The sequence below is a fragment of the Chiroxiphia lanceolata genome, chromosome 2 (genome assembly GCF_009829145.1).
Source record: "Chiroxiphia lanceolata isolate bChiLan1 chromosome 2, bChiLan1.pri, whole genome shotgun sequence".
NCBI classification, from domain to species: Eukaryota; Metazoa; Chordata; class Aves; order Passeriformes; family Pipridae; genus Chiroxiphia; species Chiroxiphia lanceolata.
Genome location: NC_045638.1, coordinates 32,918,173 through 33,041,713, shown reverse-complemented (window position 1 = coordinate 33,041,713; position 123,541 = coordinate 32,918,173). Strand labels below are relative to the sequence as shown.

Sequence of the window (123,541 nt, the reverse complement as noted above, 5' to 3'; positions counted from 1 at the left end):
GAAGACAACACTTCAGCTATAGCAGCAATTCTTCCCACTTTTTTTTTTAGTTTCAGTCTCTCTCTCTTTTGTATCTCTGAACCGTTTGCGATTGCAGTTTGCTTCAGGATAAGACTGGATCTTGTCAAAATCAGTTAAATGACAGACAAATCAGAGAGGAAAATGAAAAAGAAACATTTGATAAGTGATTCTGACCTCAGCTTGTAGTGGATTTGAGTTCATTTTGTCAGGTAAACCCTCAATACCACTTTCCAGCACAAGAGCTCAGTGATGCATTGCATGCGTACGTGGTGGTACGTTTATGTATCAAATACTTCTTCCCTGATTCTGAAGCCAGTCTTTCTCCTACAGTCTGGTGAATGATAGGTGAATACTGCAAATGCATCAGTTGTGAGCAGACCTCTCCTCTTCTCTAGCCTTCCTGTCATTGCCCTCCTCTTCTGTATCTCCATTGGAAGAATGGAGAATGAAATATGAAGAAAAATGGAATTTGTTCCAAAATTTTGAGAGTGGCTTCTCATTCCAATCCAATGCCTCAACAAGTTCTGTCCTTTGACAAAGGCTGAGTGTGCTCTGTTCCAGTTCCTTCTGAATGAGGAAGATGGATGCACCTACGTAGCATTTTAGTGCTGACCAGGACTGTGCTTGCAAAGTAAATTATTGATTATTCCCACTTACTGCACTTTGGTTCATGTCTCGAGTAGACTCAGCGTAATAAATATGATTCCTTTCATATGAAACTAACTTGAAAAATGTCCCTCAGCAGCACACTGAACATGCTCCAACTGCTAATGAGCATCCAGTCTAGTGGACAGGTTAGTACATTTCTTAATGGGAAAAAAAACCCCAAACAACAATGCATTGTTGGATATTAGGTCCTCAGCAACAGCAGTTTTGCTCTACACATCAGCCTCTGTGCTTGCTAACCCAGACATAGTTGATGAATCCATGGTAATCCAGCTTACCCCAAGGACTTCTTCACTTGTAGGCTTGACAGTTGTATTCTTCCACATGTATTTGCATTAGCTCAAGGACACTCCTTTTGCTCCTTCACACATAATGCTTGCCTTTGCAGTTTAGTTTTATCCATTTTGAAGTGGCCCTTACAATATTGGCAATGCTAAGAAAGAAAAAAAAACATATGCTGTGCTTACCTTATTGAACAAAATTTCATCAGGAGCATAGATCTAACTGTCCAATGGCCCAGAGGCTGGAACATTCACCAAAGTAGTAGAAAAGGTGATGAATTTTAGTCCCTGAACTACAACGTTCAAAGTCTCATATTTTACAAGGATAATTTTACTGGGACAGAAAGAAAAAACAGTAAGAGTGAGAGTGAGCAATGATGAAGGCACCTAAGAGGAGAATTGGGTTCTGTCCTTACACCACTGAACATTGATTTTTTTATCCAGTAATTAATTCATGAATCACTGGATTATTTATGAAATGACAGTACTTCTCAAGGTAACAGTCAAATCACTAGGCACAGAGTTATGTTAACTTCTTCCCTCCCCTACTAACTCTTTGCTGAAAAGTGGAACATTCCAAATAACAAAGGTTACCCTGAGGTCCTGCAGTCTGGACTGATCTCAGGAGATACATCCTTGGGATTTCTTGGATGAAGAATCTACAGATTGTGCCTGGATGCTCTGTTTTGCTTAGTGAATAAAAGTGCCCAGACTCCTTCCTGTCATGCCTTGAAATAACCTGCTTGCTTTTTGAAAGGAGATGTTTGAGAGCCTAATTTCAGAAGCAAAGTCAGGGTGGTGAATTCTGGGGGAAGACAAGGAGTCTATTTCTGTGCCCACTTTTTCCTTATGGCCACATTAAATAGTTCCCCAAAAGTCAGCTTCCATTTTTCCTTGAATACTCTGCACTGTACAGGCCTTTGCTGGGTCTTACCTACAGACCATTGCCACAGCAGCTTGTGTTCTGATTTTTCCTGCAGACAAAACCCACAGTGCTTTCACTGCAAATGCCACGTCGAGATGATTTTGACCTTTCGTGAAATTTATTGTTTATAATTTTTAACGTCCTTTGGTTACTACTAAGCCTAATTGAATCCAGAGTCCCAAGGAACAAATGCTCCATAAGCCACTAAACACTTCCTTGTCCCATCAGCTCCAACCTGGATTATTTTTAAACTGTTCACAAGTAAAAGGAAATGGTTGCCCTGTAAGATCAAGAGGACAAAGAGTTAAGTGAAGTGTGACAAAATATGACAGACTCTAAAACACTCTTGATTCATTCCTTCTTCAGATGTGTTTCCAAAGGATCAGAATAGCACATTAATCAGAAGAGTGTTCTCTAACTTTTTTATTTCTGTTACGGAACTGACAATCTATTTTAAAAAAGCTATTAGTGTCTAAATGCACTTTTAAACCACATTAAATTTATTCATAAGAAATATTTATTGGTGTTAATACTTTCTTTCAGAATTTAGGAGAAAACTGAATTAGTATCCTTCCCTAGATTCACTTTCTCTGAAGTCTTTGAAAGAACTGGTTCAATAATGCCCATTAAAAAACATCAGGCCCCAGGGCCTGAAAATTAATAAGAATTATTATTGTTCTTCTTATTGCTATACTACATTATTCATTTATTATCATATTTATCTATTTATTATATTTGTTTATTGACTTTTCATTTTTGAGCTCTTGAGTCATGTATGCTTCATGCCACAATTCTCAAGCTTCATTGTAAGCCTAATAAAGTTTTAAAATGAATGCTAAGATTTTCACTTACTTTATAATCATAGTAATTATGGTACTAATAAAAAATCCAAATATTAACATGAAACCACATGATTTGGCAATGCTCAGTTTCTCTACATTGTCCCACATTGCCTATATAGTTTAATATGTTTTTAAACCTGAGCCTGCTCTTTTTATTTGGAGCTTATTATTAACTGCAACAGCAACAAGGTCAGGATATACACCATGGATTGCACTTGTCTTTCTTTTCAAGAATTTGTTGAGAAGACATGAAAAGCCATCCATGCTTTCTCACCTGTACCTAACACCACAGCATTCCTCAAGCATCCATCCTTTTGTAGCAGCTTTTCTAAAGGAAGAGGATGTAGAAGGAAAAACAGAATGCAAAAGGAAGACATAGCCTTCTCCCTAGTGAAATGCTGTGCTTTGTCATGGACCAGTGGCCACTAATTGCAGTGTAACCAGAATCAGGAGCTGGCCAAGGGTGTGTTTATATGTCAAGAGCATGGTGAAAAGCTCTGGAACTGAGGAGCTGCCGCTGGAACCAAAGGCAACACAGCTAAGTTAGCATTTTCTGTTTCCATGCCAATCGGTCCTGCTGAAAGGATTAATTAACCTGGAAGAAGGTTAAAAATAATAACAACTGTGCTGTCTTCATCCCAACAATGTTTTACACAAAGTTAAGAGTACCACAGGTGACAGCTCTCACTGTACATCCTTTGGTACCAGTGTCGTTTCCCTTCATTACGTCCCGTGTGATAAGCACAGTTATACACGTGTTTAAGCCAGTGGAGGTTTTGCCTGGCAAAACATGTCCATCTCGGTCTGTATCGTTGGCATCCTCGCAGGCACGGCTCTAGGGAGCCCCAGGCCCGGCACCTGTACATGCACACACACCCTGGCTGTAAGGGGACGGCTTGAGACCCTTGCAGGGCAGGGCAAGGCAGAGAGCACGGCTCCCAGGCAGCTACCTCTCTCTCTCTGCGGCCTCCTCTGGGCACGCTCCCAGGATGCGCCAAGGGCCAGCTGGGCTCAGTCCCCCAGCCATACAGCAGCAGGCCAAGGGGCAGGGGAGGGCAGCGCCACGGCGCCGGGAAGCCCCGTCTACACGGCTCCAGGGAGGATGCCGTGGGCTGCCCTGGCCCCGCAGTCCCACTCCCACCACGGGGATCCCCTCGCCTTCCCAAGGAGAGGAGCCCGGGCTGCGGGGGCTGCACGGGGATCCCTCCGGGAGGGGCTGCGGGGCCGGCTCGTGGCGGCGAGGCGGTGGTGCCCCGAGGCGGTTCCGGGGAGCACCGCCCCTTCCCGCGCCCCGCTCGCCCGGCGGCTCACACTCGGGCTCTCCGCCGGGAGGGCGGCGGCGCCCTCCTCCCGTCCCCCTCCCTCGCTCCCCTCCGGCTGGCGGGAAGGCGGCAGGGCGGGCGGCGGCGGGCGGAGGGGAGGCGGGCGGCCGGGCTCCGGCGGAGGGCAGCTTCCTCCGGGGCTCGGCGGCGTCCGGCCGGGGTGGGCGCAGCCGGGTGCGCGGGTGGCTACGCGCGCCGGGCGGCGGTGCTGGGGCAGGGAGTGGGGTTTTGGTTTGGGGGGGGGGCGGGCCGAGTGGGGGTGGGACGGGGGGTCGAATGTAGGTGGTGGAAGAACAGGGGCTGTCGCCTCCGCCTCCTACTCAGCGGCAGCCGGGGCAGCCGGATCGCGGCGGCGGCGGCTGCTGCTGCTGCGCGGAGGGACCGCGGAGCGGAGGGATGTGGGGCTTTGGGGGAGGCAGGATCTTCGGGATCTTCTCCGCTCCCGTCCTTGTGGCCGTGGTCTGCTGCGCCCAGAGGTAGGAGCCAGCGTGCCCCGGCGGCGGTGCGGGATGCGTTTCTCCAGGGGAACAAGCTGATGCGCTCCCCCCGCCTTCCGCCCCCCGCCCCGCTCCCGCCGTCGCCCCTGGCCCTCCGCACCCCGTCCTCTGCCTCTCCCGCCCGACACCCCCGTCTCTCTCTCCTCACAGTGTGAACGATCCCGGCAACATGTCCTTCGTGAAAGAAACTGTGGATAAATTGTTGAAAGGCTACGACATCCGCCTCCGGCCGGATTTCGGAGGTGAGTCGCTCTGCCCGGGCTTGCCGCCCGGAGACACCCCCCCCCTCGCGCTGTCCCTGGCGCTGCCGCTGCTCCCGCACGGCGGGGCCCGGTCCTGCGCCCCCGCTGCCGCGGCACGTCTCGCCGCCGGGTAAAGGTTTGGTCTGCTCGCAGGTCCACCCGTCTGCGTGGGGATGAACATCGACATCGCCAGCATCGACATGGTTTCCGAAGTCAACATGGTGAGTAGCGGTGGAGCCCGGCCGGGGCCACAGCTGTCGCCCGGCGGCTCACGGCTACCCGTTCCCCGTCCCTCCCTTCGCACGAAGTCGCTGGTGCCTCGGCGGGCGGCGGCGGGGCTGCGCGGGGCGCCCAATGCTGCCCTCTTCCCTTGAAAACTTTATTTCCCTGGAGACGCGCTTTCTCTTCCCCCCCTTTTCCCCTCTCTCTGCTGGCGGCTGCCTCCGCGAGTGTGCCGGGCCGCCGGTTTCCCCCAGCCTTCCTCGTCTTCCCCCTCAGCCCCCTGGGCGGCCGGAGCTTGCTGGGGCTCTGCCGGCACCTGCCGCGGCCTGGCAGCCCGCGGGATGTGGAGCGGAGTGGGGCGAGCCGGCGGCCGACGGGGTTTCTGGGGCCGGAGGGCTGCGGCTGGAGGCATCTCCCCGCGGTTCAGGGGAAGAAAACAGCCCAGCTTGTCGGTGGGTAAACTCTGACATGTGCAAGTGCTTTAAGGATCGCTGAGCACCCAGAACCGGCGCGGTTGTGTATGGACTTCGGAAGAATTGCAGTCTTGCCTCGGAAAGTGGTGCTGTGCGGGTCTGTCGGGTTCACCGATGAACAGGGAGGTCTTTAGGGCGTTTCTGCGGTTTGGTCGTCCCGTCTGTATAGTTTGGTGATTCGGGGTTAGGAGCTACAATTTCTGTTTCTTGTCCTAATCGTAAATCTGAGTTGCGTTTTCCATGTTCCTGAGCAAATTACTAGTCGCTGTCTCAGTTTTTTTCTTGTGTTCTTCCTTTTGCAAACCTGATGCAGAAAGACCAGCCTACTCTGCAATGCTATAGTTACATTTACGGTGTTAAACATAATAATTACACGTTGGGAGCTGTGCTCTCTTGTAGTAAATATGACACACTGCACTACACCTCCTTCAATGCACTGTTGTAGTGTTACAAGCTGGCATTGCTTGGCTTTATACATGATCTGTGTATTTTCATTAATCCTGACCTTTCTTTCACCCTTTTTACCTGAAATTCTGAGGAACTTTTGCTCTACTTCTCATCTTTTAAAAAATGATTTTTAACAGAGGGTACAGTTGCCTGTTTGCAGTTAAAAGTGTCACCAGCTCCAGCATTTCTACTCATTCAGGAGGGGAAAAACTCTTACTTCTAAGAGTTTGTTTTAGGCTTTCTGCAGATTCAGGCAACGCAGAGACATCTCATATATTCGACAGGCTTTTCTATACCTGTAAAATTGCTTCTCAAATAAAAAAATGGAAGCTGAATGAAAGCTTCTCATTGAGGAGTAATTAAAAAGTCTGACTTCACTATCCCCACTGCCACCTTTGCCACCTTTGGCTATGCTCCAGACTTAGGGAAGCATTGCATGACTCATTAAATTAATATATAGCACTTTGTGTATGTAAAGCGCCACTTAGGCAGTAAATATCAGAGAAAGGCATACTGAGATTGGAAAGAAAACGAGGCAATGTATGCTGCTTTTTGTGCCCTTTTTTTTTTCTTTTTTCCCTCAGCTGTGGAAAGTTTGTTAGTTTTAAATAACAACTTGTCCAGTCCACTGTAGCAGGGATACAAGAAAAAGTAAGTAATTGCACTGCTTGTTGTACTAGGCTGGGTAATTAGATCTCGAATGATACGGGAGCTCCTCAAGAGGATGGGTACCATCTCTTTCCCCCAGACAGGAGCCAGTGTACCAATTGCTTAAGTTTCTAGCTGCTGCACAAGTCGGTGTCCACTGTTGCCCATTAGTTCCCAGAACAGCTATAGAGAAGTGGTTTTTCCCGTGTCCTCTCATGGGGCAATGCTAAGTCTGAAAAATATCAATACAGATCTTGCAACAGAAACAAATAATGTGTTTCTGAAGGGAGTTGCTAAAGTACTATTGTTATAAAAATTATGCTAGTTTACTTTAGGAAAAATGAGGAGGAAGGGCTTCTGCTTGGTGAACACTCTATTGCAACCAGAATTTCATCTGAGCTTGTCTCGTTTCCCTGTGAAAGAACTCGTCTTTGACCAAGCGCAGCTATATTCAAGTAGTGCCTGAGTTGATTAGTTTCGCTTATTTTAAGTTGCTTTATACCAGTCTGCAAAGATTCTTGAGAAAATATCAGTGAATAGTGAATAAGAATGAACAGAAGGAGCTTTCGAGATTACTCAAGTATTTATTCTAAGTAGTAATTTGGAGGGGGGAAAAAGTCACAGTTTGAAGACCAGAAGCATGGCTGTTGAACTTCATGCTTGTTGCCAACTAAACTTCTAATCTTTGACATGTTGTTTCATTTAATTCCAAGCAGATATTGTGAGCATTGACCTTTAGCCTCATCAACTACTGAAATGTCTTACGAGAATTTCTTTATGTGAACTGTAGTGTGGACATGAATTCCTTTGATTTAAATCTAGACATTGGTGTAACCTTTTATAAATTGGCTTGTTAAAATTCATCTCTGTATTAAAAATAAAATAACCAGAGATTGAACATTCTTCAATTTTATGTGCATAAATAAAATGTTTTACAGCAAGTTTTATTATGCTGCCTTCTAAGCAGCCAGTATTGTAGCTTTCAGTGATATGATGACAATTCTTTGTAAGAGGAATTACAGCTTGTATCATACTCTTTTCCATTCTTAATCAAACTGTAGATTTATATATAATATATTCCTCTATGAAGCTTCAGTAACTAGTTATTAATTTAGCTTTCCAGAATTTTAAAAATTTATGTAGTTTTAACCTTTCCATTGAAAATTACTGAAAATTCTTTGCCCTCTACATCCAGGATACCTGTACTATTTTTTAGAATAGACTTATTGAATAGACATGTGCATCTTCCTTGGATTACATGGGACAGTTAACATTTTTCTTTATTTTTGATGCTGAAATGCTAAACTGGATCAGGAGAACAGATGCAAGTATCAGGACTGCAGAGCATCAAGTTGTTTTACTGAAAAGTTGTAAATAAGCAGTTTCTACTGGTTCTCATAACACCTTGAAAGTATCAAGTAGCGTTATTGAAATCATTACTCTGCTGTGTTATTTACATCCTACTGAAAATACTAAACATGTCTGATGTAAAAATCATATGCTTTGATATTTATACTTCGAGTTATATATATGGCAGCAAGAGGGAATTAATAAATTTGCATGTAAGAAGTGCATTGCTCAGGGAAGGGCTACATCTGTTAATGACCTGCACATATGTGTATATGTATATCTCAGTATGTGCTTTACTTCCCTGCTTTACCTGTACATGCTTTCCCATGATTATTTGCCTATTTCAAAAATTATATCTGTAATTGGATACTTAAGCACCTATCTATTTTTATGCCCACCTCCAATAACTGCATTTAAAATAGTTGTAAATTTTACAGTAATATACATCTCCAAAGAAAATATTAATCAATAACAACAGATGTAATACTGAGAAAATACTGTAAGTCATCATACAAATAAAGAGTATGGAAGATTATTGTTGTCAGATTTTAATAATTTAGCTGTATAGTTTATAATTTTTCGTGATTGGGGCTGATTGTGTTCTGTTCTTGCTATGTTTTAGATGTTTTACTTAAATTATGTGAATTGAAGAAGAAATAGTTACCATGCTTTTTACTATTCTGTCATCCTGTTTTCAATCAGATAGTGTCCACAATTTGCAATTTTTTTGTGGTCTGATTGTTGCTCAACATTTGATCTGTGAATCAAATGCATTAGTTCCAAGTATACAATTTTCAAGCACCCAAATACTTCCATATCTTAGGAAGTTAAATAATCAATGCATTAAATCTCCAAATAACCCCTCTTTAAAGTTATCATTATAGCTGGAAGACTAAGGTAGTGCACTTTCATTTTACTATAATTTTAGAATGTTTATTAAAGTTTATAAAGTGGATGGAGAAAACAAAGGAATCAGTGCAAAAATGAACCTTTCTCCTTTGAGATAGTATTTTGCATGTATGATCTGTAAGAAAGGACACCTGTGCTACTGCCCTCTGAAGTGCAGTCTGCATTCTTTTTGTGTATGGAGAGGACTTCAGAGTTGTTCATCTAGGTTTCTCAAAGGCTCTAATTTTGATAAAATGAAACCAGCAGAACCCAGGAGACATCATCTGCTATATAGTCATGCTGCTGTTTTGAGAATACTGTACTCAGAAAATTAGTTTGACATAAAGTCAGACCATAAAATTTATGAGTTGCTGTTTCTGAAAAAGATGTAATCTATTCTATGCTAACACTCTGAAAAAGACTTAATCTGTTCTATGCTAACACCGTAATTTTTTTATTTTTATGTATGTGCCTTTTAAAACTGCAAGTATGCATATGGACTTCGTTGGGTGCCTGCTGATTTTCAAAGCAATTTTGACACCTTTCTGACAAACAGTGTTTTAGTTGCTGCTCTAAGGTCAACTGAAGTTACTACTCACTGAGACTAGGTAGTTTTTATTTTCCTTGGATAGTGATACACAAATAATTATTTTTAGCTGAATTAATTCATACTTCACCTGAAGTACTGAGGGTGCAGAACCATCATGTATCTATTGATGAAATCCGTCACATCTTACTTTAGATGTGTAAAAATTTTAATGGATTTGGTTGATGTAAATTGAGGTGTATACAATTAGATGTCTGAGTGCGAGCTGGATTGCTAAACTCTACAGCTGCAGTTAATGGAGATCCAGAACAGAATGAGGATGCTTGTGCAAAGGTGTCTGCTGTCATTTCGGTTTCACGGTATCGTACTTGCCCTCCGGTTTCCGGTCCAGGTTGATGCAGATCTCTTGCAAGTCCCCTGCCATGTCAGTGTGTCTACATGCTAGACAAGACACCAGTTCCTGAAATTTAAACAACTGAGTCTTATTCTTGTCAATACAGGTGATGGAGTCCGGAGAGCTACTGAGCTTAAAATGTAGAAGACACTTTAGTAGTGCTTCTTAGATATTTTAAGTGCCTCAAAGTATCTTGTTCGGATTCCAGCTGTCTCTCTAGAAGGTTAAGGACTGACATGGTTCATGTTCTATATCTGCCAGCCATATGCAGGGGTCCTGCATAATCCAGACATCCAAAATGGCACCAGACATCCTTGCTTAGGTAAGTGAACTGTTCCCTAGATGCATAGCCAAGGCTTATCCTTCAGAGTCCCTCTAGAATCAGAAGAAGGAGATAGTCATTATTTTGTAATTTGTATCTTAGATGTCTGTGTGGTTGTTACTTTTAAGATGGAAAGATTAATCTTTTTGGGGGGGTGCACCTGTTTCCTGAATAACTATGGAGAGCCAAGGCAACTCGTTTAGTTTTCTGAGTGACTGCAACTAGGCAGAGTGAAATGTAAAACGTGTGTGTCCATCGTAAATGTATCTTCTGTTTCCTGCCATAAACAGATACTTTCTAAATACTTTGCAAACAGAATCTAGAAGTTACCTCATGCAGGAAATCATAACCGAGTTGTGACATACTTTGCTTTGAAGATTCAGATGCAGAAATTAAAGGAGTTGTACTAATAAAATGGTTCCATAATCATGTTGCAAACACAGGTTTTCTAGCTAGAAGAAGATTCATATCTGCAGTGCTTATAACTAGTTCACAAACCATAGGAGTATAAAATAGAATATGTAACTTTATATTCTGATTTTGCTTTTATATGTATTTAGGGACAATAGAAGATCATACTGTGGCAGATAGACCACGTACATAATTTTGTGTATGTGTGTATATGTATATACACACACACGCGTATATTTTTGATAGATAATGCAGGAAAAAAAAAAAGGAAGAAGAAGGAAATAGTACTCAAGCAGGGAAGCATCTCCTGAGACCAGCATAACCCTGCAAAGAGTGCTGTTGCTGTGCTGGGGATGAGCCAGCACCCATCCTCTAGGAGACAGCAGCAATGGGCACTGATCCTGGAGGACAGTCTATCTTAGCAGTTTACCTGCTCTCTGGTTGCCAGCTGGTCACAGGAGCATCCATCCTCTACCTTGTCCCCATCTTGTTTTTCTTCCTCAGGACAGTACCCGTGAACTCCCCCAGCCTGCCTCACTCTCTTTCCATCCCTGTCATGTTTCGTAGTTCCTACTGATAGAGAGAGAGAAGTGCTTGTAGCAGATGGTGTGATAGGAGAATGACTCCTATTAGGCCAAGGGAATTGATGACAGGCTTCTGCTTATCTGCAGTGGAAAGCAACTACTCTGAAGGGGAAGGAATACCTGCTTATGCAGAGACAGGGAGGTAGACAGGGAGGTAGTTAATGTTGCTGGGAGGTGGAAATAGACTATTTAAAAGCCAGCTCCAGCTGCCAAGGTTGAATCATCCAGACTTGGATGATGAAATAGATACAATCTATGATGATATCAATCTGAAACAATTGCAAACATTTCAGGGGACAAAACGAGATTCAAAGTTATGTTTAAAAATTAGAGGAATGGCCCTGAATAAAGAAGGAGCAAGCGCAAAGTGCTGCATTTTATAAGGAAGGAAGAATCCAGTATTTAAAATGATAAAGATTTGGCTAAGCAGCAGGACACTAAGAAAAGGATGTAGAGGTTTTACTCAACCAGATTCCGAAGCAAGTGAAAAAGTCACAAATGCAATATAATTGAAAAAAGATACATCTGACTCTAAGGCACATAAGTAGAAGTGTCATTCACAAGACACAGGGTTTTCTCTATCATTAGGATAAGCCTAAGCAAGAATGCTGTGTCCAGTGTTTCTGCACTGGCTTTCAGGGAGATGGAAACAAACAGGAAGTGTAAAGAAGGCAAGAAAATGTTTCTAATTAAAATAATTACAAAACGGGGCATATCCAGTGATGTTGAAGTAAATTGATTTGTTTAGCACTGAAAAACAAGATAGAGAGGGCATAAATTTCCCAATATGTAGGATGCTGGTGGTGAGAGAAGGATGATCAGCTACTGTTTAGAACCAGTTGAAGTAAGACCCGAAGAAATTAATGAATTGATTTCGGAATGGTTTTCATCTAGCTACGTTTTTTTGGTAGCATCTCCTTTATTGCAGGTTTTTAAGAGGAGATTCGATAAATAACTCTTCCCAATGGTGTTGCACTCGCATTTGGAGAGGCTGGGCTAGCTGATGCTCTGAGATCTTCTCCAGCACTGTATTTCTGTGAATCTCTGCTCTAATTTAATTATTATTTCTGTCAGTGCTCACAAGCACTTCTTGATGTGGTTTCAGATGCCCCAGCTGGTGTCATGCTGATGCTATAGAAGATGAGAAGTTTCCCATAGGTTATTTGTATAGATGCCAGTGTCAGAAGTATATGCCTTGCTATCTGAGGCGTCATTAATTATCAACATTGTGTATGAATCTTCATTGTGTTCTCGGTACCTTTGCATTGATTGGAACAAACGTCACATGTATGTCCTTTCAAATATCCTGGTCTTAAAAGAGTTGTAAACTACAAGGTCAGGACTTCTGTGCATGTAACCATGAGTAGATTTTTGCTTCTGTTGAAAGACTTTCATCATGCCTAGATAATGAAGAAGTACACTAGTTTAAGTTAACAGGAGTGGAAAATTCACAGAAACTTTTTGGAGTTTATGGAGTTATACTTACTATATGCCTAGCAATTTTTTTCCATTCCCTTGAAGACAGAAGAAAAGAGAAAAAGAGTGATATTTATATGAAGCTTTTTATTCAGGCACTATATTCTTATTGAGATAATTTAATGTCTGTAGTCATACAGAAAGATTAGCAATTTGATAAAGGTAGGCAATGTCATGCTTGGCAGAAGAGAACATGCAAACACAGAAACATCCATGATACATGTAGACTTGAGGTCCACAGAGCCAAGTATCCTGACTCTGGTTCTGCCTGGTAGTGGATGCTTAGAGAAGAAAACAATGAGCAGATGCTAATACTTCTCTAAGTATAGTTTTGCAATCTCCAGTAATTTGTCACTTGAGACTTCCTAAGTCTCAAGGCTCTCAGAGAGAGTACTCTTCTTTAGGTGTCATTAGGGCATTGGGATGATTTAGAAACAATACACTTTTCTCCATAGTTCCCCTTTTAATAAAGATATGATTATATAAAGAATTTGAACTTGGGTAGTATCAAGTGCAGTCCATCAATACTGAAGGATAATAAAAACTTGCAGTGAAAGAGGTTGAGCAGTTTTTAGCTACCATTAGGGTTTTAGCTTATCCAAGACAAACTTTATTTTTCTCCCCTGTGACACAGAATCATAAAAAATAGGTGAAAGAAGAATCATTTCAAAGCAACAGTTCATTTAATATTTGTAATTGAATGTCACAGTTCCTCATAACTACAGATACTGCAAGGAAAAAATCCCCAAGTCTGGGCATGTCTAATTCATTATTCACTATTACAGATTTGAACCAGTAATTTTGGGAAAATAATTTGTTCTCTCAGCAGTTAGGAGCTGGTTACAGGTCGCTGTGATAATGTAACCTGCAATATGAATGTAATATTGCACACAGCAGAGAGGGAAGGTAAAACAGCTGTGCTGGGAGGTCTGCAGTTACACTGGATAATTGGCAGTTCAATAGCAGTTAATGACTTTTTTCTTTATACTAATATGAATGTTGAATTTTCATTAGTGCATGGCTATGTCTCCATGGCACAATACAGCACTCTGCAGAGATGCCAGAGGTAGCTCTGGTGCAGCTAGTAGAGTTTCTGGAAGCTGTGAAGTTATGTCAATACAGAGCTCTGTACAGGATGGTTGTACCAGTGGGAGTTAGGTCATTGAATACAACTTCTTTCTCAAGCTTAAAATAGGTTATCTGGTGTATGACCAACCTCCAGCCAGAGCTGATCACCAAAGTGCCCTTTAACAGAGAGAAGCACTTCCATAAGACAGTACTTTTTGTTCTAAATCAGGTATATTAAGACTGGCCCTCCAGAAGTGCCTGTCTGGAGGTACTAATAGCATAATGGGATGGAGAAGACAATGGGAGGAATTGACTGCCTTAGGATAGATAGAATCACAGAATCATAGAATCAGCTGGGTTGGAAAGGACCTCCGAGATCATCAAGTCCAACCCTTGGTCCACTACCACCATGGTTACTAGATGCTCAATTTTCAGTTAATGTTGGGATGAATTCTACCTGTTATTCCTTGTTCACCTGCCTTTTCAAAGGTAAGTGGAAGACAGCCCTGACTGCTGGTACACAACTGGGTTTAGAAGAACTGAACCAGTAGGTTATTGCATTGCATGTAAATCTTTATACAGTTTGAACTGCAGAGGGTTTATAGGTAGACTTTGTGTGAGTCCTGAATCAAATACATGTAGGACAGAGAAGATAACCTTTAAAAGCAAGCTCAAATCCATGTGGTTAAAAATAGCTCATCCCTTGCTCTTTTAATTGAGATGTAAGATAGCCCCGCTGTCTTATTCTACTAGCCCTTTATCCCTAAAGTTACTTGAAAGGAAGAGCTTCTTTCCCATAACTATGTCCTGTTCATATGAGGGATATTTTAAGGTCTCCCTTTCAGGTGGTTTACTTATCCATTAGCACGTGAGCTCATTGCTTATTTACAGTATCAGATATTGAGCTGTAATCCAGTTGTAGTGGGTTGACCCTGGCTGGATGCCAGGTACTCTCTAGAGCCGCTCTCTCACTCCCCTCTGCCACTGGACAGAGGGGAAAAAAAAAAACAGCGAAGGATTCGTGAGTTGAGATAAGAGCTGGGAAAGGTCACTTACTGATCACCATCATGGGCAAAACAGACTCAAAGTAGGGATATTAATTGAATTTATTACTAAAAGGGTCAAGAGCAAAAGAATGAGAAGTAAAATAATTTTTAAAAACCCCTTCCCCCCCCCCCCCCTTTCTTCCATGTTCTCCCTCCTTCCCACCCAGCAGTGCAGGGGGATGGGAAATGGGGGTTATGGTCAGTTGTTGTTTCTGCCGCTGCTCGGGGAGAGGAGTCCTTCCCCTGCTCCTGAGGGGTTCATCCCACTGGAGACAGTCCTTGATGGACCTCTCTGGCATGAGTCCATCCCACAGGCAACAGTTCTTCCCAAACTGCTGTCCCGTGGGTCACTTCTCCATGGGGTGCAGTCCTTCACAAATGAGCTGTACCTGCGTGGGTCCCCCACAGGGGCCACAAGTCCTACCCAGGAAAAGCCTACTCCAGTGTGGGCTCCTTTCTCCATGGGCTGCATGTCCCTGGCTAGGACCCTGCTCCATCTTGGGCCTCCCACTGAGTCACAGCCTCCTTCATGCATCCACCCTCCTCCAGCATGGGCTCCTCCATGGGCTGCAGGTGGGTCTCTGCACCCCGATGGTCCTCCATGGGCTGCAGAGGCACAGCTGCTCCACCGTGGTCTGCACCCGGGCTGCAGGGACCTCAGCTCTGGAGTCTGGAGCACCTCCTCACCCTCCTTCTGCACTGACCTTGGTGTCTACCTGTTGTTCCCATGTTCTTACTCTGGTCTTCCCCGACTGGAATTTTTCATCTCACAACAACCTTCTGTTTCTAAATATGTTATCTTGGAGGCGTTACTATCACTCTTGATTGGCTCAGCCTTGGCCAAAGGCAGGAAGCCTGTCCTGGAGCTGGCTGGCATTGGCTCCATGAGACAGAGGAAGCGTCTAGCAGAAGCCACCCCTGTAGCCACCCTGCTACTCTAAAACCCAGCCACAGAAACCCACTACACCAGTCATGTGCCACATGAGCTCAGCTGGGCAGAGCCTTTCACTCTTTGGGACTGGACTGAAGCAGAATCAAAAAGCTGAGGGCTTCCCTTCAGGAGCTGCACTTGGCTATGCAAGGAAGCTGAGCCCCTCTCACCCATTTTTCAGTGGGGAATAAGTCAGGAAGAGTAAGAAATTGAATCTTCCAGACTTGGAAGGCTAAAGTGTAAACTAAGGGAAATCATTTTTCCTAGATAGTCAAATGTTATTTTGTAAACAGATGACCATTTTTCTTGGTGGTTTCTCATGTTACTGGCCTTTTGAAATGCACTGAAAATTTGAAGTTTAAATAATAGACAAATACAAAAATGCACTTAAATGCTTCAAAATTACTGAGTAATGCAGTAAGTCCTATTTGTTAAAGGCACAAAAGATGAACTTAGGCACACCAATGACATGTCTGTGGTTTCCCTGCGTCAGCAAGATTTGCTTTAGCTTCTGACCTCCTATGCTGTTCAGATAATACTTGGCCATTCTAATTATTTTCCAGTCATGTAAAATAGGTTTTTATTTGGTATAACAAAAATATCTCCCGAACCAACTGGAACTTTACATAGGAAGATGTTTGCAGGACTTGCAAAACAATCTATATGACCCTCAGTTTTGTTTTTGAGCCATAAGCTATGGCTCTGCTAAATTTAAGAGTTGTGGTGGCTCCTGATAATCTGTAGAATGTCAAGACTTCTGTACTTGAGCATTGCACCTGTGCTCAGGCATGCACTCGTGTATGTTAATCATAGCATGTATTTGGCCCAGCATTTTCACAGGTTTGATATTCTCTGGAGGTTAGCATATCCTAGGTCCATTGCCAGTAGGCATCTTGGATGCAGCTACTTGTGCTGTGAAATAAGTTAATCTAGATAGAAACAAGGTGTGCCGTGCAACACCACTTGTCTTTCAGACAAGAAAACTCTTTGGCTCACTGTATTTGCTGTGTTAGATCTACCCCAAAAAGTGCAATTCAGTGCATCCATGTAGAATTATGTAGCCATCATTTCTAATGGGAGAGCTGTGACTTTCGAGAGGGTGATGCATGTGATCTGACTGGCAGTACCTATATTAGAAGACAGCTCACAGTAGAGAGCTTGTTGCTTTCCATTCTGTGTACAGTGAGCAGGGCTTGGGCCAAATGCCTGCCTGTTACCTTTCTGGCAGTAAGTGAAGTGAGTGCCATCTACATGGCCTCTTGACTCTACTCTGCTGTCAGAGCTCTTTTTTTTATCTCTTGAGAAAATAGGTGGACAGATATTCTCTTCCTGTGGGAAACTGCTGTTGCACACTTGTTTCTTGGGATGAACTCTATCTCTTGGTCTTGCTTGGCTTCATGCCATTGACAGCAAACTTTACACAGTTCAAATGCTGCATCACTGAGCAGAAAGCTGTGGTAGGTGAATGACAGCTACTGATGAAGAGAAGGAGCTTGAGGTGGCACCCAGACAGCTACATGGGGCAGTTACCATGCACTTAATTCAGAAGTGTTGTTCACCTCAGTTTAGATAATGGTCTATATGTGGAGGATTTCCAGAGTACTTACTCTCTTCATGACAACCAAAGGAAGTACCAGAGTTCCACATGCAGCTTGTATTAAGCACCTAGAATGTAGATTCAGATTAATTGCCTAGATGAGGTGGGCTGGACTTCACCATTACCTTGTGTGACAGAGAAAACAGGTTGTCCTTGGGCAGTAAGGGCTTATGGAATGTGTAGAGAAGTAGTTAGCAGTAGTTGTGTGTTTTTGTGATGAACAAGAGGTGATTAAGAGAAATCGATTTTAGGGAGGAAATATTTCATTTCCCTTTAAACAAAAATGGTGTCTCCTTTGGCATTTCTTCCATTTTTTTCCCTCAGAAAAATGGTTGAGCTACCTTAGGAATAGCTTAGCTATTTTAAAAATTCTGATTATCTGCCTACAATTCTTTTTATAAACCATCCCCCTTAAATGGACAGGAAAAAAAAAGAATAAAAAGATGGGCAGTGAATTAGCAAATGCATTTAAGATAGTTGATCATCTTACCTTTCCAGTAGACCCACTTTAGTCACATGCTCATATATTATTAACCTGAATGAATCAAGGCTGATACTGCACGTCTTTCCGGGCTATCCATTTATGTGATGTTGGGTGCCTTTTGAATTGGTATTCTGGTGCTGCAATTTAGAAAGAGAAGCCAACAGTTACAATACAGTAATCTTGTTATCCACTAGTGAAATGTTCATTATCTGTTTTATAAATATCTGTTTAATATCGTCAGAAGTGATTTGGAGATGGATACCTTCTGAGCTGGAATTCTACAATTTTATGATCTTTACATTAAAAAGAAAAACTTTCAATCTCTGAAGAAGATCCCTTTTGCTTAGGCTTCCTCAAGAAGTAATCTGGCCCTTACACTCATGGTCTTATCCTTTTCTTTCATTAGTCACATCTGTAAGGATCTCATTTATAATCTTGCCTTATATTCCTCTAATATACCACAGAGAACATGTATAGTGTCATTAGTAACCTGATGGCACAAAAGTTGCTATATATGTAAAGTGGTTTAGCTGAAAAAAGAGTATTCCACTCAGATATAAGTACACCCATTAATTTGACTGCTGGTGCTCACTGAACAGCTGTCATAAGACAGAAGTCATAGTCATTTGTTATTACTTGCCTCCAGAAGTCCCTGACTGATTTTTGTTAATAGCTTGAGCAAGCGACCAAATCTCATGAGACTTCTGTATGGATCTTTTGCCATTTTTCTTTCTCATCTGTCTTGAATCTGATTATTCACACCTTTTGTGCTGTAAAGCAGGAGTCTGCATTTTTCACATCATTATTTTTATAGTTCTTTTCCTAAGATGTGCAGTCTAAAAAAAAAAAAAAAAGCTGTTGGAAAACCAGATCCCTTCCTCTTCCTGAAAACACTGCTGAATTAAGCTAAATACAAATGTAGCTTGCTGTTTTCTGGCACACAATTAGCTGGTCCTTCTGAATTTGACTTCAGCTGAGCTTGATACTGCAAAGTGTGGTAATGAGTTCTAAAATCTTTGCAGCACTATATGCTGTTTGATTATAACATTTACAGAATGATATTGAATGTCATCTGCACCATACTATGTGTGGCATGTTAAATCCTATGTCTCTTAATACATTGGTGCTATTATGACATCCTTCATGATAATAAAACCAAAGCAAACCTGAAATAAAATGTTATGATGAATCTATATGTAATGGCATATCACTTTGGAGAAATCTGATTAAAACATGGCAATAATGCAGTAACAATGCTGAAGATTCAGAAGATGAATTTAGTTAATTGCTTCCAGAGGACGCAAAATTAAATACTACCTTTCAAAAATGAGTGATAAATCTTCAGTTACATGGAAATAATGGGTATGAAGAATTGACTAGATGTAATGTTGATGAAGGCAATCAAAGGATGAAAGTGTCAGGGTTACTTTTCAATCTGTCATTGAATTGTGGTCATCTATCACTGCAACTAGATTTTGTCTGAGCTTCTACTGTGGTGATTACAGCTGGATACCCTGCTGTATCTCTCGATGCTCAGCTTCAAGTCCTTTGCTATGTTACCTTTTCTACTGGTGTGACATAGCTGGCAGTAATTTTTTTAGGCATGTTAATTTCTTTGAAAACAGAAGTGCTTATTTGTAATGATAGTGTTATGCAGTGTGCTATTTGTTTATTTATTTTGCCCTGAATAGCAGACATTTGTGCTGTATAAAAAAATTTAAGGAGGGTTAAATGTGTAAAAGACTTGAGCTACCAGACCTTCACAAAAAAATCCTCCAGTTTACTGCTACCTGTGCTTTTGCTGTAGTGAGTTACACCATTAACTGCGACTCTTTCTAATGCAGTTAGAGAATACAGGGAAGGAAGGTGGGAGGGAATTGTTCAATTTTTAGATTACTATATGATCACAGTGGAGTGAAAGTTCAATTTTATTTGGTTGTCATTGCTCAGCAGGGACAGGGTATGATGATTTTTTTTCCCAAAGCCCATTGGGAAGCAGGCAGTTGCTCAGAAGGAGCTGTAGTCTCCATGTGATCAAAACCATGTATTCAGTAATCCTCCAAGACACTTATTTGATTGACTGAAAAAACTCCAGAGGAAACTGTTTTAGCATATTATGTCGTATCAGACTTCTGAGGAACACGTTTTCCTTTCCTTTCAAATAATAAAAAAAAAAGTGTCAGATTTGACTGTTACATGTGCAGTGGTGCGATGTCAATGGTCCAGGAGAAGAGGTTTCAGCCCATCTCCTCTTGTCTGTCTGTACAGGCTGGCAGAAGCAAAGCAAAGCAATCCAGTGCTAATGCTGATGTCCTGACCGTGAGTTTATCCCGTTGTGTCATCATAGGATGGCACTAAAGCTACAGACATGCAGATCTTCACACCAAGATTAATTTTTGACCACTTAAGTATCATTGCCTGAACTTTTAGGTGCTTTGGAAGGCAAGAGATGGCCATGTCTTCCAGCCTATGTATATTCTCTGATAAACTAGGACCACAGCACTGTATCAGAGAGTTTATTAAAAGCAGCAGCAGAATTATGTGTAATTACAAAACTGAATTCCAAAAATACTTCAAGTCTTCCTTCCTTTGAAAAACATTTTTTCAGACATTTCCCCTGTTGATCATCCCTTGATATGTACAAATTTTAGGTCTCATTCTGTCCTCTCTTTTTTTCTAAAAGCTGCAAAACACGTAACAGAACTGTGACTGATGTTCAGTTCCACATCTTCATATAGATACAAACGGTATCACTTCCTCCTCAGGTTTGCAGAAATATTGCCTGGAGTTCTCAAAAGCTGATGTCCTTCTAAAACCTGCCCTTTTGCATTAGTTACTCTCCAGCTTATCTTTGTTCTTGTTAATGGAGAGTTTTCTTTAGTGACTGTAGTGCCAGTCATGATTCCTGCTGATATGTTGTCTAGCATTGTATTGTAAGTTTTATGTATGAAAAGGGGCTTTTTTTTAGTCCAGGAGTCTGGGGAATAGCCAGATCCTTTTCTGGAGTCTAGCTGATGGTTGTTGTCTAAATGTAAGAGACTAAATAAGAAGCTGAGGATTCCCTTCAGGCACACCATTGAAAATACCTCCTTGGAGCTAATACCCATTTTCTGTTTGGGGCGAGATATGGAGGAGGAGCTTGTCAGGCTAAGCAGAGTACAGAATTTTTGTGCAATGAGGTCTGTTCGACACTTAGATGACTTGGCCATGTCTTGTTTCTGTAGTCCTTACTCTGCTACCGTTCATTCTGGGAACTGGCTCTGTCTGTATTGTTTGGGATCAGAGGAAGAAGAAGGTGGTTTAAGACTACTTTTCCATTTTTCCCTTCAGCTTTTCTGGCCTGTAAGCTATGTCTGATGGAGATCAAAATGTTTTCTTAATTATTTTCAAGCAAACTCTCAGTGGAGAGAAACTGAATAAAAAATTTTGTTTGACTCAGTGTGTAGTATCAACCAACAGGTCCAACACCATTTTTTTCTTGGTTCTCTTTGTGGGAATAAATAAATGAGAGCATTAGACATCGATAAAAGGGGAGAAAAAAATTTAAAAAAAAAACTATTCAGTAATCTCCAGAGACTCAATGTGATCTAGAGTTAGTGTGCACCCCAGAGAAACTATTAAAGACTTTACAGTTCAACAGTTACGGCTGGGACCATGAAGAAATATTCTCAGGAACTGAATTTCTCTGACCTGCATTTATGTTTGTGTGTGTCTGTGTTTCTTCTGCTGTCCCACCACAACTCTCAGCTACTTCTCTTAACTTCTGCAAAAAGGCGGGGGGGGGGACACAGACACTGCTGCGGCGGTGGGGGGCACACTGCTGCCAATAGGTTACTTCACAACAGTTTTGAAAACTTTCCTGAGTACTGAAGTCCAACGAACCCTACTAGTAATTTCTTGGAGCGCTTCATGGGTGGTTTTGGCCCCTGTCAGATGGTACTCTCTCAGAGGCTTTCCAGACTCAGAAGTCTGCAAGGGCCAGAGTCACTTCTGATACCCAGCTAGCATGTGGACACCCTATTTTGAAGGGTGAGATAATCTAATAGTATGGACTCGAGATGATCTCGCCAGGTGGCCTCAGTGCCAGAGTATGTGTTTAATATTCTAGTCACATTTAATTCACTAGTAGAGGCATAGCCATAGAGTCTCTTTGAGAAATTTATCTACTGATCTGTAGGCTTAATAAATTCAGCTGTGTTTTTGGTACCAGAGGTACTGGTTGTACAGCATTTGACCTTATTAAGCATCCTCACTAAGCCATACCTGTTGAACTTTTAAATGAAGATGAATTCTCGACTGGAATTCAGAGCTGGTGAAAATTCCCTACAGGTTTCTGCGACAAAAGGCTCCAGTGATGTTTTCAGTTCAGCTTTTCCCAAAGAATTTTTTTCTGGAGGAGATGCATGGCTCCAGACTCAACAAGCCTCAGATGCTGCACTGGCAGGTTGTCCCTGTTGGGTGCAGTGGCCAGCTGCATGGATACCATCACCTTATGCTTTTCATCCTTGACACCACTACAGCCTTTGTGTTCTGCAAACTTAACTTCCATTTCCTTTGTAGTGCTCCAAAGAATATTTCATGTTCAGCATTTACAAGAGTTGAGGGAGAAAATGTCAATAAAGTTAACTTGGATAAAAATTTGTTTGATGTATACTGATCAAACCAGGTAATTTTTTTTTTTTTAATGCTATGTAGAATTACTGTGCAGGCTTTATGTTAACAGAAGTGGGAAACTGTCTATTTTGGAATCGGAGTGGAAAATGAAGCCAACTGACATTGCCATTTTATCAGTAATCTGTAAGATTTCCATTAAAAATGCCTTCTCTCCGCTGAGCTGATCAGACTGTGTACTCTGCAGGATAACCTCATGGGTCCAGAGAGACTGGTTCTGCCCAAATGTTTCTCAGTTCTAATTAAGAGTCTGACAAGTGAGATGTGGGTGAGGGATAGTTTGCAAATCCAAGGTACAGTATGTCTAAGGGAATGGATTACCAGAATGTCATGTTAACTGTACATTTGAAATAACAGTGGAAATCACTTTTCATTGGTAAGTCTCAAAGTTCCACCCAAAGTAGGTTAAATAGTCTTGTGCTGGGGGGACACAGACAAGAGAGGAAGCATGTCCTACATCCTTCAGCTGACCAGTGACACAGCCTATCTTCCTGAGCTCTGGTCCAGTTTTTGATGACAAAGGCTGTTACTGTGCGGCCCAGGAGGTGCAGTTGGGTGGCTGATGTAAATTGATGTAAATTGAATGCTTATGCTGTGAGTATGCTTTGTTGAAGTAGTGCTGTTTTGGTTCAGTGGGCATAATTCATAGTTGGCACTCTAGGTGTGCTTGTGGAGAACACCTCTAGCTTGGGTCCATTCAGGTTGTCGCCATCCCTGAAAGGTTGAAGTTCAGGCTGGATGAGGCTTGAGCAGCCTGGTCCAGTGGAAAGGGTCCCTGCCCATGACAGGGGGGTGGAACTAGATGGTCTTTAAGGACCCTTCCAACCCCAAACATTCTGTGATTCTCTGAATCTGTGATATGCTCCGAAACAGCTTTGCAGCAGGAACCCAGGTGTAGAAAGGGAGAGCAGTTGGCGGATGCACTTCAAAAGCACATTTCCAATTTGAACTACAGTGCTAATATAGATAACTCAAAGCTGTACTGACTCCCATTTTTAGAATGAATTGTCATTTCATTTTGGGACACTGAAGCTCATCTCCATCTGATGTGTTATTTATTCATCACTTAATTAGCAACTAGTTGTGAAGTGATGCCTTCATCTTTATTCTCATTTTTCGTCTGTTTTTAGAGGCAGTGGTAAACAGGTGTAAGAATTGCTGTATCAGCTCATAAGAAATGTCTTTTAGCCCAATATCATATCTCTGACTGGGGATAGTGTCAGATATCTAATGAATGGCACAAAAAAGTGATACTTCCTTGAAAAAATCTCCCAGCCTCCTTAATTTTCACTTCAGGAGTATCTGTGGTTGCAATTGGAATCTTAATGCTTAAGCTAAGGGATATTAAAATAAATTATTGTGCTTATTTAGCCTATATGCACCTACATAAAGGATATGTCTATATATAATTTTTGGCCACATTTTTCCTTGTCGATCATACTTTTCTACAACATATTGTTGTAATGCACGTCATCATTTTTGTTAGTTCCGCTTGTTAAATCCCCAAAGCTGCCCAGTGTTAATCACTGACATTGCCATGAAATTTGCCTCTGTGCACTCATACAGATTTTGGAAGTTGCTTGCTTTCACCAGCTGTTTCTTCTGAATGCCAAAAATCTACCAGGTGCAAACAGTATAAAGCAGCGTTTGTGTATCTGTGGCTGTAAAGGGGAAAAACTGTAAACTCGTCCTTAATTTTTTGGACTTTCCCAGTGTAGAATTTTCAAAGCAGCAGCTCTTTTGCCTTAAAAATCTTTCTAAAGTAATGTTTGAATTATGCTTTTGGGTATTCAAGAAGAAAAAATCGAAATGTCTTTGGAAATTCAGTCGTGGATTAATGGAGACTACTTTTCCTCAAGCTCCTTTTGCTTATAATACTGAGTTCTATGGCATCAGGTGTGTAATCCCTGAGATGAGAGTTTTTGATTACTTCAGTGAACTTTAAAAAAAGAAACTGTAATACATTTTGAAAGAAGTTAAAATCTGTGTTATTTAATGCAGAATAGGAATTGAGAGCAGATGTGGTATTCTTTCCATAACTCGTGACTCCTCCCTTTCCAAAAAGATTAGGCTTCAGAGCGAAGTCATTGTGAAATCTGGGACAGAAAATCCAGTAGAGCTCAGGATTAAGTATTGCATGTCTTGAAATGGACAACATAATTTATATTTACATCATAAAGAAGTGGAAAACAGGATCATTTCCCTGTGGTCAAGTCATGCTTGAGGTATGAGACCTGAAGACATGTACCCCTATTCAGGAGTTGGTGATGACTTTTCCTGGTGTCTCAGATTAGACATTTTTGGTTCCCACTACACACACAGACCTTTCACTGACACAGTCTTAATTTTTCAGTATGTACGTCCTCATGTTCTTCACCTCAGCATCTTCTTTACTGTTTTTGACCCTGGAACTGGTACCGAGTTTTCCAGGTAAGTCAGTCACTGTAGCCTCAGGTGTGCTGAAGAGCAGGAGAACGGAAAGTGGGCAGACAAAGGAGAAGCTAATCCCTGCTGCAGATGGCTCAGTTTTTTCTCCAGTGGGTTATTTCAAGGTCTTCAAAGACTTTTTTGGCTGAATGACCAGATGGTGCAAGGGAAGTCACAAGTGCCCATACATTCTCCACTCCTTCTTAACCACAGCTCTGAGTTATCAGACTCTGGTGTGGATTCCTGCTATGGTCAGATAAACAGAAAGACTCAAGGTGCCTTTTGAGGAATTAGAGCTCTTAGTTTTGTAGGGTAAGAAAAACTATGAAGAAGCCTTCTAAAAGAAGTCTGGAGTGTACGGGAGGAAGACACCAAGTAGTAGACTTACTGTGATGTGAAGTCTTCTCTTAAGGCCACTTCCAGATGCAAACCAGTAATTAAGTTGTGTGGGAACCAGACTGTCCACTTAATGGCAATTTTTTTTATTTATGTTTGCTTTGGCCTAGCGTCAACAATGTAGTATTTAAATATTTTCAATAGAACGTATTTTTAAAATATTTCTTGGGAGCAGTCAAAATGTTTTTTTACGATAATGCTGATTTTTTTCTAATGTACTACTAATTTAATATGAAACTATACTGAAACATTTACAGAGATGTTGCAACAAAACATTGATTTTCTTCAATGATTTTTTTTTCTAAATTACATTTTCTCAAAATCAATATATTTTGGCAGACAAAGAGTAATTTTGATGCCACTTTTTAACAACATGAAAACAACTACAGTGCTATTGGAATCTACTCATTATGGTGCTAAGCACTCCTAGCGAAGTAAAGGTGAGTGTGTAACGAAACTGGCATCTCTCTGCCTGCTGAATCTCTTTAATACGAGTGAGAAAATAAAAACTTAAAATGGCTTTTATTTACTTATTACCATGTAGGAGCAACAGCAAAGCTAACTCCAGGAATGCAGAAGTGTACTGAAGCCTGAGCTTTCAAGTTCTTTTTTCACTGTTGTTTTAGACAACACAGGTAGCACCAGTGTTTCAGCATGTGATGACCACTCCTTTGCTATATTCTATGCCATGGTCTTGCAAATCATTGCTTGAAATCAATGTATTACATAGGTATGATTGGTCATTTCTTTGTTTATTTGATTACTTTTTTGTTACCTTATTTTTTTTCTTCAAAGAGGCTTCTGTGGGATAGTTTAGTCCTTCACAGTGGAATCCAGTTACATCAAATACTTTCAGAGAAGCAAACATTGTGTACCTATTAAATACTTCTTTGAGAAGTTATAGTTGCAATCAGTTCTGACTGACCAATCCCAAAAGATAGCATATGAATATAGCCTATCAGGCAGATTTTTATGAGCCATTTTAAAGTTACATCCACTCAACAAAGGTCTGTTGTTCTGAGAGTGTTATTTGCTCTATGAAGTTAACTGAATGAGTTTATGAAAAATACGCTGCCACAGTGGACAGGTTCAGATGCAAAGGGGTGTGAAGCTGTTTGGCTGGTGAAGCCTAGGATGAGAAGTGTAGCATTAGGATTGGTTATATGGGCTAGCAGTGTGTACAGATATAACAGTGTATCCTTAAATACACTGTAAGCAGGTTGAAGTAAAGTGGAGCCTGAGTGTGTTGTTCTGCACCAGGATTGTAGAAGTCATTAAGTGATGCATGCTTTGATTAGACTTTTTGACTCCTGGATAAGACCAGAGGTATCACAAAAAACACAGAAAGCCCTAGACTCTCAGGATGGACTTACTATTGGGGCCATACTGGGATAATTTCTTACTCCTCAAGATCTTGCTGTCACACTTAACAGTCCAACCTTGGGAAAGTTGCGTGCAGTGATGTGGCATTGTAAAGACTGGGTCATTGAATTAGAGTGATTGCTACTGGAGCAGCAAGTCAGCTTTAGAAACTACTCTAAAATAGAGACTGAATCTCTGCTTGATGCATAATTTGCTCATTTATTGGGCATAAATGATGGAATTATGTAATATTTTTTTTACACTTTAACCATCACAGAAAGTGTATATTTTATATCCTCAGTAGCATGTATTAGTGAATTATAGTAAGGAGGAAAGTAAATATTCCAGTTGAAACTGGAAGGCCTTTCTTGAAGCTGCAGTATTTTCAGTGCTGTCCTCCAGTGAGACTGCTTGTAGCAAGCAGTGAGTTGCCTTCTTGCCAGAACCTCCTCAATTGCTGTGAAAGTTTTTTTCCTCTTTTTGGTGCTGACACATGACAGGCATCTCAAATGCTGGCCTGTGACCTCTGTCATGCACCCAATATATGTGACAAACTTGTTTCTTTGCTGAAATCATCTCCCATGACCCAACATGTGTGCCTATATCTTCAATATCTCACTTCTGAAATTAGTGCAGAAAACTGTGAAGTTTTTTATCAGTTGGGAATTTCTTTTTGAAAGATGCTTTATATCATCTTCTGTATGAAAATAAGATGTGATTCTACTATGGTACATTTTGCTAATTCAGTTTAGATTTGATGCACTAGAACAAAGTTATGAATGTAATTAATCACTCCTCTGTAAAATGCCCTGGGTTTGCTCAGGTTTTGTTTTTTGGGTTTTGGGTGGTTTTTTTTTTTGCAAGTGTTGCATTTTCTTTCTTTGCATGTGAAATAGTTTAGTGTGAGAGTGACGCTTAATGTTTATTAGTTGTGTGTATGGGTAAAATAATCTGTTTAAATTGACTGGAATGACGATGGCAAAAGACAGCATTGATATTTGAAAAACATGCTAATTTTAAAATAATTTCATAGAGGAATACAATACAGTAGGCAGACAAAAATGCCAACTTCAAAATTATCTCTGTAATGGCTACTAAAAATACATTAACATAAAAAATATTTCTTGTAATTTTGGGTATATTTTAACCAATGCATTAGACTTTCAGTACTCTGTGTGTGTAAGGGTAAAAATAAATCTAAAACTATTAATTAAATAGTACACAGAAAAGCTTGTAATTATTATAACTTGATGATTCTTAATAGAACATTAGTAATCTGAATTTTAATTTTATTTTCCTTTAAGATATCTCATAATTTTAGAAAAAAAGGCAGACTTTGAACCTTTTACATAAACGTGTCCTGGCCTGTTGTCATTTAATTTTTCAAAATGACATTTTGCTTTTTGTACAGATCATGTTTCTACTTGAACATATGCATTCTTGTAGTGTCTGAACTGTTTCTCGTAAGGTAGGTATTTGCCTCCAAGGTCCAGTCCTGTGTTGCACTCAGTCTTCTGCAAATCCAGTTAATGTTTTGGCAAGGTAAAATCATGGATAATTCTGTGTTCTCAAAGAGGAATAAGTAAGATGAACCAACACTAAATGGTGTATTGTTTCACTCGACACTGTTTTTTGTTCCTGTACATTAAAAAAATACTGCTTTAAAGAGTATCCTTCTTTCAGTTCTGTAGTGCTAACAAAATAACTCCTATTTCCCTTCCACCTTGAGCATTTTTTTTCTACTGCTTACTTGGATAAGATTATAGGTAAAAAAAGTATTTATTTTGAAATGTATTTTGTTTTACTGGAGTTGCTGAGTATTTCTTAATAATAAATTGGATGAATGTTAGCAAAATCTTGAGAAATAGTGCTAAAAAAAATTTGCTTCTTTTTCTTCGTGCAATTTCATTATTATATTTAAGGTTTTCAAAACCAGCTATAGACCTATACTTCCTAACATGTTATGATTAAAACTCTAAGGTACGCTTTTTCATTGTTTTTACTGCAGAGTGTGATAAAAGCAATAGCAGTTCTAACCTTCTCTCTTCTGGCAGTTATTTTAAATGATTGGCTAGTGCTAATGAAGTTTGTTTCAAGTTCTTATACTGCAGTGACATGTAGTGTATTTTGTAATGCAGCAGAGCAGCCACTGGAGGAAAAACTCACTGAATAAGCTGTAAGTGATTTCCAATCTCCCAGAGCAACCCAAAGAGTCTCTGGAGGCTCTGGGTAGGTTTTCTGCTATGTTAATTAAAACCAATTTCTTTATTGTAAAGAACCCACCTTGATTATAGTCATAAATTTCTAATCCCTTCCTTGTCAACTGTTAGAAGCGTGGATGATTCTTACAAGGATTATTCATTTTGGTTTAAATGTTTTTATCTTGTTCTTACGCGGAAATATGAGCAAATGCAGCTTCACCTTCTGGGAATAGAAGCTATTTTAAAAGATAAAGATGTCTTGCTATTTTTATTATTTTATATATCACGAAGAAGCAGAGAAATGAAGAGTCAGGGATAAAAAATAAATTATTCTTCCTTCAATCCTAAATCTACTGCTCCACCAGAAATCAGATAGAACTTGAAATACTCACTGTCGCCTCAGAGCCACTAGATTTAATCAAGTTGAGATTACTTAACTCTCACAGTTAATGCATTTGAGTAATCTCAGAAGGAGTTGATTGCTCTAGTGGTGTGAGCAGCACAGGTGAGGTGAGGTGATGAGGGGCTGTTCTCTTCTGGGAGCCTTTCCTGAGGACTCACCGTCGGAAGACCAGTGTTGCTCACCTCAGGTGTTGGAATGTTGCAGCAACAACAAAAATGTGGTCTTTTAATTCTTTTTCCCTCTTACTGAGAGCACAGACCTCTGTACCCACTTCAAAGAGACATTGCCAACTGCAAAGGGAAGGAAAAAAGAAACATTATGTGTTGCCAGTGTTCTCTTTGCTGAAATATGCTCAGCCTCTGAAGGAGTGCAGCCCCAAGGCTCACGGTTTGTAATCTGGCTGCAGGAACTCTCTTTCGGTTCATCTATTCAAAACCACCTTGGAAGTGACAGCATCCTGGCCATTCCAGTCAGGCTTTCTCTGCAATTCTTTGTACATGGTTTATAGTAACATTATGGCATAGTAATGCAGAAAGGATAGAGAACAAGGGGGAAAGCCGTGCCAGGGTTGTTCGAACTGGCAACGATGTTTTAAGACCTAGGTTCAGCATTGCTGTGAGGCACACTCTGGTCAGCAGAGTTACAGGCACTCCTGATGTGAAATGTTTTGCTAAATAAAAGTGAATGAAGGTGCTTTCCTGACTTCGTGTTGTAACTGGGAAAGAAATACTTTTTAAATTATTTTTTTGGGGAAAGTTTTAGGAGATACAGTTTCAAGATTTGTGGTTCATTTAAAAATGCAATTTGATAAATGACCTGATACTTTAGGAATAAAATACATTATGAGTGAAGCCTTACTTTTCCGTTACATTGCTCTCATACTTGGCTAGTTCAAGTACAACATCGTGCTTATGTACAGTATTAACTGGCACTTTGTTTTATGCCATGTAACCTTTTTTACATTTTAAATTTTAAAAACAGAATGAATATTCTGTAGGAAGACCAGTAAAGAAAGTAAAAATAATTGCTAGTAATTAGTTAGAAATTGTTTACATCCCAATTAAGGAGTGGCAAATTGGCTTAAGGTTTAATGGTGTCAGATCAAACACAAGAATAGTTTCTCTAACCACCTGATACACTCTAATCCTGAGATAATCTCTGGTTACAGTGCACAGATATTGGAAAGACTAAGAGCAATCCAGGGTCATTATAGGAAACATAATATACACATACCCATGAATAATCTATATGGTGATGGTTTAGAACAGTTGTGAGGGAGAGGTGGTCAGTCGGATTTATTGGGCTGTGGAGGAGAGTTACAGTTAACTAGTGGAAATCTACATTTCTAAACTGCATGCCAACATGCTTAGGAAGAAGCAGTTTCAAATAATTAAGTGACAGGATTAGCAGGATCAGTCAGTATTTTTTGCCATCTCTGAGCTATGTGCATAAACAAAGAAAAAAATCTCCATTCATCAGGATTTTTCATAATTTGTTTTTAGTTCTCTCAGCCCTGATAAGTCTGCCTCGTCCTCTTTTCCTGTGCACTTTAGTTTGATTTCAGCTGTTTCGTGTGTGTGTGTGGGTTGCAGGTGAAGCAGGGTGTGGTCTGCACTTCTGAGTGGCTTTGGTTCGAAGATTGAGGCATCAATAAATTTCTCCCATTTAATAAAACTGGGAGTGAAATCTAATGAATGGTGGCAGACACCTTAAAAAAAAACCTACAGGAGGGATCTGAAGCTTTAGGGTGTTCAGTTCAGGGTTGTGTTTGAATGTCAAGACTGGAGAGCCCAAGTCAGCAGAAGCTCTGGGGGAGATGATTTGCACAATGGTTTTGCAGATGCTTGTCGGTACCAGTGTATGGGGAAACTGAGTAGCATTCAGATCTTTTAGCTTTCTAAGCTCACTTTTTAAATTTTAGTAATGTATTTTAATAATATAGTTTTGGGTGTTCATGCCTATTTGAGTAAAACATATTTCTTTGGTATCATTGTGATCCTTAGCACTGCTAAATGACTGAGAATGTAGAAGTGTTAGACCTTTGATATTTGCCTTTGAGGAACGGATAGAACACTTTTCTGTCTTCAATACATTTTTGAATTGAGGTTTGAGTCATATTGGTAACATGATCTTAACCTCCAAGAATCAGTGTGGAACTGGGGCAATGTGAAATCTGTATTCTCCAGAGAGCTGGTACTGGAGCAGAGGGATGGGCAGGGATCATCTGGCAGAGGGAAGGCTCAGTGCTGAGCGGGAAGGTGGCAGTGCTCTGTTTTGTGGCCAGGTGTCTAACAATGTCTGTTGCACCTTGAAATTTATTACAAAGCTGAATTGTATTAGTGCTTGTCAGATATAAAACCAATTTGTAAGGCATTTTGTTGTTTTCTGGGTTTTGAGCAATGAGAAATCACTTCTTGAAGTTTTTTTTTTTACCCAACTAGGGTTAGAAACCTCTAAAATCATAGGATTTTTCTTTAATTGATATGACACTGAACCCAGCGTTTGTTTCCTATACCTTCGATTTTTATGCTGAGCTCCTTTGTAAAGGTATGTACCTCTGAACAGAACTTCTCTAGTCCAGAAGACTATATGCCCATAAGCATATAAATGGGGTAAGAAATCAGAGGCAGATAGTCAGGACTTAAAAGCAGAATTGCAGGGATGAACTTGGAATGGTTTATCGTACATCAAAAAACAAAAAAAAAACACCACAGGAATTTGATAGGATATATTTTTCCTTGAATTTTTAGTGAAGCAGACATTATTTTTTGCTCTTCTCCCATGAGACTGGTCCTCTAAAAAGTCTTTATGCAGGGGCCTGTGAAATCTTTCATGTCGTGAACTTGGAATACTGTGAGTAAATTGTGATTGAAAGAAACACATTGCATTACAGTCTCTAAAATAAAAGCTAAATTTCTTCAGTCTTCCGTTAGGTTTTTGTATGTAATGCAAAGTTCTTTTTTCACTTCTGATAGGGAGTGGAAAGATTTGATTATGGAAGTGGATAGTTCTTAATTTCATAGCTGCTTTACTTACCCGCTTTTTGCCCAGAGCTCTCAGGTGTATTTCTAGCTGTGTGTCTACAATAACCATATCTGAAAATGTTGGAGAAGGAAAGAGTGCAAATTATCTGAACGACACCATGATTCATTATTCCTTCTCCCAGTGAAACCTCTCGGGTCAGACAGTTCTAAACCTCAGCCATTTTATTTAAATTTTGAGACACTTCATAGGAAACATCAAGAAGACAGGTTGCATTGAAATCCCTTGACCCTTATATTAGAGGGAGTAGTAGTAGTGTTTACATAATGTTCATCAAGAGTATAGACAGCATAACTAGTGTTATTATTACCTGAAACCTGGCTACAACATGACATACTTTGGTTTTGTTATAATTGAGAATTTTATTTGGGTATGTGCAATAGGCTCCCTTTTTTTCAGACAACGAAGCCAGATTAAGAACTGATAAATGCCTGTGTCATGCATAGTTGAGTCAATGTTTAGCCTTCAGTGTTTGTCCACTCAGTGAACTGCTAGTCATTTAATTGTGTATTTATTGAACAGATTTGAAATGATACAGTATACAATGAAAGTGGGTTGTAGTCCTACTGCATTTGTTTATCTCCAAAATCACTTATTTCAAGTTAGTTGGATAACAGCTAAAGCATAATTAAACTGAATCAGGATTGCAAGGCATGTTTTAATTAAGGAAAAATTTTGCTGTATAATGAAAATCTTAAGATGAGAGAGAACAAATGTGACCTGGGTTGTCTGCAACTTTGAGCTTGCGTATAATTTTACCAGGACTATTTCAAACCATTTGTTTGATGTCCATCCCCATTTCTTTGAAAAATAAGGGATGGAATGAAAAAAGCTTCTGGAAATTTGCTAAACATTGTGCTTGGTGTTTGCAGAGGCTTCATTTCTACTTGGAACTGCTGCCAAACCACTTTGCAGCCTGATAGATCCTAGCGTATTTAATTAAGTTAATTGATTGTATTTAGGACAAATTGATTTGGAGAATGTGGAAAAATCTATCTTAAACTTTGTGAGATTCTACATATTAAGCTGATCAACTGCTGAAGTGTTCTCTCAGTGATGAGAGTACAGAACTGAGGCTGCTTTTACAATTTAAGGAAGGGTATTTGAACGCGGGCCTCAATTACTGATGCTCTGGTTTTAAAGTCAAATGAACTTTCTTTACTTTTTCTGATCAGTGCTACTGCATGCTTTCAAGGGATAGGTCACAAATCCCACTTCAGATTTTCACATACCAAGGGGAACAAGGCCACTTCAGCAAACATCAACCTTATTTGTGCTTATAACTATGAAACATTGATGTTCTATAACACCAATCCTTTGAGGAGAAGGTGCTGGTAAACAAACACGTAAGTCAACATTTAGGACAGAAATATACTGAAAATACAAAGTAAATTGTTTACTTTGGTGATAGTGAATATTTTAGGTGAAGGAACAAAAATAATATCTCTGCATACAGAGTTCAAGAACAGTTAATACAGATAAAAATACTATTTTTATCTTTATGGTTTCTGTAATGATAATACCTGTCACAAGTTATTATTTAAAAATAATTGTAACTAGATTAAATGGAGCAAATATTTAAACTTGATCTTAAGTACAGAACTCCTTCTTCTGCCCTCCATTATGCTACTGAGATGTATAGTAGGCTGTTATTGAATGGCTGCATGGAAAGAATGCTTTGACTTACCCTGCTTATGCCAGGTCAGAATTCCGGTTAGTTAAGGATGAAATTATCTTCTTTGCCTACTTTGCCTTTGTAGTAGATTATGTAAAATGAAGATTGAGTGCTTAGAGTTGTACAGATGATTTGATAATGTTTGTACTCCTTTTGGTAATGTTAGGGTATGGTACAACCATTTGTATTCTTATAAAATGTAATTAGGTATTGACTGTTTGCCTTCAGAAATGTCCAGCTTGAGCTGCTTTTTTCCAAGCAGTGTGACAGTGGACCATGAAGTGGAGCATACTTGGTTCTCCTGGTGTATCACATCCCACAATATTTTCTTCCTGAAATGTTTAGTTTTGCTTTAACTTTTATGTAACAGGTCTTATTTACTTTGCTGCAAACTGCAGCTGAGAGCCATCAAACCCCCTATCTATGAGCTCAAAAATATATTTAAGTGCTTAGCTCTGTTCAGTTTAGGAAGATGTTGGCTGAACTGATACATTTGCTGAAATGCAGTAAATATTGTGTTAGAACTTGGAAGTTCTCAGCTGTCAATACTATGTGCAAACCACTATTTTACAGTACTAAAAGTCTAAAAACCCTTTTAAATTTTATGCAATTATAAAAAGGTCCAGTATTTTCCTCCACAGCTGATATACAGCTATCTAGCTCCATGAGATGTTGTTTCTTGTTTTGCACTCATAATAGCTTTTGGCTTAGAGGACCCCCAAAATGAACAGTGCAGTAGTAGTATAGATTCAGAAGATAAGTTTCAAGACAAATCACCTCTAGTTCTGCTGTGATGAACAAAACCTGGGTTTAAAAAGTGATCCTAGGGCCCCTTGCCCCTTCCCTTCATCTTTGTCTTCATCTTCTTTGCTGCCTCTGCCTTCTTGTATCATTCACATTCTTTCACTGGAATATTTCTCTGACATTTCTGGAGTGCAGTTTTTCTGGTTTATGTTTCCTTCAGTTCCCTCCCTATTGGTAAAATACCAGAGTAGTATTCTACTAGAAGTTGTCAGACTTCACTTTTCTGAACAAGACCATGATACAACAGTGTTAATGTCCCTTTTCTGGAAATGCCCCAAATCCAGAAACAAAATTGGGAGGCAAATAGCTTGTGCTACGTTTGCTGTTATCCACTATGGTGAACTTCTTCAAAGCAACCAAACCAAAACAGATTGGAACAGGCTATATCCCTCCATGAAGTTTACTCTCAGTGGGACTGGTGCTTTCAAGGGCATATCAAGACACGTGGTGGCTGAGCTTATTGGAGCAATGGCGTCATTGTCCTCCTACAGATGATGTGTTTTCAGGACTTGGCTAGTACTTCTGTGCCATGGTGCCATTCTGCTGTTGTGCCATGAGCACGAGAGCATGAGCGGGATGTTTCAACTCTTGTTTTCATTTGTGTGGTGTGATTTACTCAATCCTCCTGTGTGTTACCTACCATACAGGAAAACCTGTCATGTCTAAACAACTTTTCTCTTGCAGTCCATCAGATTAGTTTTGGAAGCAGACCTACTCCAACAACACTCATAATTTCAATATATAAGAATGCCGTACTTTGTATATAGATACTAAAATGACCTAATCAAGCAGATCTTGATTTCCCAGATTTTATCTGTCAACTTTCACTGATTGTCCACCTGGATATTAAAGACACAACACTGGCACACAATCAGAAGATGAATCTGGGGTCATTTTGGTCTTGAAGCTGAGGGTAGGAGATGCCTACCCAAAATATGTCTAAAGAGTTTGCATGTTGTGCGAGACCGTTTATTCAGAAAATGACAGTGGGTTTTTGTCCATTGGAATGCTCATACAAGATGCATTTTAGCTGGTATCTAAAATAACTCTCAAAGGCTGGTTATTCCATCCCATGGTAAAAAGAATCAGAAGTGAGGTTTCTGAAATTTTGGAGATAGCACTGTTTACTGCACTGTACTGTTTACCTGAGCAGGCATTGCTTACATTTATACTCCTGCTGTGTTTGCCTTCTGAAAGCACTGAAGCAATTTAAGTTTTGCCCATAAAAATGCCCTGGGCATAAGAATATTAAGCTTGCGGACTGGAAGTCTCACTTTTTACATAATGATTAGTAAATACAGTAGGAAAAACGATGTCCACCAGTCTTCAGCTTGTGAACCTCAATTTAAGAGTCTGCCTCTGCCCTTCTAATGCTACTCTTTAGTAACTTACTCCTGGTTCTGATAGTGGGTGGAGTTATGACTCCATCTAATCCTGCCATTGCAAGGGATAGCATTTAGTAATTTTTGTGGTACTTTCCCATTCTCTGTTCCTGTGCTTAGAAATCTGTAGTGGCTTTATTTAAATGTAGCCAGTATTTCACCTATTTCTAGATTAAAGGACTCTACCATGCCTTGTGTGCAACATGAATAAAGTTAGAACGATGTGGTGAGTAAGGAGTTCAATAATAATTTTAATGTTCAGGGCTAGGGCTGCACAGACCAGTGTGCAGGCTGAAATTATTTGAAAATTTGCTAATCTTGCTTAATTGATGCGTCTTGCAAAAAATGTTCCTTTCACCCATGCAACTCATAACTCCGAAATACTGAAAATATCTTCATAGCAAAACGTCCGCAGGTTAAATCAGCCTGGACAGACAGTCCTGTAACTGCAGCTAGGGCCTTGAAGTAATCTTAAAATAACCTAGGCTAGGCTTTCTTATCTACGTATTGTTTATCCTCACGCATTATGTTGTACCATGTAGGGAAACCCCAGGGTTTTTTAAGCATTCATCTCATACAAATCATTGTTTTCCTTTCCAGAAACAATTCTAAGCTTTTTTGGCTTATCAGGCTGATCTGTACAGCTTGGGAAACAAATCTTTAGTAACATATACTTCCACTAGTGTTCTTGGTCAATCCACAGATGAACACTGGGTGAACTGTAAGCAATGATGTTTTTATAATGACTGCTTGCTTTTGAGAGTGCCCGTGTGGCAGTAAGTGAGTCAAACTGATGAGATGCACAAACATCTGTACAGGTTTGTGTATCAGAAACAGTTTGTGCAGAACATTTTGTAGTGCATGAACCACTGTATGCTGCTGCATCTTTCGCCTTGCACACGTTTCCTGCTCAAGAACGTATTTCAGCTGGGGAAATTCAGTGGCTACCCAGCAAATAGGTAAAATCTGTAAATCCTACTCTTCTGTGATTCAGGCATCCCATCTATTCCAGCTGGAGTGCTGAGGTTAGTGCCAGCTCAGCAGTTGCAGAAATGAAAATGGATTTTCAAATTAGAAACACAGGTTTTGACAAGACTGCCTTTCTTTGAGGGTGCTGGAATTTGTGTTGGGTATTTTGCTGATTAGTACTTGTGATGTTGAGTGATTGCTCTAGCCCATCTTTTTGCTGTGTCTGTTACCTCAGCATTATCACCTTGTAATTTTGATATTTATGGTGGCTCAAGTTCTAGAGGGCCTTCTGATATATATGTCAGGCAGAAGAACTGTTGTATCACAGATTTTGCTTCTCTCAAGCTTCATTATGCTCCGGAAATCTCAGTTCTCTATGTCCTCTGGTGCATGTTTGAAGTAGTAAGGACGGCAATTAGATGTACCCTTGCCATCACCATCGCTCTGCGCTGGCTGGAGTATCTATTGCAACTTCTCTGTCTTTTCTTATTTCCCTTTCCCTGACTCTGCTTACCATGGTTAAAATGGTCTAATTTCTATTCTGATATCAACCACCTACTGCAACTCTATTTACAACCAAACACTGCACTTGTTAGGGATCAAGAAATCAGACCAATAGTCAGTGAGTTACAATGCAGGGCTTCTCTCTGGGCTCCTCTCTCTGTTATTTTACCAGGACATTTTGCCAAAAAAACCCCAAACAAACCAAAAACCTGAAAAAAACCCCCTGAAGAGAATTACTAGCTTCATTCATGGCTGGGGTTCGCGAACGAAGATTTGGGAAGGGCTCTACCCACATTTGTTGCAAGCGTGTTGGTGGCACAGCAGAAAGACCCCTTAGGTGGTATATTCTGAAAGGTGCGATTCTTTCTGCGTTGTCTTTTCTCCTCAAGGGTGATCCTGCGCACGTTCTCAAAAGCATCGGCAGCGTTACAGATAGTGTGTCTCCAGGCCTCCCAATTGGAGGCCAGAATAGACCAGTTATGGTGATCAATATGGCCAAGGCTGAGATGTTGTTTCAGGGAGTCCTTGTATCTCCTCTTCGGGGCTCCTCTCATGCGGCAGCCGGTGGCAAGTTCACCATAAAGCAAGATCTTAGGGAGGTGGTGGTCCTTCATCCTTGAGACGTGCCCTGCCCATCGCAGCTGTGTTCTCAGCAACATGGCCTCAATACTTGTGACTGCTGCTTGTTCTAGAACAGACGTATTGGTCACATAATCTGACCAGTGGGCATTTAGGATTGTATGAAGGCAGCGCTGATGGAAGCGTTCTAGGAGACACAGGTGGTGTTTTAACAAAACCATCACATTCACATTGTAAAGAGAGAGAGTAGAGTCTGACTCTTGATAGCCCTACCCTTACTGATTAGTTCTTTTACATTTGGGGTTCAAGTGGCTCATTCAAGTAGCGGAATGAAGATACCAGAGTCCAGCTTTCCCTGTAGTTTTCTTATATAATATTAGCAAGTTTGTACAAAATAATACAATCCTTAAGTGATAAAATTTGCACTGAAAGATTCCCCCCACCACCCGTTCCCACTCACACACATACCTTTGCTTGCTTTTCATGCTCAGAATATTAAGAGTACCCTGACTGTCCTTCTCTATTAAGAGTTTTTCCAAATTCCGTTAGGAAAGTTCTGCTTTATTGGAAAAAAAAAATGATTTCTGCCCAGATACTTTCATTCCTGCTGAAGAAGATGTCTTTCTCTTTTTGGATGTTTATCTAAAACCACAGCTTGATAATTATCACTGAGGTGCTGCTTTCTTTGTATTCAGCTCTTAATTATCCAGAAAGTACCAATCACTGAAACAGTTATTAAAATTCTTAGTCAGTAGATGTAATTTAAGAGACCCAGACTGTCCAGAGGGCAGCAGACATAGATCTCTCTTAAAAATGCAAGACATGTAAACTAATTTTTGCCAGCAGTTAATCAATAGCATGAAAAATAGGAAACTTCTGACATAGTAATAAGTTAAATTATTTTTCAGTTCATTCTGGTAGGCATAAGTTCTTCTAAATCTGTGTTGAAAGCATCAGAGTTTCATACGATGCTGCTAAATTTTCTGGGCTTGTCAGATCACGGGTGATGAGATTTTTCAGTTTTGGTTTTGGGCTCTTTCTCCATTTCAGAGCTGTCATGTCTTCAGTGCATATGATGCTGTTTAATGCTGTAAGTGCACAGTGCCTAATTATCCTTTTCCTTTTAAATATCCTTTAGGTTGCTAAATACATAGGATAGTATATAGTATGTACTTTAGGAAACATTCAGCAATATTCATGGATTTTTCTTCTACTTGCTGTAACATTCATAGAGTCATCAAATCATAAAATCATTTAGGCCTTTAAGATCGATGAGTCCAACAGTTAACCTAGCACCATGGGTTGACCAGCAAGCCATGTCCCTAAGTGCCACATGTACATGTCTTTTAAATACCTGCAGGGATGGTGACTCAACCACTTACCGGGGCCTCCTGTTGCAGTCCTTGACAACCCTTTCAGTGAAGAATTTTTTCCTAATATCTAATCTAAACGTCCCCTGGAGCAACTTGCAGCCATTTCCTCTTGTTATACCACTTAAAATAAGTATGTGTGTGTTTGACTAATCATTTTCTTCTTTTGTTTTGTTTTAAAGGGTAGATTTGGGTTGGCTACATGTGTGAACAAGGGAATTGAGTGGATTGTAAGAACATCCTTTCAGCCTTGGCTACGCTACCTGAGTACCTTGTTGAATTGTGGGTTGCAAGGAAGCCAGTAGGTTTCTAATTAAATTGTGCCAGAATGCAGAATGCTGCTTATAATTTACTCCTAACCTTAAAAATGGGAGGCAATGAGGCAACACTGGCCCTAAAAGATTTGTTGTGGGCAAAAATGATTGCTCTCATGATTATTGTGATGTAGGAGTGTGTATGCATGCTCTAACTTTTCTCAGTATTCAACAGAAATACGTACTCCAGCTAGGTAGTTACATGGTGACTACTGCAAGACTAAAATATGGAATCGAAAACATAGTAGTGTAGCAACTGGCAAAGCTTTTACATCACAACAGACTAGTAATGTTTTAGGACATATAAGTTTTCAAAACCAGGGAGGGAAACAAGCAGAAAACCCCACAGTCTGCCTTTATAGAGTCATAGAATACCCTGAGTTGGAAGGGACCCACAAGGGTATAGTTTACAAAGAAAAAAGTGTCAAAAAATCCTGGATGATGATCTCTCTATGACAGCTAAAGATTGACTTAGAGCTTCAAGAAGTACCTCCGGTAATTGCAGTTTCTGCTGTGTACAGATTCATTGCGGATTTTGTGCTGCTTTAGCGCTTCTAAAAATAAACTCATGGTACCTTAAGTGAACATATGTAATGCAAGAGATTTCATTGATGAATTGCTCCAAAGTCTTCCTTGTTGGAGTTGCGCCATGGGTAAAATTGGTTCTTTTTTTTTTTTAGTTTTTTTTTCTCTAGCAATGAATTATATTCTGAGTTATTATTTTGCATTAAAAGGCAAATGCTAATAACAGCAATCAGCTTGCTTAGTCCAACATCCTAAGTGTGTAAGTGGCATAATGATTTCAGCTATTGTGCTTTGTCAGCAATATGCTTGGGTCTATGCCAGCTGAAGGGTATATAGTATGAACTAACACCATTGACATACTAACATTAAGAATTTTTAATATTCCTTAAACGTGCAATGTTTTAAAAACTATTAAATGTAAGATTGTTCTCATTCAGTCCCTGACTCACTTTATTAACTGTAAGATTTGCTTGAAGAAATTGTCAGTAGAAAGATTTGATTTCTCACTGCTGCATTAATCTAAGATTCTACACATGGCTTAAATTATTTGTGATGAAAAACAGAGGAGGAGAGAATTTAATTAAAGTAAATGACCAAGTTGTCTCAGTCCAAACATGTTTGATCAAGAACTGTGCCAGCAATTGCTGTAGCAGTGTTCAGGCTAACCCCAACTGAAATACAGCTATAATGTACTGTTTGAATTTTAAAAAAAAAAGGTATTAAACCTAACAGAAACCCCTTAAATAAAGACCTGATGCATAATATTAGCAGTCAGAAAAGAATTTACAGCTACTATCTGAAGTTTTGTTTGTGTATATCACAAGGACACACACTTCTTGATGGAGTGTCTTGCTCTGAATTTTGCAAAAGACTTGCAGGAAAAGATCCACAAAGATGCATCATATTTTTCTGGGTTCCCTGGTGACCAGCACATTATCCATCTACTAGTTTCCCTACTATACATTCAGAAGCATTAGGGCTCTTGCTGTCTCAGGTGACAGTCAAACTCTTCTGTGTTCCAGAGCTACATATCCTCTGTCGAGCTCATCCTTCATCCCAGACTGATGCCTAAAAATAAGGCTTTGGAGGCAATACATTTCAGATGTGATAATATATCTGTTCTACATATTTAATCTGTGTCTTATTTATTCTTCTAACCACTATTTTATAAAATTTTAAAAAAAAATCACTAGAACCAACCCCAAAGCCTTAGGCTTTATTCTCCTTCACTTACTCTGAATACACATGTTTTTATTCATTTTGATTCTTACTTTCTCTTCAAGGTCTTAAAATATCTTAGATATTATGTTGCTGTTATACAAGTGTTGTGATGCTTTGGTGCATCAGTGATGTTTTCTGATGATCTAGGAATTTTTGTTGTGAAACATACATGAAACAATGTAAAGATTTAAAAAAAAATTCCATTGCATCTTTGATATTAAAACCATTGAAAATAATAATTTATCTTAGTAATCCATTCAAGGGAAGCCAAGGCCTAATTGCTTAATATATACTGCCCTTCTGAATTTAGTATTAGTGAAGCAATACCAGAATTCACAAAAGATCTAAAGATTAAGGGCAGTGCATTGACATCTTTTTTCAGGGAGAAGGGTACTCACTGCTACAGGAACTGAGGATGCCATATTTTCTCGACTGGCAAAGATAGTTTTTCTGCTTTCTCCTTCCTGCAGCCCCAGGTGCTTCTCTTGCCTTTGCTGCAGCTGTGCCAAGCTGATGGTCGTGGCAGTGCAGTGCTTGGTCCACCTGTGTCAGTTATGTTTTCAATTAATGTGCTTCACATAGAAGCTCTGTATCTGTGGCATTGGCACAACCAAGGAACAGTGTGCAATGATACAGAAATATGTCTGACATACAGACATTTTAAATGAGTTTTTATAGGTGTATGGGAGGACAACTTCAATTATCATTTTTTGACAGGTTTTAGTTATCATGAAAGAGCAATCTGCTGACTTTGAAAAACCTTCTGAAAGTTTAACAGAACTACAATCCACCATTTTTAGAGTTCTGGTTTTTATCTTTCCTTCTGGAAATAGTGACTGCTTTGATTTAAGTTTTCCCTTATATTTTCCCTAAAGGGTATTTCCATGTTTAAATCCCATCCTAATTACAGTGTCGTGAGGGCAATAAATATAATTTGTTTGTTCATTGCCATGTTGTCCTTGTTTGGGGGAGTTTTCCTTTGTCAGATAAAGATACTTTGGGCATTTGTCAGCTTGCTAGCCAGCATTAGTTTTGAGTTTGGGCTGTAAACAAAGTAGTTACATTAAATAACTTTTCCTTTTCCCAGGAGGTGAAGATGTTAGTGCTGAATTGCATTATTATCTTTGAATATATGTGAACTAAGTATATGATTTTCCTAACATACACATACAGAACTGATCATCGTGGAGAAATATGAATCTGAACAATCATGGTGGCCATCAATAGCTCCTGGTGAAGGTAAACACAACTGTACATGAACAAACCTGTGGTGATTGTGCCCTCAGTTCAGACAACCAACAGCTGCTCTTGCTGAGGATACAGAGCTGCTCTCACTAAGAAGCCAGATGATACCTCAGCATCAAGTGACTATACTCAGGATCCTGCATTTCTGTTCATGAAGTCAGCTTCACCTACTTGGTGCCCTAGGTGGTTTTACTTCCCTAGTGGGTTGGGCTGAGGAATCACTGTTGAGTCGCACACTTAAAACTGGAATCACAGGACTTTAGCTACCTGTGATCATATGTCCAACTCTCTGCTGAACTTTTAATATGTTGGTTTTCCTACTGTTCCCTCTCCTATTGTGCTCCCTCTCCTTTGACGTTTTTGCCTTCCCACTTCTTTTGTCATCCTGCCTTAGGTATATATGTATAAAACATGGCACTCTCTCTCTGTGACACTAACATGACTTCTGTCAATGTCATGCTCTCCTCTCTGCTTTCCTTGGTATGGTGAGTCCTTTGTTTTAGGTACTAGATCAGAGACTTCTGGTGTGGGGGCCTGTTTTAAATTAATTCTGTAGTACAGCCTTAATACAATCAGTGATATAATTAATTGCATCTTCTGAATTCTGTCATGATCAGCATTGCATATAAGTGCCATGCATCCAGCAGAGTGAAAGAACTTTTAAATTGGCAAAGAATAAGCTGGGAAAAAAACCCACCCAAACCTTTATTATGCTATTGTACAGTACTGTTGTGAGAAACTGGTTTAGAAGAAAATTACATCAGTGTCTTTAAAAATCACAGTAACATCACTGACTTCTGTTCACAGCACATAACAATGCAGTTGGCTTCAAGAAAAAACATTGTATTTATAATTTTAATAAAATAATTTAGTGGAATAAAATATTCTACTAAATCTACTAAATTAAATGTATTTTAATATAACTGAACATTTAAGAGATGTATCAGGTAAAATATCAAATCAATGCAAAACATAGATGGTACACATTATAATTATGAGTGTTTGACGAGAAATAATTTTTGAGTATAGTGGAAGTGATGCTTTCATCTGAAGAAGTAATTTTTCTTGAAAACTAAAAATAGCTTCTTATTCAGATAGATTATCAGGCTATGTTGCATGGAAACCATTTTTCTCTATTACTGTACTTATGTAACACCGGCTTCAGGCTGAAAAACACAATTGTGTTTTTGTAAATTAGCAGTTTAAGATCAGGTTCTTTCTCCCTCTGCTGCTTTATAGATATGTGCAAGTCTTTTTTCATATAACTGCTGTGTCTTTTTGTGACATACTGAACTTCTGTAGCTTAATGGAAGGGTTCACAGTAAAATGTTGCTGAAGGTGGACTTCTGTCTTTTGCCCTAGTCAGGCTGATGTAAGTTACAGTTTCTGTCTTGAGCTCTGTGGATCCCAGAGGATGGTATTCATATAAAAATTTAAAACTTGAATTTAAATAATTCTGTTTTGCTCTATTACTGATGAAAGTGGAGCCATTTTTTTTCTGGTGAAAAAGGATACCTCAGTTACTGAACTGGTTTTTTTTGTTGTTGTATTTTGTGTTGCTTAGCTTTTGAAGAGACCCACAGGTGTTTGGATAACACACATTTCAGTGCTTTTGAATTTTGAGGTTTGAGTTTTAGTTGTATTTAACACTCAGTTGCCTCCTCTTTTAATGATTAAACAGGTCCAGGGAAGCAATTCTTCCCCTGTACTCAGTGCCGGTGAGGCCACACCTGCAGTACTGTGTACAGTTCTGGGCCCCTCAGTTCAGGAAGGATATTGAGGGGCTGGAGCAGGTCCAGAGAAGAGCAACAAGGCTGGTGAAAGGATTCGAGCAGAAGTCCTATGAGGAGAGGCTGAGAGAGCTGGAGTTGTTTAACCTGGAGAAGAGGAGGCTCAGGGGAGACCTCATCACTCTCTACAACTCCCTGAAAGGAGGCTGTAACCAGGTGGGGGTTGGTCTCTTGTCCCAGGCAGCTATCAGTAAGACAAGAGGGCATGGTCTTAAGCTCTGCCAGGGGAGGTTTAGGTTAGATATTAGGAAGAAATTTTTTACAGAGAGGGTAATCAGACATTGGAATGGGCTGCCCAGGGAAGTGGTGGCTTCTCCATCCCTGGAGATTTTAAAGATGAGACTGGATGTGGCACTTAGTGCCATGGTCTAGTAATCAGGATGGTAGTGAACCAAGGTTTGAACTTGATGATCTCAGAGATCTTTTCCAACCCAGCTGACTCTATGATTTTATGATTATTTTATTTAACTGCAGGTGAAATACTTACCTTTAGCTATTAAAGTATGTTCTGAGCTATGATTTTAGCTTAATACAGACCTTTTCCTCTTGAAATATATTTTCTGTCTATTTTCTCTGCAAGACACAGGGACAAAATATTTCAAGAGGAGTTTTCCTGGGTCTGCGGATTCTCTATACTATTTCAAGATTTTCCATTTCTCCTGCCTCTCCTCCAGCCTTTGGAGAGCTGTGTCTGTCCACCTTGGCAGTTACTCAGTATTCCTGCCATCCCCATGTATTGGATTTCTGCTTTCCCTCCTTTCAGACCTTCAGAGTTACAAAGCTGTAACAAATAAGGCTGTGGTCCTTGGTGTTTATGGACACAACATTTGTATCTGTAAGTGCTGTGATGTGCCCTTATTATAGATCCAGAGATACTTCATACTCAGGGTTTGACTTGGTAGGAGCGTATGCCCTCTTAAGAAGGCAAAAATGAAATCTTTGTGACAGCCATTCAGAAGGGAACCATTTGACTAAGACAGTGTCACATGAAATGGTGCTTCTTCCTGTGAAGCTTATTTGGGCTGGAGTGTAAGAAGTGGGCAGTTGTATAAAGAAATGACTGCATGAGACTCTCAAAGAGCCTAGGTTTGTTCAGCGATCGTAAATGGGTTCTGACCCTTTAAGAGGGAATTCTAATGTGCAAATTTAAAGATTGTATATTTGTGTTAGCTGTGGTTTGAAATCCCTTTTTTCCACTCTGTAAATATCTGGTTCCAGCATCCCTATAAACATACATTGGAAGCCGTCTGCTACTGATCATAGTTTCCCAAAAAGGAAAAACTGGCACAGGTGCTGCAAGCTCAGTTAGATGTGCTAGTTATCAGCCATTTTTTTCCACATACAGCTGACCCTTATCACAGCCTGTGAGCGGAAGCACTGCAATACCTCATCCTCAGAGAAAAGACTCCAAGACGTGCCTTGAACGCTGGTTCCCAGCCTCATCCTGTTCAGGGCCCTGGTAGACAAATGCTGCAATTATTTTCTGGTCTTTGTAGCATCACGTGGAAGAGCTCTTGAGTCCATTTAGTTAGACATAAGATGCAAAGGGCCAGATGTGCAATACCCCGTGCAGTGTAGCGCACAAGCCTCGACATGGTAAATCTTTTCCAGTTCAGTGGGATTATGTTTTTCCACTGCAAACCTGAAGGGAGCTTCTCTGATTCAGGCACTAGTGTCATCCTGAAAATTTCATCTTAAGGCACTGTTGGCTGTAAAACTTCTTTGCCTGATGCCATGAAAAATGGATGTCACTCAACAGCGTAGAAGACAGCTCAGTTCCACCATTTTAACAATCTGTTACTCCTTTTTTTCCTCTAAAACCTGTAGTTAAGCATAATGATTAGGACTCCAAAACTTATTTAGTCATTTTGCATCCTTTAAAAATCTTTCAAAGCTCCTAAGATTCTTCTTATTTTCCTAATTACCAACAAATAATTTCCAGAATGCCTTCCTGCCTTTCTAATGACTCTTTTCAGCTACATCTCGCTTCACATGAGCTTTATTTGAAATTTCCAGAAGAGACAATTTTTGGAGATGCAACATGTCAAAAAGTGCTAAGAGACTCCTCAAAACATAATTAACACCTATTTATCCTGAGTATCATATCTTACAAGTGGCTATACCCAAGCACTCTCAAATTTGGGCCAGTGGCTAATGAGAAATATCTGCAATGTCTGAAAAATAAAAAAATATTTTGTTGTGTTAGGAATTTCCTTTGGGTTTGTATTTTGGGATTGTAGGTTTTGCATCTGGGTTTTGGGGTATTTTTTTTTTTGTTTGCTTGGTTGTTGTTGTGGTTTTTTTTCAAGGATCTAAAGACTAGAGGCGAAGTTGAGAATCCTGGAAGGAAAGCAGGGAGCCAAATGGTGAATGATTAAATCTTCCTCTCATTTTTTCATTTCTCTTTTCTATAACAGAACATGATCTAAGAAATTGAAAATAGCTTTATTTTGATTTCTTGGAAGGAATATGGTACAGGATCAAAGGAACAAATATCACTTAAATGTTTTCCCTGTAATTAGAAGAAAATCTCAAATGCATGGCTTCTCTCACCTAAAAAAGCAGATTACAAATACCAAATCAGAAAAGCATCTTAATTGTGCAATTTCCTTCAGCTACAGAGCTTTTAGTCCTGCTGCATTTTCCATTCACCTATAGAGGCAGCCTGACAGGACTGCTGTGTGCAGCTATTAGGTTTAATTGCCATGGCTTTATTTTGTTTTTCTTTAACCAGAAGAACCATGTTTGTAGCTAAAAATAGAGCCATTCTTTTCTGATGTAGATATAACATCTCTAGGAGCTTAACATATTGCTTACTGTTCATCAGCACAATAGTGATTTATAAAATACAAGGGAGCAACTCAACTAAGGCATTGTTTTAGATGGTCAAGCCATATTTCTGTGCTTTTTCTTTTAATTTTTAATCTGTAATCCTTCTCTTCAGCCCTCGTTTCCTATTTCTATTTTTCATTTAAGGATTTTTTTTTTTTTTGCAAATTACACTGATTGATGTACAGGAAGGAACAACGTGGGCGTCAATGAACATAAATGCTCAGATATCATTAGAGGACTACTGCCCTATGTAAATAATAGAGGACAGCCCGTAGTGTAGAGGCAAAGACAACTGTGAACAACCAGAATGGTTTTAGGAAGGGCAGGTCCTGCCTGACCAACTTGATCTTCTTTTATGACCAGGTAATCCACCTGGTGGATGAGGGGAAGGCTGTGGATGTAGTCTACCTGACTTCAGCAAAGCCTTTGACACTGTCTCCCGCAGCTGGAAAAGCTGGCAGCCCATGGCTTAAACCAGTGCACTCTCCACTGGGTAAAGAACCGGCTGGAGGGCTGGGCCCAGAGAGTGGTGGTGAACGGTGCTGCCACCGATCCAGTTGGCGGCTGGTCACTAGTGGTGTCCCCCAGGGATCAGTGTTGGCCCAGTCCTGATTAATATCTTTTTCAATGATCTGGATGAGGGGATTGAGTCCACCATCAGCAAATTTGCAGATGACACCAAGTTGGGTTGGAGTGTTGATCTGCTGGAGAGTAGGAAGGTTCTACAGAGGGATCTCAACAAGCTGGATAGATGGGCCAAGACCAGTGGCATGAGGTTCAAGAAGACTAAGTGACAGATTCTACACTTTGGCCACAACAAACCCATGCAATGCTACAGGCTGGAGGCAGAATGGCTCAATTTGGGAAGGCTGTTGAAGTGCTAGACCATGTTCAAAGAAGGGCAGCAAGGCTGGTAAAGGGTCTGGAGTGCATGTCCTATGAGGAGTGGCTCATGGAACTGGGGCTGTTTAACCTGGAGAAAAGGAGGCTCGGGGGTGACCTTATTGCTCTCTACAGCCACCTGAAAGGAGGTCGTAGCCTCTTCTCCCAGGCAGCCAGTGACAAGACAAGAGGACACAGTCTTAGGCTGCACCGGGGGAGGTTTAGGTTGGACGTTAGGAAGAAATTCTTCACAGAAAGGCTGATTAGATATTGGAATGGACTGCCCAGGGAGGTAGTGGAGTCACTGTCCTTGGGGGTGTTTAAGGAAAAATTGGATGTTTCACTTAGTGCCTTGGTCTAGTTGACAAGGTGGTGTTTGGTCATAGGTTGGACTTGATCTCAGAGGTTTTTTCCAGCCTAATTGATTCTGTGATTCTGTGAACAGTGGTGCCCTGTCTACTGCCCCTGAATGGAAGACAAGCCTTGTCCATTCCAATTTCAAAACTGAGTACTCTGGGCCAGCTACCTGCAGCCAACTGCATCTATCGCAGTTGACAGGATGTTTCTCAACTGATCTTGGCAAAGTCAACTCAGGGTTACTATGCAGCGAACATACACTTACTGAAAGTGAAGTAAAATTTGCTAGCAGCACTGCTAAGTCAATCACCACCTGCCAAATGTTTTTTCTTTCTGTTTGTTGTGGTAAATTAATTATCATTTCAAACAGCTAGACATTTTCTTTTTCTCTGAATTCTTGTTCACATAATGTGCTTGATCTCTTCTTGCAAGCTGGAGCATGCTAGGAAAAAAATTGCTTTGGTTTTTTACTAGAATATAAATCCAGTAGTACAATGTGCAGAAAATAATTTGTAAAACTCCTCAGGGGAGCTTTGTAGCCTGGTTTTCAAAGATAATAGAAGTATTAATATTTTCATCTTAGGTAGCAAAGATTTGGGCTGACCTATGGGCTACTCATCAGTAGCATAAAAAGTCTTTTTTTTATATATATATATAGGTATACATCTGTACAGTTTTAAAATAAAATTTTCATTGATGGTGAAGGGAGCAGAACCACACTGGTAGCCCTGAGGGTTGCAGTCTCCTGTTGATGCACAGGACAGGTGACAGCAGTCAACCCTGTGCCAGGACAGGAGGCAGCCGAACGAACCCAATTCAGAGACAAGGCAACAGTTGTTTGTTGATTACCCTATCAGTTGAGTAAGTACACCATAACAAACAGGCAGCTAGCTTGGAAACAGTATTCAGTAGAGTGACACTCTTGTCTCAAGGTACAATTCAGTCATTTCTGCTTGAGAATTATATCATTAGCTCTTATACACTCAGCTGAATAGTATGTGTTTTCCAAAGGTCTTATTAACTGAGGTTATCTTGCTCTTCTGAGAGAGTTTTTACCCTCCTACATTACTCCAATGCCAGCAAACAACCCTTGAAATCCAGAATAAAATTCACATTCAGAATTTCATCTGTGGATTTTCAAGTTTTAGTTTAAGGCAGTGACATTAGCATCCTGAAAAGCTGCATAATTGCACAGGAGGTGGAGAGCCAGGCTGAGATCTGCTCAGAAACTCATTTCAGAAGCCCAGGTCTCCTGCAGTGCTAGCCAGGGGAAGTGAAGGGGGTTGCTATATTATCACTCTCCCTAGACTGGATAGAAAATTGCACCTATCTTGTCATCAATGCAAAATTCTCCCCAGCTCCCTGGGGAAATATAATTCTGTTTGTGTTTGGAGGAAGAAATATCTGAGGACAAAGTTGTAATTTGTTGTCTATGACTTTGGCCTCCCAACTAAGCTTCCTCACAAGGGTGTAATTTACATCTTATTCAGCAGCTCAATTTGGTGTATGTTCAACCTGGAGCATGCATGTTATGCCCTCTGGTTCCGTGTGATCTCTGCCCAGGTATAAAGTTAGGAATGTATCAAAATGTTCTGAACAACGTGAATTTATTTAGCAAAGCTTAAAAAAAATAAATTCTTAATCAGCTCTCAGCATTTCTTCCTTAACTGTGTTTGTGATGTGCTCTTTAAGACTTCATCAAGGGGAATGAAGTATTTCATATAAGCTGCAAACCACACTTGATACAGGACTGACTGTCTAGCTTTTGTAACCTGTGATGGATTTAGCCTCACTGGAGATACTCAAGAACCATCTGGATGCAACCCTGTGCTCTAGGACAATCCTGCTTGAGGAGGGAGGTTGGACCAGATGACCCCAGTGGTGTTCCCTTCCAACCTTATCCATTCTGTGATCCTGTGATTCTGGGACCTTTCATGCCCTTTCTAGAACTAAACACAGTTAAAGGGGTCTAAAAGGGAGCTCTTCAGCCAGTTAGCACATTATATCAGTAGGAATGGTATGTGTTATTGGTTACTTCATGTTTTCTAGAGAGTGTCTACAGATTTTCATTTTGCAGCTATTCAATTACACTAATTATACAGATAAATACACCCTGCGCTAGTATACAGATTTCTTTTTGTTTAAAGAATGTACATACTGATGGGTTGTTTTTAATACAAATTAAGCCATTTTGAACTATTTAAGTTAATTTACATAATAGACCTTGGCTATGAAGCTTAGTATTTTGGTCTTGTTTATAACCAAGGATATCTTGGAGCACAGTCATTACTCCCATGAAGCCTCCCTACTGTGAAGAGGAAGTGAAGTTTATTTGTTTAGATTTTTTAGAAGTTTACAATTAAATTTAAGCCCAAACAAAGTATCTATATACATATTTGGGTAGAAATGCTGTTCAGATCCCCTTTTTAGTCCTCCCAGATATTAAAGTCAGTGAACAGCAAACATTTCTAAAGTTTGTTGCACCGGTTGGTACCCTTGTCTCCAAACAGGTAAGGAGAATGAGCACAAATTACAAATCCAAGTGGCTCTCTCCCTCTCCTCTAACTTCCAGAAACAGGGGAGCATATCCCAAGTTGCAAGTAGAGAAGTCTGCTGAGCTTAGCATGGGGAGAAGGAAGGACTTCACAGTAGTCTCCTCTTGCTTTCTTTCATGCTTGTCCTTCAAAATGTCCACCTCTCTGCCAAGAATGACAGGAGTGGAGCAGTGAAAGGAGTGTGCAAAGATCATGGAGAGGGACTAGACTGAGGCTGCAAAGAAGCAGGACGAGCAAATGATTAATAGTGGTCTGTGATTCCAGCAGCCGGTCATCTGAAATGGACTGGCATTTCTCTCCAACAGAGCCCTGCATTGAATGATTAAAAGTCATGTCACAGACATAGCGGTTAGAAAAACGAAAACACAAACAAAAACAAACACCCCTGTCTCCAAGTTTCAATTGTGGTGAGTGTGATTAGAAAGGTTTCTTCACCACTGGCTATATTAAGACAAGCTACCATGCTTAAATTTCTTTCTTTCCCTGACTGGTACCAAAAAATTCCCTTTGAGATGTGATAGTTAAACCTTCTCATGAGTTCTCTAGCCTAGGTATGAATGAGAACTATTGTCAGTATATTTTTATTTGATCTTTAGTGTCATTTGGATCCAAAGGTTTTGGTTTCCTTGATCAAGATTCAACAATACCTAGATAAATATGTAGCCTCAGGCTTGTCTTTCCATTCATGTTCCCTGTTTGTTTAAGGTTACAACCCATTTTATTTCTTCTCCTTCTGCTTGTAATTGCTAATGCATATCTACAGTAATTTTCTAAAACATGTCCTTGTGTGATCCAAGCTTACTTCCATGTCCTCTAGCGACACTGCCTTTCCTTTTCTGTTTTTACTCATGCATTCTCATTTTGACTTCTTCTTTTAAGTACAGACACTCAAGCAATTTTTTTATCCAGTGGTTTTGGATTCAAAACTCTCACACTGAAAATCCCTGCACTTCCCCATCTTCTTCCATCAGATTTGTTTTGTGCTTTACATTTTCTGGAAACTGCTGTGTATTTCCTGGCTGGTTCATTTTTGTATTTTATGAGATTGCTCTCTACCTCTCTGCAAAGAGAACTGTCCTCATCTTCCTCACCCTCTGCTACTGAAACAAAAATCCCCACACCTTTTTTGATGCAGGTAAGGTTTCAGGCTCCCTGTAACCCATTTCTTCTGGAATGCCAGTGACAGACCTCTAAATTTTAGTACTTTCCAGTACATTGAGAGGATTATGGGATATGAACAGTTGACTATTATTTTAATATGCAAAGATGACAGTATATCAGAGAATTGGTTGTCTTTGTATTTCTTCCCAAACATCCTTTTGCATCTCAGTATGTCTTTTTAAGCATAAACTGTACAGAATGAAGACTGTATTCATGTCTGTTCTCTGCAGTAGCTACCGAATACAAGCTAAACATTCATGTACTGTGTTAAACAGTGCTATTTAATAATAATAAAAGGAAACTTTTTGTAGCACTAAATACAATTTCAGTTTACTATTACTGCTTGCTATTGTTTTGCCTCCCTGTTTTGTGAGGTTTTTTTCTACCTATTGCCATTTAAAACAAGGAACACATAGACTATGGGATGAATGTTAACATGCAAATTCAACGTAAAGTCACTTGCTCTGTTTAACATTGCAAATTGATGCTTTAAAAATTATCTACTTCAGTGCTAATTTTACCTTGTGATGAAAGTTAGGCTTTAAATATGTAAAATGCAATGAGAGGGCACTAGCCACTATCAGTAGCCTGGAAAAGTTGTCTTTTGCCTCTGAATGATTGGATGACCTGCCTCTCAAAGCCAGGTCTGTTTACTTACCAGAATACCTAGAAATACAGGCGACTGCTGCAGAAACTGGCCAGTGGTTTAGCTGAGGATGAACTGCAGGAACTCCTAAAGCTTGGAGGGAGCTTGAAGAAAAGGTAGTGACCTTTTAATTCAGTAACATTTTTAGGCCTGTATACATGTAGGAGCAGAGAAACTACTGTTCCAAGATTCTGCTGAAATATGACAGCTGAGTCCAAAAGACTTACAAGACAAAATTGCTATCGGGTAAATAATGTGTGACATGCTAGGGAAGAATCTGTGGAGGGCTTTACGAGGTATGTGGTAACAGCAGTACATTTTTCATTCCCTCCAATATGTATTAATCAGTACATGTTCTATATTGATTAATAAGAGAAAGACAACTTCTAAATTCTGCAGAGCAAGGGCAGCAGAATATTGACTTGTAGAAAGCCAAACAAGTTCCTTCCTCCTCCTCACCCTTCAGTAGTATTTATGCATAACGGATTTCTTTAAATAGTCCAAATTTCGTGGTTTTGAAAATGAAGCCTCTGTAGACAGTGCCACTTCTACAGGAAAGAGAGAGTTCAGTATGTATTCGGATAAAGCTGTAGGCTTTAGCAAAAAGGCCCTTACTTAAGTAAAAAATAGCAATTGTAGCCTATTCTAATTACATTATGCACACTCCAACAACTGATAGCCATTGACCTGTATGGAACATTTCCAGTTAAAAACTGATTAAAACTGCTTCAGGCAATCATTCTGCTTTACGGGGAAGCACTGATGCCTGATGTAATGACCTGACCAATGCTAAGTGAATGCAAAGCCCTCTAAGCAGAGTGGTACAAATATAGACAGCCAAAAGGCCATGCACTGTATGCTTATCGGCTGTGAATGCTGAGAGCAGGTTTCACAGCCATGAATAATCCTCAGCTGGCTAGTCATCCTCAGCACACATTCCCATGTAGCTGAATGTACAGCAGCTAATTTATTTCGGGGCTGAACTGGATATGTTTTCAGACACATCTTAGCTTCCTGGCTAGTGCAAGAAGTTATGTTTTATGTCCTATGTGAATTTGGTAAGTGGGTGAAAAGCATCAGTGAAAAGTCATTCTCTCCTCATGCCTGTTGAAGCACTTCACATCTTCCTCCAGTCCTGCGCTAGTAGTTCTGGGTTAAAAAGAGCCGAAACATTGGGGAACCCCACTTTTCTGGTGTATGTTGGTGTACCCAAAAGGTGTGTCCCCTTTCCTGCCAGTCGTCCTTGAGGAGTTTTATGTAAAATGTAGGTATTTACATAATTAGGATACACATTTAAGGGCCACTAAACATGAGAATGTAACTGTGTTTGACATACTGTAGAGCCCTGAAGGCTTTAGAAACTTAGATTTGCTGTATCTGAATAATGCAGTTGTCATAAATTGATGTTACCCTTCCTGTATCTACATTTGACAATATAAACCAAAAACTACAATATGCTACATGTCACACACCGAGATGGAAGCATTTGTCTAGGTTACTTTGGTTCTTTATAATCTGTCTTCTATACAACATCAAGGTGATGTGTGACTTGCCCTGCACCAAAGTTGACCTGAATGGTTAGAATTACTGCATTTCTGAAATATCTTTTTCATTCTCTCAATTGTATTCAAGATGGTGAAGATACTAAAATTCAGAATTTTGATGCTTCCTGTGATGCATTGCTAAATAACTTTTTCCCCATGATTTTCTTACCTAATTAGGGGAAAAAAAAGTAAGGATAACAAATCTAGATAGTTTTAATATTAAAAATAGACCTATCGTGAGGAATTATCCCTTATTAGTGTTTTATATTAATAAAATGAAAAATTTTTGCTTGAAACTTCCAGACACTAATTATTATTCTTGAGAAAGAGAAAATTGTTAGGAATGGTCAGGTGTTGGTGACTGTTTCAAAATCCAGCAAAGGTAAGCGAGGAGGCAGACAGGCATAGCAGTAAACAATGATAAAGAGTCTGACGTTGTTTGCAGTTCAATAGTTTCCATGCTTCCAAGTTCAGTATAAGTTAGATCAACTCCCTTAGCTCACTAATCCTTACGTCCTCACTAACCACTTACGTTACGGGTTTCTGCTGTTGATGGTCACAAAAGCAGGAAAGCAAGGCAAAGGCTTGAATAGCAGGAGAGGAAAATCTAAGGAATTTCAGAGCTGTTGTGAAACAGTCAGGAAAAAAGTTACTCTCTCCCTCTCTCTGTTTTCTGTAATATCCTCATGTGTCTTCCTCTACTTGACCAGACCAGCTCAGGTTTTATTTAGGTTAAAGAAACATGTGCACATTTGGTTGTAGAGTCTAATGGATGGTTAAGTCCAAAGTTAAACAAATGGAGAAATTCAAGCCTGTACAGGGGTTTTAGAATGGGACAGTGTCCATTTCCCATGCCAGTTCAATCAAAACAGATGGAAAGTGGCCTGCATGTCACATAAACTCTTTCAGTTTGCTTTTTTTTTCTTTTTTTTTTCTGTGCAAGAGGATTCTGGCCTGTTGCTATAACAACTCCGTAGCATCATCAAAGTACCAGAGATAAACAACTAACTCTGATCACGAAGCCTCAGTTCATTCCTTCCCTGTGCCTTGTGTATTCTTTCAACACTAATTTTATGTAACATGCACCAAGGATTCACACGGACTTCCACACAAATTAAAGTTTCCACCAGAGAGTACTCAGCATAACTGTCATCCTTCGCAGCTTTTCTGTTGTTAGTTGATGTCTATTAGAGGGAAGGTGTTTGGCATATGTTTTTAAACAAATGAAATAAACAGCCTACATTTGCATTGGGAAATTTAATTATTATGTCAATTGTTGTAAATTTGTTTCTTCTATATCTGAAATTATCTGGGCAATACCTAATCTGTCCTTAATTAAATCCACAAACAAGAGAGTGAGCTGCAGGATTATGCAAGACTCATGCTTAGGACTTACTATTACTGTGTCACTGGAAAACAACCAATGAAGTAACATTTCCATGGCTGGCATGAAAGTGGTACATCTTTTTCCTTGGAGAATCTGTTTGAGATTCCATAAGTACTATATTTTACTGCAGCAACTGAGAGATGAAGAAGACTTAGCTTTTCAGAATTACAGAATTCAGAATTATTTTCTTTCTGTCTTGTACTGAGAGTAGTTAAAAGTCTATCTTTCTGCTTCTTTTATTGTGATTGTATTTAAAATGTTGGAAACTGGTGGTGGTATTAACTGTTGTCTTATTAGCGTCCTTACTAATGGATAGTTTATAGCTGATTTGATTAATCCTGGTTGGAAATTGAAAAGATGTAACTTGTTGGTGTAGATGGGCTTTCTCCCATATATTTTGGTACTGGAATAGAGAAAGAGGCAGAGCAAGACCTGTGTGGCTCTTGCTCTCTCACACAAGTATGAGTGAAGAAGAGATTGTGTGTGGAAGTCCAGTTCTAGCCTTCCCAGGCATCTGGCTCATGGAGTACAGGAGAAGGACGAAGAAGCAGATGCATACAGCAGATCCCTTGTTGTTGAGACTCACTGTTCTCTTCACTTGGAGATGATATGTGGGAATGTTTCCTGAGACTGAAACAACTACCTTATGCACAGACCATGAAAAAAGGCAAAGCGTGGCTCTGAAGTACCATCTTGGCATTTCCAAAATGTTGGTATTTATCAGAAGAAAAGGAAGAAAGGGCAAAACTATCACCCATTTAGCATGGCTAATCCAAGCAGAAAAATGTTCACTTAGAATTTTACAGTTTTCTGATTATGTCTATAAATCATGTCTGTGTAAACAAATCAAAGTTTTTACTTAAAAGAATATTGTTTCTGATCATATAGTTTGCACACTTCTGTGAAAATTATTTTAAGTCCTGCCTAGCTGTACTGATTTTGCCTTATGTCCAAGTTGGAGTAGCTGACCACAAAGAAATTACAATATTACAGTTCTCAGTTAATGCCTAAAACATAGAAAGTTCTGCCTCCAGGTTTGTTTGCATTTGCTTGTTTGGTTGATTTGGTTTTCCCTGATACTGTTTATGATTGTGTCATGAACACTGACATGTATTTGTCTCTGATTTGCCTGAAGACTTCAGTTTGATCTACAGATGCTTGTAAAAGTCTATCTGGCATCAGTACAGCAAGCCTTCTGCTGTTAACCTCTTTTCCTAGGGAGGTAAAATTGCATGCTCACTCCTGATATCATCTGCTGGTATTTATGCTGGTCTTGGTTTTATTTGTGTGTTTGAAAACATGGGTAGAATTCAGATTCAATTTCTTGGATTGCTGTCCCTATCTGTAGATGCTCTGATGCAATCTATACCACCTGCATTTTTTTTCAGCAGTGTTCCAGTGTGTCTGCCAGCCCATTCTGTGCCCTGCAGACAGCCTGGGAACCCTGTGCAAGGGGGCAGAAGCACAGGAATGGTCAGGTGTATGTTTGACTTACCCTTGGGGACTCTTTCAGGACTGCCTTGCACTCGGACATATACACGCCATGCATAGTTCCTTTTCAGATGAAACAACTTGCTCTAAGTCCTTGGTCTCTCCAGAGAACTAGTAAAAGCTCTCCTTACCTGTGTCAAGCATAGGTAGTGTTGTACAGCAGCAGCTATACTGTTGCTGCACCAAATCAGGCAGTGTTATTTTCAGCCTACATCCATAGGGCTGGAATTACTTGGAATCTTTTAAGCATTCCTGCTGGTATTTCTGATTTCTTTGGCTACAACAGCCTGAATAGTAGTGCTCCAGCCTTCCATCCCACCTTCCCTCTCCCCATCTCTCAGTCTGTTGGCAGCCACCAGAAGAGATCAACTTGGTGCTGAACCTGTTGCAAGCCAAAGTCTTTTGGAAGGTCTGTACTACAGCTTTGCTTGGGGTCTTTTTCGTGCTTATCTTCTGTAACAGAGAGGTATCCTTCCGGTGCATTTATCTTGCACAAGTTTCCCCAGAAAACATACTGAGGACTACCAGGAATGTCTTCTCCCAGTTTCTAAAGGAAACTCCTTTAGAAGGACAGGTTTATTTTTATTTCTTCTCACTAGATTTCTTCAAGAGAATGAATGCGGATGATACATTATGGGTCCTACTTTGTGCCAGAACTAAATTATATTGCCTTTTTGAAATCTCAGAAGTTTGGTCAAAAGTTCTTCAATAATTATTGTAAAAAAAGTTAATAATATGTAAAATTTCCTTAGTTGGACAACAGTTTGCATGGAATATGATTTTGTACTTCTGTTTAAAAGCTTGTCTCTTACAGTTCTTCTGCTCTCCATCCAGTATTTCTTACCTTGAGTTTTAATGACTGTAAAATGAGTGATGTCTGACAGATACATTTCTGCTATTCATTTGCTTAATTAATTTGATGTAGAACAAATAATTGAATCTTTTCCTGCTGTTCTTGTTGACTCTACTTTGTAAGTTTTCAAAGATTACTTCTGTACACAGGAGATGAATAGAATATAAAGATTCCTGTATTCTTGAGATATACATACGTTTACTTGAATATTCAAACTTAACACTTTTTATTGTTTTAGGTCATAAAATAGGTACCAACTCTAATATTAGTATAATGAAGTTATATTTTTATTCCTCTTTGTACTTAGAAAAAGCTAGAGTGCTTGAACGAGAAGCACAAGTGCCAGGCACATAATTCTAAAGGACAAATTCTACACCAGCAAGATTAATTCTTGAAGATACTGTTTCTAGCTGGTCATTTCCTGTACAAATAGAGATATTGGGAACTGATATGTCTACCTACTCAAGGTGAAAATCCTGCCCTCTTTGAAGACTTTGGCAATGAGCCATTCAGGAAAGTGAGTATTTACCCTATCAATGCATATATTTTCAAACATTGTTTGTCTAGAGGTTATTACAGATTTGAGAGTTGAAATTCCCATTCTGGTAATCTACCCTGAGAATGTCTGGGTGGAAAAGTTGGGAATGAACATCACAGAGAGGACTGAAAAGGAGTTGAATCAGTTAAGTATATGTTGTCATCTTATATCTCATTTCTCTTTTGACTCATTTATAAAGAAAAAATGAAACAGCATGGGACTTCTTCTGTGACTAAATTAACAAAATAGAACAGAAAGTGGGAGAATTTATGCAGGAGGCATGAAATGTGTTTAACATCAGAATTTGTCTTTACTTTTGTCTGCTACTTCTGACTTGGTCAGCTATTTCAGTCTAATGTCTAATGGCCAGAAAGGCCAGTGGCACCCTGGCTTGTATCAGGAGTAGCGTGGCCAGCAGGGCAGTGATTGTCCCTCTGTACCCAGCACTGTTGAAGCCACACCTCAAGTGCTGTGTCCAGTTCTGGGCCCCTCAATTCAGGAATGAAATTGAGGTGCTAGAGTATGTCCAGAGATGGGCAGCGGTGCTGGTGAAGAGTCTAGAGAATAAGTCATGTGAGGAGTGGCTGAGGGAGCTGGGGTTGTTTAGCCTGGAGAAGAGGAGGCTCAGAGGTGACCTTATCACCCTCTACAACTACTTGAAAGGAGGTTGTAGCCAGATGGGGGTCAGCCTCTTTTCCCAGGCAGCTTGTGACAGGACAAGAGGACATAAACCTCAGGATGCACCAAGGGAGGTTCAGGTTGGACATCAGGAAAAATTTCTTTACAAAAAGGGTTGTTAAGTATTGGAACGGGCTGCCCAAGGAGGTGATAGAGTCACCATCTCTAGAGGTGTTCAAGAAATGACAAGACGTGACACTTAGTGTTGTGGTCTAGTTAATCATCAATGGTTGGACTTAATGATCTTGGAGGTCTTTTCCAGCCTAAAAGATTCTGTGAATTCTTGTTTGTTCACTTACCTACTTTTTCCCTGCAATAAATAAAAACGAATGGACAAACAAACAAAAAAAGCTTTCTCATAAATATTAAATTAGATCTTTAGATAGTCTAAAAAAATTAAGCTAATGCTTGTAAGTACAAATGATTTATTTACAGCTTTGGGATTGGAATTTAGAGTGTATATGTAAGATGAAAGCTACACACCGATATTTGTCCAGTAGTCTTTGAGTCTGTCTGGCAAGTGTAACTGCCAAAACCAATTCTAGTGGAAGTGGGTGTGTTATTTCTTGCTTTATTTCTACAACAAAATGTGTTGTGAAATATTTATAGAGACATAATGCTGTACTTGAAGACGTTACTTATTTGTTTACTTTCTTGACTGGTAAGTAGACAAAGCTTCCTGTTAAATGAAATTTAGAGGCAGCAGGAAAGTGAAATATAAAGCTTTTTCTAAGGCTATTATAAACAAATGTCAGCTCTTCAGCTATAGAAATGTAAGGAGGGGCTGAAATGGACAAGATTTGCTTGTAATTATGTGGTGAAAATTTGAATAGCAAATCGAAAACTGCATTTGCAATAGACATTTGATTCAGATTCTGTGGTATTTAGTTAAGCCTAGTTAGTCCAAGTTGAGTGACTTACCTGTGAAATCTAAATTGGGGTTCATATGAGGCAGCTAAATTTTGAGGGCCTTTGTCCTAGGTTGCATATTCATTCAATGGAAAGGGAAATGACCCTCCAGAGGCTTCATCTTGCCTAAGATCTAAATATCCTTCTCCATTGGCCTGCGGCAATTACATATCTCCCTCTTGTTAGTGCTTAAAATACAACACGATGATGGGCCTAAGGACTTAATGGTCTCTGAAGAACTAATAACTGTTTTCTTTTTCTTGTTCCTGTCATTCATGAAAAAGAAAATGTGGTCGTCATATAGCCTGTATCAAGAATAACTGTTCCTACAACAATATGCAAGTTTGGCTTCATTTCAGAAGTTTATTATAGAGTGTAGTATTTCTTTACTTGGAAGCTTTTACCTCTTTAATGCCCAGTAATATATGGTATTATTGGCTGTGAAGGAGTTTTTCAGTGATCACAAGTGTTCAGAATATGGAAGCTGTAACTGAAATATGCAATCACATCTTTCTGCTGAGAAATGGTCGTGTGCATCTCTGCTAAGGAGGGGTCCAGAGCTGGAGAATTAAGAATGTGATAGACTAGCACTAAAATACAGACTATCCTGGGTAAGCTTTTCAAGGGGTACCATTCGTGTTGTCATCCAACATTAACTTGAGTTTCTTTTCATCGACTTTACTGCATGATGTCTCAAATGATGAACTTTGTTATATTTTTATAAGAAAAAAAATTAGAAGGCAAGAGGTGGAGTAAAGAGAGGTGATGTTAGGGAAGGGGAGGGGAAGAAGAAGGGAGAGGAAAAAGGCGTGTAAAGGAAAAGAAGCAATGGCTTGGAGTGGGGAATTTTGATTTGTTATTAAGTAGTCAGCGAGCTATTAGAAGGTTCAGAAAATGGTGTTTTCATCTGGTTGCCTGAAGCTGGCAAACATTTAGTCTGCTTATGTCAAAGTACCCAGTAGAGTGAAAATGTTCTTTTCGTAAAAGATATGAGATAGGTTACTGTATCGCAAGATCACAGAGTGGTGTTTTGGTGCCAGATTCTAAGAGCTCTGAAACAGCAAAACCTTGACCACTAAATGAGTATATTATAAGTAACACACTGAAAAACACTATATTGTGGACTAGAATTATTTTGTAAAGAGCCACTGAAAAAATCTTAAGAGATCCTTGTAAAATAAATACCATTTATTTTGTTCATGCAAGGAAAAAACCACAAACTTATCTAAGTTAATTTATCTCATAATCAATATTTACATTCCTAGACTTGGACAGGCTTTTTTATACTTGTAATATTTGTATTTCAGAACAAATATGCTTCTATGACTACGTTATAGATTTCAGGGAAAAAAGCTATTTAGTTCTTTCAAGCAATGTGTACACACAAACATCAGAGCACCAATGCAAGGATTATAGATCTGGTTGAATATATGTTAAATTCTTACGGAGTATAAGTAAGCAGTGTCTGTTGGGTAGAATTGTCATATTTCATTTATAATTTCCTGTGTGCTGTATCTTCATTAAGAGTAAAAAAGGGACTTAAATATCCTACTGGTCACTGCCACTGATTTTCTATCCTGCTTATATATGTTGTCATTTGTTTTGTGAAAAACAAAGGAAGAGCTTGTACTGGTACCAGTAGTAAGTGGTTTACATAACTTACTACTAGTCTCACTATTCTCAGCTGTTGTCACATCAGCATTGTATACCAGGAAAATGCATTTTTGTTCCAAAGTTATTTGGCATTTAGATACTCCTCTTTTTATTCTTGTCCTCTTTTTGATGAGCTCTTGGGCTTTATGCCAAGAGACAATGAGACCAACATCAGCAAACCAACAGCTGAGAACAGTATGAATATTGAAATGTTATTCTAAGACAATAAAAATGTTCTGAAATGGTTTTTCTGCAGCTAAAACAGTTTCTTTTCTGCAGACTTTCTGAGTGTTTACTAAGACCTGTCAGTCCACAGGCTATCAGAGATGGATGCAAATATGTGTGGGAGTACAGAAGGAAAAGTACCAAGTGTTTTTGTCCTAGGAAAAGCTATTTGGCAGGAACAAACTCTTTGAATTAGTGCCAGCCAGATTATATTGGTAGCTGGAGATCACATAATAGTCCAAAGCTACCAAAGAGGACAGATGCAAAAAAGGAATATGTTTATCTCATGTTTATGGGGATGCAAGTGGTGTGCACTTGTGTACATCAAATATCCTCAGAAGCATCAGAGTGGCTGCCCATGGAGTTTTGGGTTGCTTCTTCACTAAAACTGACATAATGGAAATTTGGCAGACACTGTAGTTTGATTAATGCAATTTTTTTGTTTATCTGAATAAGTAAGATTACTTTTTGATCAAGTTTGCTGTAATACTTGTATTGACCTGATTTAATTGAACAAGCAGACAAGCAGATACCAGTTGACAAAGTCATTACGTCCTGTTGCATACCTTTATTCTGTGGTTGCTAATACTGCAGATTTATGCTGGTGACAAAGTAAAAAGGTGAGCAATAACAAATGCGGATATATTGTATCTGTAGTGCGCAACATAAATGGTGTTACCTTTTTTTTTTAATAAGAAATACAATAATGTCTGCATAGCAGGCTGACAGCTCTACTGCCCTCAGCTATCAAATACATCTCCCTAGCTTTAGCTAAGTTGTATCATTGCTTTTATACAGATACTCATTGTGTCAGCTGACATTTTACTGCTTTTTATTTTTTGCAGCCTGAAATGGCAGTCACTTATTCTGAAAAAAGAGGTCTTTTCACCTGCTACTCCCAGCAAATGCATTAAGCTGAAGATGCTTGCTATTTCTTTTTTTAAATTAATTTCATTTATTAAGATAATAATACAATTTTCTATGAGAAGGAAATGAACAAATCTTGGATTTTAACCACATACTCTAGTTAGTTGTGAACTGATGTTTTGCTGAATTGGAAGCACTGAAATGGCAGCACAGATCTAGGAATGGTCTGACTCAGTCTCTGAGTTCAATACACAATCAATTGGGAACTCATTTGTTTACCTTTTTTTTTATATATATATATATTGTATGTATTAAGTAAAAACTGTCTTTCTTTGTTCTGCATCCATAGGGTGTTGATTACATCATTGGTTTAATTAAATTGGTAATTAAAAACATCAGTGGTTTAAGTCTCAAAACTGAAAGTGAAAAGTAAAGTTTTTACTAAAAAATTATTTCAGGTATATTAAAATACATTAATATATAAAAAGCCCCTGAGCATGTTTCTTTTAATCTTTTCCATTAATCTGATTCTTCATAATGTGTATTCCAGACCGAATCAATTTTGTAAATGCTAAATTAGGAAATTTGGTATCTGAATATTAGTTAATCATTGAAACTGCAGCAGCAGATGTGGATATTACTGTGCTGAGATTCACGCAGTGTGAGAGCATACAGGATCTTGTTACCTTTTTGGTGACAAAGGGAAGTGAATGAGTTTGGTGTTATTTGGTCCAGCCATGGTGCTTATTTACAAAGGAAGCACACAAAAGCAAGAGTATTTGAAAAGTCCTGTTTTCCTGGTCACACTGTGCATATAAAAGATGTACCTCCCTTGTGTTCAGAAATAAGTAGGTCATAAGCAGTCTACCCAACACCTTGTCAATGGGTCTTGGCTTTCTACCAGGACTGCACAAGCAGAGGTCTCCTTATTGATAGTACAAGTGATAGTGCAAGCCTGGACTTGTGGAAGGTATTTGACTTTGTTTCACTTGACCTCCTTGTCTCTAAACTGGTAAGACATGCATTTGATGGGTGGACCACTCAGTCGGTAAGGAATTGGCGGGATGGTCTTACTCAACTCTCATGTCCGAATGGAGAGCAGTGATGAGTGACATTCCTCGGGGGTCATTATTGAGACCAGTGCTTCATATCCTGGGCTCCATCAAAAACAGCGTGACCAGCAGGTAGAGGGAAGTGATTTTCCCCCTCTACTCTGTCCCCATGAGAACCCACCTGGAGTACTGCATCCAGCTCTGAGGTAACCTGTACAAGAAAGACATGGAGCTGTTGGAGCGAGTCCAGAGGAGGGCCACAAAAATGATCAGAGGGATGGAGCACCTTTCCTATGGAGAGACTGAGAGAGTTGGGACTGTTCAGCCTGCAGAAGAGAAGGTTTCAGGGAGACCTTCTAGCAGCCTTACAGTATCTAAAGGGTAGAGGTGGGAGAGGGACTTTGTACAAGGGCGTGTAGTGATAGGACAAGGGGGAATGGCTTCAAACTGAAAGAGTGTAGATTTAGATTAGATATTATGAAGAAATTCTTTACTATGAGGGTGGTGAGGCACTGGAACAGGTTTCCCCAGAGTAACTGAGGATGCCCCATCCCTGAAAGTGTTCAAGGCCAGGCTGGAAGGGGCTTTGAATAACCTGGTCTAGTTGAAGGTATCCTTGCCCATGCCAGGGGGTTGTAACTAGGCGATCTTTAAGGTCTCTTCCAACACAAACTATTCTGTGATTCTGTGATTCTATAGGTTTTTGGTCCTTTCTGCCTTTCATATATCTCTTTATAAAGATACTAAATCTCCAATGTCTGCATTTTCAAATTTGCTTCAGACACTGGTATGACACATAACTTTTCTTCCTCAGCTGAATCATGTGGAAGGTGCTGTCCTAGTGTTTCAGCTTTTTCTATTCTTTCAGTGGAAGTCTGGGTTCTCTAGTAAAAAGCATAACTGCAAGAATACTGTATCTCCATTTGACTGAAATACTTGCAGGGCTTCTTAAGGAAAGTGCATTAGGGTTTGGGTTTTTTTCCTCTGGCTTCAGTGAAAACATATTACATAAATATTTCCAGTGTCAATATCTATTGTATGTAGTATCATTCTGTATTCCTTTCATTTATACTCGTTTAAAATCTATCAACTAGTGACTATGTCTTGATGGCACTAGAAAATCAAAATATTTGTGTCTTTTATTGCCAAATGAGAGAGAGAGCACAACCCCTCAAGCCAACCTGTCTGACTTCATTGCAATGGAACATTTGTCTTTCCAAACCTTTTCCATCTCTGGTGCGTGGATTATTTCTGGACTGTAACTAAATTCTACATGTGCAAATGGCTACAAATCAGTTGTAGAGTTTTCTGCAAAGCTGTTTCTTCTTTGGAGTGACAGCTATACAAAATAAATGGGATTTCATCATAGTTGGAGGCCCTGTTGACAACTGCACTACATGTTTAAATAAATGTTAGGGCTGAAGTTATGTGGTTTTTTGATTGTTTACTTCTGAAATGGAAAACAGCAAAGACTGTTGGAAGTTACTTTTAGTTTAAAAACTTACAGAATAAGAAAAATAATGCTGAACCAAGATTGCTGAAGATTTTCTGATTAAAATTTTCTCATACCAACTTCACAGTTAGAGTGATCAGTGAGGGGACAGTGTGTGGACCCCAGGATACTTTTTATAAGTATTATGTTTAAAGAGTATGTTTTGAGTAAAGGGTGTCAACTTTTTCCCTACATAGGTAGAATAAAAGTATAAAATGTTCAGTAAAGATGCAACATATGAAGAGTAAAAGAAAAATGTTCAGTAGGGATGCTATATTCAGAATAGAATTAATTATTTTGAGAAGGGAGTTTTAAAAATTGCTTAGAAATAGTTTGGCTAATCCAGTTAGTTTGACTAATCCAATAGTTTGACTAATTTGAAGGAAGTTTTAGCATCATGGGAAAGTTGTGATATTTATTGTTTATGAGGGAAATAAATAAGGAAATGCAATGACTGCATCAGATTAGTTTGGTTCCAATCTACTGTAATTCATTCCTTGTTAATGCATATTTTAATTACTCTCAACAGTTGTCCTGAGATCCTTTTAAAGGACTGATTTGAAATCTATATAATTCAAAGAAAAGTCTCCAAATTACTAAGTGCCATTTCCTTAGTGCTGTATGCATAAATATCCAGGTAGTTAGACCTGACTGAACCAGTGAATACCCTTTCTTTGTAGTGCAGCATTAAAACACACAACAATATCACCCATGGAAGCTTCCAGAAAGAGTGGGATCAGTAGCCAGTTACCTTTTTTTACATGTATGTAGATCTTAGAAAAAAATGAAGAATGATTTTGGTTGAACTTCAGAAGTCTTTTAGCTTTCCTCTTCCTTCTGTTTTTTGAATTTGTGGGCCTGGTAAACCTGAGTATGTGGCTCAGATCGTATGTAAAAACCTAAGCATATTGAAAAAATGGTTAATTTTTAGGTGGCTTCAATGATCTGTATTTTTTCCGAGGCAGTGAGTTATATTTACTACCTGTGTGATTTAGAGAGGTTTAGATTAGTAAGATCTAGACTGGTTGTGTCCAACAGTGAATAAACACAGTTGATGGAAAGAAAAATGGCAAAAGCCAGCAAATAGCAACCAGCAAAGTTCCTAAGACCAGCCCTGCAGAATTGCATGACTGCTTGTTATTCACAGCACTTGTAGAAGGAGGAGAAATACTGAAACCCATTCACATAAATACAAGTACTGGCTTGTGGAAAAAGATTGATTCCAACACCTTAAAATGTTCTATTTCAGTTTCTGCACTGTTACATCTGTGTGAATTCAGTCTAAATCCACAGCAGAGAAATAAGGAGGAATCTATTGCTCTGGTCTGATAATACTGTAACAAAGGTAATCTAAAAAGCACATAGTGGCAGAAGCAAGTATAGGGGAATACATTTAGAGGAAGAAATATGATTTCCATGGAAGGAGGAATGCATTTAAAAAAGCATGGACCAAATTAGATAAACTCAGAAACAAAAATATATCAAAAAGGATAAAGCTCCAGTGACATAGACCATATAACAGATGACTGTAGGTTGAATACTAAAAAGAAAGAATCAATAAATGAAGAATTTGCCTTAACAGAAACTCAGTTTACAGAAGGAGAAAGAAATATCTAACAGGCAGAAACCAACAGAAAAAGCCAGTGTTTGCCCTGAAAGAAGGGAAGCATATATGTTTAATTCTGCATTGTAGTTAGTCTTGCATCATAGCATTCTACATGAATCATTATTTTATTCTTTACTGGGAGAAATGAACAACTCCTTCACAGGAGTACAACTCCATCAGAACCTGTAGAGTTCTAATGGCATCACATTAGCTGAATCTGGCCCATTTTCTGTAAATTGTTTGAGCTCAGTCCAGAGTCTGAATCACACAACAGAAATATTTTAAAATGTGCACCTTTTCTGCTATGATTGTGTTCTAGAGAATGCTTATCTGGGCATGGACATGCCGTAGGTCTGCATTAAAGCTGTGAATATGTTGTCATCCTGTCTTAAGAGTAACTGTATTTACGTGTAAGCTGCACATTATCACTGTTGTTCCAGGTTTTCATCAATGCTTTCTCCCTTTAATACTTCCTTTCAGTCAAAAGTGAACATAACCCTTGAATGCAAGAATAAGCATATTAAAATAAAACATGCTAACGTGATGTTGTAGAAACAGTCTGAAAGAAGAAACTGCTTATACCTGGGCTGTAACTTACACCCTGCTTTTGCCAAGTGTCGGGGTACCAAAGAAGAGCATTACCCCTGCTTTGTCTTCTTTTTTCATCAGCCTCTCATGATCTCTTCCCTGTGCATCAGTCACACTTGGATCCTGATACTGGGGCATCAGTCCACTCCTGGGAAACTCCGAAGTCCAAATCACAAGAGCACAGCTCCTGTTTCTTGACGACTCATGCTGCTCAAACTGCACCCTCAAAGCAGACTCTTGTCTCCCTTGCTCATAATCCTGGGCCTTTATGTCACTTTTTGGTGATGCAGCCAATCAGCCTGATGGCATTAGGCATCTCCACAGGCTGCAGAGGTGAAGCTTGTCATCCCTCCAGTATCAGTAGACCTTGTGCACATGGTTTCACTGCTCTTGAGGTGTGTGTTTTGCAATGTACACTGCTGTGTGTGTGCAGTGTGCAGTACACACCTGAATAGGATTGCTATGTGTAAGTAGCTTTGTGGCTTTAGCCTGAAGTATGCTTGGACAAGTCCCACAGTTTCAGGTTTACTTGGATTTTCTGGTTTTAACACTATAGATCACCTAAAATAAGCAACTTGAATCTCTCATTAGTGACAATTGATGACAGCAACCAACAAATCAGATCGACATTAATTAGGCAACTGATGCTTCTAAATATAATTAATGCTTTTTTCCCAATAAATTAGAAAAAATCTGATTAATTTATTCTAATTAATTTCCATTACAGTTTGAACAATTTATTTGTAGGGAGCTTTGGTAAGGAGTTTAAGATCTTAAGTAATTTAAGAGTCTACATCCTAACTGCACCTTTGAAAAAAAAAAAGACGTGTTGCTTATTTTTTATATAAGTTGGAGTTCTTTTAGGACTTTCTGTGAAATGCTAAATGATGAACTGTGGTTGGGTGGTTCTTGAGGCAATCAATTGTACACTGTCTTAGATTACAGCTGAACATGGAGTGTTTCCTTCCTTGGATCAAAGTAAACAAAGCAGATGCATCCTAACAGTGTGTTTTGCTAAGCTGTAGATGCACATCATCGCTCCATCTCCTGTTACTCAGCTTGAAAGAAAACAGTGTGTGTAGTGCAGGGATAGAATAACAGTACACTCTGTTTTTCATGTCACTGAGCTAAACAAGCCAGTGTTTCACTCAGAAGACAGGTTCTCTCTTCCCTTGGGCTTTTGTTAGCCCTTCGCTGCACCTTTTCCAGTTGAAGTTTTTGAGGAAGGGTGTCCAGAACTTTTCAGGGTACTTTAGGGAAATTTTAACTGATAACTTGTGCAGCTGCACTTCTACTTCCATCACTGGCTGCATGCTAGGATAATGATAGCATTTTTCACATATGCATTTCACTGTTACTCCTAGTGCTCTTGTAACTACCCAAAATACCCAGCTTCATCATCTGTGATTCCTACCACCTGATCAGCTACTGTTGTTTTCAGTCCCTGGGTACATGACTTTCCTCTTCCGTATTCCCCAATTTCAAATAGTTTCATTCCCTTAACTTAATAGGAGTAGCTGGGGTGTGTCTGGAACATATGTCAGTCAAATTCTAGCCTTGTGAAAGGCAGGGACTAATTTTCTGCAGTTTTCAGTATACTTTGCCTTTGTCTTTACTGGAAAATCCAAATGACATTACATTTTGTAGACTTTTGAAGACATTCCTGCAAAGAAATGTCAATTGATTTTGAAAACATGAAGTATGTAAAATAAATACTTCTTCTCAATAAGAAGAAATATTACCTAGTGATATTTTTAAAATAATTTCTAACTAAATTGGCCTTCTAGAATTCATAACCTCAGGTAAAGGTTTTGAAACAATAGCTCCAAGCAGCAACCCTTCATATCTTTCAGAGGCTTGTGAATGATCCACAAATTACATTTTTTGTAATAGTAATGTTAACATAACCCGGTACCTTTTTAAAGCCTAGGTAGGGGAGCTTACTGAAAAGGTGAGTTAGTGTGATAAGAAGACACTGTGTCTCATATACAGTAGCACAGAACCAGGATTTAAAGTCTGCATGCCCGCACATACAAATGCTCGCATAATCTGTGTACCTGATAGGAAATATAAATGCGTTATATTTTTATTCAGTCATTATATTATCAGGGACCTACTTTATGAATCCATTTGCAATATGTCTACCATGTCATGCTATTGTAATAATAATAATACTTCAATAATTCAAGCAAAGGCATTTTTCTAAGCATAGAATAAATCACCCTGCTGTGGAACAGTCTAAATTCAAAGAAAGTAAATTCTTTCATTAGTGTAAACGCATTTGTTACAGTTAGTTATAAAAGGTAATAAATCAACCGTGTTTTTCAAATGCATCCATTTCTATCATTAGGGCTAGTTTTCTAAGATCTCTTTTCCTAGTATAGCATCAGGTGTTTTAATGTGCTCAGCACATTACTCTGAAGGCTGAATTTGGGACCATGGAGAAAAGCTGGCTATATAGGAATGAATTCTTTGTGAGATGAACCTGGACAAACATGGAAGAGACAATGTAAAACTAGGTTATATCACACATACATTTATTTCTGAGTTTGAGATAGGGTCGACTTTTTGGTTAATATGTCCACTTTTTGTTGCTTTATATAATTAAAGATTAGGTAATTCTGTTTCTGCTAGTAGCTGATAATTGTGATTCTAATTAGAAGAAGGTACAAACTTACTATAGTAGTCACAAAAAGGACTCAGTTGTAGAATAGAAAAAGTATCTGCATAAATAGGAACAGAAGCAAATTTGAATATAGTACACTAAGATGGATGAATAATTCTCCACTTATCTATATTGGCATGAAATATGGTTTTAGATATATCTTTCTCATCTAGCAGAATCTGAACTATTTACAGGTTTTGTACCATCTAGAAAGTTTGATGCTTGGTTATAAGCAGAGTAATTTTGTCTGCATATTGTGGATAAACCCAAATGATTTAATAGTGAAACGAACATTCTTAAAATTTAAATTGCTAAAAGAATTTATCTGTGGTTTGAATAGATATTTTAAAGTCATATATATTTCTGTCTTTATTGGCATAATCTGTGCTCTGTGTATGAGAGGGATAACATGACCATTTTTGCATTTGTTGTGAATAGCACGACTCATTGATTTGAGATTATGTTGCTTTTGCAACAGTTGTCAGAGTTCAGCTTTTCCTGATCATATCACCCTAGAAACCCATCGCATCCTCTTTCTGCCATTCATTTTATAACCCCAAAGATTCCAGACACACTCTAGCATGCTGCATGGAGAGCAGCAGCCTCACCAGGGACTGGGCAGACAGTGGTCTGTCAGAAACACAGACATCAAACTGGCAGCTACTCCCTTGCACAGCAACAAACAGCGGTGCATGCCTGCAGGCTTCAAAGGCAGCAGCCACCTGGGTGGCAGCAATTTTTCCCTGGACACAGCAGCAAGTCCAAGAGCTGTACTGTCAACAAGTGACTCAAATTCAGGGCTAAAGATGTTCATGAGGGTGGTGGAGAAGCTGCATAAGGGGCTATGAGTTAAGAGGTCCCAATCTGAGGAGGCAGACATAACCGAGTGTAGAATCGTTCTGCAGGGGGATTTATGGTTAAACTTATGTCTCCTGACATAGACCAGAAAACTATGTAATTGTTGTGTTGTGTTAAAAAGGGCAAATGCACCATCTTAACTGGGGTTTTAACCGATTTAAAATCTTTCAACATGCAAAAAACCCCTCAAATAAAATGTGAATGGTGTCACAGTTGGAAAGTAACGTCAAGGATATTACTCCTATCAATCAATTCTTTGGGAGCTGGAGTTCGATGATCCTAGTGGGTTGCTTTCAGCTTAGGATGTGCTATGATTCTATGAGCATAAATTGGAAAGAACACAGTTCTGACTTCAAGCTTCAAACTAATTTAAATTTTACATAGGCTAAATATATCTATCATCTTCAAACAATGTTTTCACTTGGAATATATTGCTTATGTTTATTTGCTAACTTCCCAACTATAAAATAGATATTTTAGTATCTGATTCACTGCCATGTCATTTCCTTCAAAGGCATTTTACCTCTATATCACAAAAATCTCCTTTCTTCATGATCTTATTCATGCTGTGCATATACAAGTATCAAAAGGTAATAATTAGACACATCTGCTTACATTTGCCAGGAGCAGATGCTAGACAAATTAAATTGAACATAACTATCACTCAAAATCATTGAAGTAGCTCAATGTAATTTCTGAATTTTGACTGTCACTGAAATATTCTACATTGCCGTACTTGTGCTATTTGCAAAAATAACGTGTTCAAAATTGTCTTCATATGCAATTGAATCAAAAATGAATTGTGTGTTTCAGGTCACAACTTCTACTTCCTTTCCCCTGGGAAAGATAAGTTGCCAGCCCCAACAGCAATGCTTATTAACAACACAGGACAGTCACATCAGTTCATGAACAACAGTGCAGAGTCCTAATTGACTTCATAGCATGTTCCAAGAAGATAAAAACATGAAAACAGTGTTATGAAATTAGGCCAGAAATCCATCTTACTTGATGCTTAGTTTTCTGCTGTGGGCAGTGGTGAAGGCTCTAGCATAGTATAAAAGTAGAATGAGACTATGTTGCAGTGTTTCTCTGATATTCTCTGAGCATCAAACTATGAAACGGCTCAGGGACTTCTCAGGGCATCTGCATGTTTTTGGTTTCAAACATTGGCTGAGAACCACCTGGTTTAAACATGCACATCTATATACATATGGATGAAAATAGAGTACCATTTCATTTGTGTAGAGCCCAACATCTGGTAATCATCTGGTAATTTCTTTTGCTGGCCTCTGTTTCTTACAAGTGAGGAGCTGTGAATAGCTGTTGGCCTCCTCCACAACATTATTACAGATATCTACAATATATTTCTTAGTTGCTTCTTTTCTAGGCAGAAAAGTCTTCACATGTTTAGTCTGTTTTTATGTGGGAGGTGTTCTGGTGTTCTGTGCATTTCACATTGCTGCAGTTCCTGGTACCTTGTTATGCTCTGCCCTGTTGGGGACAGGGACTAGAACTGTACACAGTGTTCAATATGTAAGTACAAAAATGATGCAGTGCAATGACTTATTTTTTTTCTTGAACACTTACAGGAATCATAGAACAGTTTGGGTTGAAAGGGACCTTAAAGATCACCTAGTTCCAACCCCCTTGCCATGAGCAGGGGTGCCACTCATTAGATCAGATTAGTCAGGGCCCCTTCCAAACAGGCCTTTGTATTTCTTTTCCAAATAGTCTTAATGTTCAGTTTGCTTATTTTGACTCTGCAGAATACTGAACTGATTTATTCATAAAAAATCTAGTTAACATCACATTTTTTTCCTGAGTGGCCATGGTTAGCTCACAACCTACAAATTAGTCCATAGTTAGGGCTTTTTCTTCCCCATAGGCGTTACTTTGCATCAGCGTTTATTTTTTTTTTCTGTTTTATTACTCAGGCATTCAGAATGCTGCTGTCCTTCTGCACCTCCTCACACTCACACTTTTCATTTTTACTGTTCAAAGAAATGTAGCAAATACAGGTACCTCAGTGGGTATCCTCTGTTTATGACATTTATGGGGATGATGACCACACAAGTCCCTGTTCAGGTCTGCAAGTCACCTCCTGCTATTGTGAAGACTGACTGCTCTGTTTGTTGCTTGTCTTATATCTGGTATTAATCCATGGCAAGAACTACATTCTTGTTCTACAAAGCTTTCTTTAAGACCATTTGATGATGTATAGTAAATGTTTGTGCCTTAAGGAAATTATTACTTATGTGGTTTTGTCTTGCTTTTCTATGTTTATCTTATTAGCTATTTTATTCTCCTTTGAATGTGAATTCTTATTTTTGAAGTACATATTTTTAGTTTCAATAAAATTATTTACTGAAAATTTTAAACATTCTGGGGTTTATTTGTTTGTTACTCAACAGTTATTTTTGATATTCAGAAGTTCATATTATGAACAATCTTTTCTCCAACTTGGAAGCAGGCAGCCTCATTTTTATACAATTTATTTTTTGAAATGAAATAGTATTTTTATGTTATTTTAGAATTTTCTCATTTTTAGAAGAGAATTTCCCGATTCCATCAGGGGTTTTGAGCAGTTGTTCTGTCACAGCATTTTGACCCGTGACTTGCACATTGCTCAGAACCAAGTCAAGGGTGTCTTGGCTTGTTTCAACTTTCAGTGAAAGCTTCTTCATGAATCAGTCATTTGTGGTGTCACTTAGTCTCTGCATCACACCCCAACCTGACATTTACCCAGTCTGTGTGGGGGCGATTGAAGATTCTGATTACTAATTTGTTTTCTTTCTATCTCTTAAATCTCTCTCACTCACACCATTGTCATCCTGATTAGGCAGTGACAGCGTTTTCTAATACTTATGTAGGCCTGGTGTCTTAGTCCATAATGTTCAACATTCAGAACAGTTATCTGTCTGATGCAAAGCTTTCTTTAACATACCTTACATCCTTTTTTTCTTGCCTATGTAGTTTGTTTTGTGTTACAGGTTTCCACTGACTGCTTTCCTTCAGAAGTCTCTGATGCTCCTGTTAGGTCAATATTCTCACTTAAAACTAGATATCTTAGTTCCTTTGTCTAATTTAAGAACTTGCAGCATTTCAGTAGTAGCGTGCGTGCATTTGATCTGGTTGTTTACTTTTCTATGCTATCTTTAAATGTTATATTTCAGCACAGAATGAGTTTAACTTGTGTCCTAAATGAGTTTTATGTGCTTCTGTCTTACATTTTTTCTCAAGGTTTTAAAGCTTTTTTTTAATTTCACCCCTCTGTGATTCATCCCCAATCCAGATATTCTTCTGCATCTGTGAGCTTTCCTATAGCCTTTAATTCAGTCTCCTTCTTTGGTGACTTCCCTGTGCTTTACTTACAGCAGCTTTAGCTGAGCCTCATTTTTGCCGTACAGACCTTGTACAAAGTTTGTCCGGTTCCTGATGAGTCTAAACCGTTCATTCCTGCTCCATTGTCTGAAACCAGCATGAAAAAGCACTGCCAGAGCAAGAACAGAGGTAGATAGAGGTAGATAGACAAACAAGGATATAATTTTGTCTTTGAGGAGGCCATCTGTTTTAGCCTAACTGAGGTGCTCTGCAGAGTACTAATGTCTATCTGAAAGCAATGGCATATAATGTATCTTGCTCATTCTGATTTACTCACATATTTTGTCCACCCAAGGGCCTTGTGGGGAAAAGGGAACTTCTTGCCTCTTAAATGCTCTTTCTACTTCTGAGATATTTCACAATAGTAGATGAATTAGGTAAATAATTGATCAGTGATTACAGGCTGTACCTGTGGTTAAGATAACTCCAGTTCTTTAAATAACTTGTCTCTGTTTTTACTTCTTAATTTGAGGAGTGTCTTTGAAATTGGTGTATCCACCTAGCCCAGATGTATATGAGTAATTTTGCTGTGAGTGGATATTCCTGGGTCATGCCCAGCTTCTCATCCACCAGCATCCCCAAGTCCTTCTCCTCAGGGCTGCTCAAATCCATTCTCCCTCCAGCCTAGTTTTATGCTTGGGATTGCCCTGACCCGGTTGTAAGGTCATGCGCTTGGCCTTGCTGAACTTCATGAGATTCACAGGAAGGGGAAAGTAACCAACACATTATCCACTACAGCATCAGTTTTGCATGCTTGTTGACACTGTTCAATTTACCATTTCAGGAGTTAGGCAGCACTGCAGTTTGAAACCCTCCTCCTTTTTCTTTATGCAATTACACATTTTGATTCCCTTCCAAAAGCTATTAGCAGACTTTTGCAGGGTTTTCAGAGCACATGCAAGAGTGCTCCTTCAGCAAGACATTTCCCTTTAAAATCGCTCACAGCCTGATTTTTTTAAAGGGCACTATCAGAAAGACATACCTTCTTCTACATCTTCCGCCGGTCTCTCTACAGCAAGAAGTTTGTGTGGGGGTTGAATATCACGTATGCATGTAATATTTCCTCTTGGATGCAGATTTGGGTTTTTTGCCCATTTATTTATTTTACACTTTACTGAGTTTTATGAGTATTACTGTGTCACAAGGTGAGTTTATCCTATCCACAGTAATGATTTTTAGTAAATGCATTGTTTTCCTTTTGACTTAGCGTGCATCCCAGTTTTGCTACTGCAAGATGTAAAGTTGGATTTAGCATGGCTGATGGAGTGAAAGGAAGACGTAAGGGAAGCTGGCAGCCTAAGTGCCGTGTCTGGAGGGAAGGGAAGAGGCAGCAGAGGGCAGTTCATACATCACCTTTGCAACTCCCAGCCACTGCAGAGAAATCTCTTCTTGTTTATTTCCTTACTCTAAAATGAACAGATAAAATCCTGGTGCAAATGAACTACCCTCTTACATGTAAAGAGCCGCAGTTGCTGTGAACACGCTGTCAGGGTGTCCGTGGTGGGGGATCCCCACGGAGGGCAGCCAGGCAGCCAGGACCCATCCCACCCCTAACCCAGAGCAGGGCAGCTGGGGGCCACCAGGGCAGCCCCAGCCCTGGATATTGGGCACCTCCCTGGGGATGGGGATGAGTCATGGGACCACGGGTGGGCTCAGCTTGGTGGGGCCCAAGGCCAGGTAGGGCAGGGCTGTGGGAAGCTGGAGACCAGCCCTGCTGTGGCATCAGTGGGGCAGGGGCTGATGTGAAGTTCTGGGTCTCTGAGCAGGGTAGGGGGAGCCCTGGGATCCGTCAGGACCCATGAGGTGTGGGGATGCCCTCTCTAGGCCTGGCACACCCAAATGGTGTCTGCCATGATACTGAAAAATACATGGATTATGTTTCAAGTTGTGCATATCTACAGCATTTGATGGCCAGTGTGTTCTTGGTATCTTTCTCAAAGGGCATTTTGTTCATTGTATTTGTCTTGAATGAGTTTTCCTGTAAGAATATCTGGTGTTTCAGATAATCACAGACAACAAGTAGAACTTTGGGTGTCAGTCTTGCTGCTCCAGTGCCAGTGAGATTGGCTGGCTCCCAGAGTCAGCAAATCAATAGGTTTGGAGATGAGAAAATTTAAGAAGTTCTTCCCACGATGGAGTAAATATTCCTTTTTTTAACCTGAAAGTGTGGATGTGAACAGATACCTATTTTCATTTTCATTCAAGTGCATGTTTCCCTCAACATTCTGTTCCAAAATATAGTTTTGTTTTATTTGTGGACTGTGGAGTGATTAAAAAAATATCTACAAGTTCCAGAGTGCCTGTAGAAAGGTCTTTTTACAATTCTATGGTGACAAAAAGACTGTAGACTTTTCAGTTTGAAACACAGATTTATTGAAAATTGTTTTGAGTGGTTTCCATATTTAATCATAGTAAGTAAGAGGGACATAGAGCTGTATATTTATGGTTGCAGTATATAAAACAAATATGTGTATGCCCAGCTTTGGAGGCTGTCCTGGAACACCTCGCAGATGCTAAAAGACTTATGCATTCAACAGTGTAAGAAATAGGAAGACATGAACAAATATGACAAATAATATCAGTTTATAGGGCTTCCTGAGAGTTTTTTTCTTCCAGATTTTTACTGATCACTCAAGATACGCAAAGAAAAGATGTAAGATTATATATTTATGGAAAGAGCAAAGCAGAAGTGTGAGAAGTCCTTCATTCTCTAAAATGGGCACCTGGTAGATCCCAAATTTTTAATCTCTTTTCCTATCTCCAAGCTGAAAAAAAAAATCCTACAGCTTTAAGATTTTAGGACACTAGCTCATTTCTCCAACTCACTGGTGGTATATCCTGCTACTGTGTAGGAGGCAACATCCATTAGTTGTCAGTTCCCATCTCTCTAAGGTCAGCTGCCTCCATCGTGGGAACCAGCTGATGGCTGATAGAGGTTGATTTTTTCTTCCCTGTATGTTGCTAGCAGGATTTCAATTAGTACAATCAAATGTAGCTGTTTTCTTAAGCCCCTGTCAGCTCTAAAATAAATAAATTTGTGCTTCATGAAGCAAATTCATCACAGAGCCTAGCATTATTTTTCTTTTGTGTAAGTCTTTTTCTTAAGGATGTTCGATGGTGTTTTTTTCTGACTTGATCTCTTTTAGAGTTTTCAAGTATAGCATCTATACATTTGACATTTGTATTCCTCTTTTTTAGGAGGGACCTATCAAATATTGAATTTTATGTTCCATCAGCAAGTGGATTTTGATTTTAATTTACCATACAATCTATAGTCAGATCTTCAGGATTGTAGTGAACGACCATACTTCCTCTTGCTAACTTTCTTCTACCAGATCAGAGAGTATTACACCTGTGAAGTGTAAAGGTGTATGTTATTTTTCCTTTGATCAGTTTCTGGGAATAGAAATTCCTGACTCCTGAGAAGCCTATGATGTTGTAATACCTGTGATACTCTGAATTAGAGAAGGTATATTTAAATATTCTCCTCCCATCCCCATTTGTCAGGGATTAAATAGCCCAGACTGTCTTCTTATTGTCTTATGTCCCTGAACTGGAATATTTGCAGGAACTTGTTCTTTCTCTGTATTTGCCTTCCAAAGCGTGACCCAAGCAATTGCTTCCTTGTTAGCTGATGTCCTCTGATGTTCAGATGAAAGAATGCCCCAACAGCAGGAAGGCATCCCCAGTTTGTGGTGGGCAGAGGAACAGAGAGGGAAAAGCCAATACCCAGATTTTGAAGAGTAAGTGCCATGGGGCAGTGCCTGCTGAGAGTGCCTGGTTGCTCCCTTCATTTCTGCCGAGAAGCTTCACTTCTGTTCCAGTGACCACCACTTGTCCCTGAAAAGCTGGGAAGAAACTGCTTTGGCTGGTTGCTATGTCAACTGTGCTCCCTTTGCCTGCAGAACGCCAAGCACTGGTTGGTATGGCAACCCTCCTCGGAGCACCCAGCGATGCTCGATGGGGAACAGGCTTTTTGGAGAAGGCACTGTGGTTTGAGTAGAGATGGAAACTCTTGTGCCAAAGGGTGTGAGAGGGCAAGTAAAACCCACACAATCATACATTTATTTGGAAAACTGTTCTGTAGAATCAAATGAGTCTTATTTCCTTAGATCTATTTATAACACCATCCATTTGTGTTTCAGTAGAAGAGGAAAAAATAGTGATAATTTGGTACAAAGGGTACCAAGACAACATATATGTATGGAGGGTCACACTGAAATCAGTGTGACTGAGCTGCCTTAGCATTTTCATAAGAGTATTGTAGCTGCATGCTTGGGAAAACATGTGCTATTTTTTCAACCTGTCAGTATTGTAGAGATTTTGCGTGGTGGCAGAGAGAAGCCCAAGTCAGGATCTTACAGGTGAGATGAATCTTTACTATAGCAGCAGGTAGACCAAGAAGTGTTAGAGGAAGATACTTTGGTGGACTAGAGTGGATGTGTGTGCTTCTGTGTGTGTACTCAGGTCTCCTTCACTCAGGCTGTTCAGGAACCACATCTAAAGCCAGAGAGGTTCTACTCAGACAGTTTTCTTGTAAAAGACTTTGTAGAGCAATAGACTTTGGTGATTTTCTCCATTTGCTGACAATTAAATGTATGGTTTAATTATTTGCTGACAATTAAATGTATGTGTAGAGTTTAGACATTGGGCAAATCAAAATGTCAACAAGTAAAATATAATGTAAAAATATAGGTTTAAAGCACTCGACAAGCTGTCCAGGGAAGGGGTAGAATCACCATCCCTGAAGTAAGTGTTCAAAAGGCACGTAGATGTGACACCTGGGGATAAGATTTGATGGTGAACGTGGTGGTGTTTAGGTTAATGGTTGGACTCGATAATCCTAGAGGTCTTTTCCAACATTAATGATTCTGTGATTATAAATTTTTTTCTTTAATAAAATTTTTCTTTAATATGAAAGTTGCTGAAGCTATTAGAGAATTTTGAATGCAAAGAAAAATGTTTATGTGAACATCTCACACAACTGAATAGCAGTGCTGGTAAATTCTGACTTCCTAAGGTTAGCTTTTCTGAATACACCTTTATTAAATTCATATTTAGCTATCTGAATTAATGTGTGCATGAATCTCTTTCTCAGGTCTCTTCCATGTATGGTAGGGGGACAGTTTTTACAGACATTTTGTCAAAACATAGGTTTCATAAGTTTGGCTCTGCAATTCACTTTGGGCCTATTGGGAAGAATATAAATCATCAGTACTGCAGAAATAGCTCCTTATACTGCAGCAGCCATATCTAATTTTTGAAATTATATGGAAGGTGAGGGAAGTGACTTTGAGGTTTTAGAGTCTAAGGCATGGATTTTCAATATATCATTTTATCCACTGAATGAGTATTTACTTTATTAATTCATCAAAATTAAATAATCCAAAAGCTGATGGTAATAATCTCATTTATCTGTTGGTCAAGAAAACAAGGATGTGAATTTACATCCAAATGCAAATTTAAAATGAGAATCTGTATTTCAAGTCGACACAAGGCTGTCTTCTGAGACAGTGAAATTTCCAGTAATTTTCAACATATTTATTAATTTTACATGAATAACTTCTTTTGCTAAACTGTCATGTTAACAGTACTCCATCGTAATTGTTAATTGCAGTGTTTACCTAGCAGTAATTTTGAAAAAACACATTTCTTCAGCTAATGGAAAACTTGTAACATCCTCAATACATAATAAAGTAAGACTCTAAGCTGATAATCAATTTTAGAGCATTGTTGCTGCTATAATTATGTTAATTTTATTTGGATGAGCAAACTATATTTTAAAATTTTTCTTTCCCTATTATTGAGTGCAGGAGAGAAAAGCTAAAGATAACAAACCCTGTAATAGAAAACAAATTGTTTGCTTTTAGTATTACAACATATTAGTATTTCTCATTCATTAGTCTTATAGTCAGTGCATTAGGTACTGTACATCAGCTGTCTGAAGTGGCTTTGTAGGAGCGGCTTAGTTTTGCTTCCTACATGGTATGTTCACTCCATGAGAGTGTCTGCAGAGACAAATACCATATAGGCAATGCTTAAAAATTTCTTTGTACATGATTAGCATATACAGTATTTGTGAGTCTCTATAATTCTTGCTTATGATGTTTTAAAATCACAAACAATACACATGATGTATTATATCAGTTGTGATATCAGCCTGTTTATCGTCATATCTAAATGTCTTCCAAAGTATTATCTACTATTTGAGGGTTTTTTATTCAGTTTTCCACTTCCCTTCCCCAGGGAAAACTAGGTTGAAAAAAACACCATCACACCTTTTTGTGTTCCTTTCCTTCTATTAGTGGCATTGTTGCCATGATAAAAATTCGAGGATGCTCGTCACTGTCCTTTATCCTTGTGGGATGTTCCAAGGTCTTTGAATACACAAAAGAAAGATCGTGTTACCTGTGTAGTTCGGCTTTTCCCATTTTGAGGACATTTCTCCTGTATTTCAGAAGCACTTTGTATGTTGCTCGTCAGGGCTTTGAGTGATTTTTTACCATGCTTGACCTGAAGCATCTTATTACTGTGAACAGCTGGAGAGGGGAAACATTGAATGCTACCTGGTATTGTTTGGGGGAATAAAATATGTTTTATAGAGGTCTTTGATGCTGAGAAAATTGTCCACTGCTCCATGCAGTAGTTAGAATTTCCTAAAGCTGGCAGCTCTGTGTTGTCTTTGACAACACCCTAATGCAGTAGCTGTAGTGGGATTAATCTTTTCTAGCTTTAGACTAGCTCTTGACCTCTATATCATCGTAAGCTCCCCTGGAGGGAGGTGAGCCTTAATAAACTTCGTAGACTACTTAATAAACTTCGTAGACTACTTACTGAGAGGTAAAAGTTCATCTTCTCATTTTACCTGACAAATACCTAGTGCAGTTTTTTCCGTTCCACGCTCAAACCATTTTTGCATTTTTCTTGAGTATAGGGAAAAACCTCCTTTATGGATACAGAGTCTTGAAAAGTAGTTAATCAAAGAATGAGAGCTGACATCCTTATGGGTTTTAATAAGCTTACTTTCTGCAGGTAGTGATTTGGGTAGAGCCACCCTAAGGAACTGGCCTTTCCTAATCATTTACTTGCACAGCCAAGCAGTTTCAGTGCAGTTCTAATATGACTTTGTTGCTGTTTGCTTTGAGGTGATTGAAAAAAGTGTGATGGTAACCAAGCATGGTTCATATTAATTCTTTCTGTCATCATCTTCAGAGCAGGTGAGGCTGACAGAGCCCAAAAGTACAGTGATCCTTCAAGCTGTGTGGTAACACAAGTGCTTTCTTGGGTACTCTATTTCTGTCTTGTCTGTTGTTTGAAGTGCACAGTGGGATTACTCTTTTTTGAAAAAATAATTTTGGGTGTATCATTGCTTTCAGTACCTGCAAATATAGTCATATACATAGACACATAGAAGGTTTTTTTAAATTTTAATTTAAAATTAAGATGCTATAAGAAGTGAGGGTTAATAGGGGAAGCACTAGTGAAATTCTTATATTAGAGGATGTGTTTTGGAAGTTTGATTTTCATTCAAGACACTGGAAGTTCCAGATGTTTGACGGATGTTGCTGGTTCTGTGTGTAATTTGTAAACTTCCTTCTCTGTTGTTCCCTGAAGTAGTAAATGTTATTATTTAAAAATAAAGTAACAGACTATTAGTGCTTGTATTGCTACATATGTTTTACTTAGCTAATTAATTACTCCACTTATTAGATGTTAACATATATTTTGTCTCAAGCCAAAGGAAAAAGGAAGCTAGCCTGAAGCTCTCTTCTTTTCAAATTAATTCCTCTTATATTTTGGTGCTGGCCAGTTCATTTCTTTCAATGCTATGCTGTACCATCACTTTTCTTTATTTTATTTTTTAGCATTATTTTGTGCATATACTGTGCATTTACCTATGGTGAGCTCTTGGTGTACTGCTCATGTGTCCACAGCTTTTATAATACCAAATTTCTTGACATTGATGTGCAAACCATTATAGAAGCCAGGCACATACCTAATTTTGAATGTTAATAGAAACAAGCTTCACTTAAGGCAAAACAGAGCGGGTAGAGGATATTTGTTCTAATGCATTAGCATTAGAAAACTGGTTGCATTGAACATGAGGAGAGAGGTGGTCTTCCTGACTTGCAATGGGAGTGAGGCAGGTGCACCCAGCGTAGCATGCACCTCATTCACTGATGAGCAGGGACCATTAGTCCAACTGAAGAAAGTGGAGCACAAAAATGGAGCACGGTTCTCCTGAGCAGTCATGTCAGATTTGAAGTTTGACGGATGAGATTCCTTCCAGGCAGTTCCACGTGGGCTCTTCTCTCCCATCACGGGGCTCTTTTGTTTTCAAAGGTCTCCTATTAGTTTCTTAAAATGGGAACAGCTTTTCCTTGATATCTATAATGATTTATTTTTCTAAGCAATTAAATTTGATTTCTTTAAACTATAGCAGCTCCCTCATTAAAGAGAATGAGTCACTGAATCAAAAATGCAAAGACTCTGAGCGTGAAAGTTTCATATGATTTCAAGGAAAGGCTGTAGGGCTTGAGGGAAGCAGGGCAGGAGCACTGCCTGAAATTGGATTGTCTCCACATGAAACCCATTACAAGAATGGACCGTTCTCAAAAGCTGTGCTTAGAAAGCTTCAGCATCCTTTTCCCAAACAAGCAGCAAGCCTGAGGGGTTTTGCATCACCAATTTGTAGAACCAGATGCAAATGCAGGTATCCTGTGGCTTGCACACCTGCTGCTAAATATTTAAATGTGTTTGGAGATCACATAAATTTCTCAGGGTTTTGTGAAGAATTTCATGAAGGGTTTTATTGTTTAGAGCACTTCTGTAATTTGAAAATCAGAGTTTTAATGGCCTGTACTTATGGTGTCATTTTTTTCATGTGATTATTTTTTCAGTTTTGTTGGCACATAACTTTAAAATGTTCCCAGACATTTATTTTTTCAATGTTTTATAATATCATGAAGCTAATGAATGAGGCCTATCATCTAAGCTTTCAAAGTGTTCCAATGTAATGTTATTATGACATGGAGAAGTCAAGTTAGCAAATTCTGAAATGAATAAATAAATTTAAAATTGATGTTTTAGGCTTCTGTATCCATGTTTAGGCTTTTGCATTAGTGATCACAGTTCATAGCAGACACTATAAACCTTAAAACTGACAAAATTATGAAAACCAAGCATTCACATTAGTGGGATGTTACTACAATTTACTATTCTTCTAGGTACCAATGTAGCCTGTTGATGAGAAAATATTTATGTAACTGCAAGATGCAGTCTCACACAAAGGCACATGTATAATCAACATATTCACAGGTTATTTTTCAGACAGCTATTTACATATTGCTTCAAAATACTTCTAAGGTTTTTGCACTCATCTATCATTTTTAAAAATGGGGAAGATGGCAGTATTTACCTATTATGTCATTTATTATTCCACAAACATGATAATCTTGGGTAGTTGTCACAGGAACTACATGAGAAAAAAGGAGGAGCAGGACAAAAGATACTGATACTAGCTGAATTTGAAATGGTCCCTTAGTCTAGAGTGATACTTGAATTATATGAACTATTTATTAAGTGATAAAGATCAGCGATGATGATGATCATCACTGGTCTACTCTGGCCTCCAATCAGAGGTCTGGAGACACGCCATCTATAACGCTGCTGCTTCTTTTGAGAAAGCACGCAGGATCACTCTCGAGGAGAAAAGACAATGCAGAAAGAACTGTGTCTTGCTGATACCACCTAAGGAGTCCTTCTGCTGTACCTTTTGCAACTGGACTTGTCTGTCTCGCATTGGCCTTTTTAGCCACCAGCGTGCTTGTAGTGAATGTGGGTAGAGCCCTTCCCAAATCTTCGTTCGCGAAGCCCAGCCATGATGATTAAGTGATACAAATATTTAATTTTTATTAAGCGTTTAAAAATATTAAATTTAAATCAAATCAACAGCAAAATAAACTATTAACAGGAAAAAAAATTATTCTCCCAGTTACACATAGTATGGTTGACTGTTGTGCTTCTCTTTTTTTTTTTCTTCACCAGGATTACACTTTGACGATGTATTTTCAACAGTACTGGAGAGATAAGAGGCTGGCTTATGCTGGGATACCTCTCAACCTCACGCTTGACAACCGGGTGGCAGATCAGCTTTGGGTGCCTGACACTTACTTCTTAAACGACAAGAAATCATTTGTGCATGGTGTTACTGTGAAGAATAGAATGATTCGCCTTCACCCGGATGGAACAGTGCTTTACGGCCTCAGGTCTGTGCTTCCACAATGAAGATTTCATCACTGCTGTTATGTATTGTTGATGTTTTCTTCCTGGTACAAGGTTATTACAAACATTGGCTAGTGTATTATGTAACCTTCCCTGTAACTCTGAAAGATGCCCGTAGAAAACAAATGACACACTGGATGTTTCTTAATTTTGCCAGAAGCGCCTTCAGTCAGGTTTTATCTGTTTCTGTAGAGTCACCATATCTGGAAAGCCCACTGGCTATAGGAAGCAGAAAGGCACATATTAATTGTAAACCTGAAAATTTTGTCTAAAATACAGGCAGTAAGATTGAATGTGGGTGCTTATGTTGTCCCCTGGTGTGTCTGTAGTCAGTTAAAAAAAAAGCCACAGGTAACCCTGGTTGAGTGGAGTAGCCACAGCTAAGAACATGGCTGTGGGTACCTTTAGTGATTTTTTCAAGCAGGAATCAGCACTGCAATGTGTTATATTTTAAACCAGAGGTACAGTGTGACTTTGACCTGTGTTTTCTTTGTTTTCTGTCATAGCTTTTATGGTTAGGAATGCCAAAATATCCTTTCCTTAATAAACTTAACTACACCAGCAAAAATCTTAGTGAAAGATTCAGTAGTATCAAAAACCTGCTTTCTTTCAGCATGTTGCTCCATTTGCTCCAGCAGTTTAAACCACCAAAACAAGTCTGAAAGCTCCATTTCCATCATTGGAAGTTTCTTGTATATTTAAGCAGAGATTGGTGCATATAAGTAGTGCAGGATAAAGAGTCCCTTGTATAAAAATGAATGAGCTCTGAAAAGTGGTGCAGGTGGATTGTATGTCTAATATCATTATTTTACCTGCTTCTGTTTTTTATCAACAGTTGAACTTTTTACCTGACTGGAGTTTTGGCCCCTCACCTCTTCAACCTCTATTACATAGCACATATGGGGTGGATTTGGATCTAGAATCTTTTTAGACAAAACAGAAATAAACTCAATCCATTATGAAATTTTAAAGAAGTTTAGAATGTTGTCTCTGTAATTAACTGGTTTTAGCAAAAGGAGGCTTTCGTCTTGCATGGTATTGACCCGGTATGGAATACTACACGTTTAGGATTCTTTCCACAAGTGGTTAAATGTAAAAAAAAATGATCCAAGATATATTTGTTTTCTTTATCCCAAGAAACATCCCCACAGCATAATAGAAAAGTAATGGAGATTAGAACTCTTGTGATCCTAATAATATGTAGAAGTCTTTCTGTCGCACTCTAAAAGCATTTAGAGTCGTTCAGGTGAGGATTATCTGTCATAGAATAGTGTATTTGCATAAGTTAGCTTCCTCTTCTGCAAAGTGTAAGTGTCCACAGGCAGATTGCATTTCACATAATAGTATTTGCTTAGCAGGGTTTTCAACAATTGCGCATGTGTGACAAACTTCTTTCCATTCCTTTTCTCTGAAAGCATGTAATATCCAGGGTCAGATATCCAAGCTGTGAAGCAACTGAGTTACATAATGAAGAATGACTGTCTCAAATTAATCTTGGCAAAATACAGAACACTGTGATCAAAAGGAAGGAAATATCTGAGCCTTAGCTCTGCTGATTTAAAGACTTGTGCTTTGTGTTACTCTACTGCTACCCTGTCTTCCTCTTTTGTGGCTTCAAAGCATCACAATGGCATTGGGCTCAAGCTGCAATCCAGAGGCAGTGTGAGTTGAGGCCAGAACTTGGAGTTTTATGTGCCATAAAGCACAGGGTCACTCAGATTAATAGGGGACATTTTGGAGGGTTGCAACCAATTACAGAACATCCACAGAGCAAAGCAGTTCCTCGACACATATAATTGAAAGCGATCCCAAGGCCACACTGGCTCTGTTTTCTCTTCTGAACAATGTGGAATTTATCATAGTTTTGAAAGACTTCAGTCATCCAAAATTCCTCTCTACTTTAGAGAAAGCAGTTTGCTACTGCAGCAGAAGTCTATGATAGTGGGGCAATGGGACAGTAGCTTTTTGAAGTTCAGCACATTTCTGAGGAATTTTTTTCTTTGGGCAACACACTGCATTTGTTCTACCTTCTTCAGAACAATATGCAAGACAAATTATGATAAACAGCTCTTTTTTCATGATAGACCAAAAAAAATTACATTATAGTGTGGGGATCAAAAATAGAGTCTGACTGCTTGTGTGTTTGCCATATATAAACCTCTTGTTCTCAGGCAGTACAATGCTAAATGTTACAAATAAATGGTGTGGAGCTATGTATGTGTTTTATTTGAAAGGACTCACATAATTATCACTTGTGTATAAAACATAAATGTTTTCATGGCGAAAAGGTTAGGTGTAATCAGTCAGACAAGGCAACTGCACTTCTTTTTTGAATTAATGTATCAATATGAAAAGAAGATTAAGTTAGCCACTGGTATTGTGACCTACTCATATAAGAAGTACATACATTGCTTAGACTGATTTACACTATAAACTTCTTGTGGACATAAAATATCCTTGTGTCACTTGTGCATGCAGCGTCTCTCAGCACATCACAGGTGGGGTTCCTATACAGTATCCCAATATAGACAAAGGCAATCAACCTGGAAATAAAATATCAGAGAAGGATAAAATTCTATGTCCATAGGAAAGGAAACCAGAGTGGGAAATTATAAACAATTAAAAATATTTCCTTTGTGTCATTGCTTTCAGAATGTATATGTGTCTGTGTTTGTGTACTGCTTTATTCCCATCCCATAAAAAATAAACCTGCTCTTTTTGGGAGCATTCACAAGCCTGAGCAATTAACATTTGCTTTTGGTGTGCATTTGTGCAAGTTAAATTTGGTTACGTGAATGTTCATTCAGGAGGGACCTCTGAGTATTCAACTCTACTTTGAGTAAATGAGATAAATCTGTTTCTGTCTATTTCTAGCTGTATCTTCTTTTCTAGTGGATATTTATTAAATTAAAACTACACATTTTTCTGTAGTGTAAAACGTCACTTGAGCGAGAATATGCAGTTTCTGGTACTGGAACTTGTAACACAAAACCACTACAGTATGTGAACAGACAAAACTAAAAATACATTCCTTAAAAAGTCAAAATGCAATTAATAAGTTGAGTATAAGTTTGCCAGCTGTATAATTTTTTATAATTTTGTCAAATTAATAATTTGTAAGTGCATGTGTTCTGTATGGCTGGCATTTAAAGCTAGTCATACAACATAATAGTTAAGATCCTGGTACCACATTCCCTCTTGTATCAACTTAGCTCATATGGATTATGCTGCAGGATGGCAAATGAGACCTAGGTCAGTGTAGGCATATGTACTAAAGCACAGGATAGAACCTTCATATCAACAACTTCCAAACATGCCTGCTTGTTTTACTTTGAGCACAGTCAGTTGGCTCAGGACCAAGATCCTGTCATTGCACAATCAGTATGGCTTTGTAAAACTGATCACTGCTAAGACCTTGTTTATCAATAAACACAGATTTAAGAGTAAGTTTTCTCCTCTAAGACCCTATGCTTAGTCCTGGTTTTATATGCTTAGCTGGAGCTACTAGTTGTCATCATATTGAGGAGACATTCATAGACTCATAGAAAGCTTTTTCATAGAAATGAGATCATCTCATTCCAACCCTCCTGTCATGAGCAAGGACACCTTTGACTAGACCACATTTTTCAAAGCCCCATCCAACCTGGCCTTCAACACTTCCAGGGATGGGATGTCCCCAACTTCTCTTGGCAACCTCTTCCATTGCCTTAGGAAAGAATAGGAAAGAATATCCAATCTAAACCAACTCTCAGTTTGAAGCCATTCCCCCTTTCCGATGTACTACATGCCCTTGTACAAAGTCCCTCTCCAGCTCTCTCGTAGCCTCTCTTTTGGTACTGGAAAGCTGTTATAAGGTCTCTCCAGAGCCTTCTCTTCTCCAGGCTGAACAAACCAGATGATTAATCATCTCCATAGTTAACAACCCTGTATCCAGGCCCTTTGCGTGAGGTTCCAGAAGGATATTTGCAAATGTTGGTTGCAGAGAAGATGTCCCCCTAAACTGCAAAGGAACTGCTGTTTGTAAACTGCTCCAACCCACAGGGATTTGTGTTAAGAGGAACCAGAGCCACGCCCAGATAGCAGCTGTAGGAAGGTTGACCTAAGTATCCTCTTGTGATGCAATACTTAGTACCTGAAATCCCGTGGAACTAACATAAGGGTATTCAGAGGACAGTCAGAAGGATCAGCAGTGACAAAGACATGATCCTGCCATAGATAAAGGCTGGAAAGCACAAAGATCAGCTCTGTGCCTTTCTCAGTGGCTAATGGTAGGAACACAAGTGAGAAGATATGCTGAGGACAGATGCTTGAGCTCTTTCCTAGCTCATCCACAGCCTCTGTGCTCGTACAAATGTCTCTCCCTCTGCAAAGAAATGATAATGTTTTCTTGTAAAAAGCACCTTCTTGGTCAGAGAAGGGTGGCCTCTGTTGTTCTTGGAGATAGTTATAGTGGTCTTAATCACTTTCTTTAGATATTACGTGGTTATTCATCTGGAATGATCTATATGCTAAGGATAAGAGTTCTTTCCTTCCTTTTCTTTGAGATTGGATAAAACATTCATAATAACAACATGGGTTTGTGGGTTTTTTTTAGTGTGAAAGAGATGAAGAAAGGCACCTAAGTACTTTTCTTCTCTTGAAACATTGCCACAGAATTTTAAAGTAGTTTACCAGATTAGAAGATTAGATTCTCTAATTTGAAAAGATCAAGGGATAGAAGTAAGAACTTCAAAACAGAGAAAAAAACCGAACAAAATCTTAATATTGAAGGTTCCAGCTTTTAGAGGTACATTCAGGGCATTTTCCCCTCTTGTATTATTAGCATAAATTATCACCAGAATATTATTTGTTTAGGAACAAACTGTGTGCAAGGTCCATGTCTTGTTTATATCAGAAAAGGATTGGTAAGGAATGGACCTAGTCAGGCTCAGAAGATAATTTAATGTAAAATATATATTAAACCATTATAAAGACAATGATGCATAATAATGTACATACTCTTGATGAGGGCTGTGATTCAGAAAAATACTGAAATACACTGCAGACTAATTATGAGCATATGGTTATATCTGTCTAAAAGATAGTACAAACACATAAATCCATTAATTTAAAAATGAAGTGCCAGTGCTGTGTGACGCTGTTAATACAGTTGTTCTGGTTGCTCATGTGTATTGTTGACACTCCTGATAATAAGAGGGTGAAAACTGCTGGTTCATCAATAGTGAAATGTTTTGCAAAGTCATCCTTAGGGTGCTAAATTGCTAAAGAGGCAGAGAAGCAAAAATGCGTTGTTATTTTAGGAGAAAATTTAAAATTCAATACGGAGCTTCATAACAAAATCCTCTTTAAATCTGAAACCTAGACAAGTCTCCTCAACTTTGAAACAAAACATTTTGCTGGACTTAAAGCTGTTTTCCGGCGTTTCGGAATTTTTTTTTCTAGAGCTGCCACAAAACCAAGAAATCAGTTATTCACACAGCTTTAATCATTTTGACATTTGTAGCAGACCTTTTTCACTTCACATTTTCTGTTATAGAGTCATATCTTTTAATCTCAGTAAATGTTCGTGTAATATTTGCATATATGAATAGGTCCACTGAACTCCAAAGGGACTGGTTGTATAAGGGTAAGTCACAGTGAGTTGTTCCATTGAAAGTCACTGTAACTGCTGTTGTATTAAGCTGCTGCTCAATGGAAAATATGGACCAGATGCTCAGTTATTGTAAGCTATTCTTCAGAGAGTCCTCACTTTGAAAGATAACACCATCACCAAAACCTGGATTACTGACTATATAGTAAAAGTGTTTGATGTTTGTATTTCAGAATCACAACCACTGCTGCTTGTATGATGGACTTGAGAAGATACCCATTGGATGAACAAAACTGTACTCTGGAAATAGAAAGCTGTACGTACATAAAAAAATGTGTGTAAAATCTAGTTCAAGTGCATGGCAGTTTTCCTTTTATAGAACTGTGTAATATTTGCACATGTGTCTATAAACACTGTGAATCATGTAATTAGCACCATTTGGATTTTTTGTTTGTCTGTTTATTTGACTTATTAAAAATATAAGGATTCACCCATTTCTAGATAGATGAATGCATCCTAGAAAAATGAGTTTAGGACAGAATGAAGTCGTTTAGTATTCCTGCCTGACTTGGCAGAGGTAGTGACTCAATGCTTATCTTTGATAGAAGAGGTGAATATTTGTATTTTAACTAGATTCATTTTCAAGAGAGCAAATACTGTGATACTATTTTCTTTCAGTGTGCTTTATTTTGCATGGATCATCTTGCTGCAGGACACCCCCTGAGCCTTCAGATTGACCCCATTTATGATTTGCAATTGTGTCCCAAACAGATTGTGTCCCAACAGATGTGTATTTGCGCTTCAGGAGTTCCTGCTCCATTTCTGCTGTTGGCTGGAAATTGTGGGCCGTATACAGGAAATACTAGTATATATATTCTATATTCAGCTGTAGTCCTCCACTACAGAAGCTAATGGAAATGGTGCAACTCACACTGTTTAGTGTGAGTGGAAAAGGTCTGCCTCAGTTATGTTTCTCTGTTTTCATTGAATAATCTGTCTTCTTTTGGTGATTAGCAGCGTAAATATACAATTGGTTTCAGAATTAAATAATAAATTAGTCTTAAATAATGGATAGTGTTTTCTTCTCATTGTGGCCATTCTGGAATATTATGTGAGTGATAAAAAGAATAAATAAAATGAAAACAGAGTATTTTGCTTAAAATTCCTGGGCAGACTGTAATGGCACAGCTATTCGGGAGGCCTTCCCACAGGCAAAATACGATACAGCTCTCCAGCTGTTCCAGTTCTTTTCATTGTCTCAAATGACAGGCTGCATGTTTGAAGCCACATTTGAGTCTGCTGTTATTTCTGACTTACTCTCCTGCTTTGCCTGCAGATGGCTACACAACTGATGACATAGAGTTCTACTGGAGAGGTGGAGATAACGCAGTCACTGGCGTGGAGAGGATTGAACTTCCTCAGTTCTCTATTGTGGAATACAGACTGGTGTCAAAGAATGTTGTCTTTGCCACAGGCAAGTATTGCCATTTGCTCATTTAGTGTTTAATTTCTTTGTGTCTGAAAATTACTGTTGTATTAATAATAATTAATCATTATTACCAATCATGATATGTAGTCTGTATTGCATGTTTGTCTAAAGAAATTACTTGACAAAGCCTGGAGGTAGCAGCCCATGAAATGTCATTCCTGACCTGCATTCAATGCTGCATTCAGCTCTGGGGCCTCCAAAACAAGAAGGACATGGACCTGTTGGAGCGAGTCCAGAGGAGGGCCACACAGATGATCAGGGGGCTGGAACACCTCTCTGATGAAGATGGGATGAGAGACTTGGGGTTGTTCAGCCTGGAAGAGAGAACGTTCTAGCAGCCTTCCAGTACCTAATGGAGGCGGGGAAGAGAACTAGGGAGGTACTTTTTACAAAAATGTTTAGTGATAGGACAAGGGGAAATGGCTTCAAACTGAAAGAGGGTGGATTTAGATTAGATATAGGAAGGAATTCTTTATTGGGGCAGTGGTGAGACACTGGGTTGCCCAGAAAAGTTGTGAATGCCCCATCTCTGTAAGTGTTCAAAGCCAGATTAGATGGAGCTTTGAGAAGGCTAGTCCTATGGCAGGGATATCTTTGTTAATCTTTAAGGTCCCTTCCAACCCAAACCATTAGACAGTCTTTAACCCAAACCACTAAGATAGTCTTTAACCCAAACCACTTAGATAATCTTTAAGGTCCCTTCTAACCCAAACCATTCTATGATTCTATAATTCTGTGATTTCTTGTGTATATTTCTTTTTCATTTATTTATGTGATACTTAACTAGACATCTAAATATCTGTGATCTAAATAAATAGGAAGTCATTCACCTCTGAATCATGAGTTTAAATGTACCTTACAGGGTTACTGATCTGCATAAATATGTTTATGCAGATAAACATATAGGTCAAAAAGCTACCAATTTTATAAACACCTCTCTGCAACTTACCAGTGCATGTTTGTTTTATTGTTGTATAGTAAATGTAATATCTTTTATAGCTTGATTTGTACTGATGAGTATATAGTACTGTATACATACTCAGTGTGTTTGTCATCATAGTTAAGATGCTAAAATGAAATTCCTGTGTTTCCTGCTTGTTTGCTTGAAGGTGTAATAAAAGTTATTAGTAAGTCACAGCATTGGATGTCTTCAGATGACAAGGTGAAGTGTTGATTTACATATTCGATATTAGACATCAGTATAGGAAAATGTTGTTATGTTTGACAAGACCAAAGCAACACAGAAAGCCATCAGCACATGTGGGGCCATTATTTGACTCATTATTTGGGACCATCAGATTTTCAGTGCTCTTCAGACCACAGGAGTGTGCTGTTCCATCTGTCCCAGCACACTCGAACAAATGAAGCACAGCTCAATCATGTTTGTAAGCATCACTTCACCCACTCTTTGGACACAGCATCTGTTTCAAAGTACACAGAAACATGAGTTGTATTTCAGAACAAAATGTAAATATTGCTGGGATTGAAATTAGTATGAGGAGATTTGCCAACTGCTGCTGTTCTTGTTTATCATTGTGAATGGAAGGGTTTTTTTTCTATAGAGAATCAGATACTCTAATCCTACATCCTTACATTCTGCAGCTACTGTCATCTTTGGCAACCAGGGCTTACCTGCCCTTCCACAGGACTGGATATACTTTTGTAGGAAGGCTCTTTTAGACAACAAGGAGAACACAGAGAATTTATTTGTGAAGCTTTTATGATAGTCCAAGGCCACCTTTTAGTTCAGTATGAAGTATTTCAGTAAAGGCACAATTTAGTAATTTAGAGATGAGAGAGAGCTGTAAAATACAGGAAAATGAGAAATCCGGAGATATGTGCCAAATACCAGAGAGAGTAAAAACTAGGAGTACACTTTTCTGTGACTGACCAATATTCAGAATCTTAATGGTTCTTTCCAAAAAAACTAGTGAAAGGAGTAAAAAAGTCTCATGCTTCAGGGTTTGAGATAACTTGGCATTAGGGAGTAGGATGGCACAGTCACAGAGAATGGATTACTCCATGTTTCTTGTACCATTTTCTGGAACATGTAATTTTTGTCACTTCTGAAGACACAATACTGAATTTACTATTACTTTGGTACAGGACATTATGAAAATGGTAGTTTATCAGTTATGAAATTCTGTGACTGGTATTTGCACGCAGAGGAAACACCACATTTGTTTCTCAAAACCATGTTTAAATCTGAAGCATGATAGTGAATCCAATAGATAAAGTCAGCAGATTCCTTTCGAGTTTCTTCTCAAGACTTTCTTATGGTCCTAGTAATTAGGGTCAGTTTCTACATTTTTGCAGAAAATAAGTCAGGCATGCTTTTGGCTTTGAGGTTACTGAAGTCTCAAGAGAAGATATTAGTTCTTTGAGCGCAGTATCTCAGTGAACATTTCAGAGTTTTCAGTCCTAGTGTGCTTTGATTGAATAAAACTAAAAGAAGACTTCAGAGTCATGCCATAAACAGCTTTTGTATTAGTTATTTCTCCTATCTTTCATGAGGAACAGTACTGTATAATCTTGTGTAACTTATGCAAAAGGAAAAATCTGTTCCCATAATTACTACTGAGAAGCAATGAAAAGCATGGGAAAACCCCCATAGATAATGACAGAAAGTTGTGCAGAGATGCAAGATTATTGGAGGAACTGTGTGCCTGTTTAAAGTATAGCATGGAAGTTAAAAATTAACTTGCCAAATTAGCAAAATGCATCTGAAAAAAAGTATAAAAATCAATATGGACAAATGCAGAATACAGCATCTGTACATAATTATTCCTATCCAAATTCAGTAGAGGGATTAGACCAGGGATCTGTGCATAGAAATCTAGGGTTCCTGTTGATCTCGGACTGAACATGAGCCAATAACATCTTTTTTGGGGGGGAAAAAAACCCAAACAACAAAAATATGAATCACATAATAAAAAGGAGTCTGATTAACATTGGTAATGCTTGAGCTTAGTATTTGTGGTCAAGGGTAGCATTCTTCAAGACAGTTGTGGAGCAATTGAAGAGGGTCTAGGGAAAATAAGCAAGTGTGAGTGAAAGTCTAGAAAATGGCATATCTGAGATTAATGGACAAACAGGTATGGTCATGTAGTTTAAAAAGGAGAACACTTGGTTGGGAACTAAATAAAATTTTTAAGTGTCTAGGAGGTATCTGCAAAGCCATGCACTGTAGCCTGTTCCCTTTATTCATGATGGAGAGCAAGTAGTTTTTAAATTGCTATGAAGAAGAAGTATCTGGTTTGATTATCCTTCTAACATCAGCTGAAGGCCGTACAGGATACTATAAGATATCTAAAAAGGCACTGGATCCTCATGTGTCAGTAACTGAATTAAGCCCATAATCGAATAATACCAAATCAGTGCTGCTAATGGAGTCTAAAGAGCTACTGAACTCACAAACAACTCTATTCTGTAAAGTGAATACTCTTAAGATGGTATTCAGTTGCCTAAACATAAGTATCTGGTGTGTGGCTGTTTGAGCTTGGCTCCCTGCTGAGTACCCAACACCACAAGGAAAGCCTTTCCCCCCTCCCTTTTCTTAGGAACACAGGGAAAGGAATTGAAAAGGAAAAGCTACAAAAAAACCCCGAAATGACAAAACAAAGCAGTATATATATATATATATTTACTTATATTACATTTATATACAGTTACAATACTATATACATATAAAAGAGAACCCCAAACACCCCCAAAAAGAAGAAAAAGGAAAAAAAAAACAGATACACAGTCAATAAGAGCTAGCAAACGAAATCTCAGTACTTTCCTTGAGAAAAGCAGAAACGTCTCAGTCCACAGTCACTGCATCTCCCTCTTGAACTCGGGTAGAAGGCCGTGGCCTCTCGACAAACCACAGGCCCACACCCCCACGGCTGGAGGACCCGCAGGGAGAGCTGCTCTCCAAGTACGCCGGAAGAGAAGAAGAAAGAACCTCCTCTCCCCTTCTTATTTATACGTTTGCTTATGTAAAAAATAGGACTGAATACTGGGACATAGGTACTTCCTTGGTTTTGAGCTGGTTTCCAGGGAAGGCCTAGACCAAACCATTACACTGTTGCTTCTGGGGAAGCTGTAGAGCATTCTGGTTAGCAGTTAGGCTGCTGTTCTGGAGTCTTACAGCCTTGTGTCCTATGTCTGCAATCGAGTAATTCAGTATTGATTACTTAACAAGTATTATGTTCTACTCTTCTTTAGCCTATCACATCTCCGACGGCATTAGGCATCTCTGTATGGGCAATTAAATCACATCCTTAGAATCAGCTGGCTGTAAGTCTAGATCTCCATGGTTTTGCACTGAGAGCTTATGCTCCATCCATGTGCAAATATTTGCATTTAAACACCTGAAATGTAGTGCTAAACCTGTGAGCTGAATCTGCCTCCTAAATGTTTGTTATCCAGAAATGCTGATATTAAACAGGAATGGGGATATGTAAAACACCACCTAAAATCTTCAAGTCACGTAGCAGTCAAAGCCCTATTAGCAACTTGTTGTTAAGAGGAGGGTAGTCTTAAAAGATTTGAAAATTAAATATTTGCTGTATTCTGAAAGATCAGTCTGTAAAGTGAATTTCCAATTAGCCAAAGAACCTTCCCAGAAGAACATATTAAAATAAGAATTCTGTAACTGACCAACTCTGTTATCTTGTTTCATACTTGGATAAAACAGCAAGAGACTAATTTAGCCTTGAAGCCAGATATTTCAGCTTGCTAGATTTTAATGAAATTGGAACAGTAACAAGTAATCTCTTTTTACCAAGTACCCAAATATGTGAAAGAGGAATATTGGGGGCTCAGTTGTTGTTTAAGTATTTGTTTTCATGCCTGCATTCTCAGTACTGTTAAATTTAAATACTTCCATCCAAATTCTGTTATTCCTATAGTATTTAAATTAGCCTATAGACATCAACATGTTATGAGATGGGAGGAAGAATAACAAGGCTAAACAAGATAATGAAACCCAAATTTTGATGGAAAGTTAGCAACCAGAATTTCCTGGTAATTAATCTCTAAATGTACTGAGCCTTAATTGCTAAATCATTATCCAAGCATAATCAGGCAAGTAACAGTGTAATTGTTGAGCTCACTCAGAAATCAACTTATATTAAATAAATTTTACAAGACGAGTCCTTCTTAGATAAAGATCTGGACTTACAGTCCATGAAGGTTAGGACCCATCCTTTTCCCTGAACTTTAGCCATCCAGAAAAGAGGTGGAATTAAGTAGGGGAAATAAAGAATGGACCTTCTTTTAATTCTTTTTTTTGCTCTTGAGCAACCCAAAAAGATGCTACGATTCAGTGATTCAGTTCATACTATTTAATCATAGAATCAGTATTTTATGGGAGATTTTGTGTGAGTGGTGTATTATATGAAATAATTTTTGTCAAAAGAGTTTTATGAAGATTTCTGTCTGGTGCTCTACTCTTACTGAAAGAAGGTGATCAGGTCTACTGCATTTTTAATGTATTTTATGATGGCAGGGTATGCTCCTGTTTTATTTACATAGTCTGCAGACACAAGGCCATGGTAACCTTTTCATAAGAAGCTCAATGAAAAAGTTAAACTCTGGTAACAAAAAATAGAAGGCCTGGTTTCAATGAGAGAACTTGTTTTTTGAAATGAAACATTTTTCATTGAAAAATGAAGATATTAAACAAGCTGCAGTATAAATTATTCTTTGCTGGAAATTGTGTTGACTGCTTTAGCAGAAAACTTTAGTCTGATTTTTGTGATAAAATACCTTCTTCTGACTCCACCAAATATACTTCTCTTGGTGACACTAGAAGAAATTTCATCCTGGAAAAAATTATTACTGATTGAAGTAATCATAGCAACCAGATACATCTACCTAATATTTCTTTTCCCAGTGATAGTTGTGCTGAGATTGTTTGATAAAACAGTTAAGGATATTTGCACAAGTTTGATCTAGTCCCTAGATGCTTCTGCTGCCTAGAAACGGTATAGCATTTTTTCTGTAGTATGGCTCAAAGTATACCAAACTATCAGGAATGTGATGAAGAGAAATCTACAGTTTTCCTTCTTTCTCTCTTAGGAAATCCATCATTCTTGTGTATATGGGCAAATTACAATTTCTTAAGCTCATTTGCAAACATATAAACATAATTTAAAGAGAAGTTTGTAATTTTTAATTTGTCTCTAGGTGTAATCTTTCATATCTTGCTCATAATTTGCATTAGAATGGGTGGGAACTGATCCAATATCTAGTTGGGTTCTCAACATGTGCTGAAATGTTTTTTAGAATGTTGACTAACTAGATCTTTTAGATGAGCTGTTAGAAGCTTCATAGCTAAGACTGGTAGTGCAAACACTGAAATCATGAAGCTAATGTTGTGTGAATGACTACCTGTTTCTTATACAGCTGTACTCAGATTTAATCATCTTAGCATTGGGTGAAAGAAATCACAAATTTTTTTAACCATTTGAGATTTCTAAATATATAAAATATATTCAGTAAGATTAACACCAATTTCGATGTACACCAATTTGAAGTTAAGTAATAAGATGTTTTGTTTGAAGCATTGACATTGAGGCTCTTAATTTTTTCATTATTTATTTGCTCCATTTGTAACAATCCATGAATCCTGTATGTATACACACGCACACACATATAAATTCAACTTTTTTTTGCTTGAAATATTTTTGGAAGAAAAATTTTGTCTGGCTCTCATGGATGTTAGAGGATCTGGTCTGAAGTCTTTTCCTCACTGGGATTCATTACAATTTATTTTTAACACCACATGTAGCATGTTTCTCATAGTTCAAATGTAATTAAGAAGTCTCATCTCACGAACTCTTCACTGTAAATAAAAAAGTATGCACATTACTAATCCTCTCAATATAAATGCTATACAGAAAACTGTACTTGGATAAGCATTTTACTTGGAGACCTAAACGTTCGTTTTTAAAAATTAACCAGTGCTCACCCATCTGTTCAGTAATCCAAAGTAACTTATTCTGTCTCTTCCCAAATACAACTTACTTGGACATCACTATATTCACTGAAAAGCTTCTTTTAATGCCAATGAGTAATACAGTGAAGATGTTTTCTGTAGCGTTCTGCAGATGTCATATTAACTCATAAAATGTGCATGCTTTAGTTTCTGCAGAAACCGAAGGCAACTATCCACAAGTGTCTTTTCTTCAGTATAAAAAATGCTGTTTTCCCCTCTCTTTCCTCAGGTGCCTATCCAAGACTCTCACTGAGCTTCAGGTTGAAGAGAAATATTGGATACTTTATTCTTCAAACCTACATGCCCTCCATACTGATTACCATTTTATCATGGGTGTCATTCTGGATCAATTATGATGCATCAGCAGCAAGAGTTGCCCTTGGTATGTGCTAAGAATGAGTGGGACATTAAAATGTCATACTGAATGTAGCCTTCAGAGGTTGTTAAAAACTACAGTGTGATGTCAGTGTTTTGATATTCCAGAATAATTTACGTCAAAATCATGTCATCCAGTATTGCTTCAAAAGTGATGAGTTTTCCCCTGCATGCAAGAATGAAGCTACCACTAAATCTCTTGACATGAGCTGCTCGTACAGGTCCTAGACTTGTTCTCATCAAAGTTAATGTTGTTGTCAGTAACTTCATCTAGGAGACCAGCCCCACAGTCATACTTGAGCGTGGGCTTGTAGTCCAGCTCAGCGTGGGAAGACAAATGTGGCTCCAAGCCTCTTCCTGAGGTCCTGGGTTTTTTAACTGACGCTGGCAGGAACAGACTTCAAGAACCATTGCTAGTTCAGCACACAGGGGCACATCAGTTATAACACTCCAGCTAACCCTCAGAATAAATGGTAGGTTAAGTGCGTGTTTATGAAGCCTAAAATGCCATTTATCTCATGACAGAAAAACATGGATTTGGTACAGGTTGGTGATCCCTGTCCAAGACCTTTTCAGATCAAAGGATCCTTTAAATAAGGGAAGGTGACTAGAAAATTGTGCTGTTGACATGCTATTCAGAGGGACCTTGACAAGCTTGAGGGGTGGACCCACATGAAGTTCAACAAGGCCAAGTCAATGGTCCTGCATATGGGTCAGGCAATCTCAAGCACAAGTACAGGCTGGGGGGAGAATGGATTGAGAGCAGCCCTGAGGAGAAGGGCTTAGTGGTGTTGGTTGATGAGAAGCTTGACATGACCCTACAATGTGCGCTTGCAGTCCCCAAAGCCACCCGTATCCTGGGCGCATCAAAAGCAGTGTGACCAGCAGGTTTGAGGAAGGTGATTCTGTCCTTCTGCTCCACTCTTATGAGACCCTACCTGGAGTACTGCATCCAGCTCTGGGATCCCCAGCATAAGATGGTTGTGGACTTGTTGAAGTGAGTCCAGAGGGACACAGAGATGATCAGGGGACTGGAGCACCTCTCCAGGCAGGCCAAGAGAGCTGGGTTTGTTTAGCTTGGAGAACAGAAGGCTCCAGAGAGGCCTTATGGCACCTTTCAGTATGTGAAGGGGGCCTACAAGAGAGCTGGGGAGAGTCTTTGTACCAGGTCATGTAGTGATAGGACAAGGGGGAATGTCTTCAAGCTGAAAGAGAGTAGATTTAAATTAGGAGGATATTCTTGTCTGTGAGGGTGGTGAGGTTCTGGAACAGGTTGCCCAGAGAAGTAGTGGAAGTGTTCAAGGCCGGGTTGGAAGTGTGTTTGAGCAACCTGATCTAATGAAAGGTGACAGCAGGGTTGGAATTAGGTGGTCTTTAAGGTCCCTTCTAAGCCAAACCGTTTGGTGATTCTGTCATGGTTTAGGAATGGTATTCTCCAATTTGGTGCTACCACGAAAACCATGATGCTGCTCACTTCCGCCTCCTCCTTCTACTGTGGATGGCTGGAGAGGAGAACTGGAGGTACAGAAGGCAAAGATCACGGGTTGAGATAAAAACAGCAATGAGAAAATAAAATTAATAACAACAACGATATTAATAACAAAAGTGTACAAAGAGAGATTGATTCACATGCAGAAATGCTCACTGGGGAACTCGCGACCCAACTGCACCCACCCCACCCCAACCCAGAGAGAGCCCTTCCTTCTGGAAAAAGAATCCCTTCCCCCCACCCCCCAGCAGTGAGTGGTATAGAATAACCTTCTGGTTCTAACCATGCCCCCTCCTGGCTACTGCAGAAATTAACCCTGTCCTGGCCAGAACCAGGACAGATTCTATGACAATATCTCACAGCAAATACTTAATCTTTTACAGAAGCATACTCAAGCATAGCTATAGCTAAGGAAGATTAAATGGATCTATAAATCCTTATGAATACTGCTGCCTCTCATGTTGTCCCAGATTCTGTGCTTCCCAATAGCACATCCTTCCTACCCGGAGCTTGTCACTAGGTCTGTGCTAACTTCCTGAAGTTCTCTTTTATTTTCTTAAAACAGGAAGATATTCCCTAGTTCCCTTCTTTTTCTGTAATGTACCACAGCAAACCCGGACTCCTACCCATGCCTATATGATTTCCCATTTCTGTACCCCATACCTCCCAAGGTACCACGGACCAAAGCAGGCAGGGTAGACAGCTATATCTCTGTGCTTCATCATATTATGTCCTAGCATCTGAACTTGGGTAGCTGAAGATATTTTAGATTAACTGCAGTTACTGCAGATACTGTGGATTAGCTGGTATAGTATGGGCATGATACAATCTGGCATGACACACTCAGCAGGTCAGGTGTGTTCAGCAGCTTGCAGCTAAGTAGTAGCTTTATAGGAAGTGGGACATACAGTCCAAACATCTCTGATATATTCATAAATGAACTGGACACCAGAGTTCCACTGGAGACACTATGACCAAGTGAGGGGAGCACTTCAAACACATCAGTCAGCATCTAGATTTTACATACTGGCCAGAACTTCAGAGAACAGATGGTTAGACAGAAGTTACCAAACCCAGTGACATTCCGTGCCCTTCTATAATAGGTTCCTAAGATTTTTCCTTGTTTAAGGAACAGGACTGTCTCCTGTGGCCAATTTCTGTGTAGCACAAGTTCGTCAAGTACTGTAAGACAACTATTAGAACAAAAGTCACAGAGTACAAGGCAAGCTCAGGAGACCAAATGTTCTATTTTTGATTGATAGTCCTTTTGAGAGGATGAAAATCCATCTAATGGTTTCTTCTGAAAAACAATTAGTGCATTGATGATTATGTCTGTGCTGTTTGTATAATAAAGTTCAGTACCATGGGTCTTATCCCAGGTTGTTTGTATAGCCCCCCTTATAAGTCTGAAGCTGATATGAAGTGTATTAAAGGCAATACAGCACCTTTGGATGTATGTAGCTGGCTCTGAAAAGCGCATTACAGAGAAGGTATACCTGCTGGCCTAGGTATTTGTTAGAGGAAGCATTCCCTGTGCAATTCTTGGGACACAGAGACAAGCTTTTACTCAACCCATACAAGAAGCCTGTATTCTCAGCAAGAACCTGATTCTAGTTTGTGCACTTCCATGTTTTGCTCCTATCCCTGGTCCCTTGCTACTCTGAACCAAATAGTTGCCTCTAGAGTGAAGATGAGGTATGGAGCAAAGGTCAACTCATTCCAGAGACTGCGTGGTATGGACACTGCAAGTAGATGCTGATACAGGGCTGATGTCAAGAAAAATGTTCAAACCTATCAATTCTGCCCTCTCAACTTTTTGCTAGTTAGCTTTAGAAGTTCCTAAATGGAGTCCTTTGAGTGAGGAGAAAAATAATCTCTAGATTTCTCACTTACGGGAAGGGCTGTAATCACAGGATTATCTTATTTTTTTATCATAAGGGATGCTGCGCTTTAAAATAAATTATTGATCTTCAGAAGGACATTTGCCTGCAGGGTTTCAGGATCTCCCAGGGAATATATTTCCCTTTGGTAAGTGATAGCCACCTTTGTGCTTAATCTTCTGGATCAGCAAACATCCGACATCAACGCACACTTGTTTCACAGCTTAGAGGAAAAGCACTGAAAACCACATGATGCTGACCTACTAAATATACAAAATATATGTTACAGAATCTCATAGGATACTACTAGAGTTCCCTGGAGTGACACTGTTTACACTGACAGCTTGATTTTGAGTTGTATTGTCTTTATTGCCGTCTCTTCAGGTAAAAGAAGCTGTGCTTTATTATATGGTAGCAATTTGCTTTCATCCTTTATTTTTGTTCTGCCTGCATTTTAGTGATTACTTACAAACTGATGGTATAATTATGGAATCAGTGAAAATAGTAATGGAGGGAACCTAATAGAATGGCTCGCCTTGAAATCTAGGCTTATTCCACAAATCAGTGTTTTCAGCAACCTGTGATTTGTGATTCCCATAAAATTTCCAGGAGAGATACAGATCCTGCAGTTTATTGTGAATTCAGGCAGACTGACAATAAGTTCGCTTTTCTTTCCAGATTTTCAAAACAGTGCTCTGTAATATATTTTCAGGTGCTATGTGCATCCTTAGATAAATAACTGAGGGTTTGAAAAACCTCATAGATTGTTCTGGATATTTTATTACTGTCCCGTTGGTCACTATAAAAATGCTGCTGTCATTCCTTTTTCTTTCCACAAATGCACATACCTATCTGCCTTTCACTGCTCACCTCACTTCTTTCTTTGTAACTAGCCTACTGCTCCAATCTGCTCATCAAATTCCACTTATATATTGTCCTTCCAGAAATAGATGTCTAAAATAGAAGGGATAAACTGCTATAGAAAGGTGCCTATTTCTCTCTATCTGCTAAAGGGGGGGCCTTACAGGGCCAAGGTCAACCAACTGTTTAACTCTTAGAAATTTAAATCTGTGTGGGAGAAGCCTTTCACCATCTATATGAACACTCTTCCTGTTTGGCTTCATGGAAGAGATTTCCAGTACAGCTAGACTGGCTTCCATGAAGCTACCTTAACTCACAGCAAGGGTGCCAGACCCCCTTGTTAGCTGTTCCCCCTGATCACATGAAGGAAATAATTGTAACAGAATAATAATGCATCAAGCTTTAATTTTGCTTTCATTTGCAGTAATGTTACCTGTAAGATATCTTTCACAAATTTTTAAGCTTCTTCACACTGGCAAGGCATATTTGCCAAGAAGGAAAGTAAAATTGAAGCATGGCATGCTTGGAGTTTTAAGACATGCTCTTTTTTCTTTGTGTAGGAATTACAACTGTGCTGACAATGACAACAATCAACACTCACCTGCGAGAGACTTTGCCTAAAATTCCATATGTTAAAGCCATTGACATGTATCTCATGGGCTGTTTTGTGTTTGTCTTCTTGGCCTTACTTGAATACGCCTTTGTCAACTATATTTTCTTTGGGAAAGGCCCTCAAAGGCAGAAGAAACTTGCAGAAAAAACAACAAAGGCAAACAATGATCGCTCAAGATTTGAAGGCAGCCGGGTAGGTTTCTTAATCTATATATATTGTCTCTGTTCTTTTATTATGAAGACTGTTGGCATGAAATAAACCAAACAGGCTCCTTAAAAACATCACCAACCACATTTTCTTTTTGTGGACAAATGTTGGCATTTTTAGTTTCAAGAAAAATAGAAAAATAGAAAAATACATCTAGGTATACAGACATGGAAGTGAGTATGTCATACATATGATCTGTATGACAAGTAACTGTAAGAAGACAGTGGGAGTGCAGCTAGCCTGAAAATAAAGGTTCAGGTCTCCAAAGGCATTTATTTGTCTAAATCAAGTATAATCTAACTGTGATTTGAAGTACCTACATGGGGGAATCCAAGATCTGAGCACACTTTTTCTCACTTGAGTTAGAGCAGATGCATTTACCATGGGAGAGAACAGATAAAGGATTAGTTCTGCCATGATAATTAATTGGCCAGCATAGTTGAACGTTGTGTGCAGCATTGTCATCTGCTGCTATTTAAGACCAACAGAAAAGTATAAGTCCTAGAGAAACTTTCAGACTGATTTCTGAAGCATGGTATTGGCAAGGTCTATGCTGATAACGCTTCAGCCTATTTCCTTGCCTGGGGTATTACTTCATCCAGTGAATACCTTTTTTTTTATCTCTGGAAGAAAAATGCAAGGTATTTAATAGTCTATGATGTTAACAAGCCATGTCAGTTTGAATAGAACATTTTTTTTTTAGACTAAAATACTCCCAGTGAGGCTTTTTTATTCAGTTCTGTTGAGTAAGACTGTTTTTTCTATCAGCTATAAATTAGAAGAGTTCACAGAGACTAAACTACTATCTTTATCGAAACCAGTATCATAAAAGTAATTTCAAGCTATATTTTTTCACCCTAATGATTCTGTCTGCTATAGTAAATTTAATACAGAACTACACCTAATTATCGGCACTCATATCTGTGAAAAAATTCTGAACTAATAAACACATTTTTGTCCACTATATTATGAAACCAAATTCTCATCACATTGGCAGCACTGCTTAGAACTAAGATATCAGAAAGAATAAACTCCCTTTCCTGGAAAAATAAGTAGTCATAATAATAAAAAAATACAGATGGGGAAATAAAAGCATATCAGATTTGAAAGCTATGGAATAGATTTTAGCTGCAAGCAGGTAATGCAGATGTATGCACTAAGGTTCACATCTCCTAGTGGAAACCATCTGGTGAATCTCATCCATTTAAATGATTTACATAATTCAGTACAGGACTTGTTAATGGGCCCAATATCACCCCATGTCTGGTGGCTCTTCTATCTTGAGATCAATTCATCTATATTGTCAAAGTAATCACAATCTTAACTAATGAAAATGTAGCTTTTCATACCCAGTTCATAGCACTTTTATATGCTGGATCTGCTCATAGCATATATCAACCCTTTTTTTTGCCTTGCTTTTGACTTACAGCCTTTTCTTTTGTTTCTGGACCATGCTAAGCAATATCATGAACTGTTCTGATTTTTCTGCTGGTTTAATATCAACCATGCGTGAATGAAAAATTTCTTCACAGAAACGGTTGTCAAACATTGAAACAGGCTGCCCAGGGAAGTATTGAATCACCATCCCTGGAGATACTTAAAAGACATACGGATGTGGCACTTAGAGACATGGTTGTAGTGTGGTAGGAGTCAGTGGGGGTCAGTCTCTTCTCCAACATGACAAGTGACAGGATGAGAGCTAATGGCCTCAAGTTGCACCAGGGAGGATTAGACTGTATACTAGGAAACATTTATTCACAGAAAAGGGAGTCAGGCATTGGAACAGGTTGCCCCAGGAAGTGGTAGAATCACCATCCCTGGAAGTGTTCAGAGGGTGTATGGAGATGGCACTTGGGGACATGGTTTAGTGGTTAACATGGCAGTACTGGGTTAACAGTCAGACTCGATGACCTTAGGGGTCTTTATCTACCTAAGCAATTCTATGATTATATGAAATAAGGATACAAATTCAGTACACCAGAGTTGAAAGAAGAGTGTGTTACTTTGTCCCTTAGAGTCCCAGCTGCGAAAGGGAACTCTGTATGCTTTGTAGAACTATATGTACTCATACTGACTGTGAATATTTACTGTTCAAATGACACAGGATAAACAATGAGGTATGGTCGCATTCTGTGTAGAAAACATTCTATCCCTAGGCCTCAGCTGGTAAAGTGAACACAGCTTTGTTGCAGTTACTGGATTCAGTGCCTTTAGAGGAGCAGTGCCAGCATGCAACAGGAACAGACAGAAACATTAGATAGAGCTAATCAGAAATCTTTGAAACAAAGCATAGACAGAACATGCAGATTCAGTGGATGTAGGATGTCAGATTTGAATTTCGCATTTCAGAAACACTGGCAAATGCAAAGCAGAGGCATTTGGTCGGAACAGGTAAGAGGTCCCACTGATTTCAGTATGAACACCTCTAGGAAAATGCATCTAGCAGATCTACTTCAGACAAAGTTTACCAGGGCTTCAAGACACTAGAGTCCTGAAGCAGGAAAATAAAAATGGTTTCCATGCTTCTGGATCATGCCCACCACACACCATGATGTACAGATATCCATGGATGTAGCAGGACAGATGGTTATGCTAAAGTTTTGAACATACTTCTATGGAAGACAGTATCTGAAAGCTCTACAACCTTGGTTCAGACCTCTTCAGGGTCAGTAAAGAGGGATTAACTTCCAGTCTCTCCTTTGGTGGCTCTTGCAAATCACTGAGTTTGTTGGAAATAACAGTTGCTTGCTTCTTGCTTTAGAGTTGGGTGCTGATATTCTGGGAGAGGCTCGCAGACTGGAGAGCATACTGCGCAGTAAGAGTGGCTCAGAAACGTGGATGAAGATTACTTTGTGCAAGTTCTGTAAAATTATCGAGTTTGTGATTTTGGTGAGGCTTCAGGCTTCCATGGAGTGTAATTCTATTCAGAAAGGGAAGGGTTCTAATCCTGGGAAATACTCAAAATCTCATGTGATTTGGGACTGAGTGACATTTTTGAAGAAAGAGAGAATGCCTAAAAGCAGGCAGCCCTCTTTGCAGTTGTCACCACTATTTCATGGCTGTCAAAGTGTATGCTGTGCTGGAAAGAAGATTGTAAAGGGTTCAAATATAAAACTGGAAGAAGGCATTATTATTAGTTTATTTCTGACTGCTATTTTGGACTGATTTGTGTTGTTGTTTTGTTTTGGCAATTGAATTTGCTTGTATTTGAACCATGTGCTGGAGCTCCCTGTCACTGATTTAGAGTGCTAGCTCAGGGCACTGGAAAAACAAAGCAAAACATAAACCAAATCAAACCAAATGAAAACAAAGACAAACAAACATTAGTCTATTTATTGTCCACATCAGATGTTGTAACTTGTGGGAGTAGTGACAGGACAACTGTGCTGTGTCAGGTTTAGCCTGAGTCAGGAGGGGCTACAGTGCTGTGGAAATCACTTGTTTGTGTTGGGAGGCAGCACTAGCAGAACAGAGGTAGCTCAACATATTTTCTGGTGCTCAGGCCCTGAGTTCAAGCTTTGCTCTTACGGTTCCCAAGACTGGGAGTGCTGCTGAAGCAGTGTCTCTTGCATTGCGTTGGGCTGAGATGCAGTTCATTTCCCCATAGAAGCCCTCACAGTGCTTTGCATTGGTTATAAACACTCCTCTTATAGTAGCAAAAGGGCTTTTCATGCTTTCCTAGTCTTATTTCACTGTAGAGAAGGGACATTTTAGTAACAAAAATGTTCTAGACCACAAAACCCACAGATGTGGGTATGTTTGTGTTTTATTTGGTAATTGCTTTGCAAAGCAGTCACTCTTCATGCTCAGTAACTCTTCTTTCTAATGCATGCATTTGCATGGTCCTGCATCAGAAGTTACAGGTTTGAAAAGCCAAAACTGGCACAGCCACCCCCCATGTTGCTGCTGCTACTGCTATGGACGTGCCACACCACTGCCAGACTTTTAGGTAGTTCTCTCCGAATTATTCCTGATACATACCACTAAGGCTTGCTGTGTTGAGGAGGGCTCCACCAGCTGCTCCTGCTGAGCGGCCTGTTGGCTTCACTGCTCCCATTATGGTTTGCTGTCCGGCTCTGTCCGCGTGTTGAAGCCAACAAGCCAAATAGCTCCAGGTGTAAGAAAGAGCTCCGGCAGCATGGAAATGGCACAGACAGTGTCCTCATGTTGCAGAGTTGACAAAGAAAAGCAGTGGGGAGAGGAAAACTCTACCTTGTATTCTTGGGTGTAGCACTGCTGAAGGTGGCATGATGACTGTCTAAACTGAATATCTGGAAAAGGTTTCAGAAGATTCAGAGCTGCTGATGAGATGAAATATGAGTGAGCCTTTATGAATGACTCATCTGTGGATCAGCAGCTGACTACAAAGAAAATTTCACACTTAGCCGTCTCTTCTTTTGACTGCTTTTGCATCACATTTTATTTCAGATAATGTACTGTAAATAGTATTCCTCACTGAACTGTTTCAGCTTATCCCAGTAAACCATAGTTACTGGAGACAAACATAGAATGCTGCTTTTTTTGTGCGTATAACCAGTTTTCATACATGTACCAGCTTGGGATTGAAAACTCTTTTTTGAAAACCTTGATAGTCTGCTTCATATATGAGGGTAAGCTCTAGGATAAAGGAAGAACTAAATTTTGATTTTTCATAAAATAGTTCTTCTGACTATGGTATTGATGCCGAAATTAAAATTGTGGAGAAAGGGTGACCTCTAAAAATGTTTTCCCTTGAAAATTGATCACCATTGTTGCAAATTAGTTCTGTTTCTCTCGCTTGTGTTGGCAGATCCAGGCTTCATTTTTAGCTCTCAAAACTTTCAGTTTTGATACATAAATTGTTTCTTTTAAGTAAGGCTCAGATACAGCCTAATTTACAACTAAATCAGCATGAGAGAGCTCTAAGGCAATCCTATTCTCACTTGTTTTTCACTCTTGTGATAGAGGCTGCCGGTATAAGCAGATGGTGAGCGTGTGTTTTGGACATTGCTCCTTCTGGGCCAATCCACAGAGACTGTGATATGTTCCAGTCCCCTGCTAAAAATAATGCTTCTTAGTTTAAGCTGTGGCAATTTACGTTTTTGGTTTGGTGGGACCAAAATTTCAGCCCCAGAATATCAATCAGGAGGGTAACTATCACACAAGCTCATTCAAGTTTCAACCCCCACGTGGCTGTTAGACATGTGGGAAGAGCTTCCATTAAACAAAAACAACATATAACCCTTTGTAAAAAGGATCTTCTCATCAGGCAGCGTCTGCATGTTTTTTTAGCTCTGGAGATTCCTGGCTCAAACCTCCACTGTCAGCCAAGGCAGCAGATTCCCGCCAGGCATTACTGAGAATCGAGGCTCAGGCCACTTACATCTACTTAGCACTTTTAAAGAATTGTTAATTGTAGCAACCCTTCTCATAGGTGGGATTTTTTTTCTGAAAATTAATATCTTGGCTGCTGTGGCAGAATTATCACTCAGTTTAAATTGGGAAGTACGAGAATAGCAAAGCTGGCAGTATTCTCCTGTGCATCTTCATCTTTCCTGGATACTTTTTTCGTTACTGTTTTGAGCAGTGGGATATTTTTGAAATATGAGTGTGATGAGTAGGTGCCAAATTTTGAAATATATCTGTCAAGGGTGATGAGCACAGTTCTTGTGGGAAGAAGTTGTGGGAACAATCCTGTAGCTTATGATGGGGACATTCAGTGTGCACTGGGAGAATCATACATGTATTAATTTTGTTTTGCAGCCACTTAGCACAAGTATGAATCGTTCAAACCCAGAGACAGTAAGAAGGATTGTATGTGCAATTCACAGTACAGCCCAGAGACTGTAAGAGTCCAGACAATGTGAAATACGGCGCAAGGGAGGGCCATGCATTTATTTCCTTTTCTTTCTCTGTTCTAATACATCAAAGTTAATTGTCAAACTTCATTATTAGTTGGTACACAGTGATAATAATATGGAAGTTCCTCGTTAGTTTTCTTCTTCATACTTTCTTTGTTTTTCAAGATCTTTCTATACCCAGTTCTGCTGGGTGTCCTGGGCTCATCCACTAGGCTGATAGAACATAATTATCTTTTTCATTTTTTTGGTGGTAATTAATTAATATCAATATATTTAAATGGTAATGAGAGAAGTATCAGTTTTTAGACTCAAGGAGAGCAGTATAATTTTTGCTTTACTTGCAGTTTTAAGTTATTTTTAAAATAACCAGGACATAATATGGTCAATGAATTTAGCTTTAAGCACCTGATTGCAGGTAACTGGAGCCTAGATTAAAATTTATACCAAAAATAATTTCCATTTTATTATAATCTCAAGTGGAGATCTATTTTGTGGGATGATGATCAAGGAAAACCAGTTGATATAATCTTTTGGATTTCAGTCAAGCTTTTGATATCAGCTGTCACAGTATCCTTCTGGACAAAATGTCGATCATTCAGCTGGATAAACACGTCATGCAATGAGTAAGCAATTGGCTCACAGATTGGGCACAAAGGAGTGAATGGGGTTGCTTTCAGGCTGGGGACCAGCCACTAGTGGGGTTCTGCAGGGCTCCATCTGCAGACTAGTGCTCTTGGACACGGGACTGGAAGGGATACTATGTTTGCAGATGATACAAAATTGGGAGGATACAAACTTGACTCCCTCCAAGGCAGAGAAGGCTACAAAGGACCTTGAGGGGAAGCAGCTGAGGTCACTTGGTCTTTTCTGCCTGGAGGAGTCTGAGGGGAGACCTCATCATAGTCTACAACTTCCTCTTGAGGGGAAACAGCGGGGCAGGCACTGATCTATTCTCTCTCTTGACCAGTGACAGGATCCAAGGTAATGACCTGAAGCTGTGGCAAGGGAGGTTTAAGTTAGGAAAAGATTTTTCACCCAGAGGGTGGTTGGTGACTGGAACAGGCTCCGCAGGGAAGTGGTCACAGCACCAAGCCTGTCTGAGTTCAGGAAGTGTTTGGACAAGGCTCTCAGGCACACTTGGGGCTGTGGTGTACAGTGCCAGGAGTGTGACTTTGATGATACTTGTGGGTGCCTTCTAACTCAGAATATTCTGTGATTCTGTATGTACTTGAATACTAATTTTGGTGTAAAATAATTCAAGACTAACTACAGAGACAGCTGACAGCTTTTCATGATGTTATTTGCACTTATGTTGCACATGATGGGAAGTGTTTACATGATATTTAAAAATTTGAGATTGATCAACTACTAAACATACCTATGGGGTTTGAGCACAACGTTTCCTCTTTTTCTTTTTGTGTAGTAGAGTGAAAGACTTACGAAGAAAAAGAGATTTTATTGTAACATAGTCCTTAAAATTTATGGAATATTAAACAGAATGAAACAATGCAGACACTACTTAATAATAAATCAAGCCTTACTGTAGTTTCCTGACCCTAGTAAAGTGTGTTCAAATTGGTATTAAATTGGTATTAAAGCTGAAGTTTTCCAAGCATCTTGACTGGTGAAAGGTCTTCAATAGTAGCTGTTGTATTTTATTTCTTAAAAACAGAATACCTAACATCTAAATGAGCCTGGATCTTGGGTAGAATTAAGAATTCAGGACTTTCCAGATGTTAAAGGGCATTAAAGCTTTGGACCTATAACATGCAATCCAGTTGGTGATGTGGTGTTCCTCCAAGGGCAAGGACCTGGTTCGTTGTGAATGTTATCTAAATTCTTCTCTTTCTGGCTTCAGTTAGGTGGGTTACGGTCATTTTTGTGTAATGACATTAGAGTGCTGGACTCTTCAAATTTTTTGTTTGTACTGTAATATATATAGTTCAGAAATGGTGAACTTTCAAAAGTGAATCTGCTTGTTAGCCTCCAAATGGAATTATGTGAGATTCAGTCACTTCACCCTGGTGCAGGAGCTGTAGTTGTTCAGGGATGAGAGGGATGGCATTTGATTAAAATTGAATCTGAAATAAGAGCACTAGTTTAGCATATTTATATCCATGCTGATTCAGCAGGGAATTAATTGATGATTTGGTACTCAGCTGTTTTCATCTGTTTTGATGAGCTCGCTGGGAAACACTCCATGGAAACAACCAGCCCTTGCTTGTGTTGGGGAGGAGATGTGAGAACCAACAAGAGACCATAGTGGGAAAGTGGGAAGGAATGGCTTCAGGTGGAGCTACAGTGGGCAGAAAGGCGGCTGTAAGAAGAATGGAAGCACAAGGTTGGCAGAGAAGTCAAAAGAAGAGAAATATTTTGGTTAAAGAAGGGTGGTAAGGAGTGAGGGGAAATTGGCCAAATCCACAATGTTATTTCTCAAGTTTATAAGAGTGTTTCAGAGTAAAGCCTGTGTTAAGATTTTGGGGAGAATTTCCAGTACACAGTGATATTTTTGAGGCAGGTGATAAAATTATACTCTAAGGAGTAAAACTAAGTTTTATCAAAGACATTGGCCTGGTTTTTCATGTGTAGCCATGACTGACTGTAATCCATTCAACTGCATTTCTTAATGTATACACCTGGGGTAACATTTTCCCTGGAGCCACTGAGCAACACTCATGTTCACTCATAGAGGATCTTGCCTTCCCTGTATATTCAGGCAAACGTAAATCGACTTGCACAGGATACCCTGCCATTATTGGTTTGCTTCTTTATTCATTGAGAGAGCTTGTGTACTTTTGTCAAAGTAATTTAAATCATTGCTTAAATCATTCAGAAGTCATGTTTATGTGCAAATACTTTTTAACATGCTACATGCATTAAGTATTCATACTTCAAGACATCGCCTTAAGATTGTCACAAAGTATTAGCATATAGTGCTCTTATGTTGTTGAGGCCTTAGATGGTTTATCCAAAACCTCTGAAGGAATCAATTTGAGGGAATAAATCTCAAAAGTATCTGTGGACCAGAGCCTGATTTACTTTCTGCAGACCCCTTCTTCTCTCCATCTGCTCCTTCCTTGTATTTGACATGCAAGCCCGTTGCTCCATTAACAAAGAGATGCATTTCAAAAGTATGTTTCCAAATATGTTTCATTTGAAATTTTGAGAAAATATATGCTATCATGGAGCTTCATAGGATGTAATGGTATCTTCAGACAAAGAATTTACACAAACATTGCCACTTTCTTGACCACCTTTTGGGTTGATTTCTAGATGCAGTGGCAAGCAGTGAAAAGTGGCAGCATCACTGGCATATCAAAGGCAGAAGCTATGTTAGGGTGGCATGTAAAGTTGGCAGATAAGGTGAAGAAGGCTATGCAATGCAAGGAAGTAAGTGGAATAAAATTAATACCTTGGGCAGGAGAAGCCTGAATACGTAAGTGTACCCTCCATAATACAAGCTTTCAGCTGACAGCTCACAACAATCCAGGCTTGATGTAGGACAAAGTACCCATGGAAGGGCTGATACCTGTGTGTAAGTAGCAGTAGAGAGAATCAGAAGAGATCAGGAAGTCCTAAGGGAAAGAGCAGCTGACATATGTGGTGGTGGAAGGAAAGGCAGTAGAGACCTGCAAGGGAAAAGCAGGGCTCTCAGGGTGAAGCCCAGCAAAACGGTCTCTGCTATGGCATTTTTAGTAAGCTGGAGGACATTTCTCAAAACCTAGGAGGAGGTGGGAAGGGAGATGACATGTGACACCATGGGGGTCCAGATGAGAGATTTAGTTTTAAGCTTCATGAGGAAAATACAGGTTGTGGAGATATTTTACGCATCGTGTAAAAAAAAATCCTGATCATAATTTGTCCTCTTTGTGGAAAAAAAATAACAGAGGAAACTGAATAATTTTTTTTCAGAGACCACTATAAGTAGTGATGATATCCATGGCTATATTTTACACTTTTGATTATTCCCTGGTTACAGATCCTGCTCAACAGCATGAACTCCTTTCTACATACCTCAGTCTCTTACTTTTGTACCCAAAGAGTTTCTGCCATGGAGAAAATAAATTCTTCTCAATCAACACTGAGGCTTCTCCACCAAAGTATTTTAGTTCATGTAACTTATTTTTGTTTATAGGCACTCATCCGCATAATATGCCATGACCTACAGCAGCAGGATTTTTTAGACACCTTAGGATTTTTTTTTCTACTTGCTTGTATATCATTCATAGCATTTTATATTCTTTTTCCATTTGCCAGCAGCTTGGCAAAGCATTACTGATATACTATCATAAATGTCTTCCCTGAGAAGAGATAAGCCAAAGCATCAATAACTGATGAAAGAAATATCCATTTGACAGAATTTTAACAAGACTGAAAAAAGTTAAATGCGTATGGATAGACACATAACTATGCATACTTTTAATGCATCACACAAAGCTTCCAAAGGACATGGTATCAGATGACTATGCAAACTTCAAAAGGCCCTGACAGTAGTCTGTTTTTACAACCACTTTTGAACAGATGCTTCCAGGACGAAATGTTCAACTGCTACACAGTTAACACAGCTAGATAATGTGGCAGGTTAGAAAATGGTATTAACTGCAGGATGACTTGTGGATGAATAAATTGCATATGTAAAACTGGAAATTATCCTGTATTCCATGATTCACTATCTATTTCTGACGTGGAGAACTAAATTCTCTTGAACAGAACCACACGTGCGTTAATGGTCTGAAAGTACCCAGCACAGAGCCTTTCTTTTACCTTCAGCCATCATTTTCCTTGCCCCAAAACTTGCAGAAAAGTTGGAGCTGATTCCTGCATCAGCTGCGTTGTCTGCACATCCTCCAGCATGCAGGGCGTGGGGCACAGGGAATGTGCTGCCCCACCACTGAAGCTACTGAATACTGACTAAGACAGCATTGCTTGGAACTTCTCATCAGTGCCACTCACAGGAACTGGAAGTTTTTATGAATCAAAGGAGCCTTACCCAACTCTGTGCTGCTCCTCTTTGGCTACTCAGGAGGACTGGAGAGTCTGGCCCAGAGTTTTGTAAAGACTAAATGATCAGAACCTTCTTCTTAATTTTGAAAATTCACCTGTACTTACTGTACTTACTGCCTCTGGGATATGGAGGTGGAAGGGAAGAATGCCACCTATTTCCTCAGTTGAGCAGCTTTCTTCTGTGTCTATGTTCATTGCTTTTTAAGATCACTCACCCAGGCAGAAAAGCCCCACAGTTAAACATTGCCACGACTGGAAAATTGTGCAAATGATTTTGGAAGGAAAAACTTAGGAGATAAGTTGTAAATAAGCTCTGTGATTGTAAAATGCAAAGAGTTCAGCGCATCAGAACTGTTTTTTGTTATCAAACTTCACAGGCACTTATTTTTACCTGGCTTTTGATCCCAGATAGAAAAATAAAAAGCTTGTCCAGTTTAATTTAATTTCCTACTGTAGCAGAGAGAGGATCCATCCCTTACTCTCTCCCCATATCGCCAATACAGAGGTTTCACTGAACTACACCATCCTTTAAAACATGGCTGGTTTAGAGGAAGAAGAAAATGGTTGGACTTGCCAACTATGTTTTTGTACTGTATATTTGGTAGTATGATGATAACCCTGTTTGTAAAAGTATTTAAGAACTTGCCTCATTTTAAGAAGCTGGGTCGTGCCACTTTTTTTAAGATTATCACATGCTTAAAATTCACACATTATTTTTTAAAACATGTATAGGTTTGGAGGTTTACGTACACATGCATTCTGCTGATTGATGTCAAGTCTTTTGAAAGAATTTATCTATCCATTTTTCCCCTCTAGGTGGACACCCATGGAAACATTCTGCTAACATCGCTTGAAATTCACAATGAGGTGGCAAGCAACGAGGTCACCACCAGCGTTACGGAAGCCCGAAATTCAACTATATCATTTGACAACTCAGGAATCCAGTACAGAAAACAAAGCTCACATCGTGAAAGCTTTGGAAGGCGTTCTTCAGAAAGAACAGGCTCTCATAGCAGGAGGGGCCATTTACGAAGAAGGTCTTCGCAACTGAAAATAAAAATCCCCGATCTAACAGATGTAAATGCCATTGACAGATGGTCAAGAATGGTGTTTCCATTCACATTTTCTCTTTTCAACTTAATTTACTGGCTATACTATGTTAACTGAATGACTGAGTTTTTTTAAAGGACTTCAGTTATAACAAGTGAAATACTACTTGCCTGCAGAGTTTATATATATATTTATATATATTTATATATTAAAAAATATATATATGAACTTTTACTATGTAGACCATACTCATGTATGTGTGAATACATGTAGCAAAGAATTGTGTGTACTTTAAAGCACATACTGCAAAACAAAATTATATGTATGCACACACACATGAACACATTCATTCTGAGGTTATGGACACTTCAACATAGAATGCACTTCAGAGGAACTTTTTAAATCAAAAGGCAGATGTTGTCAAAGCAACAAGCCTTGAGAAAGTGTTGTATATTATCACCACAAAACTTTGATTGTCATAGAAATTTTCAAACAGCTGTAATAAAGTCAGTATTTAGTAACATCATTTGTAAATGCTGCCCTACTCACCAATCATAAAGCAGTAGTTACACCGGTAAGTTTAAAATAAGTTATTTATATTTCAGATCCATCAACTATTTCATCAAGCCAGATTTATTTTTCTTTGTTAAAATTTCTTGGGTTCATATATATCATAATGCATTTTTTCCCAGTTCTGAATGGGCATCATTTTTAATGATCTCTGGCTTTCTCTTCTGCAGTAAGCAAGCTGATCATGGGAGTGTTGTAGGTCTTTGGAGACATATACAGGTTTATAATGTTTCAAACAAGCATTTTGAGTGTCCATCAACAGTGAAATGAATCTTCTGTAAGTACTGTAAATGTACAGCACATTTTCCTTCCCTTGGACTCGTTCCAGCTGCCATGTCATTTTGAAAGAGAACAGCACATTTTTAGTATAATTTAGCTGAGAATTCAACTACTGTCAATGTGTTCTACATCTGCTATAGATTTAAAGATTGTTATTCCAGTGAAAGCATAGAAGATGTCTCAGGTTATTTATTTCAACATGAAATCATCTAGCTGTAGCCTTTTTTAAACATGCATTCATATTTAACATTCTTATAACATTGTATGTTAATGTAAAATATATTTGCATAATATGCATATAAGTATATTTTGTCAATATTTTTCTTCCCTGTGCTTGCTATTGTGACCGCATGTTATGTCATATTTTTGTTTCTGTGATGTAATAACTTTTTATTCTCTAGAGTTGAGCAAATAGAGCACTTCCAATACTTTGATTCAGTAATGGAGCACTTTCATATTTTATTTATATACTGAAAGTATATACACCTACACTTACCAAGGTAGTGTGCTGCCATCACAGATCACAGGAGTATGGGTTTTTTTCAGCATTAACTATGTTCTAACATATCATCCATGTAAATGTGACCCCTTTGGTTTTCATCCCAATTTGTTCCCTCACAGGGATTCCAACTTTTTTCAGTCTAGTAGATTGTAGTTGTCAAGGTATGCCAATTTCAGATCTGTAAACTTAATCTGTTATTTATCAGAACTAAACCTTTCTAAAGAAAAGAAGATATATTTTTTGTAAACAGTGTTTCTATCATGTACATTCTCAAATAACAAGAAATACAGTAGCATAAATAGATTTAAAAGAACAGAATACAGGCTTAGCCCTGCCAGTTCTCTTCATGTGAAATTCCTCTGGACATCGATGGGATCTTTTGACAGAGAGCTTTGGATAATAGTTAGAGACTTCTGTGGGAGAAAATATGTGTGGATACACATCTAGCAAAAACACCAAAAAGGGATGAAACTCAAAAGGCTACCTTGGCTCTGTAAAGACCCATGTTCTCACTGGTACTTAATTTATCTGTGAGTAGAGCAATGATACTTGTGTTGCTACCATTACAGTCCATTACTGTTCCCAACCCTGTTTGCAGCTGAACTGTGAAACTTTGCTCTGGACTGAAATTCGGCAGAGATAAACCTGGTTTGCAAAGCCTGTGTTTCAGTTCCACCTGGGAGCATGACTGGGCTCCACACAGTTGCCTTGCAGTGAAGCTGCCGTGCGATCCCCAGCTGGAAGTGGTCATCTTAACCCCAGCTGCTGGTGTAGGCAGGATCAGCGCCGCAGTCCTGCTGCATCCTTGGCAGTGGTGCAAAGTGACTGGAACTGCAGTTTTTAAGCACTGTATCTGCAGACAGCTATACAGTATGAAGAGCCTCAAAGGAACCTGTATAGCTGGAGCAGAAAAACTTGGTGTTTAAAAGCTCCTCAGTATTAAGTCCCATTGGTAAACCATAATGTATTGTAAGCTCGCTAATAGCTCTTCAAACTGTGAAGGGATTATAGAGATCACTGTCAACATTGTAATCAAAGTAACTAACAATTAACACTGTCCCAAAGTACATATTAGAATTGTTGAAAAACCTACCCCAGTTTTTATCTTAATAGCAAAATATATTTTAAAAAACCATCTGATTTTAATAAAAATTATAAATAGTAGGCTTTGCTTTAGAAAAATTACCCTACTGAAATCATCTCCAAGCAAGTCTTCCAGTAAGTGCCCTAAATAGCTACCCTGAAAATGGGATTCAAGAAGAGAGTGGTCCTACTCTCATGATTTAATGACAGCTCTCTCTTTTATTCAAGCCCCAGCTCTTTAAGAAATCATGTGGTCAGGCAGAAATCTTCAATAAGAAGTGATTTCTTTTGGTTGTGATAGAAATGTATATTCCAAATCCCACTGAAATCAATTCTCCAGTGGCTTCAACCAGAATTTCCAAGCAGATGGAAAATTACTGTTTGGCCAGAGCAAAGAGACAACGTGGATTTTTCAGGACCCTGTATGGGCAAGAGAACTGAGTCTCTGAGGACTCTCTCTCTTACCCTTTACACAAGTGGAGGGCAGGATGTTACTGCAGCCCCTTTCAGGGACTGCACTCCCCACCTTGTCTTTTGTTGCAAAAAGTGGGCAGTTGCACGTTTCGTTTTTTTCATAAGATTTTGCATTCACTGGTCTAGTTGAGTTCCATGGGACACAAACAGCTTTAACCTTGAACAGATCCAAGCCTTGGTTTCACTTGAAAAAGCCAGGAAAATCACACTTAAGGTTAGCACTTCATCTTACACACATATTTTTGTGCCTTTTTTTGCCAATTCCCTTCCTTCAGTCCCAGCACGACTTCTTACACACACACACATGCACACACAGACACACACATGCACACACACACAACCCCCCATGTGTTAAGAACAGTGTTTGCCTTGACCTCCCATTTTCTGGCTTTTATCCCTGTGTGCTAGCTGCAGTGTATTATTTTAACCATAAATGGCTTAAAGACTAAAAATGGTAATTTTAATCAAATCACACCAGAGTTATGTATTTCATAGCTAATTAACTCCTTTGTAACTCAACACTACTATAAATAACATTTACACATCATTTGTTTGTAAAAGGCTTTAAAAAAAAAAAGAAAAGTGGAACTATCATCTGTTATAGCCCAAAGGGTCAATAAACAGTAGAAATTTCATATCATTGTAAAGATAAGCTAAGCTAAAACCCAGTCCTTTTTGCTTAAGGCACATCTATGTATTTTTGGTATTCTTCAGCAGTGAAAGAAAAAGAATAGTAAAATGGAATGATGAAGAGATGCTTTATGAAAATATTGATGAACGAATATTAATTTATTAAAAAGGATTTAATGAATTTTTGCGCTTCTTTTTTCTGGGGATGGAGGGAAGGTAATGACTGCTTAGCTAAATTTTAATATTTAATTACATGCTAAGTATCATGTAATGGTTAGTCTTACACATTTTATAGGAAAAAAGAAAGAATTTTCTTATTGCTACACATGTAGCAGAAGATATTTTAAGTATTAAATGATTATATTTCCTCATGTTTTACACAGTAGATCAAGGAAGAGGGAAAAACTGCATCCCCTGACTTAGCAAGATTCATAATAGCAAACCAATCTGTCTTCAAGCTGGGACATTGCCATTTAAGAGCAGAAAGTTTGTTCTGTGCTTTATATGAAAAAGTCCTTGGTTTCCTTCTGCCCAGGAGGCAAAAGAGTTTTTGATATCAAAACAAGACAGTGGTTTTTTATTTGTTTCAGTAATCAGTAATAAATATTTAAAAAACAAACGTGATACTTTCTCCTGCTATGCTAGTTGTATCAGGACTGTTGTGTTCATTACACTTCTTATTGCTAAATATTAGTAAGTTATTTTTTAGGAGTTAGGATACAGACAAGATTCCAAGAGGGGTTTTTAAAGACACCTTATCATCAGTTCTACAATTCCTTCCCCCAAAACAAAAAAATACCTTGAAAATTTGGAAAGCAGGAACGAGCTGCCACATGCTTTCTTAAATCTCGTACTAGCTAATGATATGTGTCACAGCTTTTAGGAGTAGATAAAATATTCAGCACCATAGATATAATGGGCTTTGAAAGCTCTTCTGATTTCAGCACATTTCTGCTCACTTTTAGCAGTGCTTCCCGGATCGTGAGTAACATCTATGATCTATTTTTTCCAGTGCAACCTGCATTGTAGGTACAAAAAATTAACAGTGTAGCAAACTTAGCTTTGTGATTGGAATATATGATAAGAGATGCATTTCTTTGTGTATTTTAGAGATGATGTATGGATAAAGATTGATTGATTGCTTAAGTACTACTACTCATTACATCAAGGGAGTTCAGTTTTTAGTAGAAATGATTGGTTCTTTTCCTCAAATAGTTATAATCCTGTTAATATCAAGACTATTTCCACAGATGTTGGTTTTATGGTCACAGCTGCTACAACAGCAAGTGCCCCCCGCTAATAGAGGTACAGCAGATAGTTGAAAACTAAACTAGAAGCAATGGGAATCCCAAAGCTTCTCTGAATGGTTTTTAACAAAGAATCTCTCATAGGTGCCTTCTAACTCCTCCTGATACAGGGTCTGAGCTTTTCAAAAATTATTTCAGATTTTGGGTGTTTAATTTATGTTTCTTATAGATTATGAGAGCCTGACTTGTGTACTCAGATGTACACCTTTCTGAAAATCAAACCCTTTGGCAAGCTTACCCAACATCAAGCGGCACCACTTGTCATACTTGAAAAATAAACCCATGTGGATAGGATACGTAATAGTACAAAAAGAAGAAACATCTGCCCATAAAATCAGCCAGATTTTAAATCATTGCCTAATTAACTGAACTTTAGGTAATGCTTAAGTAAGCACAATATTTTTTTGGACAATATCCCTTACCTTTGCAACCTTCTGTGTGGTATGCCTTTTTTCCAGCACTGCTTGTTAACAAGTTTTGTTCTCCCATGGAAACAAGGGAAAACCTAGAAAGTGGTGCTTGCGCTGGCATACCTCCAGTGAGGCGAAGGGAGAGCACCTCTCTGAGTTTTCTCTAGATAACTCCTCAAAGTCACTCCAACCCTGGCTCTGAATCCCTTCTTGGAGGCACTGATCTCTCTCCTTTAACTCCAGAGGGAGCCTTAGGCTAAACTGTGAATTATCCCCCAGCTTATCACCAGCAGTTGGGTTCTTTCAGCTGTTACAGCTCCTGCTGCAAAAAACTGGAGATAAAGTAGCTGTTATCCTGGCTGTCAGAAGGCACATAGGCAAACAGCATGTGTACTCTGGCCTATGATACATCATGGTAATCTTTAGGTTATTCATTCTAATATTGTATTTAAATATATTTCACTTTATGTTCTAGCCTTCAAGAGTTAGTGCACTTGTCTCCAGGTGCTGATGCTCTTTATATGAATGTATTGGGAGTCTGGGACAGAGCATGGGGAGTTTTTCTAAATCCTTTAAATCTGTTCAGCAGTACTCTCCTGGGCATTTCCTCCATCCTTCATCCATATCACAGATCAGAGTTTACATTACCCCTGCACTAGGTTAATCACCGAGCTACAGGTTGTGGAGAGCCCAAGCCTGCAGACGTGTGCTGCCAAGTGCTGACTTGCTCAGCTGTGTCGTTATATCTTCCGCTTGTTAGAAAGTCTCTTGTAAATCAGACGCTATATTAGTCTAATAACTATCTGCTGCTTCACACCTCCTCCTAAAATGCCAGCACTGCCACTAGGGATCTGTTTTTCCATCCTTTGAAAACTACTAGAAAAAGGGGAATTTGCAGGCTGTCAGGCAATTAAGAACCTCTCTCCGTTCACCTAGACTGAAATTTTGCTTCAGGTTATACATTTAATCTACAGGGACAGAAGTAATTTGGTACAAAATTTCCTGGCTAGGGCTGCTCTTAAAGAGTTTGCAGTCCAAAATACAAGTAATGCAGATGAATGCAAAGGTATTAAAAATTTCTAGCAACAGTCTTTGCGTCTTTTTTCCTTTGGAGATATTTAATGTGAAAGGCACAAACAACTGCAGGAGCAGGAACCAGCACGCAGTAAATCTCCGCATGCAGGCAGACAGAGCTAGGCTGGAGTCAAACACTTGTCCTCCACTTGCTTTCAAAGGTCTTTCTTCCTGGTTGAGCAGCTGTAGGGTTTTGATGGACATCCCAACTCAGCTGAGAACAGTCCCAGGACATGACCCAGAGCACTGTTTGGGCAAGTGCTCCAGGCATCTGCCTCTGATGTAAAGAGCTGACAAAAGCACTACATCTAACTGCATCTTAGATGGGGGGAGCCTCCTGTCACAAAAAGGCTTTGGGTGCCAAGCATATATCTGTGAGCGCCTTTAAGGCGTGGATTCTCCCTACACTCTATTTTTTGCCACTGCCTCTAGACAGTTGCACACTGGACATGCTGCTTTGTCCTGCAGAGCTGTGTAATGCCCCTGCCACTGCAAAGGGTGCACAGGCTGAATTCGTTCCATCTCACATAGCACATTCATTTGAGGCATCTTGTTAGTCCCTCCATCATTAAAGACCTTATTCATAACCAGCAGAAACACACGCTATCATTCTGAGGGCTATTTAAAGAACACATTTGGAGTTTCAAGCCAACATTTTTAGTTTTATTTCTTTGACTATCTGCAAAACTGTCTCCAGAGAAAGATTTGAGCAAAGGGAACTGTGTGCACAAGCAGTGCTGTTGCACAGTGCTCTGCAG

At 39.1% G+C, this 123,541-nt stretch overlaps 1 protein-coding gene across 7 annotated transcripts; it reads left to right on the top strand.

The window, feature by feature from the left end:
• Positions 1 to 4,344: 4,344 nt before the first annotated feature.
• GABRB3 (gamma-aminobutyric acid type A receptor subunit beta3) lies at positions 4,345 to 120,173 on the top strand. 7 transcript variants are annotated; one of them, XM_032679965.1, is made up of 9 exons: positions 4,345 to 4,533; positions 4,705 to 4,796; positions 4,950 to 5,017; positions 84,832 to 85,052; positions 90,892 to 90,974; positions 91,995 to 92,132; positions 99,365 to 99,517; positions 104,301 to 104,545; positions 116,221 to 120,173. In XM_032679965.1, the coding sequence occupies exons 1-9, from the start codon at positions 4,454 to 4,456 to the stop codon at positions 116,569 to 116,571; spliced, it is 1,431 nt and encodes a 476-aa protein (XP_032535856.1). In that variant the 5' UTR covers positions 4,345 to 4,453; the 3' UTR covers positions 116,572 to 120,173. The 7 variants fall into 7 exon arrangements, with proteins under 7 accessions (XP_032535856.1, XP_032535863.1, XP_032535861.1 ...); XM_032679972.1 differs by lacking the exons at positions 4,345 to 4,533; positions 4,705 to 4,796 and adding an exon at positions 9,872 to 10,087 and having other exon boundaries at positions 4,964 to 5,017; XM_032679968.1 differs by lacking the exons at positions 4,345 to 4,533; positions 4,705 to 4,796; positions 4,950 to 5,017 and adding exons at positions 78,745 to 78,881; positions 79,095 to 79,148.
• The last annotated feature ends 3,368 nt before the right edge of the window (positions 120,174 to 123,541 follow it).

Bases quoted from the DNA above. Each gene is read 5' to 3' on its own strand.
- GABRB3 (XM_032679965.1), top strand. From the start codon at position 4,454: ATGTGGGGCTTTGGGGGAGGCAGGATCTTCGGGATCTTCTCCGCTCCC. The intron at 5,018-84,831 runs GTGAGTAGCGGT...TTTCTTCACCAG, and splicing joins TGGTTTCCGAAGTCAACATG to GATTACACTTTGACGATGTA. The intron at 92,133-99,364 runs GCAAGTATTGCC...CTCTTTCCTCAG, and splicing joins GAATGTTGTCTTTGCCACAG to GTGCCTATCCAAGACTCTCA.